The sequence below is a fragment of the Cygnus olor genome, chromosome 7 (genome assembly GCF_009769625.2).
Source record: "Cygnus olor isolate bCygOlo1 chromosome 7, bCygOlo1.pri.v2, whole genome shotgun sequence".
NCBI classification, from domain to species: Eukaryota; Metazoa; Chordata; class Aves; order Anseriformes; family Anatidae; genus Cygnus; species Cygnus olor.
The window spans coordinates 19609949-19743756 of NC_049175.1; the positions used below are offsets into that span (position 1 = coordinate 19609949).

Consider the following 133808-nt stretch of genomic DNA (forward strand, 5'->3'; position numbering starts at 1 on the left):
CCCGCTCTCTGTGAAATTAAACCATTTCCTTTAGTAGCCACTGGTGTCAAGCTTGAATGAATAACTCTCAAAGTTGTTGTTGGCCTGGCTTTATCCTGAACAAAGATTACAAGACCTTGACTGAAGATGTTCCTTTCCCATCCATCTATTCCCTTATTCCATCCTGTTCCCAATCTCTGGAATTCTCAAGGAAACACAGAACTGGTTGTTTAAGGTCTATAAGGCCAAGACCTGAAAGGTCAGCAGGAAAAAAAAAAGAAAAGAAAAAAAAAAAGTGCTTAATTTAAATACTCCTTTGTTTCTTTTGCTCTGAAATATGCTACTACTGCAAAAATCGTTTACTTAGCATTTAAAGACTTGAATGAGGAGGCTTATTTTTAACCTTTGTTGCCGTGTTCTAAATACAAGGAATGATGTTTTGTAATTGCTGAAACAACTGAAAATGTGGAGTGCAAAGTCTTCCAGCAGAGTGAGAAAGGCAGCAACCGGGGTGCATTTAAGGACAGAGCAACATCAAACTGTTGTCAAAACTAAACTGCATTATGGAGGGGTAGGCTCAGTTCTCCAGAAACTGATTAATGAGGGGGGAAAGACAAGTTGTTGTGGAATAATAAAATAAGAGCGTTGTATTATTTGCCAGGAGAGGAGTTTTCAAATGAAGAGCTGCTTCTTTCTCAAGCTTGAGAGGAAAATGAGTAAAGATTTTGTTATATATTAACGGATTGCTGATGTTGTTAGTATTAAGTCCAGAAGCGGGAGGCTATAATCCAACATTAAATACTATGGCTTTGAGGCAGGTACTTGCAGAACAAAACAGTTATGCTGTTGTCCTGACTAGGACTCCAAACATCCCTGGTAGAGCTTGCTCATCAAGAACACTATTATGCTCTGTAAGTGGGGGGATATATGGTCTTTGTGAGAGTACTCTGAAACCATGGTATAAAAATGTAGCAGGCCTTTCAGGCAGAGACTGATCACTGTCATCTGTCTGTGAAATGCCATATACGCTGGCAATGACATATAAATAATAAGCATATTAATAAACCTGTTGTACAACTAGTCTTTTGCAAACTGAGTCATGCTCCCAGGTGGTGTGTATGTAGTCTGTTTGACTGAAGTCTGCCGAAACCAAGTCTCCCAGCAGCTGAAAATCAATGTGGTTCCATTAAAGTCATAGAAAGGATAGATTCCTATAGACCTTTGAAGTTCATTCTGCGGTGGTTCATCCTTGGTGCATTTACAACACTATGCCTTTCTTTCTCTTACCTTAACACATAGTTCTGCCTAAGCAGGTGAGATCTATAGTTTTAATGTGTTCCCAACCTCAACTATTTCCTGGAGCTGTCCTCTAAAAAGGTTTTTAAAAAAATACAAAATCTGTATTATATAACAGAATGGCTTTGAAGTTATATTTCCTATGTAGTCATTTTCACAAAGAAAATTATCCTCCCATGAACCACAAGTTCAGTTCTGCTGTCAGCTACATACATGTGTGGTTTCTAATCCTTTCACATAGTTGCTGTTGGAGTCCCATGCATCCATGTTTCTCAGTATTTTACTATAGCATTCCATTGTATCTACCTTCATTTTTTTTTTTTTTTTACATGTAGACGACTGCTAGCTGCAGTGCAGCTACTCTGCTAAATCACTGGCAGTGTGTTTTTTTGGGCTGGACAAGTTCTGCTTGTTTGGTTAGTTTTTAAAATATTGTTAATGTAGTCCAAATCTTCACCCCTCTAGCATGAAAGCATTAATGATGACACTTAATCGTTGCTGGAGCTGGTTCTGGCAGCTTTTGATATACAGTAATTATGCTTTTTTACTTGAACTGGTATGGCTGGCAAATTAGACTGTGTGGACTTCCTCCCTTTCTGTTGGCTTTGCAGGATTACTGGCTGGAAAGGATCCTGGCAGAGTTTGTAAAGCAAGAGCTCAGTGCTCAGCTGTTACTTCTGGTGGTCTGTGAGGACCAGCAATTAGGCTTCCAAGAAAGCTCAAATAGAATAACAACTTGGAAAGGAAGCAATTTTTTTCTGTGATTCTGAACTGGGTTATGAAAAAACAGGTTCTGTAGTCTATTGTCAATGATGAGATGGAAAGGGGCAGTGGTTTAATTTTTATTCTATCATTTTTATTCAGTTTCCTATTGTAAAATGTTATCCTGAGAGTCATGGAATGGGAATACTATAAGAAACATAGAATCATAGAATAATAAAATAGTTTTGGTTGAAAGGGACCTTAAAGACCTTCTAGTTCCAATCCCCCTGCACTGGGCACGGACACCTCCTGCCAGACCAGGTTGCCCAAAGGCCCATCCAACCTGGCCTTGAGCACCTTCAGGGATGGGGCATCCACAGCTTCTCTGGGCAACCTGGTCCAGTGCCTCACTACTCTCTGAGTAAGGATTTTCTTCCTTATATCTAATCTAAACCTAGCCTTTTTTAGTTTAAAACCATTATCCCTTGTCCTATCACTACACTTCCCGAGTCCCTCCCCAGCTTTCCTGTAGGTCCCTTTTAAGTACTAGAAGGCCTCTATGAGGTTTCACCAGAGCCTTCTCTTCTCTAGGCTAAATAATCCCAATTTTCTCAGCCTTTCTTCATAGGAGAGGTGGTCCAGCTCTTCAATCATCTTTATGACCCTCCTCTGGAGCCACTCTAACAGGTCCACGTTCTTCTTGTGCTGGGGGCCCCAGAGCTGAACGCAGGGCTCCAGGTGGGGTCTCATGAGAGCAGAGCAGAGGCGGAGAATCCCCTCCCTCGCCCTGCTGGCCATGCTGGCCATGCAGTCCAGGATATGGCGGGCTTTCTGGGCTGCAAGTGTTTGTTGCTGGTTCATGATGAGCTTCTGATTCACTATTACCCCCAAGCCCTTCTCCACAGGGCTGCTTTCCACCCACTCGCCACCCAGACTATATACATGTTCCAGCAATGTACCCAACATACCCAATAATAATGTGCTGTGTATAAACCCCTGGTTTCTAGCAGGAGATGGTTCTCTCAGGTCCCTAAGTGGCCTGGTTATGCTGTTAAGGGTGTGCCCTGCTGACACTTGGCCAAATCATCATTCTTGATTTTTTAATTAGGCCTTTCCTTCACAGATTTCAGTATGTATTTTGCTAAACTGAAGACTAAGGAAGGACTTTGGGACAGGACATGATATTTATTTTGTTCTGAGGAAATCCTGTACATGAACTACAATTAATAGCAAAGGAGCCACCACACAGAAAGGCTTGACTGACTAGCCAATAAAAAGTTAATCTGAACCTCCATATTTTCAGAATTACGTGACCCCAGCATTTGAACATCTTCTCTGAGCTGTCATCACACAACTGTATACATGCATTAAGGTGATCTGAGATGGCTGAGCCTCAGGCATGCGACTGCTACTCCTATTTATGGAGCAGTCCCAGTGGTGGCAGTGCTTTGCTAAATATTTAAAGACCTTCCTTGTCCCAGAGTGCTTAGGCCTAAGATTTTCATTTATTCATAGATTCATAGAGCCTAAGGCCAGACGGGACCATTAGATCATTTTTTCTGACCTCTTCTATGACACACAGTAAAAATTCTCACTCAGTAATTCCTACATCAAGCCTGTGTCTTGGAGTGGAGGTAGCACACATGGCTTAGCAAGACATGACATTTTGATTTCAATACACTACACAGCAGAAAATCCGCTAAAAGTCTTAGTAAGTTAATCTAGGGACTAATTCCCCTTGCTATGAAAAACACACTTCAAGTAGCCTGAAACACAGCAGATTTAAAAAAGAAAAAAAAAAAAAGAAAAAGTGTGCTTAAATGAGAGGTTGGCCTTTTAAATAATAGTAGAGGGAAAAACTCAAATGGAATTTTAAAAGAAATCTCAAATGCAACTTTGTAAAATATTGACGCTGAATTTCAGGGGGACAAACTTTCCCTTACTTGCTTAGAGGTCTTCAGTGGCATGGACACCCATGGTTCCAGCTGGAACTTCTCTGAGCAGTTATCTGTGCTGTGCGTGTTCCTAGAAATGCTGCCACTGCAGTTGAGATGATCACCTGGGAACACTTGTCCTTCCTGAGACAACTTTTAAAAGCTGAAAATCCCAACACTATGCTAAAGGGTTCTGTTAGGCAGGTATGGAGTATCCTAGTGCACAAAGGCAGCACTGTTCTTATAAAAAACAGATGTCAGTGGCAGATTTTAGTGCATATTGATTTAGCTTCTCTAGTTTTCAGTCCTTTCTCGATGAACTATCAGCTGTGGGTCTGAGCCAACACCTTAGGAGGTTTCTGTTCTAGCGGTGAAAATGCTGTACACTGAGGCCCACTGACACTTTTAAAACAAAATGCTAACACTGTGGAGTTGTGATGGAAATAGATAATAAATGATTTAGGGGCTGCATTACTTCTCAGGAGGACACAGAATTGCTGGCAGCATTGGCAGAAATGGGAATTCCATCCACAGTAATAAAGCATCTGGATCTCTTTGTACCAGCAAGTTGAGTGGCAAGTATCTCTCAGAGCCATGCCAGTGTAATAAAGCTAATATATCAACTTAAGAGAGCTGCTAAGCCCTTTGAAAATAATTGTGTAGTTGGCAAGCAACAGTAGTTTTTGCTTTTTATATTGCAGAGAAATACAACTTTTTAATCTTTTTATTGTTTTTTCTTTTTTTCTCCCTCCTCTTCCTACCGTGGTGTATTTAAGAAATAAATAGCAGAAATCTGCTCCTGATGCATTAGTAATTTGGAAAATTCATGACTGCAAGTGAGAACAAATTCCAGAAGTCAAGGTTTCTTCTACTACTTTACCCTAGTTAAATTGCTCATCTGGATTTCCTCCTGGGTATGTTACCACCAGGCATTGCTGGAATATATGTCTATTGCTGGACATAAAAATAAAGTTCTTGAGAATAACAGATTCTTAGGAAAACTCCATCTTTTTGCTTATCTGGGCTGCATGTTTCTGCAGGGGAAGAGAACAAGTGACTTCCTAGCCAAATCAGCTTGTAGAGGAACATTCCTGAGCTTGCATCCAGGTCACTGGTTCATGTTTTGTCTTTGCTCTCAGCACTTGTCTTAGCTCTCAGCACTTTCTAAGGCCCTGTATAAAAAGAAAACATATATTAGTTTTAAGTACATGCTGAGACCATGTTTGAACTCTCAGATGGTGTCAGGAAGAGAAGGGTATAGATATTCAAGTACTCTGAAGTCTGTCACCTCCAAAACCAGGCTGGGAGACAGACCCAATAGAGAGAGGCCATCTGCCTGCTTTGACACTAGAGGGAGTCATCGCCTAAAAGAAATCACAAAGGCTTCTAAAATAGCGAAATTTGCAACGATTTATGTCTCTTGGAAAGGAACAAAACACTGATTTCTTTTTAAAGCCCCTGTTTTTATTGGAATACGTTATGGGAGGCCTCATTTGTTGCCCAGAGTGCTCTTGGCCAGAGTGAAATTCAACCTTCATGATGAGGCAGGCAGATTCAGCTCGCCCTGCTCTGCTTTGTCTTAGCTGGGCTCCCCCGGGAGAGCCGTATGCAGAGGGCCTGGAGGTAGTTCAGCCTCTATAAATAGCTCATTGCTGAATTCTTGTGTGAGCGGATTTTGAAGGCTGTGCCAGAGGATAAAGACTTGTGTTGTTTTAGTTCACTTTACACTGACACACTCAAACCGATCTCCCTGTCTGGCCTCGGTTTGTACTCAAAGCAGAGGCCAAGAAGATGAGATGTCTGTGCCTCGCTCTGTATTTATTTCTCCCTAATTGCAAGACTCTAAGCAAAATTATAGTGATTGACTTAATGGAGGTGGGTAGGTGGGGATTGTTGTGGTCCCTAAGGAGGCTTTCCCTCTCCCCTTTCATCCTATTAGCTCCTCCGGTTACAGCACAGATTCTGTACCATGTAAGAGGTAGATAGTGCATGGCTTCCTCACCCATAGTAGGACTGCTTCCTCGTCTGTACACTACATACTGCTAGGCCGATTGAAAGGACCGTACAATTTAAATACTCATCTGAGGGCTTCACAGCGGTGGGTGTAACGTAGTGGGGTATAAGGCATGTATTTTGCCGAGTGGAGAGTTGCATTTCTAAAGTAAGGGAGTAAAGTAAGGTAAGGTAGCTAAAAATCCTGCAAGTTAATTCCACCAAGGTGGGGAGGGCGTATGATTGCGTCTTCTTTCCCTCACGCATTATTCTCACAGGAGTAAAGATGGTTCATGGAGAAGGGAAATAGCTTTGTCGGAAAATCCCAGGAGCTAAACTATCTGCTAAGCTCTGTTCAATGGAGATGCTTTTTTCTTATTCTCCTACATTTATATCCCCTTCCCTCAGCTGGAGAACACAGCTACTCCTGGCAGGGAAAGGGGGAAAGAAGTGCCGTGAGGTAGTATTTTCCAGGCAGGTAGCAGAGATGAAACACCGTTGAAGAAGCAATAGAGGCAGAGCTGAGGTGCACAAATGGGAACAGAAGCAGCTGTGAGAAGGAAATGTGGCCAGAGAGGAGAGAACAGATGTGAAGACTGAAAGAAGGGCTGCTACGGGATCTGGGGACCAGAATTAATTGCTGAGCAGGGCAGTGCGGAGGTATATGGGTGGCTCTTTTCAGTGGATTTAAGTCTTTGAATTGTAGTGAGGTATAGCATACATGCTGATGGGCCCAGGTGCTCTAAGATCACTACAGTGAAGGTCTTAAGAGACAGGTCTGTTGTCAGAAGGTGCAAGTTACAGACTCTTCAAATGGATGGCAGGAATTTAAAAGAATAATAAAATGTGTAAGTTACAGCTATCAAGATCCTGTTTAGAGTGTCTTATGTTGTTGTCTGAATTTATCCTTTAACAAGTTCCAGGCAGTGCTCTTTGTCCTTTTGGCAACACTTAAAATGTCCTGAGTCTCTGCTGAAGTGGGGCTTCATCCACTGTTCCTGACGCATCCTGCTGCGCCAACTCAGCCATCCACTGCTTCTAAATAAAGGAGCTTGCACAGCACCTGTCTGCAGTTTCATTCTGTGGAACTCCTTGGACACCTCATCATTTGTGATTTGCACCTCAAGGCCTTGAGATATGTTTTGTTAAACAGCTAAAAGAAAATTGCACTGGGAAAGCTGCTGATGTGGTTCCTTTTCCCTTTCAGAACACAATCCTGCAGATCTGTAGTTATTATAGCAGATCTCTGTTTAGAGCAAGGAAGATTTCTCAAGGTGCTGTTTAAAACTTCCTGGTTTGTGCTGCAAATTGTTAATCAGTCCATGACAGCATAAATAAAATTAAAGGGTTTAATTAAAACTAATGAATGAGCGAATGGAGAATACACCGCATGTTCCTCTTGCAGAGCCCTGGTGCTGTGAATAATTAAAATGTCACAAAGTAGGAGATGTCTTAGTAAAAATGTTGGAGCTGCAAAAACAGAGGCCCCTGAACTATGGTAGTTTGAGAGGGTTTTGTTCTTTAAATGGGTTAAAATCAGTTTATGTAAGTTAGGGGAAAGATACAGAAATATATACAATGCTGATTTTCATTAGGAAGAAGTCAAAGTTGGAAGCTTGGTGCCAAACAAACCCTGCTGCATTTTGGATCAGTCTGCATGTCTCTGATGATCAAACTATTTTCATACTATATCAATTCTAAGCCCATATCAGCAAGAGGATTAGTTTCTTCTTTTGTCTCATCTGTGACTGTGTTTTTGAATAGCTCACTAGTTATTGCAAACTACTGCATTGTTATTAGTTGTTAATGTTCTGTCTAATGAAAGCACAAGCATTCTTTGGGCCTAAAACCAGTCCGGAACTGGATCTGACTTTGGCTCAGGTTTAATGTACGTGACATGGTCAAATAACAGGCCAAGAAAATCATTTCTGCTGGACTGTTTTAAATAAATCTGGGGGCATGAAGTTGGAATTAGAAAGATGAGGCCAAGAGGCTGATTAAACTGTTGTAAAGCTCATGATTACAGGCTAGGCCCAGAATATCAGTTGTAGGAATAATTGGGAAACATCTTCCATCTTGCTGCTTTACAATGGCTTGCTAATATTTTTGTCTGTGATAGAATGTGTTTGGTATCACCCCTGTGTGATCTGTTCTAAGGCTGGCTTTCTCCTCAGCTCTGGATTTTTCCCTGGATCTCCTGACACCATGACATCTTCTGAGGCAAAGAGTCTGTTGGAGGCTGAAATAGGATCTGGGTAAATGTCCTGGCTACTGACACCTCTGATGAAATAGTAATGCCCTTGTAGACTGCCTTCTGTGCCATAATGACCCAAGGTGAGCCTCAGTGAGGGATCTCACTCAGTCTAGAGGTTTAACTACATGTATTGGGAGGTTTAAAAGGTACCATACCTCCATCAAGTGCCTCTAGAGGCAATGATCTAATGGCAGGCAGTATCTGATTCAAGTTAGAGTGGGGTGAAAAGGTGAAGATCATCCATGAGGTAAATGGCTATTCTGTTGTATAATTCTAGCTCCCTATCGTCTAATTTCCTAAGATGACTGAGTAAATAAATTTACTGTCAGAATCACCAGCAATTTAGTTTGGTAGGTTAAGAGTAGAAGAATAGTATGACTTCCAAATGGCACTAGGCAGTCTTCAATGTCCAGACTGGGTATAAAAAGCCTCACTACTAATGATATCCACAAAATATTCCCTCTCAATGCTCGACTCTCTGTTTAGTGGAAGATCAGACTAGATTATGATAATGGTCCCCCTAAGCCTTAAACTTTTGTAAAGGAATGAGTAGAGTTTGCCAGGAACTCAAGTGATTTCTTAATGGTACATTAAATAACATTTAAAAGTATGGCATAACCCTAACATATTCGCTGTTGGCTTAATAATTTGGCATTACAAATCTGGTGGAAAAAAGGTATCTCAGAAATGCTTTTCTCTCTGAAGAAGAGACTTTTCAAGGATATGGACATTTTACATCTAAAGTTTTCTCTTTCCATATGTTTTTGGTACTTTTTTTTGTTCAAAAATTCAAACAATTTGGAAAAAAAAATTAGAAGTCTACCTAAGAAAAAGCAGAATTTTCCATGCACCTCATTTTTGGATGTTCTTGAGTTGTAAAGACCTATAATGAGGAATATGCTACAAATTCCAAATATCTATATAATATCAAAGCAGACCAGACTTTCTGGCTCACCCAGGCATTAGGGGCCTTGGTTACCCAGGAAAGAAAAACACACCAACAATTGGAGTTAATTAGCTATGGTCTCCTCCTCACATAAATTATGCTGATTTATTTGAATGCTTAGACTTTAGTGGCTACATTAATAATTAACTACAAATTAAAAATAATCACAAGTGCAATTGAGAAAATATCTTCCCATTTGTTACTGTATGATTCTGTTTCATTTCAAAGGTTCAGTGTTCGTTTTCAATCCACCAGGGCTCATATGCTGCTCCTGGTGACATCACTGTAAATCTGGGTTGAGATTGTTATGAAGTCAACGTCATTACTCCAGATTTACACAGATCTAGCCAAAAGCAAAATAGAGTCCATCAGCTAAAGTATCCCCTTATCTTCAAAGGGAATTGGTCACATCTATAATGAAATATCTCAGGGCAGCCTAGATTAAGCCTAGTTATTTGGCTTCACTGAGGCTCTTTGTGTGAATGAATCTTTTTAGATTTGATCCCAGATAGTTAAACTCTATAAGCAACCTTCTATAGACTTCACTGGAGTAGATCCAGGCTCTATAGAGTCTCTGCTAAGAGGCTTTTTGTTATGGCAAGATACAGTTAAAAGTTCCAAAAATTTGTTGGGCTTTTCATAAGCACACATATAAAAGCTTTTATTTCCTAAATTCCAAAAGCTGCCAAATATTATTAATGATGAAGCAAGAAAGAGGAAGGGGTGAGGTGTTGGGTACCCTGTCCATGTCAGTATATTTTTGCAAGGGAGAGTTCTAGTGTGGCTATATTTTCTTGCTGTATGTATAAATACAATATTTTTTCCGAACATGGATCAATCACTTACTTCTTCAGTTTCTTTTCTTAGTTACTTGTGAAGTGATCAAAAGCCAAAGCTTTAGATCAAGGTTCCTTAGTGAATAGTCCCATGTTTTTAACTTAGATTTACTTAGTTTAATTCCCGATAAACAGTAGGGTATACAGTCTTATACCTCTAGGAGGTAGGAGCTCTGGTTTGTATTTTGCTATTTGGTTAAGTAAAGCAAGGCAGAGTAGCATCTTTGATTAGCTGGATACAAAAGATATTGCTCTGCTTTCTGTCTGGCCACATAGTAGGAACTGTAAGCCGTTAAGTTCTGTATTAAAATATAAGTCTTTATTCAGTCCATTCAGGACTTTGGCACAACTCTTCCCCATTCCTACATCTTGTACCAAGAATAATTGAAAGTAGATCTGGGATTGGCTTACCGAGCCCAAGGTTTTTATCTGATGTTTTATTTGTATCCTTTCTGTGTAATGGAATGGTAGCATGGCACAACTTTTTCCCTACCATCAGGGAATCCGGCAGTGCTGGAAACACAGCGCTCCCAGCACTGCTGGATTAGCGCAGATGGCAGCACTTCACATGCACTGTACAGAAGTATTGGAGAGAAAGTGTCTGTGGGTAGGCTGCTGACACCAGTATGACTTTGCCAGCATTCAGCAGGCTTCCAAGTTTCTTCCAGGAATGGTCTGAATAAATTGTCCTGGAAGAGTCCACAAGATGAGCAAGCTGATCTACCTGGCTGCCATTCCTCACAGCTCTGGCAACAAGAGGAAGCTTGCAAGACTTGTTTCGACATATCCAGAAACAACCATGTAAGGAGGAGAGGATTTTTTTCTGTTATTGAATAGGATCCAACCTGTACCTCTATCTGTTAGGGAACTTTGGTGTTCTCCTAATGTTTTGGATAAAAACACACTGCTTTACAGTCCTTCTCCCTGTAGAATATCTGGGGACAGCATTCATTTATAACCAGAAGTGTTATGACAAAATGAAACCAAAACAAAGTTTAGACTAAATATCAAAGAACTTCATGACAGCTAAATTTATTAGAGTTTAGTTAGCCTAAAGAAACGTCAGAAGCCCTGCAGCATGGGTCATATACAAATGGGATATTCCCAAACCTGGGAGAAGACTGTGTAAGGAGTGATCTTAGATTTTTGTACCTGGATGCTTAAGAAAAATGGAACAAATATTATCTTTAAATACAGTGTATTTGCCAAATCTTTTCTTTTACCCTGTCTTTCTTCTAATCTGAATAAAGCCTGGCACTGCTTTGCTCCAGAGCAGTCTTACTCAGGCAGTGGAGAATCGCCAGCCTCTGTGCAGCATACAAGTGGTTCAAGCCTGACTCCTGTGCTGGGGTTTATGTTGTGTGACTGGCTGCAGGGCTGTGCTGGTGCCTGAAGACCTCATCTGCCTAGAGGCCAGCAGGGGCTCTTGAGGCAGAGGGTGCTTTTGTATTCATTGGTCACTCAGCCCAGCACTGTCCAGCTGTAACGCAGAGGTGTGCAGAGCTTTCTGAGGTGTGTAACCCGTGGTTCATAGGAGTAGGAATTGGTATGTGCATTGGTGTATGACTTGCAGATCTGGGGAGCTGGGTCTTCCCTGTTCTGTATGATGGCACGTGTTTATAAAGATCGCACATCTGATGGGCCTTCCTCAGAGATGACAAAACTACAAAGACTGAGAACGGTTGTGGAACAGAGGTGTTATACACTGCCTAATACACTCCAGTTTGTATTTAACTAAGGGACCCTTCTCATAATACAGAATAGCTGAGGCTGGAAGGGACTTCTGAAGGTTATCTACGCTCAAAGCAGATTATTAGATCAGAGCCATGTCCAGTTGAGCCTTGAATATGCCCAGGGATGGAGATTCCTGGGCCCCTCTAAATCCCTGCCGCAATGTTTGACTATCCTTTCTGTGATTTTTTCCCCACATCTGTAATTGAAATTGCCCTTCTTGCATCTCTTATATTGTTGCTTATAGTATTCATCTGATTTTAGGCTGTTTATGCCAATAGGCCATGGAGTCATGCAGCTGTGAATCCACCTCAATAACCAGGGCAGGATCAATACCTAATTCTATAAAGAAATCCTCTTAAGAAGGAGAGGAGACCAAAGCTAGTATTAATAGAGCCTTCTGGTGTACACCTCCAATTGCACATCAGAGAGTTGTCAGTATCCCTGATACAATTTGCACCATATCAAAAACACAAACCTCAGCAAGTACAGAAAGTGAAAGCAATTTTAGAATGATCTGTGCTAGACCAATTCCCTCCACAATAGGTCTAAGCTAACCCAAACTGATGCATTTTACACAAACGATTATAAATAGAAGCCAAAATTTTGTCAGACCAATAGTGCAAACTTAACATATTGGCCCCTTGGTGTCATTTGAAGAAAATTAATGCAGAGGGCCAAAGAGACAGAGTCTGCAATATGTAATGCTCCGGAGACATTGCTGAGATTTTGTTCCTAGTGTAGCAGAAATAAATGCTCTTGGCAAGTCATAAGGGAGAAATAAGACGTGCATAAGTAAGATTAATCAGTAAAGCCAGTGTCTATCTCATGAGTCATATCTGACATCAAAAAGGCCAAGGTTGTTGCATGTCAAATCTGTGCTACTACAGGAAAGGAAAAATAACAAAGAATTTCCCGTGCAAATTGTGCTGTAGATTTGGAGAACATGCAAGCACTAGTGAGAATGGGGGCAGGGGAAAAAGCGGGGGCTTTCTCTCTTCTCTGTCAATAGAAAAAGTGTGGAATGATGGCCCAAGCAAAATCAGTAACAGTGCTCCCATGGCTCTTAGTGGAGCCAGGTTTGTACATACTGGGTTACAGTGGAAGTTAATTTCTCAGCCTTTACATAGGTAAACTCTCAAAGAACTAAGTGGAAATGTAAAATGGACAAAGAGCCTGAATCTCTGTGCTGAAAATGTTAGATCTGTTAAATCAGAGGCAAGGGGATTTTTCCTCAGTGAGGGTCAAATAGGTTTTTCTAACACACCTGGTGAGCCACCATTGAATAATTGTGGGATGGGGTGGGTAGGGGGGAGAAATGGCCACACAGCTGTACAGACTTGGCCCTGAGGCTGCAGGTTCCCTGCTCACCTTCCCTTCCACACAGTGTTTGCATGAGTGACCTGGTGGTCACTGGAATATGGTCCCAGGCCTTAAAGGCACAATCTGTCTCTGCTAGTTTTGTGGCAGTGGTTGTCTAGGCCAGTTCCCCCAGGACTGAAAGGAGAGGCCTCCTCTGCTGGAAAACTTGTGTCTGTCCAGTCTCAGCTAAAGTGGGCTCTGTAATTAGGGTTTGTAATGGGCTTATATCCTAGGGGAAATGACCACAGGGATCAGGATGGTGTTGAACAAAGTCTGGCCAAACGGTGCCTTATAGGAAACAGTCACCCAGGCATCAAGCGCTGGGAATCCTGGGCCCTGGGGCAAGAAGGTGGGGGTAAGGGTCTCTACTTCATTTCTGTAGCAGGAATCTTACCAGCCCTTGAGATGGAAAGCATTGTGGAAGAGCATTTGTTGCTGCAGTGTCAAAACTGGTGTTTCATCTTTCTCTCTGTGTTAAAAATGCTATCCTGCTCCCCTCTGGCTGAGGGAAAGCTATCAGCCAACCTGCTCTTCAGGATAACTTTTGCCCCTTTTGATCAATTCCATTTTTTAATTGCCAGTCTCCTCAGAACAGGCAAACCAAGTAGTACCCTAACAGAGTTTAAGAGATTAACCACTGCACAGGCTAAATTGGATGGAGCAGAATAAAATCAGAGGGCAAAAATGTGCCCTACTTACACCACATACTCATCCACTGTGAAGTATTTCCAAAGGGTTTTGGCTGTTGACGCCAGTAGGAATGAAACCAGCACGCTGGGATGCTGCTAGGCGGAGTGGGGCTGAGATGCTGGCCGAGCAGTGGGGCTGGCCAAGCAGAGGGGCTGTTTGGGGCTGGCCGAGCAGCAGGCAGTAGCAAGAGCAGTGCAGGGACAAGCAGAGGCCCACCGCAGGCTGCACAGCATTGCCAGCTGGCCTGCCCCAGCCCAGGAGCCTGCTGGTGTTTCGGCCGAGGGCAGAGTGCCAGGCTCCCTGTGTGTGCATTTGCAAGGCACCAGCGCCCAGTTTATTGGGATGGTAGAGGAAGCTTTTTGAAGACTGTGCCCAAACCAATGTGCAGATATAGAGCTGTTTTAAAGCAGAGAGATTTAAAGCTAGCTCTTGTGTGCAGGGGAGCTTTTAGGGTAGGAATGCGCTAGCTGCCCTGCTGTTGACTCATTCATATTAAGTAACTTGAATGGAAAATGCAGACAAGTTAAGGAGAGGGACAGGTTGTCAAATGCATTGCTAGATAAAAGATGTAAAGATGGAGTTAAAGGTGAGGTAGTGCGTCAGTCATTTAGAGGTTAAAATCATGTTGTAATTAGCTGTGCAGTTCCCGGAAATTCTGAATACTGATTATATTGGCAAGACAACCTGTCATGTTAAGAACATGCAATTAAAGCCTTTCTGCCTTCAAGTGATGAGGATGAAAACCAAATAAAGACAATAAATTAAGATTAAAAAATCAGTCTCCCAGCCCAGCACTGCAAGTTGTGAGAAGAAAAAGTCCTACTCATATGGTTAATGCATAGATTTGTGCAGCGAATGGACCTATTAGCTACACCACGGTTTATTTCTTTGTCTGTGTAGAGTCAGTGTGCGCTGCTTAGATGCAAAGAGGGATTGAGTGGATGAGCTTAAGTGCTGGCAAACATAACTGCTTCTGGAGTCCCAGCACAGTTGCAAGTGCCTTGGGACAAAGTACTTGCCCTGTGTTACCAAGTTCAGTGACTTGTGCCTCTCTGCTTTCTGGTCCAGCTTTGTATTGTCTCATAGCAGAGACATCCTCTGCTCCGCAGCTGTCATAACACTTGCAAACCACCCACTCTTCACAGGAGCAATTACAAGTAACCCAACCCCTCGCCGTATGTGCAAGCTGATCTGTCCCACTGCCCTAATTCAGGCTCCAGAATCCCTTTGTTTTTCAGCACTGTCACCTCTCTAGCAATCGCAGCAGACCAGCTTCATTATTTTCCAATTTACGCACTGGGCTCTGAGACCTCAGACCTGCCCACCCTCTCCCAGGAGAATTCCCCTTAAGCAGCTCAGACAGGGTGCTGTCTGCCCAAGGTTCCCTCGCCTACCTCCTGTGGATTAGCTGACAGGCTGATTTATCTTTCTGCTAATTGCAGCGAGCTATTTGTCAGCCATAAATTTTGTTTCTGATTTAATTGTCTCCTACTACAGAAATTTGTAGTAGGACTTAGCTTATTGGTAGGAACTTATTTGAGCACTTGTTAAAGTTTACCACCAGCCTCCATTCCATTTTTGTACTGCCACGTCTCTTACTGTGTCCTGGTTGAAAGGAGATCTTGGGCCAGTTTGCATGGGGATCACAAAGATGAGTTGTGACAGAAGAGGAGCCCCCACCCAGAATCCAGTTAGTTTTGTATTGTTTCATGTAAACATTTTAGATCAGGAAATTTGCTCTGCTGGACAGACATTTCCAGAGGTTCTGGGGCTACAGCTGTTGCCACTGTTAAGTTTACTTTCTCAGCCAGTGTTTGATTTGAGCTGAAATGTTCTGCTTGTGATCCAGATTTTGGTCGCTCTGAAGTTGAATGTTTGTATCCACTCAGAATTTAGCTATGAATCAATCCTCCTCCTTCGCTGCCAAAAAAGAAAAAAAAAAAGAAATAATAAAAAAATGTCATAACAGATTTCTTTCTAGAAAAAATATGTATGAAATATACCGATTTGACCAGAAGAGTGTTTCTCTTTCTCAGGAAACTCATTTTAGTTCAAACAGAAACAAAGCTGGCTTTTTGAATCACTGATGTCACTGATATTTTAGTTCATAGTTATCACTAATAACTTTTATTTATCCCACTTTACGCTGTACAACTTCTGCAAAAAGTCTCTGGAAAACTACTGGAGCTGGAAATGCTCCAAAGAGCATATGGTAGAGAGCGTCCCCCTGTGGCTCACTTCTTGGGAATTTAAGAGCCTTGCTGGAGGCTGTTGGGGATCTGAACTTTTGCTGTCACTTTGGAAAACTGAAATCAGGTTACCTGCAGCAGTGCCTTTGCTGCAGGGCTGTGCTCCCCCGTTATGTTCGTACCGTAGCCAGGTCCTGACCTTGCTGGTAGTGGAAGCTGAAGGAGGCCTTTCATCCTGATTGAGCTCTAAGGAGCTATTTCAGGGGGAGCACAGTGCTGCCGAGTGTGGTGGTGGTCTGTGTTGCTGGACTTAACCTGGGCCAGCATCCCTTGTTACAAGGACAGCATTAATTTTCTTTTGGGGCCTTCATGGCATTTCTAATAAATACAAATTGCAATTAGGCAAAAGTAGTGGAAAACTACTTAATATTTCTTTCCTGTTTCTGTGGCCAAAAGTTTTGGCCAGCTCTCATAAAAGTGTTCCTGAGGGAGTTGTTTTTCGTGGCTAAAACTAGGATTCATGGGCCAACATTTGAAATCTAAAATTAGGCATCTAAATAGAGGTAGTCTAAAGATAAGACCAGTTTGGAGTAGGAATCCTCAGAAACATGATTCTGTTGTCAAAAATAGACATTCAGAAAAATCTAGCCAGCTTATGGGGTCATTCATGGAGTGTCACAAAAATACAGGTGCTGATAAATAACAGCCTGCTCTTCCCATGTCTGTGTTGCGCCAGATAGGAAAATGCTGTTGTGTGCATAGGGTAGAAAAACACAGAAGCTTTTTCTCACAGAAAGGCATAGAATTTGCTCAGTACTGTGCAGAAGGTGGCCGGGTGGCAGCCTGACATCGGTATCACTGGTCTGGGATGTTTGCTCCTCTGTGGGATGGAATTTGGGTGAGGGGCCAGCAGCTGTGTAAAGCCAGAACAGGAGAACACCAGTAGTGTGATTGTGCCATGAAGTCACCAAACCCATATGTCCGCACCAGGGCGGAAAAATGACATAGAAATGAACCATGGCGACTGCCTGGGCTGTCCTTCCCTCAGCTGCTGGCCGTTGGGTCACATTCGTTGAAGCCCAAACCTCTTCCTTAGGTGTAAATGAGCTGCTTCTGCATGGGGTCTATAGCTGTGGCTGGTCCTTCTGCCCTCCTGCCCCCTGCAGGGCTGTGGCACAGCTGGGCATGACCTGGCTCTGCATAGCTAGGGGAACTGCTTGAGGGACACCATGGCTTCGGGCAGTGGAGGGAGGTGTGTTTCAATTTGAGGCATATGAAATGGCAATACAGCAACTTTCTGACCAACAGATGGTGCTCTCCAGCTGATTTTGTGGCTTGAATTGGAAGTTTGGGAACAGTTTGAGGCAAACCCTTTCATATTGTTAATTCTGGTGCTTTTTTTTCTGAACTGAGTTGAACTGCCCAGTTATAAAACTCAGAACAGGCTTCGGAAACTCTCTTCAGAGCAGACCTGGCCTGATTAACTAGGCAGATCTTTTTCCATTTGCAATTAAGATTTTATTTAAACTTAAACAATGGTTAAACAACAAAAAAACACCATCCCCCATGTACAGCATGCTGCTGGCAGCCTGACAACGTGTAACTCTTAAATTACACAATGACGACCCCGTGGCATTACAGTACCAAACAGGAACGGAGCACGTTTCTACACCTACTGCCAAATAAGAACAAAGCATGCTCTTAAACTTACCGGGGCCTTAAATAATCAGATTGTGACAAACTAATACAACCAGGTGGTAGGTAAATCAAAGCAGAAATAGTTCCTTCCTTGCCCTTTAGAGCCTTGCATTTGAGATAGAGGTTCACAGCTGATTTGAGATAATTGAGAGTTGTGCTCTGGGTGAACAAGGTGCCGTCGTGCACGCCTCTGCTGCTGACTGGGTGTCTGCACCCTCCTTGTGGGAGCAGTGCTGGTGCTGCAGCCAGTGGTCAGGGTGGGTCAGCTGGATGCAGAGTTGCTAGATCAGCAAGCTGGCCCAGTCTGTCCCACAGACACCCAATTGCCTGGCCTAGCAGAGGAAAATGGTATTTTGCTACTGTATTGGCCTGTTTTGTTGTTGTTGTTTTTTTTTTTTTTTTTTCTTTTTTTCTTTTTCTTTTTCTTCAGCAGCCTGGGCTTACGCTGGCTGCTATGCAACTGCTCCCCAGTTTTACCAAATTTCATGAAGTCCTCTCTGACGGTATTTCAGCTAACACACTTTTGCTGGGAGGTATTGTGCATCCCCTGCTCTTGTGCCCAGCTGTGTCATCCCATCCACTTTCTTCTACCCATTCTGCTGTTTCATGGGTCCATCCATGACCCGATTCATGTCACCAATCTAGGTGAAAATGATCTGTGGAGAGACCATTTCACTCTTTCAGCAACAGTGAGCCTGGAGATCGGTTTAGTTGCTCAAGGAACTGTACCTGGAGCCTCCAGGTACCTGATCTTGCTCACCCTGAGGCTGCCAGCAAAATTCCACCTGACATGAGTGCCACAGGAGCTACCTCTGGGCTCCAGTCTTGCACGTGGTTATATAGAACAGCACAGGCACAGGTTTCATGCCTCCTCGGAGTTAAACATACCAATATGTGCTTCAAATAGCTACCTGTTGTCTGTGTACATCACCCTTAGAAAAGCAATATTTTAAAGGACTCACAGCTGCTTGACAGGAAAGCAGTATATCACAGGGAAGGGATGTGTTGCATCAAAGACAATACTCTGCAAATGCTACAGCTGAGATTAACTTCCCAGCTGCCTCTTGATTTACTTATGATCAAGGGCATGCGAGCTGCAACTTCCTTCCTTTACTTTTCCTTGTCATGAAAGACCTGTTTAATGCAAAGCTAGGAAGTATGACAGGATGTTTCCTCATGTGTTGTTGGTGGTTTATGTGGACAGCACTAGCTTGAGTCACTCTAGTGGAGATGTGGAACACATCCTCCTGTGTTAGCTCAAGAGAAAGTATCCACTGTGTTCAAGCTGGCAGGAGTTTCTTGCTAACTCCCCTTCCCCCAAAAGTGTTATCACAACGATCTAATGCATTTTTATGGGTATGAAATCTTCCTCTGATTACCGAGCTGAAAGAAACACGAGAGCAATTTGTTCTGGTTAATAACCAGGAGGCTTAACTTGAAATCAGTTGGAATGAAAGCAAGTGTAAACCAGATGCGGAGAGAACAGAGTTGCAACTTATTTAGGAAGTGTTTGAGGTTTCTTGTACAGATTTTTCTTCAAAACAAATGTTGAAACATGTTGAAAGTGCACATCACATCCATGATGCTTTGTTCCTCCATTGTGAAAGCTGCTATGAACAGGGAGAAGCATTGCTTTGAACAGCGTGTGTGGGAGCAAATGGAGATAGCTGGATTGCACCATTGTAACTCTGGAATGGGCTTCTCTAGAGAGCGGTCTGAGGTCGTCTAGGCCAATTGAAAACCTCAGAGGAGGCATGTAGATGAATACCTTAGTTTCCATTTGGCTGCAAAAGTAATAGATCGCAATGAAATCAATTTGGTTTTCCTGCCTTTTTTTTTTTTTTTTTTTTTTTTCAAATTGGTTAAATGCCCCAAAGGTTCACATACACCTGATTCCCTGGTGATGTGCTAGAGGTGATTGGAATGATTCGAGGATCACGAATACAAGGTAATTTAGGCAAAGAGAGGAAATTCTCTGCAGTGTTAAGTCTTGCTTGTGAATTTAAATCATGGAGCCTTGGTAATGGCAAACTCTGCTCTTAGCCTGACAAACACATTAGTGCTTCTCTTAAACTGTAACTGCAGCTTGGTCCTAGGCACAAAGTTGGTCAGCATCTAGATTCGCCAGAGTTTATAGAGGCTCAGGTCGCCTGTTCAGAGGCAGATGTTAGCAACAGTGTGTAGGTCCAGAAGCTAGATGGTGTTGACAGCTGTCTTGGGGTTGCATCTAGCAGCAGCATTTTTCTAAGGCTTGGATTGGTGCCAGAAAGGGAACCCCAGCCCTGGTTGTCTGAACAGCACATACAACCAGTGCTTAGCTCTGTGTATTTTTGCTGTTACCTTGTAAGTTCACTGGTGCTGCTGTTCTTTGTCAGAGAGTTTAATACATCCCAGAGCACCCCATCAGTGTCTGGGTACTGGAGGCTGCGTGTCCACTTTGTAGTGTTTATTTCCCTGAAGCCGAGTGGGTGGTAGCCCTAAGAGGCTTCACTAAAATCAAGATGGTTTTATTTTCCTTTGACATACTTTTTCCTCATGCATTATTCAAGGAAGACTAAAAGCTTCTCTTATTGGAAGCTAGTTGTGGGGCATGGGGGCACATCCTTCTTTCCATAAAGCCCAGTCTCTACAGAACTTCACTTGATAGCCTACATGGTCAGGCTGAGGCGGCTACACAGCTCTACCTTCCAGGCAGCCATACACAAGCAGGAGTGTGAAGCCATCTATTTAAGACTAGTGTTTTATTTTCTGCCACCTCCTCATTCTTGAGGGTAGTGTTGTATCTACGTGAAGTGTCAGCCCAACCACAGTTTGCCCTGGCACGTCCTACCCAGTATAGAGTGTCCCTGGTCTCCATGGGCTCTGCTAGCTCAGATCCTGTAACAACACACAAGGCAGATTTACTGCCACCTACAGATTCACATTTTTTGTTTAATCTTTAATTTTTTTTTACTACTCAGATGGGAATGAACAGAATTACTTGGCTGCTATAGATCATTTATCTGCCAATTATTTGGGTGAATTATAGATTATAGCAAGCCCGCAAAAACAGCTCTGTTAAGCAGAGCTTGCTTTCTTCCAGATAATTAAGCCATTTAACATTGCATTACTCCCCAGATCACACCAGATATATAATAATCTGACCATCTCCATTTGTGGAGAACTATACCTTTACTGAAACACAGAACAACTATTAGAGGTGCAGGTTGTTGTATTTATTTTACAGAACGAACATAAATCTGGGCAGAGAAGCTTTGGGAGTGCTGTGGGAAAGCATTTGTCAAAGTAAGGCCACCCTCTACTGTACACTTGAGTGTACGAGTAAAGCAGTTGCTAAAGAAATTTATATCAAGCAGAAGGAATTCACTGTTCCTCAGATACTTAGAAGTGCCAGCCACTTCAGGAGGGTCTATGAGTAGAAGTGTGACCTCTTCTGTCACTTAACAGCCCTTTCCCTTGCTCCCTGTGCAGCAGTGTGGATGCAGAGGCAGGGAGGTTGGGAAGTGAAGGAGGTACAATATTTACCTGTGGGCAGTCTGCATGGTGGGGAAAACTCCTTCTCCAGAAGGTGTATAATGTTGTGGAAGGGGTTCCTTTTAGAAAGCTTAATGGATCACAGATTCTGCAGTGGTCCTGAAGACTGGTTTCCTAAAATTATATTTTTCCCACTTTGCCCACCCACTCTTTCTGAAGAAAACCAAATCTATTTATTTATCTATTTATTTGTTTATTTATTTATTTTAATTTTGTTGAGAAGCTGCCCACAGACATACGAAATTAAATCCATTTGTGGGACTTGTCCTTTCTAGGGATGGGCTCAGTCAAAGAGGTGCAGTACTTCTACATGGCTCGTTTGATGAAGTTGTTGCACTCTTCTCCATTGGTCTGGCTGGGCTGGGGCACTCTGAGTATCTGAAGAACCAAGCTCAGTCACGTGTGTAGCCTTTGCTGTAGTCACTCTTCACAGTTTGGAAATACTTGTACACATTTAAGGTAGAGTCAAGAACAGAAAAAAAGCACAAGTGAGCTGCAGTTGAGAGGCGGTTGGAAAAAGGGCTGTGTCCAGGGAAAGGTCTCTGATAATGACATTCATGACACAACAGAGCCAGAGATAGAGACCATGCAGGGTCCTGAACTGATGCAGGCTACGCAATCCTTCTTCAGTACAGTGACTCAGACTAGTGCTACACACATAAACCACCAGGAAAGTATATGAAAGAGTTCTGTCATACTCCCAGCTTTACATTAAACTGGTCCTTTTGGCTGAGAAGAATAAGGGAAGCTGCAGTGCACAGTGTCTCTGACTACAAGTGAATTGACAGATAGTTGGGTAGATAACGGTGTCCATTGGAGAAAACGGGATATGAGGAACCAAGTGGGTGCAGGGAATTTTTTGAAGTGAAATGTTTCTCCTCGACTCCCTCCATGCTTCCCTCCTTTCTCCACGGTCAGTCCTACTAACAACTTTTTCAACAGAAAATCTAGAGTTCAAAAAACTTACATTTTCCAACAGTAGAATGCTGAGTATATGCCACAGTGGCCCTGCTCATCCTGCTGCTTGACCTAAAAGCCTCTTTATACTTGTCGAAGTTGGATCAATATGAACTTTTGGATTTAGGCTCGCTTTTTCTCTTTATTTTCTAAAAGGGAAACAGATCATTGTTCAGAGGGCAGTAGCTAAGTCATTATCCCTGGCATTTTAAGTTCAGTCCAACAGTCATGGAAAACATTGACTGATCTAGCCTTATGCTGACAGAAAATAATATGAGGAGAGGCATTTTCAAATACAGAATATGACGTCTCATGTAAAACTGTGATTTTTCTGCTATGGAAAATATTTAAAGGGGACAGGTAAGCCATGTCATTTTAAAGCAAGATTAATCAGAACCATTTGCTCCTACTCACTGAGCCATGCTTTACCTCCAGAAACACCATGTGGCTGCAGTCTGCTCCTTGAGTTCATTCTGCAATTGGATCCCAACAAGCCCCCGTGTACCTGCAGTACAGCACTAGATGTGGCAGCACATGGGTAAACATCCCGTGAGAAAATGGAGCATGGGGCTGAAGGAAATGTCCTGGGTTTCTGTTGCTGAGGGAACCAGAGTGCTGTTTAATCTTCTGTTTCCTAAATGGAGAAGTGTTCAGCTGTGACCCAACACTATTGTCATCTGGAAGATTTGAGACTGTTTACTAAGTCTAGTGTCTCAACCAGAATTGGAAAGGATGGGATCCAATTATCACAGCTGATGCAAACTGGATCCTCTGGTGCTTGAGCATGGCAACGGACCTGGAGTTCCTAGATCAAAGATGTCAGATGGGCATGTAGCTCTTCGCACTCCCTGCATGGTATCTGTGGTTTGACCTCTGGGAAGGGCTAAGGTGTGCTGTGTCCCTTCATGTATGTGGTCTGTGTGAACACAGCAATATTGTGAATGCCAGACAGGCCTGCCCTGTATTGGTAGTGTCACTGCTTTTCTTTCAATCACTGCAACAAGTATTCTGCATGATTTAACTTTACAGTGCAATAAACTGTATGTGATGTTTGAAAAAATTATGGTTTGAGGGAGAGGCCTAGACCTGCTAAAGCAGCAGTTGTTTGTGTTACCACTAGTTATGTCTGCAGCTGCCTAGGCACTCAGCAGCCACTCAAAACCTAACAGGGGCTGCAGAGATCGGAAGCTGCAGGGAAAGCTCTGAGGCTGTCCTGGGCGGTGGTGTCAGACCAGGCATGCACGCGCTCACGCACACATGCTGGCCGGCATGCTAGTGTTTCCCAAAGGGCTGGGCGAAAAATAACTTGAAAAAGGAAATGGTGTTGTTGAAAATACTTTGAGAACGCAAAATAAGCTCTTGTCCAAGAAAAGGTATTGCTCTGGGAGGAAGCCAGAAACCAAGTACACCCATGACCTGCAATGACCACAGCTTCTCTCTTCTGACCTGGCTTGCTTCTAGCCTCCTCAGGGAGTGCAGTACTGAGTGGAGGGAATGCCAGCAGCTTCTGCTCTTATTTATCTCTGCGGTGAAAAGATCACAATGTCAGGGTGCTGTGCCTGAACAGTACCTTTACTTGGTGAATAGAGAACCCAGTAAAGAGATCCCACCCTATACTTACAGGCAGGGGAGGAGGGGGAATGCTGCGGAAAAATGTGCTGGTTGAACAAGAGCAAAACACCTAAGTTTAGTCTCTTCTCCAAGTACAAATTCATTATATTTATTCAAGGCTATGGTTATTCTAGTAAGGAAGAGACATTTTTATGGGGTTATATCAAAGTAATTTTCTTATGTCAAAGTAAGTTTCATAGAAAGGTGGAGCATTACAGGATTCATTCAGGAATTTTTCAAAGGAGTAGACCATTCTGTAAATATTAACTAAGCATCTTCAATCGGCTCATACTTCTAGAATCAAACCAACGATGTGTCCTAGCACAAAGCCAAGTGCCTTAATCTTCATATTCAGTGGAATTCTCTCTCTCAATCTGACAAGTCTTAGAAAAAATCTTTGCTCATTTCAATTAAGGATGAGCAACAAGCAGAACAAAACAACAGAAAAGGCAAAATAAAAAACACCCCAATGAAAACAAGCTATCAGTTTTGGTGCAGAACTCTATGACAAACTTTAATCTAGAGCTGTCCGTAAACTTTTCAGAAAAAATATTATAGCAACCAAGTTATCTTGAAGGTGTACCAAATTTAGGGAAATTTTTGTTGGATGAAAGTTTTAACTTTCTGAGTATCATTTCAAGTGAAAACGTAGTGCTCATGTATGTGTAGAATCTAAACATCTGGATCATTGGGTATTTGTTCTTGGTTTTATTTCAATGGCAGTGGGATCTGAACTTCCCGTGTACCAAATGACTGCTTGCATGAAAATGCTGTGTTCTCTCTCTCAGGTTGTATACTGGATCAAGTTTGCCTTGATCTCCCTTCAAAGTATTTAGCTAAACTGCTGTTCAAACCTCTTCTAACAGGGATTTCACAGTTTCCCTTGCCATCTTTTTGAGAGCTTTTCTACCATTACAGTTACTCCTCTCAGATGTTTCCTCGAAATCTTTCTGTTGCAGTTTTTTTATTTCTTCTCTTCTACATATGGTGGTTATGCAAAACAAGTGGCAGTCTGTTTTTTATATAACAATTTTTTATTGAAACTTATTACCTTTTTTATTGAAACTTACTACCTTTTTTTTTGTTTTTATTGAAACTTATTACCTTTACCTTCTATTACATGGATCCAGAAGGATGCTCTGTATCCTTATTATCATACATCATCTTTCACTACCCATATGATCAGTGATCAGTGGTCTCCAGTGATCACTCCTTTTAGGCCAGTGAATTTCTGCTCAAATGAAACCAGGGGAAAAAAAAAATCTGTTCTCCTCCTACACTGCTTCAGTATCAGAATTGCTTGAGAGAGTAAGTTCCTCTGGGCATTCTGTAAAAGATTTGTCCATCCAGCTCTTGAAGAGCAATGTTTTTCCAAAGTATTAATATAAAGGAGCTTAAAGCCCAATCATCATGAGTCTTACTGCTACAGCTATATTAGCATTCCATGGATAGAGAATCAGAAATCAAATTCTGTGGGCAACACTTGTCTCAGACACTTGAATTGCTTGCAGACCCTCTATCTGAGGTCATAAGCACTGTTTTGTGACAGCAGGGGTCTCCCAAGTATGACACTGCATATTCTGTTTGTCTGAGCCTCTCCTCTACTGCTCTTGCAGGTGGCTTTCATTGGAGGACAGCCAGTTTGCATGAAGATTATTAATGTTTCACTGTTAGTGGTGCCTGCTAGTGGAATTAGCTGAAATGCATGTTCAAATGTGTGATATGAGGGACTCAGCTCCCTGTCCTGTGTCTCTGGCTCTCCATTTGTTTTACAATATCATTGTCAGGATGGTTGAAAAGACAAATGGAAGCTCCACATAGACAGCTGGAGAGCAACTGGAAATAGAACATTGTTGGTCCTATCTACAAAATAATTCCACCATAAAATACCAAAGAGTCCTAACCAGTCCTTTCCGTCCTCCTTTCTCCCCCCCTTCCAAGTCCCTGATTTTCCTGATTAAATGCTGGATAGCAGATTTTCTTAAGACAAGGAGAAGCAATTCTCAGCTGACCCTTGTGGAAGACCCTGCAGCTGCCTGCTTGACCTTGTTAGAGTGGTATTTCTGACCCTGGTGCCCTGTCTTCCAAGGGGTTTTGATTTGACTCAGCAGTGCACCATCTCTGGGAGAGGTGAAGGTGGCTTTTCAGAAAACTTGGGACTGGACTTGCTTATCTCAGCTATGTCTGGTCTTTGAAAATCCACACAGGAAGCAGCAGCAGGACTGGGCTGTACCTAGTGGCCAGAGGAGGACTGATGTAGTTAGAAAGAGTGGTGGAAATAGTTCTCATGAGCAATAAATAGTTGTTTTGATAGACACCTTTAAAAATTAATCACAGCTTGAGCAGTTTTTCCCCCATAACAGCACAGGTGGGTCAGGCAGAGTGTTTTGTTGCCTATGTGCTAGGGAGTGAACCACTTTTTAGAGCCCTGATGAACAGCACACACCCAATTTTATTGGAACTAATTAGCTGTCGATGGAGGAGTGTCTTCAAAATGATGTATTCCTTTTACTGAGCCCAAAGAGCTGGCCTTGTTTCACATCTGTGTCTGATTACGTCTCTTGAACTTTAAGACAGCTGTCTTACAGGTTCATTTTCTGTAGGAACTCAGGAAATTACTCAGGAAAGCCACTGACACTACTACCACTTACTGCCAGATCTCTCTCACTCCTCATGTGAAGAAGCCTATTACAGGGAACTGCTGGCATGCAGCATGTTCAATGGCAGCTCAGCAATTAGTGTGGAATTTATAAAGACTGATTGCAATAGTTCCTAAATGTTACCACTTGATGTGTATTCTAATGGCCTACAAAGCAATCCCCAGAGACTGTGGCCCTTCCCTCCCACCAACAAATAGTAAGAGATTCTACAAATTATATTGAGGTCACAGTGGAATTGATTAGGTGTAAGGAATATAATATATGAAGGAGAATGTAATGTGATACTTATATGCAAGTCATTACTATAGTGAGGGACTTGATTATTGTAACATTGCCTCAAAATGATGGCGTTGTTTCCTGCTGCATGGAGCAGCCTTCAAAGAGCTGCAAAAAATGACTGTTTCACTTTTTATTCCATTTTAATCTAGAAAAAGATAAGTGACTTGGAACAACTGAAACTCATTCCTCTTCTGGTTATTTTCCTGATAAAAATGAATTGAAGGACAAAAGGTGTTTTCTTAAGTGCCTTGCCAACAACTATACACTAATTACTTCCAAAGGGCATGCAGGCCACCAGTGTCGACTTGAATGAGAATTTAGGGCTTTTGATGATGTTGGTTGATTTTTCCCTTGAATTCTCAGCATACTGCTTTGGGCTATTATCTCATCTGATCTCAATGCTAAGCAAGAGTCAATTCCGCCAAAACTTGGATGGGAAGCAGCCAAGAGCAGGTGTTTCAGGAAATGGTGTTGGTTTATTGAGATATTTTACGTATTAAATCAATGTCCCAGCAAACTGCTGCAGTCACTGTGCTACTGAAGTTGCTTTGGTAGACCTATAAACACCTAAGTCCTGTTTTTCTGGTGAAAGAAAACCACACTTTTTAAAGCATAGACTTATTTGCTTGAATATCCATGCCAAATAAGTTTTGATAAAATTTCTCATGAGTTTGCTTGTTGATTTCTGCCCTCTGTAGCTAGTATAATGCTCTGTGATTCAGAAGACTGATGATATAACGAAGGATTAAAAAAACAGGTCAGTGCAATTTGCTCACAAATGGACCAGAAGCTGAAATGTGTTTATAAGAAACATTAGCCAAATGGATCAGACACATAAATTTGTAAGAATCAAGGGATGGTGGGAATCCTAAGAGCCACCATTGAGCCTGTGCTGGCCTGGAGCTGGCCACACACAGGGGCTGGGTCCATTATGTAAAGAGTAGCTGTGTGTGTGTGTGCTGGCATCTAAGCAGCAAGCCTTCTGAGTACTGCCAAGTTATCTAGAAAGTAGAAAGGTATCTTCCATATACAGAATACCAGGAAGATAACATAATTTTTTTTTGTCTTTTTGTTGTCCTTTCATTGTGTGAAAACCCAGAGTTAAGTAAAAGGAAATTACAAGAATAAAAAAAAAAAGAGAGAGAGAGAGAGAGAGAGAGAAAGGTCTCATGATAAAACATTTCTCTAGAATTAAGATCCTCACAAGTAAGTTCCTGAAATCACCAAAGGTACAAGGAAAGGTGGAGAATCTCCTTTGCAGGAAGCGATAAGAAAAAGTATATGAAAAAGTACATTCTAGCATAAAATGAGCGATCATTTAAATACCACCAATTTACTACAGAGTCACACAGATACTATGTATTCCAGTTCAAAAAAAAAAAATCATTCAGGGTTTTCATTTCTTAAATTTCCTTCCGCAGATCCATTGCATTGGAGTTCCCTTCTCTTAAACTATTAGCACAAAAAAAAAAAAAAAAAAAAAACCACAAACAAGTAGCTTTTGACATTGTTCTCAAAACAGATCAAGAATTTTTGATATCTAGTGGAGAATGGTATACTGATAGATATTTCAAAATTTATTGAAGGAGGATCTGGGGGAGTGCAGGTAGGTGAAACTTCTCAATCCAACATTGAGTGACTGGTGTTTGTCCATAAAACATGGCTGGGAGGATGAAAGTCAATATGCAATTTGCTGCATGAAAATTCAAAGCTATTGCTAACCGTGGGCTAGCACCCTTGGTGCCAGTTCCCTGGCAGGCACCAAGCACTCATACACAGTTCAGCCTGCTTGATTTGAGGCTAGCATAAGCCTTCAGTTTGAGAGCATATCTGAAGAGCTTGATTTCATACTGCAGCGTGATATTTATCTGCAGAGATTTGTACGCTTGTCAAGATGAGACCCATTTTCTGGACTCTTATCTTTTAGACTCTAATCTCCTTTCAGAAGGTTTTGGTGCCTATCTCCACACTAAAATTGGTGCAGACTTGGTCTGGAGAAAGGTGACTTCGCTCTGTAACCATGAAGGGCGACAGAAGGAAGCTGGGACTTCCATGGCTGGCTTCTCGAATTCCCCTTGGCATGATCAGGACTGAAGGGGAAATTGAGGGGACAGGTCTGCAGAGGAGTGAGGTGACAAAAGGCAGGCTACAAAAGGCAGACAGAATTGAAAACGATAAATCCTTTGAATGGCCAGAAGATTTGTCTAACCAGAGGATGAATAGAAAAAAAAAAAAAGGCAAATTGTAGCGCACAAAGAAGAGGACCAGAGGAAAACAGTATTATTAACTGACCTGTGTGTAGCAGTTAATACAGAAATTAATGTCTCCACTGTTTGGGATGAAAGTGTGTGTTTAAATCCTTCTCTTACTTCTTTAGTGGTGCTGGAGGCGGGACCAGGAATAGTTCTTCCTCCTTTATATGTGTGGAGCCCTGTATGTTGGCCGTGTGTATGTTCATTTCCCACAGGGACAGGGGACTCCCATCTTCCTAGCTGACTATGACTGGAAGTGGTGAGTCCTGTTGTGCTGTAAGTGAAGGAAAAAACATCTGCAAAAAAAGAGAGGAATTAATGGATCCAGTAACAGTTGTCTGACTATTAAAGCTTTCCAAGATTTCCTGGAAGCTGTAGAGCTGTAATCAACTAAATGTGCATACTGGACAAAAGTATTGTGGTGTTTGGGTTGTTCTTTTTTTTTTTTTTCTTTTTCTTTTAATTTTAAAATTATTTGTTGGAAGTACAGACTGAATTAAATCAAATTGCCAAAAGACCACAGGGGAGCTCTAAGAGGTCTGAGTACATAAACTTTGGCTCCCATTGGTTGGGCAGCTTTGGAGTCTTTAATCTTTGTTGCTGTTTATTTTTCATAGCTGTCATTCTCTGTAAGCCTAATTATTGGTTTTGTTAGTCAAGTCATAAAGTGTCCTGCTGGCTGGCTCAGAGTCCAGTGCTTGGGAACTCTTTGTTGCTGGGTGAGTCGTGACAAGTGCACATCACTCCAGGCTCCCCAACCTCCTCTGCGGGATTTGAAACAGCCTTGACAATTATTTGGCCAGCTGAAAAAGAGACAGCACAAAAATTAATAAAATGTGATCCAGTAAAGCAATTTCCTTTCCCTTTCCCCGTCCTTCTTCCCTTCCCTACTTTATTTCACCTTTTGTCCCCCAGAAGTTAATTTTCAAATTAACAAACGCATGCTACATGATACAGCTTTGGGTTTTTAAGTGAGTCGAGAGCTGAAATCAGAGAGGCGGCAGGAACTGAGTTTGACCTCAGCACTTGCCAGGCATGTAACAAGCACACAGACACTGCACAGTCACCAAGGTGTCTGTGCTGTCCTCCAGGAAGCAATTACGAATGTCTTTCACTTACCCTCCCAGACTTGCTGCTGCCTGTGGGGTGGTGAAAGAAGTGAGGTACAGGGGGATTGGGAGTGAGAACCCGGGATGGTGGAGTTGCAGGGGATCTTCTTGGCCTGAGGTCCTGCATTCCTGAGTAAATTCCAAATACAGCAGAGAACACCAAGATTGGGGATGGTACTAACTTCACATGTGGGAATTCAGCAAAACTCCCATGACTGCCTTGGACAAAGGATATAGATAGGGGTTTCCAGCTCAGCTGGTCACTGGATCATAGTTTAACAGTGACCTTGAAGTTAATCCCAGTTATCAGTGTGGACATGCTGTTGGACTGAGGAGCACAGCCTTTACTTTCAGATGTGGTACATATTGGTACGTTAAAGTGCCTGTGTGCTGACTTTTGCAAATGCTAACTAATCGCACAGTCTTAACACTCTTTGCCCTCCGTGTTGATACTGTGCTGCTAAATTTAGGATGTTCCCATTAGTGTAGGAAATAGTACTAGTGCACTAGTGTAATGGGCACTTAATTACCATATGGGTTGCTATGACTGCAAGCAGGCAGGGCCAGAGATGTAAATCTGTTTGAGTATCTCAGATGCAGCCATTAGCCCTCACCTGAGGAAGGATGCTCTTGCATTTGAGAGCCAGCTGATATGATGTCCTGTCTAGAGGAGCAGCCAATCATCACCTACTGCTGGTACAGGACAGCATAGCAAAGAAAGCCTAACAAATTTTTATCAAGGATGTTAGAGGTCCAGCAGACAAGGTCTGCACCCAGCTTGCATTCCTGAGCATCTAGTGTTCGGTCACGCTAGATCCCACCTTAAATTCTGCTGCCACAGCTGTATGAAATAGACTTTTTAATTATTATTTTTCAACACTGCGAAAACATTGTTAGAATTCTCAAAGAATCAGAATGTAGACCAACAGAATTCTGGATTATCTACAAAGAACTTTTATCTGAGATTAGTTATTTTGCTTATTTATGTATTGAACATGCATAGCCCTAGGCAAGCTGTGATGAAGAGCAGGCAGGCCAAACAATGAATGCTGCTAATATTGACCCAGAGCTCCATTTAGCTTTGCAGCCCCCTTTAAAAGGAAGCAATCAAAAGAAAGTACCATGAGATCCTGAAGGCTGCTTGTTTGTTTTTTCACATGCTGCTCAGCTTGGGAGGTGAAAATACTCGTCAGTTTTATTTCCTTTCTCAGGCATTGGTTAATCGCTGATGGCTTTGTATTTTCAGTGCTAGAAGTGTTGAAATACATCTTCAAAAGATCATGAAAGACATTCTGGTTAAATAAAGTTTCAGATGCTTTTTAAAAAATACTTTAAAAAGTATTATTATTATTATTATTATTATTATTAATTATTATGCCAGATCATATTGCTGAGCTTTGTTTAAAATTTTTTCGTATATTTGGATTATTCCTCTACATGATTGTCACTCTGCACCTCTAGTGACACACAAATTGTCTAGCAGGTAATTTTCCAGTCTGAAATCTACAAAGGGGATTTTCCAAAGTTTTTGCAGTGTCGTGATGCTTTCTATACAATGGTATATAAATGCCATTTCCAAGTGAGACTGCTGTTATTATTACCAGATGTTCCAGCTCTTCAGTTGCCTAAATATAGTTGTTGGTGAGGGATTTTAGGCTTTCAGGGCAGAAGGTCAGCTTGAAAGGGACTTAGAGTTGTAAAGTAAGCAATTTCTGGATTTTGAGCCTTATCAGCTCTCACTTTGAGTGTGATGGGAAAGCCTTTAAGCTGCTTTTGTCGAGGTTGGGAGATAAAACTGGCATTCTGAGGTCCATCTCACAGGAAAGAATGCTGAGGTCTGAATCAGTTTGGATCATAATTTCCCTATGTGTAAATTTGCTCCACTGAATTGACACCAGTAGACCTGATGTCATATGCTCTATATAGGTTCTGGCAGCATGAGTGGAAGTATTTTAACATTAAATGGATAATTTCAAAAATACAACCTTTTCTCCATCTTCTCATGTGAGGAAAGAGCAAATGAAGAGATGTTGCTTTCTTTGGTGCCATAACATTCATGTCCATCATTTGAAGAAACAAATCTAGGCTAACCTGGAGTCAGCAGGAGTACTTTGGATTTCAGTGAGTCTAAGAGAAAGCTGCATGAATGTCATGAATGTTTCTTCCCAAGCTGATGAACTGCAATTTGATCTCATATCACAATATTTATGCATTGAGGGCTATTTGTTTAATGGCAATTACTGTTATTTTCCCATCATGACTGTCATGCACGTCTCTTTTATATAGGCTTTCACCTTCCACATGTCATTAAAAGCTTTATGTATTGTAGTTTGATATGCTGGAGCATAATAACAAGGTATGTACCGTGAACAGCATTGTAGGAAAATTGAGTTGTGATCTCAAATGTGTAAAAAAGGCCTTAGCATTGGCCAAAGACCTTATTCTGACTCTTATAAGAACACTGTCATTCTTAAGAGCCTCATTAAATCTGAACCTGTGCTTTAATTTTAGTTTTTCACGTTTCTTTCCCTTTTCAGGATCTGTCATCCTTTCTCATATGTAGTGGGGCATTCTCTAGTTTATTTTTAATTCTTTTCTTGCAGAGCTGTAATTGGACTCCTCCCTACCTGACCATTCCTCTTCCTCTTGCTTCTCCCTCTGGAACAAGTCTGTTTTTCACCTATAAACCAAAAAATGTTAGCTAAAAGAATCCTGCAGACCAACTTTCTTTTCAGTCAAAATGTTATGACAAACACTTTGTTTTCTGCAGAAAGCACACATTTTTCACATACTCAGAAAATACCTCTTACTCAAAGATCTAACTTTTGTCCAGAAAAAAGAATTTTTACAAATTTTTAACCAGTCCTAATTTTTCTTCATCAGGGTTTCTCAGTCAGTCCTAATTTTTCTTCATCAGGATTTTATTTTCTCCTCCACCATTTCTGTTTCTATAACCTCTTGAGCAAAATAAGATCCCTATAAACATCTGAGTATGAGATGAACTTTCTAACCTATGGTATTTAGGTGGATTAAAATAAGGTGAAATTAGTTTGCTGGTGCCCTATTTTTGACAAGTCTAGCCTAGACGCTTCCTTTATAGGTCAGTAAAAGCCTTGTTATAAGTTTGTAGAGTCAGCAAAAAAGCTGGCTTTCCTCATAGACTGAACCAGTGCAGTCTTGAAGCTCTCTGAAGTCACTGAGATAAAGACCAGGCCTTGAGAGAGAGCACAAAAAATACACTAAATGCACGGCTCTGGCCCTTGGATACATCAAAATCTTTTGAAGCAAATGGCAGAGGGAATAAATAGAATCTCGCGTCTAGATCCAGACCACACCAAATAGCTCGGCGTTGTTCTCATCTATAATTGCTGCCGTGGGTGATAAATTCTGGTATATCCCCATCGCTTCAGAATATGCAACAGCCATGTCCAAAACCCAACCAACAAGGCCATCCGAGAAATCTTCCAGGTTTAGGAATTAGGACAGCCTGTAGGGATTCTTCTCCACTACAGATGGCAGCGCCAGCCAAAAGCCTCCCACACCTCTCCTCTGCTTGTTGGATGTTAAAGGCTGTGTACATATGCAAATATTCTTGGGGTCACTTACTTCCTTCTAACTAGTATCTAATGACCACAGCTGACCGTGGTGTGGGAGAAGCCTGTGATAATTGCAGGGCATTTTGTAGTTTTCAGGATGTCGCTCGCTGTCTTGCCTGACCAGCCTAATCTAGTTTCACCATGTTTCTTACTCCACCTTGGGCTTTTTCTCACTTGCCGGGTGTTGTTGCTGGGGGAAGCTGGGAGGCAACCAAGTAGAATACGACCCAAACCTGGGAAATCATGCAGTCTGTTTGAAACAGGCTCGCTTGCTGGGAGAAGAGCTGTGCCGAGTCAGTAAAAACAGTTTCTGGGGTACGCAAGATGAAAAGAATTTCTCTATAAGAAGATTTCTGGTGATTTAATTACTAATAACTAGCATCCAGCACTGCTAGCGAAAACGGTTACAGTTTTCAGCTAACCTGCTGTGAAGGCTGAATGGGACATGAGGGTAAATTTAATATATTCTGCCTTAGTGATTAGAGTTGGAGTTCAGCTTTGCAGCCTTTAATGAGAGCTCTGTGACTGTGTGTTCTCTGGTAGCACTGGTTTCCATGGCAGCTTCTGTGTCAACTATTTTTCACACATGCTTTATGACTTATTGTACAGCACGTGTTGTTTAGTTTCACAGTCTTTGCTACAGTTTTCAGGAAACTGGTGACTCTTTAACATCTACTGAACACTGCCTGGCAAGGAGCAATAGCCTGCCACAAGGAGTGAGAGAACAATGAGCAACCCATATAGGAAAGGTGGGGAAAGCACACTGGTATGTTAAAAATTTGGGTTTGTCACATCAGAATACAGCTGGCAGGACTGACAGGCTCAGGAATATCTGTGAGGCCTTGGACTTGAAGGAACTGATTGTTACTGAGTGGTGGTTTTCTGTTGCTTCGTGAACTCGCCAGTGTTAGATTTTCATTCTCTGCCACATTCTCCAAGCCCCATGTCAGATGCCGCCTGAGGGCTCTCTCTCATGTGTATGCCTGCTTTTTCCCATGCCCCTTCTGTCCCATCTGAAAAGCTCCTCACTCATGCCAGAAAGACATTTCTAAAAATACCAAGGGAAAATACTGCCGGGCCTGGCACATCCATGCATGCTTGTGCTGGGTCAGTCTTGCTAGCCCAGCTGTGTTCTCACCATGTCTGTGCTGGGGAAACCTCTTCTAGAAGCAGGAAGGTTTCTGGCCTAGTTCCTGTCCCCCACAGCACTTGGGCAGCCTGGACGGAGAAGCATCTGCAGCCTCCTTTGGGGGATTCCCCTGCAAAAAGTCCCCCACTGTGAACCCAAGGCAGACCAGGGTGGGAGCATGTGGCTGCACATCCAACTGATGCCTCCTTGGGGATTGCTGCCTGGCAGCTTGAGTTCGAGCAGGGCATAGGCTGCCTAAGCACACCTGAGAGCATCAGTAAGCTTTGATTTCCCCTCTGAGAAGGGAGAAGGATGTACCGGAGGACAGAAATCAATGAGAATTTGCCTGAGCAGAATCTGAGAGAGATAAAGGTGGTATCTGCAATGACATATTGAGTGGGTGAGTGCCTGAGTCTTGCCTGAATTAGAGCAGTCAAAATTGGCCTGGAGGGCAGTTTAGAAAACAATCTTTTGGCCAAGTCCCTTTGAAAGGAGCTTTCCAAAAAGGCATTGTTTGTGCACAATGAGGGAGTGCTGGCCATTGCTCGATCAGAATAGAATTCCTACCAAATGCCTGCTGCCTCCCCTGAATAATACCCAACAATTAATGTTACGGCAGGAAATATGTGGGAGATTAACAAAGGTTTTGTTGCTGAGTGGATTGTGGGGCCCAGCCAAAAGGAGCTGTAATTCCCACCCAGTCTGATTATTTCTGCTGCAGCCTAGCCCTGTTGCTTGCTTCCCCTTTCAAACAAGGTTAACACCTTTAAAAATTCGGAACTTGCTAGAGACTTGGAGTCTGCTGGAGACAGTGCTTCCCACCTCCCCTGGGCATTTCTGTACAGTGTTAGGAGTTGGCAGGGCTCGAGGGTGGAAGGGATTCCAGTCTTTGGACTGAGAGGGGAACAGCAAGACAATTGATGGAGAGCAGTGTGCTAGTCCAGGATGGGCTAATTTGTCATCTGCCAGGTACTCAGATCTTGCAGTTCCTGGGAGAGAAATTGTTGAGAAGTGAAAAGCTTTCTGGTGTCTGAAGATCAGTGGAGCCTAATGCAGGAAATTGTGTTTACCTGAATAACCTCAGATAGCTTAAGAGTAGAGATTGAAGCATGAGCCACTCAGGAGCCAGGCAGGAACTGTTTCACACCCAAAGCTGCGTCCTCTTCCCTGGCGCCAATACAGCTCCCGTTTTGTGCTCCCCAACTCCCACCCAACCAGACTTAGCCTGAATGTGCTGCTGGCCCAACTCCAGAGGAGAGATGCAAAGCCTGTCACAACTGTTTTGTGGTTAAATGTGGTCTTTGAGAGGCCCTGGGTCTTCCAGCAAGCCTGTGCCCCATCCTGCCCCTGATTCCACCAGGCACCCTTGTCCTCCTGATGTCACAGCACCACAGCCCTGCTGGTGAAATGTTCATCCCGGACTTGGAGAGCCTGTGGGTAAAAGAACCCCAGGGGCACTGGGATTTATTCAACTTGTGCTAAAGCCTCTTAAAATGTGATGTGTGTGTTTCCTGGCAGCTTGTAATTTGGAGGTTGTATCATGGGGTACTGTGGGTAAGGTCCAAAGCCACCTCTTCTTGGGACACCTGGCGAGGTGCTGCCCCGTGTGGGTGCTGGGGTGGGATGAAGGGGAGCACCACTGCTGGAAAAACACAGGATTACCATAAAACCTATCTGCACAAGATGCCAAAACCTGGGAAGAGGAGAGAAGGAAGAAACAGAGGTGTGCAGGGAGTGAGCAAGTGGGCACTGTCCGTGGCTTTGAGGCAAAGTGGCACCATGAGGTGAAGATTGCAGGGAAAGGGGGATGAGTGTGACTTTGTGAGGTTGGGGGCACGAGGACACCTCATGGGCATGTGTGCATGGGAATGAGGGAGGTGTGAGACCGAGGGCTGCGGGGAGCTGTGAGTGCCAGCGTGACGGGGGAGCTCTGGAAACGCTGTGTGAAGGGGAGCATGTGGGCATGTGGGAGCAGAGCAGAGGCTGCTTCTGCAGGAGGTGGGTTTTGGAGTGAGAACAAACAAGGCCAATGTCCTGGGGGAGGATGAAGTGTTCCCCAGCACTGGCCGGAGGTGCCCCATAGCGGGGTGGGAAGGCATGATGCGCTGGGGCTGGGGCAGGAGTGAGCCTGCAGCCTGGGCTGGCTGTGAGGAGCAGCAAGTAGCCTCACAGCCCTTTCCTCGTGCTTCATTTCACTGTGTCTTATCCTCAGGACTGTTGCCTTTGCAGTCACAAACTGTACATGGCAGAACCCCCCAGACAGCTGGGCCAGGGAAGCGCTGTTCACGGTCCCTGCACTCATGTTGGGTTAGCCCAGTGCCTGTAATCCTCTATGGCTGCAGCTCCACCCAGACAGAGCTGTTTATTTTTGAAGCTGCTGGAAGATGCTGTGAGAGAGGTGGGTAAAGTTCAGCTGGGATTATTTTTAATACCCTGTGTCTAGAGGGAAATTCAGAGCTCCGTTTGATTAGAGCTGCTTTTTCCATCTTAAACGTGTCTGCTTACATTGTGTGAAGTCCCTGCCATTTTTTGTACCTCCCTGTCCATTTCCACTCTCCCCTTTTGGCTGCCCCTCAAAATGCTTAGTTTTGGGGCCAAGACAGTGCGGCAGGTGATGCGCTTTGCCTGGTCAGCAGGAGGACCTGGCCCCTTCTCCCCCCTGCATTCTTGTGAGCTATCTTTATGGCTCATTCCCCATCTGCCGCGCAGGATGAAATCTACCTTCTAGCAGGCAATCCGTCACCGTACTTGGTGACAACACAAAGCTCTCCTGTTGAGGTATCCGAGTGCGTCCCCTGGCTGAGATACTGCTTTACACAAAGCTTGGGGAATTAAGCTGTATTGCTCTATTTATACTGGGCTGCAACTTTGCTCTGGACCCTCTGGCAGGCTCTGGGGATATCGGTAAAAGTGAAGCCAGCAAGTGGGCTAGACTGAGGCATATAGGGCCTACACTCACCTCTTCTGGTCTGCTGTGTGGCTTGACTGTGGCTACTCTTGGCCCTTGGTTCCCCCCCTGTAAAACGAGGCTGACAGTACTGCCCTTGCCTCTTAAGGATGCTAAGGAGATAAATGCATTAATGCTGGTGTTATTACTGTACTCGCTGTTAATTAGAACCAAGCGAATCATAGTTAGGGGTTAATGGACAGGTAGATTTCCCCCTCACCCACACCTCCCCCTTTTGAAAGCACTGGGATGCCACCACGGCCTGACACTTGTAGGCATTATATCTGCACAAGGATGTGTGTGTGCATGTGTGTGACACTGTAGTGTCCTTCTTGCTGGATTCTAAACAGATGTTGGGATGACAATTTGATCCCCTTCTACTCTGGCTAAGCCGAGTGGGTGGAATCTGGACTGCAGCTCACAGCTGAGCATCCAGCCAAGAATCTCCAGGCCTTTCTCCGACATTAGCGGGACCCCCTGGAAGTTTGGGAAATGTTGCTGTATCGATGTACAGCTGGAGAAGCCAAAGTACATGAAACAGTGGACTTTTCCTGGAGTGCAAGCTGCGGCCTGAAGTCAGGCTTCCCTGGGCAGACCACTAGATGGAGACGTTCCTGTCACTTTTGTGAAAAATGCATGTATTTATGAAAACGTATTTCCCAGTGGTTTCTCGAGGATCTGCCAGTGAAAGCACAGACATTCTTTCCTCTGATTCCACAGTGAGTCAAAACTGGAGCGTGGTAAGGGAAGGCGTTTCTTGGTTTAGTAACAGGGTATGGGAGCAACATTTAAGGGCAATGCCCATTTTAAGCCCCGCTCCATTTACCAAGCCCCCTCTCCCACCCTGTGAAGAAGTACAACGGAGTGGTTCAGAGCTCCCAAGCAACTTGCTCTGTAGTGCGGAAGAGAGGGTGCTCCTCCAGCTCTCCAGATCCCGGGGAGCCCAGGGGTGACCATGCTCGCAGCAGCAGCTCTAGGTTAGCGCATGCACCGCCGTGGCACAGTTGTGGGGCCTTGAGGCCCAGAGCAGCTCATTTGGAGTTGCCTCCACCCTGCATCTGGCAGCTTGCTTCACTCTGCCCCAGCCCAGAGCGTCATGAATATGGATTAGTCTCTGCCCAGAATCTGAATTCTGCTTAGACAAGAATTCCTCAGTTTGGATGGGGGAAAAAGAAGGCAGATATTGCTCTGCGGCTTCAGCTCTGCCTGGTGGCTATTATATCTCACTAGTTTAATGTATGTTTGATCTTACTTGCCCCTGCTCTCTGGACTTGTTCTCATCTAGTCCAGGGTGCAGGCTCTTGTCTGTAACTGCATACACGTGCCCAGTACCAGATTCAAGACAGCCCACTCACTGGTACGAGGTGACAAATTGTGAGGGGTGTTCACAATGGAAAAATCTGTCAAGGTGCTGCTTGTAGTGAACACAAGCATCCAGGAAAGTGTTTGGGCTATAAGTTCAATTTTGCCCTAAAGGCAGGGGGAAGCTTCTCTAAAAGTGATGTCTGAGAGTTGAGTGTAGGGACCAGGGGCTGCACAACCCATTTCCCTAGCCAGCAGTGAATGGATGTTAGTGGTGACACAAGGAATCTCGCACAAGGTGGGTCACTGCCAGCATGGAGCTTGCTTTCACTGGCACATATCAGCTGGAGATCATTTAAAGTCGTGATATCTGGATGTGAAGGAGACACTGTCATCAGATCTTCCCTACTCCTTATCTTTTTGCTGCATTCTCCCAAAGGGGAAGATTTGCCAAGGGAGATGTGGCCCAAGAAACTGCAGCTCCCCCCTCTCCCACCCTCCCCACTGACTAAACGCAATGACCATACTGGAAGACCAGTCATATCTGGGCACACCTTCTCCATGTCCAACTAGAGCCAAAACACATGCTCAAAAAGACTGTACTTTTCCTTTCTTGGAAATGGCATATTATTCACAACCTTAAAATACTAGCTGGAAAGTTGTTTTCTTTTTTTTTTTTCTTTTTTTTTTTTTTTCTTTCTTCCTTGTTTTCCTTTTTTATCATGCGGACAATGCCCATTGGCAAAAGTCCATCAAATAACAGATGAGGTGATGAATGCAGCTGGAGTTCAGCTCTAGGACTGAAGTTCCCCCTGTGTTTGCCAGTGGGTCCTAGGGGTACGTACGTGCATGTCTACAAGAGAAGTAACATTCTATAGAAGGAGCAATATTTTCCCAGCTTCTGAGGGATCTCAAATTGCTTTGAAGCCTGGAAATAAAAGAAAACAATTATGTTCAGGAATTACTTTTGCCACTGTTGAAATGTAGCCCCACCTGTGGGACATAGCAGGGTAGCCTATTTACCAGCAAGGTTGTGCAGCAAAGGAGGGGTATGAAGGGAACTGAATCACCAGCAGGAATGTGGAAGGGGCTAGACAGCACTTCCCTAATCATTACGTGGCCAGGATATCAATGTTGGTGTCATGCTACTCACATGAGTCAAAAGATCACTGACAGCACACTTAAGGCTTTATTGGCAGAAAAAAGGTATTTGCAGTGGCACAAGTCTCCTAATGGTGGGCTGGATCCTCAAGGGCTGAAGAGGAATGGGTTCTTAGTCTTGATTTGTGTTGGAGTTTGGTCAGTTCACCTTTTCAATAACTCATTTGGAAATTATTTTGAAAAATGCACTCCTTGTTATATCACCCTCCTCAGATCCCTGTACTTCTTGTTGGGCATTTCCAGAAATAGGGTCACTTGGGAGACATGAATAGACGTGAGCAAATCGTGGTTCTGTGTCAGCAAGGCCATAGATCTTTTTTATTGTCCTCTCCTCTTTATTTCTAAATAGGACTTTCCAAAATGCTGTCAAATTCTGAGCTACGGGCAATCTCTTCAAATCTCCTTGTACTGAGCTCAAAATCCAGGGACAATGCATACTAGAACCTCACAGTATGACAGAGTAAATCCCTAAAGCTCAGTCCATTAAGGAGGAGTTAATCACTACAGAAAAAAGCTTTCTGACTGATGCTTTGAAAGTGAGGAAAGAATCATGGTTAGACAAGTAGAAGAGAGGGACTGGAGCCTTGATTTTAAGCTCAGCTTTGCTACTGACCTCTGAGGTGGATTTGAGTAAGTCGTTGTCTTTCTTTGTGCCTCAGGTGTTCCTCCTGATATGACTGACTTCATTGCTAAAATGCTTTGAGCTTGAGGTAAGATCTGAGTGTTGTTACTCTCTGGTGGCACCAGGGTTTCAGAACAATCTCTTAATATAAACACCTACCTCATCAAGTTGAAAAGAAACTCTCTCACTGGTTTCCCTCTGGGTAATAAACCATTACACTTGTTGGGTTTTAAGGTAAAAATTAATGATCTCCTTCCTGTTCTAAAGGAAGGTGTTCTTCCGGAATCTGGCAAATTCTTTTCTTAAACATTCCATGTAAATATAATTCTTTTAAAAAAAATAATATGCATGGCTTAAGTCATCGTAAGCACAATGGTTATTGTATATAAAAGAATTGGGGCGGTATTTTATAACTAGGTAAGCGCTATATTTAAGAAACTGAATAAATCACATTCAAATTTGCTGATGTTAAAAATGTCAGGTGCCCCCAGGGAAGGTGAAGAGGGTGTGCTAAGGGCCATGAGTGGCTGAAGAGCAGTCTCATAGAAATATTGCAATACAATATGGAATTCATTTTATTAAAAAATAATTTAAAAATGAACATTGTTTCATTGTTTCCTGCACTTGCTATCCCGAAGACTTATATTGTCCTGATCTGTACTGTAGTCCCAAAGGACTTTCAAAGATCCTTCATAGGAAGTAAACTTTTACTTATTGTTTGCTGGTCAGTTTGCTCTGCTGGAGGTAGCAACATCACGGAGGACTTTTGGGGTGTGGGAAGGACACTCCTGGTAGTAGGTTTTCTGGAAACTCCGACTGGCCATTCTGTCTGCCTCTGGTGGGGGAAAGCCCTTCTCTTCTGAAACTATGTGTAGCTCCCATACAATGTCAGTATGGCAAACCACCAAGGAATGCCAAAACTGTAGCATAACATGTAATTCGTGCTGAAGGGGAGACCACACTGTGGGGGCCTGGTTCCCTTCAGTGTGAGCCAGTGCTGGGTTTCTCCCTCAGAGAGCAACCAGGCCTAGCCCAAGAGCACATGAATTAAGACCAAAAGTCAAATGTCCGTGTGAGCAGGGGAGTGTTTCATGACTCTCCAGGGGCCTTTCAGCTCTGACCCTTTGTGGATATGTGTGGTGTATGCAGACATTCATTGTGCAGACTAACTGTGTGGCTTAAGTCAGTCTGAAACCTTGTGGTTTGGTTTCTGTACAGTCACTGGTATTGGCCATGATGGCCCAGTTATTTCAGTATTGTCTTTGAACAAAAGGATCCCAAAGGAGCTGGATACTAGCTCCCAGAAGACCCACTGCTTGTGTGACTTTGGTACTTAACTCCTTTATGCTCTCATGAAAATCACACTTTAAAATATTTTTCTGTGTAATGTTGTACTACCTTTAGCTTTTAATACCACTCTGAGTTATCTTGTATCTCTAGTTCCTCCCCACAACACACCATAAAACAGCCAAGTGCTCCTTTCTGCCCTGTTTCAGCCACTGCTGACAACAGTGCCAGCCGGTTAGCCCTGTCAGAAGGTTTCTATGCCTTATGATAGGGATGGGAATTAAGGTCTTCAGGGAGATGGAATCTTGCCCACAGGGCTTGTGTTTATATCACAGCATCCTGTCCACCTCCACAGCATCTCCATATGCAGTGGTGTGGTGCAGGAGAACTACTGGGCTGCTGGGGTGCCTGCCAAAGTCCAGGAAAGGAGCTCAGTGGCTCAGCAAACTCTAGATGAGTGTCCCATTTTCAACTGAAATGCTGTGGAATGTCTTCTGGTGTTATGAATGACTCCTCTGTGCAGGCCCAAAACATGCCACAGGCATCCTGCCTATAGAAGATAGAGCCTTTGCTTCAAACATTGAACCCACAGCCCTGGGACGCTCTGCTGTCTGAAATTTGCACTGAAAGCAAGGTGCCCAATTCTCATTTTAGCTTGAACATCCCAGGTTGATCATTTCCATGGACTTGAACTATGCCAAATAGTATTTGGTGCCAGAGCTGGCTCTGTCCTGTTCTGTTCAGCAGATGTTATCTCTGACTGTTTCTCATGGAGGTGTGTGTGCATGCCATCCAGTGCAGCCCAAAAGACTCATCCTTGAAGAGATACTTTGGTTTTATTTAACTTCTGATCAGTCAGCTGCAAAAATGGTGTGCATTTTAACATTGTAATCATAGGGCATCAGTGGCATCAAGTTGCTAGAAACACTTCACGTATCTTTAAATAGAAAGCAATGTTCATCAGATATGCAGTTGGCTCCACTTCTTAAAAGGATTAACTTTGTCCTTTGAACTTTGCCCCAAAATTATGAATAGGAGTAGGGTGTATGAAGCTCTCAGTTTGGACTGAGTCCAGCTTAGGCTGTAACCAGATCTGAAGTACTATTTTTTACAAGTAACTCTTACTCACCCAAGGAGCTCTGTTCACTTCAGTGGCATTACTAATGTGATTATGGGCTGCAAAATTGAGTGTTGTATATATGACTTGTAATTTGTTGAGGGAGGCCTCTGGAAAAATTTCTTCTTATTTAATTTTAATTAGCTCTGGCAAGACCCTTTTGCCTCTATAAGAAGACCAGGCCACAGAGGGAATTGGTAGAATGATCACGGGCAATCCCTACCACACAGTGTTGCATGCTAACGACACATTACTAAATGCAACGCTAATCTTTGGGTCGTGGGCTGGAGAGGGGCCTGGAAAAAAACGATCATAGATTTCAATTAAGAGGCACTTAGCATTGGGAAAATAACAGGGCTTCAGCTTATGTAATAACATACAGCAATTTTTGTTTGAATTAAGACTTATAGATGTTTTATGCCTTAGGATCTGTAACTCTTTAGTGCTTCCAGAGAATTAGTAATTCTCCTGTGAATTCTAGTGGAGTTGCTCAGAGGATCCTAGCCATTGGTTGCAAGAGAAGGCACCTTCAAAGCTGCTACAGAGATGTACAGATTGAGCAGCAGCCTCTCACTCCTCTGCAGCTTCTTCCCGCAAACCATTAGCATTAGCTTTTTCTGGAAGATGCACAACCAGGAGGGTGTCACTGGCACTTCACTGGGCCACCTTCCTGTCTGCTCTTTCAAGAGCTGTTGTTCAAACTAAAGCACTGCTGTGCTGTCTGCTGGGATGCCCCTGCCTCTGAGCAAAGCTGAACAGCTTTGGGGTGGGCCTCAAAGCATGGGCACCCACGGGTTCAGCTGGAATGGGTGGTCAAATTGCTGTCTTCAGCTGTTTGCCTCATCCCTCTATTGGAGGCTGTTTCCAGTGCATCTGGAAAAGACTTTAAGGCACCAGACAGTAAACTGTAGTGCTTCAGGAAGAGTTTCATGAGCAGTTAAGCCACTCCTACTGCAGTGGCTGCAACCTCTGAGAGAACAAGGGGGTGGGAAAGTGGGGAAGATGGGGAAGGGCAACCCACTCAGCCACCCCAACCCATTTACTGTTGCTCATGAGTGAGGTCTCCCAGCTTTCACCACACATATCAGGGATGGTGGCAGATGTAAAGGGACATCACTAAGGCTAATTTCTGCATTCCTAACTTTGGCTGTTAAAACATCTAGGGGCTCAGGGTGCATAAGAGCATCCTTTAAGGACTGGATGGGATGAAGATGGTTAGGAATTCACTGCACATGTTTTGAATTGTGGATCATTAGGTCAAAGTGCAGGGTTTTTTAAATATAAAGGCAGACTTCTACTGGGTGTTGTGGACATCTACAGTAGTTTTGTATTGGCATAAACTGGAGATGACCAGCCTCTTCCTTCCTCTCAAACCCCTGCCTGATTGCAGCTTTCAGTGACTAAGCCACAGGAATCCCACCAGATAAGTCTTGGAGACCAAATTTTGGAGAAGGGAAAGAACCTGGAGCATAAGTCTTTAAAAACTGATTGAATCTACAAATGTGTTTGTAGACATGTTTAGCATGAAGTTGATTTTTTGCCCTGTTGCCCTGGAATCTATCACCTTGAGTTGCCTCTGTACAAGTGGGTATGGAGATGAGTGAAAGAGGAAAGTTCATGAAAAATTGTGTAATGATATGGACATATGTAACCACACGACAACTCTGTCTTTCTGCCTCCTAAAGGTACAACAGGAAAAACTATGACTCTGAATTGTCTCCTGCCTATTAATACAAAAGTGCCATTCTTTCCTGTTGCAGTTCAGCTTTACAGGTGTCTGACTTGGGGCAATCTTGATTCAAATTGCCAGGATATAGATTTCACATAAGAATGTAGCTATAAAAAAGTATTGACTTAAAGGCACTGGTGAAAGTGAATTAAAATGGCATTCTTACACAAACACAACAGAACAGCCCTGTGGTACATTTCATTCTTGTCCTCTGTTTGCTTAGGATAATAGGAATATTATGGAGAGCAGATTGTCTCCCCATCATCATGTTGTGTCTGCGTTTCTGTTATAAACCCTATTTTGACCTTCTTTTGCTGAGGCTGTAGTATCATGAGTGGATTAAGTTGCCCTGGCTTCATGCCACTCTTTTCTGCCCCTAACATATCCTCCATCTCCCTTCCTTTGTACCAGCACAGCTCTTTGTATGTCCCTGCAGAGGAGTAGATTGGGGAACTGATCAGTATTAAATATTATATAATTTTGCTGGGCTAAAAACCTCCTCTCTGCTTTCACCAAAGCTTTTCCCTATCCAAGTTCAACATCTTGGATAGACACTGTGCAAAAATTGGATATTTTCTCTCAAGAGAAATACTTATATATCAATATTAGTTTTCATTTAAAGCTGGGAGAAAGAGACCAAATAATTAACTTGTTTCCCACAGAAATTACTATTAGGGAAAATGTAGAGTCAAAAACCTTAAAGTGGATGAGGGGTCCAGTCTGCAAAGCATTCAGCATGCTGCACCCCATTTTGCACAACAGCTGGGAAGCACCAGGGCCAAAGGCAAAGGAATATTAAGTTGACTTAATGCAGAATGCTTCTGTTCAGCTGGCCAAGATGAAATGTTTTGATTTCAGCTTAATGAGCCTGAAATGGAATAGTCAGCTCTCAGCTAACTGCCAGTGGATTATCTGTGTTGAAAAATATTTTTTTTTAGCATTGTATCATATGAACAGCTGAATCTGGAAATGAAATTTGTGGCTTTTACTTGGCCATGGAGAAGTCTTGCTGCCATGAAATACATTGGTGTGCTTAATTGCAATATTGTTCTATCTGTTTTCTGATAACCTACAGTTGTAATGCTTTCTGCAGCACTGCTAAGTGCCATTGTATCTGTTTACTCTTTTTTTAAAGTTCCACCTATGGGAATGGGGTGACTGAGAGAATTTTGGGTGCTGTTAAAATACAGAAAGAAACCATGGTAATATACGAATTAAATACAAATGAAACTCCAGAACAGGAACTTAAACATTTGTGTCAGAAGGAAGGTGAATATTTAATTCTTTTAAATGCCCTAGTTTTTGGAGGATAGGATCATCTGGGCTATCAGTAATAATTCATGTTCCAATAAGGACAACGTGATTTACCAACTAGCTGAGTAAAGATTCAGATATACACAGAAGTTAGTGTGTGATAATACAGCAGTGCACACCAGCTCAATTGTAGTGACCGTATGTGTGCCTTTAGTCCTAAAGTGGAAAATGTGATATCATTTCAGTTAGCTTTGCCCTCAGAGAAAGAGGATATTGAGCTAAAATTAACAGATTCATAGCTCATGGCCAGAAGGGACCATTATGATAATCAATCTGACCTCATGCATAACAAAGGTCACAGAAGCTTGCCCAGAAATTCCTTCAACAAGTCTATAAATTGTACCTTTTTTTTTAAAGATATAGACTCTTTAAATAAAGACTTCATGCGATGAAGTATTTATCGTGTTTAGTTTTCCTACTCTGATAAAGTCAGCAAACACTTAACAGAAGAATTAAGTTTATTTATATGCTGCTTTTGATTTAAAAACAAATAAATTTCACAAATTACAAATAGAAATATTTAGCATTGTTTAATTTTTATTTTGGGACATAAAGCATTTGTTTATAGCACTGGAATTATATGTGATTGCATCATGCTTGCATCAAGCAAACATTTTTGTTGTAGCTGGCGGTGGAACCATAGCAGATTTGCAGTGGTCAAGTTTGATGTTAAAATAAAATTGTAATACGAATATGCTTAGGAAGTCCCTAGTGGCTAATATGGCCACAATACATGAATTTCTGAGCCAGTTCATGGGAACTTTGTAATGAAATTGGCTAGAAGAGGAAAGTAAACAGAGGAAGACATCATGCTTTCTGGGAAAGTCAGGTTCACATGACAGAAGTAAACCTGCACTCCCAGTGAGTGCAAGTATGTTTTAATTAATGTTAAGTGACTTTCGTGAATGTACAATAGATACAAATTACAACATGTTAGTGAAACAACTAGAAATACATAGCAATTCTTTCTGTGTGCATTTATCTATCCATTTCATATGTAGCAGGAGGCCAAAAGTGCATCAACCAGGTTTGTGCTACTGTACCAGTTTAGACACTTGAGCGAGTGTGAACCTGTGTGGCTCAGGAAGGAGTAACAGTTGTGCCACGGCAGCTCGGAGCCCAGCGTGCCCTGGGAGTGCAGCAGGAACCTGCATGGAGCTGTGTTTGGCCAGGGTTGCTTTGCTGGTCACTCCTAAGCTGACCAAAATGGTCTTCACTGCAGTCTCAGAGGAGAGGAGACTGCAGAGAACCCATGGGCTCTCGTGCTCAGATAGCAAATTTCATAGAGCAGGGATAAGCTTTACAAGATGTTTGTACAGTGCCTAACTCAATGGAGCTCCAGTCTCAGCTGAGGCTGTAGTCACAAGGCTAATCTGCGTAATAACAGCTTGGACTATCAATTCACTGGTGTCTGCAAATCAGTGATGAGCAGAGATGATTTCACCTTCCTGGTGTCTTGCCTCCTCTCCTGAGGCTGAGGACAGCTCATCCCACTGAAGTCTCATTGCTGACCACAGATTGTCAGCTTTGCTGTCTCCCATTCCCTGTAAAATAACATAGGGGCTGGAAAATAACCCAATGTTAAACAGCACCGCAGCACTGGAAGCCTTTTCCTGCTCCCAATTTTATGACCTTAATTAACACAAGCCAATCCATAAATCAGATCAACACTGGGAGATAACAATGAATCATGCTGAAGGCAGCTTTAATAGGAGCCTAAGCCCTGAAGAAGTGGACAGTACCGGCATTTTAAGTGCACGTGTGAGGTTGAAAGGGAACAGATGTCCAACTGGGGCTGCTGCCTGTGAGGGTAAGTCTGCAGGGCTGTTGGATTTCCAGAGAGAAACCTGTTTTGACATCTTAATGGCAAGAGTGTCTGGCCGAGGCCGATGGAGTGGTGATAAATACTGCCTCCCTCCCTGTGCGACTGCTGGGCAAGGGGGGGAGCCTTGAGGTTCAGTGTGTCTGGCCGAGTGCCGTCACCACCTCGCGGGGTGCTGAGCGGGTCGGGGCAAAAGGGAAGGAAAGCTGTAGGAGTGGCTGTCTGGAGAGCATGAGAAACCAAAGGGGAAATGTAGATGGAAAGGAGGAATTTCAGGCTTTCCCACCACAGCTTCAACTGGTAACTTGCCAGCAGCCAAGTGCAGAGTGCATGCAGAGGAGCAGACAGACGCGGCCTTCTTTAATATAGCCAAGGAGGGGCAGCAGGAATGGCAGGTCCTGTGACTTGCAAGCTCTTAGAGACCAGCTCCCTCTGTGTGGGGTGGCTGGTTTTCCTGCAGAGCCTTCTATGGCTTTTCCAGATGGGAGAGGCTAGGGTATCGAGGCTGCTTTCAGGTTGTGCTTGGAAAAGTGAGGCAGAGAGGATGGCTCCCAGGAAGCCCAAATCACCTGTGTCCCCTTTACTGGGAAGAAAATACGGTCCTTTCCAACCACCTGTCAGGCAAATAGAGCTGAAAGTCAAGCTGGTTGATTGCTTGCACAAAGAGGTTACCAACAAAAGAGCACAGACAACTTATACACACATGTGCCAGTTTCCTGAGGCAGGTTTTCCTCATTCTTCCTGACCGAAACTGAACAGACAATTCTCATGCCAGTGCATAAGCAGGAATAGTCTCCAGGTTGTCTGCTCTTGGGCTGGTTAACTCACCAGCACAATTATTTTTATGTGTTTGGTTCTGCAGGGCTGAGTGAAACACAGTAAAGTGGAAATTCATTCTGGAGTGAGCTGCTGCAGCTCTGGTTTTCACAAGAGGCAGATCAGATTTTGCAGAGAATCATCGCCCCTGTAATGAAGGGTAATTGATGGGGCTGAAAAGGGACCTCGGAGTGCAAACTCTTCCAGTTCTGGGACTGTAAGACCCTTCTGTGTGATCCCTCACACAGATGCCTCTGTCCTTTTGAAGGAGAGGCTATGAGGAGTCATCTCTTGTAATCAGTGTCTTGGTGCTCTGTTCAGCAGATTTGGAGGGTGTCCAGCTCCTGCTTTTCCTGAGCCATAGCCAATTGACAGGCTATCGCTAGAGCAATGGAAAGGAACCTTTATTATGGTGGGGGATTATTTAAGGCAGTGTGCGAAGGCCATTGGGACTATGCTGAATAGGGAGTAAAAAAAGGCCAGTAAAAGAATTTTAAGATGATGCTGTTCAGCTTCCTACCAAACTTTTGTTGCTTTTCTATGGGCTCTTGAATGTGATTTGGGCAGTGATCAACTGAGATGGCTCCTCTTGCAACCCTCCTACAGCCAGGAAAAGGGAGCTGACAGCGATGCTGGGATTGACCTTAGTACAGCCTGATGAAAAATGAAGCTCTTTGGGATCCTTCCAGTATTCTGCATACCTCTGGCACTCAGTGTATTTCCCACCCATAGCTGAGCTCTGGTGAAAAAGAAAGAGGATCGGGTATGGTATATCGTGAGAGTACTGTTCTATGACATCCCTGGGTCTTCACAAAGGTTGGCTGTGACCTCACTCCCTGAAGTACCTGTAACTTCATCAGAACACCAACCTCACTGATAGCTGAAGGATGAATATCACAGGGCTGGAGCAGCAAGTTGGTTTTCTGATGCAGGGACTCAGCTAAGCCATTGTGAGTATAGTGAGCAGATACAGTGAGAAAAAAAAAAGGAAAAATTTTAATTTCAATCAGACTTGAGATCTAACTGCAACAAAGTTGCTCTTGAGTTAGTTTGCTCATGTTAAAACTTTCCACCTCTTTTTTCTTTTTTAAGTCTAGGTCATTTAAAATGAAAATTTCCATTTTGTAAACAGAATTTTAACATGTCAACATGAAATGTTTCAGCATTTTCAGAATAAGATCTTTCATTATGGTGTCATTAAGAGCTTTTTATTTATTTTTATTTTTTATTTTTTTGGAGGGGCAAACTATTTGACATAATCTTGCCAGCAGTTGTGAAGCTCCCTTGAGGATATGATCTGATCTGCAACAGAAAGAGGGCATATGATATAGAACTTAGCAATGGAGTCTCTGTAGTCCAAATAGTATAGAACAGGATATGTTAATGTGTATAGACTTCTTGTGGGTGTATACTTGCCAGCTTGTTGCTTTATGAGGTTTCAGGGAGAAACGAATGCAGTAAGGAAGCTAAAAACCCAGCCTTTATAAAGACCTCGATGAAACTTTCAGCTTCCCTTGTGAAGACCTCACTGTATTCTCTATAGCAAATATTTGACATCGTAAATCATAGAATAGTTTGCTTGCCAAAATAGCTGATAGCCAGATCTTCAGATGACAGCGCCATGCAGGTACCCTGCGTGAATCTCCTCCAGGATGGGAGGTAGCCAGCCCCAGTCACTCTGGAAATATGGAAACCAGGATTTCAAGGCACCAACAGCCTCTTGTTCAAGCTCAACCCTGTAGGTCTGTATTTCAAGCCACAGTAGTGTTTACACTGCCAAAGCTTTCCCCCTGACTAAAGTCTGTTTGGTCAATCTCCTAACCATTGCCCTGGGGCGCTGGGTGTCTCACAGAGATTGCTAAGGGGGTGGGTGGGCAGAGCTCTGTTATTTTTCTTTTTGCTCTTGCTCCTATGGTTTGTCTCCAAGTATGCATTTCCTTGCTGAAGGAGCCTTCAGATACCCACTACTTGGGAAGAGGGTTAAGGACCTATTTTGGTTTATAGCACATAACTTCTGTTCCTCCCCAGAGCCTTCTAAACAAATTTCTCATTGAGTTAGTCCCAAAATAGATCCTGCTCTCTCTACTGTCCAAAAGCAAGCTTTGCATTTTTTTCTTCTCCTCAGATTGTGGGTTTTCTTTCAGTTCAGCCCTGTGGATAGCAGGAAAGCTCAGGGAGTACTTGCCATGCCCTGCCAACCCAAACTGGATTTATTATAGATCAAATTAAGAAATGCTCAAATGACTTGAAACTTCAAGGCCAGGAACTGTATGAACACTTGGCAAAGCACACAGGAGGGTCTCCTCGTCTTCCAGTCAGATCAGGCAGGGAGTAACAGAGTTTTATAAATAACAATTGTAAGAATTAGTGTGGAGTGGAAGGACCTATGTAGGGAACATATCAGGGATTCATCTGGGGGGGATGTATTCATGATTCTTAGCATTTTATGATGGCTAGAGATCTCCCCAGCAGGCCTTACTGAAAGGCTGTGTCAGGGACATGTGCTAGGACTGTAGAGTGAGCAGGGTATGTGTGGTCTAAATTCAGGACACAGTCCACAGGTAGATAATGGTGCCCTGGAGGCTCCATCGCTGGGATGGGAAGGGGTCATGGCAGGCTCCTTCCCCTTAGGCAGCCTGGAAGAGGAGCTGAATGGGCTGCATTATGGCCCATGGGACCTCCAGGACCATATTTCACCTAGCACCCACTGAAGGTTTGTTATTTCATCCCTGAAACATTGCAGTGTAAATCATGGTCCAAGCAGAAATGTGCAATCAACATCCTTATATTAATCTGGCTTTTGGTTGGAGGGACTGCTGATTGAAGCTCTCCATACAAACAATTGGTAGGGTTGGGTAACAGATGTTGTGCTTGCATTGCTTATTTAGATAGCCTTGCTCATGAAGCATTTCGTAAATGCAGCACTGGCCAGGTTGTGCTGCAGGATGGAAAGTATTAGCATGGGGCTGTGGGGATGGAGTGGGGAGCTGCAGCTCACGGGGGCACCGGGGGCTGCAGGCCATGCCAGTGTCTCTGTCCTGTGCCAGCAGCACTGGGCAAAATGGTTGGTGCATGGGGCAAGCATGAGCCCTGCTTTTGGCGGGGGGAGTGATGTCAGGAATTGCACAAACCCATGGTGGCTCACAGGGACAGAGGTAAGGGCACAGTAAGACAGATGCAGCTTGTAAAGTGGCACTTTTACCACTTTTTTTTTTCTCTGTGGAGTTCAGATCATTGGTGCAGTTTGTATGGCAAAGACCTCATTTCCCAACCCGAAGTTGGCAGGCTGAGCACTCACCAGCTCTCCTCTACGGTCCTCGTTGGCCAAATTGTGCCCACCCAGGGCATGGGTGGCCAAGCTTGACCCTGGGGCTAGCAGAGTTGACTGTGACCCGTGTGTTAGTAAAGCTGCCTACGCAGCTGGCTGGGAGGGCACTGGACACCCCCTCTCCTTGTGCTTAGACAGCTTTTGGTGTGGTTCAAAGCCAAGGCAGGCCTTTATCAGGCTGAGAGCAAATTCTTGGTTCTGGTATTTATGCTAGTATGGGACATCAGATCCTCTGGCAATAAGTCATGAACTGGCAACATGTTAATTAGTAAGAGATAGCTGCACAGTCACCATTTCACAACCAAAACATGGTGCATGTTAGAAATGGTGCTTCAGCTTTGTTAGTCTCTGAGGGTCAGAAAGGAGCAGGCTTGCATGGGTGCTCTGCTCTGTGAAGTGCACTTGGGACGGCAGGAATGCTTCTCTGGGTTTCACTGCCCCCTCTGGTGCTGCCGTTGCTGCTCAGCCAAGTCTCCCACTGGCTTCAGAACAGGACCCTCCAACCCTTTATATTAAATCATTTCCCCTTATCAACAAAACTAATTTATTGCTATATTGGGAAGAAAAACATAAACAGCAGATAAATCTGCCATTCTAAAATGTTTCAAAGATAACAGATCAAACATTAATTTAGTCCCTGGGACTTTTTTTTTCTTTTTAATAAAAAAAGAAAAAAAAAAAAGGCATGCTTTATTTACAAAAGAGGTCTTTGATGTATAGCATACATTTATTACAAGTGTATTTTTTCCATTGGTAATGGGATTTTCAACAGCAATAGGATATGTTTTAATAATTAAAGGGATTTAGCTTCTCTACACAGACAGCCAGCTTCTGTTCTCACTTACAGACTACAAATCACCCATAGCTTCAGTGATGTTGCTGCTATTAGCTTGGTATAAAACCAAGGTTTGTAAGACTTGCAGCAGGCCTGTTGTGGTTTTGATTTGTGGCCACTTCTGGTTACTTTCCAGTGTTAACTGTAGCAGAAATCTTGCAGTGCCAGGGGGGAGCCAAGCTTGCTGTGGTTTCTGGGCCACTGTGCGAAGTACAGATGCTGGGATAAGCAACTAAGCTGAACCTCTGGTTTTCCCTAAGGGATCTAATCTGCGAAAGGGGATCAAGCTCAGAATTAGAGTCTGGCATTTCTCTTGGGCCACCCCATAACATGGGAAACTCAGGCACAAGTTTTGGTTCATTTTCATTAGAATGGGTCTTTTCAACACTTGGATCTTGGGGTGTGTGCCCTACAAAACTTGTATTGGCATGTAGGGAGTCGATTCAGGTTCCACTCAGGCATGAATGTGCATGCTTGGTTCAGCTGAAAGTCATCACTGCTTTATCTTCCTTCTGTGGGGACACGCTTGGCTCTTCTATCTTTTCCTGACTCCTCTCAAACCCCAGACAGAGATCTTGCTTGTCTTCACCTCCTGTATTCACTGTCAGCAGCCCCAGGGAGACAACATCCCATCCCACAGCAACTCTAGGAAGAAGCTAGCCATGGTATTGCTCTGTGCACATGCAGTCATGGCTTAAAATTGATCTTTTGTTGATTTGTCATTATCACAGGGTACCAAAATGGTTTTCAGCCAAGAATCAGGTCTTCATTTTGCTTGGCATGGAAGGGCTGCAGTGCATTGTAAGTCCCATGAAAGACTCTTACTGAAGCAAAAGTGGCTGAGGGGACTTACTATTAGTGCTGCTGCCATGAACCTGCCGTTCTCCAAAATCTGTCAAGTCCCTTACTTGAATCCCTGTGCTTCCTTGTAAGCATGCAAAGAGGCAGGTGGAGAGGGCCCTCTCACCCTTTGGGACACAACCTGTTTCTCCTTACTCAAAGGGTTTTATGAAGTCGCAATTCTACAGTGCTTGTTAAATAGGTGGGAAGCTGAAACATGAGGGGTCTTTCTTCAGGAAAGTGCTTACCTATGTGCTAGCAATTTAAACCCTGATTCTTTGGTCATGTACAGAGCTGAATTCCTGCCAACATCATCTGGGTACCAACATGTTCTTTAGTGACTGCTGGTGGCTTTTATTCCGACAGACAGGAAAGAGAAATTGTTCATAAGTCCTGTCAAATTGTTTGTCCCATCTCCTTTTTCTGCTGGTGACCAGTATGAAGTGCTCCAAAAAAAAGCCATAAGAAATCATAGGAAAATTCCTGGTGAATAGTGGATAAAAATTACCAGAGGATTATTCTAATTTTGGTTAGATGGTGCTTTTTTAATGCCCCAATGTAGAGATGGGCTTATACCTTTCTGCATTTTCAAGTGATTTCCAACTAGTCTGACTGTGGTTGTTCCCATTATTTGTATGTATGTGTAGTTAGCTTCTGACTCTCATTCTCAAGGATCCAGTGGAAAAGAATTCCAGAGGATAATGATGTGTTTTGTAACGAGAGTTACTCCACAATGAAGAAATGAAATCAGATCACTGGCATATCCATCCAGGTCCTTCTTACCTCTTAGTTTCCTTCATAAACATGTCTCAGCACAGGCAACCACCACAGATTGGTGAAGCACATTCTAGAATTCAGGAATTTGCATTCCTCAGAGGTTTACCTGGCAGGCCAGCTATGAAAGGAGATGGATTTCAAATGGGACACTTCAGGAGAAAAAAAAAAAAAAAGGAAAAAACAGATATTTAGTCTTGGGTGTTTCCTGCAAGTTTCTCCCAGCTGGGAGGTGACTGTAGTGTGGCTTCTCGTGCCAAAGGGCAACCCAAGAAGGACAAAGACTGGTGTGTGAATCTGCGTTAGGCTGCAGTGTGGTGTCTTCCTTTCCATCCCTGTCATGCAGGAAGGCTGGAGGGCTTTCACATATAAGAGCAGAGAGGGGAGGAATGTAATGAGTAGTGGCATGACCTTATGCCGGAGCCAAATTAAGCAAAGTTTACAATCCCTGTCTTGGTTGAGGAATGGTGTTTTTCAAGAGTCAAAAAAAGATACTGATCTGTCCATCCAACTAGAGGTCTTTTAAAAAGAGCTACATCCGATTTCACGTTCTACTTACCCTCAGCTTTAAGCCTGGTCTCCAACATGGACTAAAATTGAGTTCTTTAAAGTTAAGCCTTTTGTGTGGCCTGTAGGGATATGTGGATCGATTCAGAGATCCCAGGCAGAACCTTTCAGCCTTGCTAATGACTCCTCAGCGTTGAAGGGCATGTCACTTAACACTCAGCCCCAGTTTTACACTGCTAGAGCACCGCCATGAACTTCATTGGGTAGCGTCTGGTCTTAGGTTTGGGACATTCCTCATAAAGCCTGGCACTTAACCTCAGCTCTGACTGTTGTCATGTGAACAGCTCCATTTATATCCTTCTTTACATATTGTGCTTCCAACTTTTTATAACTGCAGAGAAAGCAGCCGATGTCTGTTTCCCACCCAAATCATAACAGAAGAGTGACTTCGTGGTGATTCCCGGCCCTTTCTCTGTTCAGCGGGAGGATCCTGTGTGTTTGATCTGTATCTGATCTCCTGCTGGAAAGACCAAAACATTGTGAACAAAACAGCCCCAACGGGAAGCCTGAGCTTTCCAGCCAGAGCCGCGACTGGGAGCTTGTGGGGCTGGAGCTGCAACGGGTTTAGCAGGCACAATGGCCATTGTTGTGCACTTAACATGCCCTGCCTGCAATGCAATTGCCCTTGGTTCTTTTGTGCCGAGCAGAATATGATTTGAGCCAGCACAAATGGCTCTCAGATGTTTTCATTCGTGTAAATGAGGCAGTCAAGTATGAAACAAGGCAGTTACAAGCTGATCAGCCTGAGACCTGAGGCAGAAAGCTTTGGGCAGCAGAAATAGCTTTGGACAAAGTCATGTTTGCTGTGCTGGTGGGCCCTAGAAAGGCTAGTGCTGATTTGCGAAACACGACTTTAACACATCTTCTATAGGTAGGGCTGGCTAGAAGATCTTTTAATGGAAATAAAAGCTTTTCCTGAAAAGTGAAGATTTTCACCAAAATGAAATAGTGTGTAATTGCAAGTTTTGTTCCTCCTGAACAGATTTTTTTTTGGAATAATTTTATTTCCATGTGGAAGTGTTATTTCTACTCAGAAAGTAATGCTTCCACATAGTTCCATCACTGTTCCAACTGGCAAAGGTTAGAATAAAAAAAAAATAGCTGGTTTTCAACTGACAACGGCTAAAAGACAGTCTGAGGATGGGGAACAAAGTGAGTCTTTGTTTTCTCACCCTTTCCCCTGCCCAATTTTTCTTGTTTTCCTACAGGGAAGCCATTATTTCTTGATAGGGAAATCTGAACTTAAGTTTTCTTAGAAATTACCTTTTCCTAGAGAACAGAATTTTGTTCATAGGATCTCAGAGATTCAGATTCAGGTTACAACCCCATCTCCTCTTGTTTAGTTTAAGTTCCACTCCAGACTTGTCTAAGGTACCTTTTCTCACTGAAATCCTTCTACGCTGAGTTGACTCAGCAGTAATTGCTGTGTTACCTGCTTGGTTAGCCAAAGGATCAGAATGTGTAGAGATGGGTTTTGTATCTTAACAAAATGTGAGGAGAAAAAAGTTAAGTATTTCAGAGCGAAGGAAAAGTATCTGGTTTATACAGGGGTGATTTAAGCAGGCTGTGGGTTCAGTGATACCATCTCTCATGAAGTCTGTCCAAGCCTGCCCTGCAAGCAGGCTGGCTGTGCCCTTTTGGGGCTGTCCCTGAACCAATGATGATCTAAACTGTTGGCAGGATTTGCTGGCTTGTCTGGATGCTGTGTGATTTCAGCTTCTGAATGAGTTGATCCGTCTGCCCAGTCCATGGCCATAAGACCTGCCTGATAACTCACGATACTGCCAAACTGAAGATCTCTTCTCAGTGACCTTTCCCTTAGCTACTACACCCATCTACAGTGCTCTGTCCTTCTCCACATATATTTTATATTATACGTGTTGGTACTTAGTTTAGATGAACCCTCTCCCAGTACTCTAGATATTCAATAGCACAGTGAACTTTAAGCTGCTGATTCATCTAACACACAACCGAGCTGATGAATCATGTAAAACTAGTCAAAATATGTGTCTTTTTCCCACCATAGAAACTTTTGCTTTCTTTTTAGGAATTTACTTCAAACTCTGAAAACTTAAAATACTTTTTTTTTTTTTTCCCTGAAAGGTGAACAATTTTTTTGGCAGAAAATAGCTTCCCGACACCAGAAACTACCAATTCCTACCTGTCTCCTTTAGCCTTTTGCTACCAACTTCTCCATGCAATAAATTTTGGTAAACATTTTTTTATTTGTTAAATACAAGCTTTTGAAGAAAAAAAATAGTAAAAATGAACCATTTTCTGAGCTGTCCTGATGTTCTGTACTCATTTACAGATCTCTAATGTAAGGAAATGTCAAGAAGAAAGTGAGACTAGTTTAATGGACTATTACGCAGAACTTGTGAACTAAATATCTCTGTACATCCAATGTTGTAAAACTCATGTTTGGCATATCATAAATCTGAATTGGAATTTTAGCGTCTGTCTACTTCAGTCCTACCAGGAGTACCCTTAAAGCACTTAGGAAATCTTATGTATAAACTCAGTACAAAATGATGGGTCTGAGGTTTCCCCATACTAAGAAGTTCTTGACCATGGGCTAAAATGGCCCATGAACCACTTTTAAGAACCACTCTTGAGTGTACTGTGCAATTGGCAGCAGCACATGCTCATTGTAACCCTTGCTTCTGTCTCCGTGTTGTTGTTGTTCCTGAAAGGAGCTTCCCCCTCTCAGGAGAAAGATGATACAACAATATCAGGAGATGACACAAAGGCACCTCCATGTTATGTATGTGCACACTGTGGTTCTGAAATTGCACTCAAGCTCTTTTCCCCCTCAGGGCAAAATCATAAAATGTGTAATAAAATATTGCTGTGAATATGTGTCTGCCTGAATTCGTTGCTCTCCCTGTGACATGTGAAATGGCTAATTAGAACTTTGTGACACAAGATCAATATAACTCACATCCTTTGGCTAGCTCTGTATTATAAATACTCATATATAACATGAGTATTTTCTAATTCTCCCTGTTATTCTTCCTCTGCTTCCCCGCTGCTTCTAGGCTCTGTGGACAGTCATTGCCAAAGGATGAATCAGCATCTGGGTCCAGCCAGAGCCCCAGGATTATTCATGCTACATATTACCTTCGGATGATCTTGAATTCCGCAGTGACCCTAATCAATCCTTTTGCTGCCAGTGAAAGGAGCCACCACTCCAACTTAATAAGAGAAAAATAGTTTTAATTCTTTTTTGTTGTTGTTATTTTCATGCAAATGTGTGCTGCGTTTGGATTTAACAACAGCAACAAAATCTCCCCTTCTTCCCTTATTTTAATAATGAAAATGAATTTGAGAAAGCTTTCATTTTTCTTTTGCTCTAGAAGCTGCCGAACATTTTGATTAAACTTTCAAGCAATTTTACTAAAGTGACTGAGCCTGGAAGTTTTCAATCATTAAAATGAATGTTTCAGAAATTGTAGTATCTTCATACTTGGTATTTACACCAGGACACTTATATAGTCTTATCACCAGAATTCACTTTAATGCATTTAGGGGATACAAGCATATTTTTCATCTGCATTTAGAGTTGTGTTCTGGTATGCCATAGTTTACTCTCCATTAATAGGGTTACACTGGATAATATGTCTGGGGCAACACTCTTGACAGCTCACCAAAAGGTCCTGTGAGGCATGGGTTCAAACTCAGCTAGGCTAATTAATTCACTATGAGGTAATATGCTCGTATTAGCTCAGGCTACAGACACTACATTGGGAAATAAATTCTGATTACATTCCATCAGGCAGTGCAGCTTTCTGATTTAGATTCCTTTAAGTTCATTTTCTCTTAGATCTGTTTATCCCTAACCTATGCAGTTGAGGATAAACAAACTTTGGTGCAGATTCATCAGAGTAGATCTGATTTTCAACTTGCTACATCATCTTGCTAGCTGCTTTTGCTCTGTGCTTGGTGTGAACTATTGCCTTGTGAGACCCTATACCCATGTATAGGGGAAGGGATGCAAGAAGACAGCCGGAGGCAGCTGAATGCCATGTGCCCGTATATACACCTGCTTGGCTTAACCATGCTCTGGGTTGATTCTGTAAAGGTGAGCCATGTATTTACATGGTAGGAGCAAGACCAGGTCTAAACGAAGCTAGAGGAACTGTGCTTTAAATGACAGAGGGAGCTGAAAGGAGCCACTGAAAATAGATCTAACAACGTTGTAGGTTCCCTCTTTGATTTTGGCCCTCTGGAGACTGGTGACCTGCCTAGAATTATCAAACCTATCCATGGTGGAAATGAGATCTGTACTCAGGAGCTCTTCTATCTCAGTCATCTCTTTCACCTCATTAGAGAGGCAAGTGTGGTCTTGAGGATTAAGAAAAATTACTTTACAAGCACTAGAGAATGGAATATACCCCTGAATTACCCCTGCTACGTAACTTTAGGAGTCCAAGGAGGTAAAATGTATTGTGGGACTCTGTTAGCATTCTTTAAGAGCAGTTTCATTTCATACTGGGGGAATCTAGTGACATATTGTAGACAGGAGGAAAATGACATTTATTAGCACTAAAAGCTGTTTGTTATATGGCTGAAAATGTTTTGGCTCCACTGGAGTTTAAACTTGTCTGACTGCTTGAAAAATCTTCAGGTTTAATATAGCTGATTCAAACTTGCAGTCAAAGGTCTGTGTAAAACCCTCCTGTGGGATAAGGATCTTGGTTTACAGTGTCTTAAGAATGATTCTAACCACATGCCACATCAGAAGACGATGTAAAGGTGTCTGTTTCTGCAGAGATCAGATTGCCTTGAGTATCAAAATTGCAAATCAATTTCAAATTTGATAAATAGGCATTATCCACCAAGGGGTTCTGCTGGGAATTAGTAGTTAGTCTTGCTTTTGTGCTATCTCTTTCATAAACTGAAGAACATTTCATTTCATTCAAAGAAAAAATACAGCAGTGATTAAGTGAACAAACAGGAAATAGAAAGAAAACAGAAGAATTAGGCAAAGGATCTTTCAGAAAATGTTTATCTTGGTTTATATATTTTCATCCCATAGCTTGTAGGTTCTAAGGCCAGAAGCAATCACTGTGATCACCTAATCGGATTTCTTGCAGAACACAGGTCTGATAGCTCACTTTGTGAGTTCAGCATCAATTCCAGAAATCCTTGTTTGGGTTGAACCTATCCAGAGCAGGAACTTGACTCTATTATTATTTTTTTTAATCTCCTGTGGAATCATTTTACCCCTCTGGTAAGTCCTTTTTAAAAGCTAAAGCCCCTAAGGCCAGACAGTGTTTTGTTTCCATCAACATAAATCAGAACAGCCTCAGTGGAACCAATAGTTATTTCATATTTTCATTTGGGGAAATTCTGATCTCATGCTGTCCTCAGTTAAGAGTAAAATGAATGGAATTAAACTCTGAATTGCCCTGTTATGTGACCACGTCTCCCTCTTATGCCTGATCTCAGTGATTACAATCCCAATGACAGCAAAAAGAATTTTCCTTTTCCTCAAAAATGCCTTGAACTGTGCTGTCGATGGCTGCAGTTGTTGCTGCATCCAGAATGTGGTTGCTTACATGTGCTTGTTCTGTGCCCTGTTGTGCCAATAAATTGCCTTTAGTTTTGATCAGGGATCGATAAAGTTAAGATCAAGCGATGTTGTCTTTTGGAAAGTGAATAGCAATTGTGTAGTGGGAAACTGAACAGAAGGCACCTTGCATAGAAGATCATTCATCCATAAAAATGTTATTTTTGCTTTAGAGAACATATAAAGCTAGGGCAAAGGGGGGATCAAGATTCATTGGCTACCAAAGAAAATGTTTTCTTTTTTAGTCTGAGCGATCTGTTTTTTAACTGACAACCCTCAGAGAAAGGAGTGTGATGCAGGGCGAAGCAAAGAGTCATCCCTCGTCCGCCAGGGGAGGAACAGCTCATTACCACAGGCAAAGCTAGAGTTCAGGCTTGCTTATTTTTGGCTTTAAGTTCCTCAGTTGTGGGAAACAGCTTTTTCATTCTTGTACTTTTAATAAAATCTGCACATTGTTATTTGCCTCGCTCTGGTGAGGGTCTGGATTGATGTTGTGATGTGATCTTTGCCAAATTTGTATCATTCTTTTTTATATATTTGTTCTTCTTTTGACGAAGGCAAAGGATCTTGTTTTGAAACCCCAAAGACTTTCCCAACATGTGGGGGATGAATAAATACTCAAAATGTCTACAACTGCTGTTACTGCTACAGCTGCCAGGTTTAGAAATGAACAAAGTATGTGTGCACATGCGCACATGCCTCTAAGTGTGAGAGGCAGAGAGAAATACATTGTGGGCACTCTTGGGGTCAGGAGAGATCTCTAATAAGAAACACATTTTACAGGCAGCAAGAGAATTATTTTTACCGTACACATTTACAAGTCCTCAGGCAGTGAATTTTGTTGTACGGATATTTTTAAGGCTAATTATTTATAGCATGCAGGGCTTGAACCTGCAGCTTTTAATTTGGCAGAACTCCTGTTCACTTCCAGGGGTGCTTTGCAGAGTGTATGTGGTGGAGGGGAGGGAGGAATGGGATAGGTACGTGCTGGTTACGAGAGGTTGTAGACATCCCTGCTATCTTCAATGAGAACAGAGCTTCTGTCTCCAGTGGCAGATTTTACATGGATGTGGGAGGAAGAATAGTTCATAAAGCTGTGCGGGTGACCAGTGCTGGGATGGGGTGGCTGGGAAGAAAAGAATGGCTCAGAGGAGGATTTCATTGCCATCATTACCATAAAACTTGCCTGATTTTTAACTCAGTTTTTGGCATGGCACTTTAAAGCAGACTTTTATGGGGTATCCCACACAAATTTTACAGTGCTCCCACACAAACCACACTGAGTGGATCTGAGTGTTTTAGTCTTTAGATCTTAGCACTGTAATCCTGAATATTGTCCTTTATACAGAAAGGGAGAGCAGGACGAATCTCTCTGTCAAATTTCCATCCAACACCAGATCTTTTTCATTGAGAAATGGAATTCAATCAGCTCTTTTGATCAAGGAAATTTGAGAGCTGCAGCACAGCAAGAAGAGGACTGGGAGCACCAAAGACATAAGCTTTCTGAGTTAGAAACCAAATTTGTGCTGTACTGAGTGTGCTTAACATGAGTGGGTTCTCTTCAAGCTGGATGCTTCTAGGCAATTGAGAGGATGAGGATGTTGCTTATATTAACAGCTTCACGGGGGTTTTGTTTTGCAAAATACTGTTTGATGACTTGAGAGCAGCTGGGTCCTTTTAGCTTTCAACAAGCCTTTAATAGGACAACTTTCACTGGCACAGGCTTGTGCTTACGGCCTGCAAATGAGTATATTTTTCTCCCTGTATAATCAGCATATATAGAATTTGTACCCACCCGTGGAGGACTGCAAAAAACTCAGTTGACTTCTCTGTCCAATCACAGCTAGTCAAGCCAGGCTGTTTCTCTCCAGTCAATAACACTTAAAATAGATAAGATAATCAAAACTGTGGGCACCGGTTTGAACTCAATCAATTATTTCCTCACTCCTGATCATTTGGCCAGCCACAGTTATAAAGTGCTAAGATATCCATGATTTGCAGGAAGACGGAATACCTTAAGGATGAGTTATGGCAGTATTGCCTATTCTGAATGTAATTTCTGCTAGAGCATAAACAATGGAGAAGGCAAAAATAGGAAGATTACCCAGTGAAAGGGCAATTTTTTATTGATGAGCAGACTTGACTCTCATGTATGTGTGTAACAGATCCGTTTTGCATTCAGCAGATGGAGATGAGGAGAATTGCTTGTGCTGTGAGAAGAGCTACATCTCATCTAGAGCCAAATGAGCCTACTGCTATGGTACTTATAGGGACCTAGGTAGCCAGGGAAGCCCACTGCTTCTTTCTTGTTACCAGAAGATATGTAGAGTATATGGGAAATGCCAATTATTTTATTATTTTATTTTATTTTATTTTATTTATTTTATTTTATTTTATTTTATTTTCCTTTGGAAGGAGTTGACAGTTATTTCATGGCATTCTGACTTGGGTTGTGTAGAGTTAGCCACTTCTCACATCCAACATTTGAGTTTGTCATTTTTTTCTTTTATTTCTATATTTTTCTTTTAAAATTCAAACACATTGAGCCTGCCAGCTCCTTTGCTTTGTCTATCAGAGGTATGAGGTCTAGAGGTGACCCCTTCTCTCTCCCACAAGGCAGAGGCTGAATGGAAGATTGATTCTTGGGACCAAAGAGACTGTTTGCTGAGGATACAGCCAATTAAAAAGGCAGCCTGCCAAGTAAGCGGACTCTCTGTGGGCTGTTGTATACCCAGAGCAGCTTGCTTTCTCTATTCAAGTTGCTGGAGATAACAGGATGCTTCTGTGACTCAGGGTCAGGTTCCCATTGCCTGTATTCATGTTGCTATTGACCTAAAAGAGCTCTCTTGAAAGCTGGAGTTTCCTATGAAGATGTCACTCCAACTGGTGACTTTTTCTCATCTGTGGAAGGTATAGTCTTGGAAGGAGAAGAGCTTTTGGGGATGGTGATGAGAGATATAATCTACCTACTCATAGCATTCCAAAGAGCTGCTGGAGACTTGTTGAGAAAAGGAATTGGAAAGTCTGTGGAAATGGTTCTTGGATCTAGAGGTAGAAAACTCTGCTAAAAACATGTTTTTCTGTAGTGGACTGAGGCTCACCCTATCTTATGCACTAGAACCTAGATGTCCTAAAGAGCTTCAAAGCCATTCTGGGAAGGAAAAACTGAGACGTGAGCCTTGAATCCCCATAGAAGACTGTCAGAATTATACTTGGTCTCCTTCTCCAGTCCTCTTGCTTTGCTCTGAACCAGGGTAAGCAGAGAAGTGGATGTCCCTGGACGCTACCACTTCTCTGCCGGTCTAATTTTGTTATTTTTATGGCTGACTGAAATGTGATCTCAGAAAATGTACCTAATTTTTTGAATTTCTAGCAGATGAAAATGTTGTAATCAATTAGTAACAGAAAGCAGGGTACAAGGCAGAGCCAAACATTCATCCAAATGGGTGAAGACACCTTCTGTAGTTTTTTTTTTTTTTTTTTTTTTAAAGTTCTAAGCACAAGGTATAGCATGTTTGGTTAGTCTTTTTATTAGCAATGTTGCATCTGCACATTCTCTTTTCAGAGATGTAAACTGAGAACTTTGAATGAGTGAACAAATAGGTTATGGCATTTTCCTGTAGCATTCAGTTCCCATTTTGTTATTAATTCTGTGCCTGTAGCACCTACTGATTTTAATCTTGATTAAAATCCTTTTCCACCAGTGCCAGGTTTTGTATACAGAATACAGCATGCTTGTAATCTCTTTAGTATCGAAATAACTAATTGGAAAATCACATTATGCAATTTTACAAATGGGAAATGAAGGCACATACCTTGGATTCCAGATTGATTAATAAACAGCTGTAGCATTCTCCTCCTCTAACGTTGTTGATCCTAAACAATTTGTGTCCTTAATTCAAAGTTGACTGGACATCAGTTTTCTTTCTTTCAGTTCCCAAGGAAAACTATGCAATTTCATGGTGAATGGGCTTCTGTTGTAAATGCTTTCTTTGGTTTTGATCCACATATACAAGGAATAAGGGTTAAGCATACTCAGAATCGACTGTTTTGAGGTCAGAAGAGAATTTGTTATAGTTATGACCTGAAGCTATAAACCGATCCAGTTTTGCTCAGCTTTGGCTGTGGGGAAGAGTATGGAAGGTGTTGCCTGAAAATGCCCACAAGCTTTGAGGAACTTGTTTCAGGTCATGGATTTATAATACAGCTGCAATGACATTTCATGATCAGTCAGATGATCTAGAGAGGTGTCTCAGCTGTGAAGAAGGCTGTAGTACATATAAGCAGAGTAATGCATATTTGTGCATTTTGCCATGACTTGGATGTGCAGCTCCTGAGATCTCTGCTAATATGCTAATACTATGATAATTGCATCAAAAATAGTTTTTTTTTCCTTTTTTTTTTTTTTTTAATGAAACTGGCTTGTTTTATTTTGGGCACTTGATGTCATTCGGACTTAAAACACCATGGACTAAGCAGGTTGTGAATAACAAGAACAACAAAAAAGCTTTAAGAAGCAAAACTCACACTCTCCACACAAACTCCCATGCTCCAAGAAACTTTGGCTGCACACGCTGCCAGAGGAAACTTCTCATAAACCACTCTGTGTTGGTTTATACACTGCAAATCCCACAGAATATATTAAAAAAGCTAGGCTCCATGTCTGAGATGCTACAGTGCAAATGAAGCTCCAGCAAGATGAATATTTAAGCCTTTTACACAAACATCCAATGACACTGTGCTGAAAGATGGTGGTAAGCAACAGCTGAGAAGGCTTGGTATGCCAGTAAAACCCATTGTAGTGACTTTGTGTGTATGCCTCGAGGTCTAGCTAGCAATCCAGTATTTGTCAGGAGTGACTGACTGGAGGGCAACTTAGCAGAGTACAGCTTTGGGGGGAAATTTTCTTCAGACGTTCTTAATAAGTTGCTGCCTATGGGAGATCAGGCTCCCAGGCCTCAAATGCCATTAGGCTAAGGTAGCATGCAGGTACTTGTGCACCAGATGTGGAAAGGCTTGGCTAATCAGTTCTGTTTGCACACGTATCCAGCCTCCAAACAGCAGATCTAACATTATCCAAGGAAATAAAATAGTAAATGCTACCTCAAAGACTTTTTCTCTGTTTGGCACTGAACTGGGAACCCAGCAAGATAACAGCTCTGCAAACATTGTCAAAGCAGGGCAGCAAGTGTGAGTGGTACAGTAATATCTGTTTGCAGTTTCATTAATGTCAGACAAAGTGGGGAGGACCCTCGACCCAGCAGTAACTGTGCACGTGGCTGCCAACCCCTGCAGCAAGGGATAGCGACAGAATATACGTGGGGCAAAACCAGAACTTAAAGCACTAAGGGTTACCAGTACCTTGGAGCTTCAGCATTGTCATGTGTCAGCCTAGTCTTCCTGACTCCTCTCCTGTACCATACTCATCATATTCCAAAATATACATTTTGGAAGGCAGATGACCAGTTGTTTCACCTTTTCCAAGAGATAAATGCACTGATAGTATAGGACAGCAACCCATATTTATGTTAGAAGGAATAGTGTGGATCAAATTCAGCCAAAACAGGGCTGATAGTTAGTCTGGCTAAACTGAACCAAAAACTCCATAATAACGTCACTGCATCAGATCACTGTCTATCAGATGGGCAACTTTGTGTCTTCATCTGTGCTGCCCCCAGACTCAGAAGGAGTTTCCTATAAACCTCCACAGAAAAAAAAACAAACAAAAAAACCAACACATTTCTGTCCTGAAAAACCTTACCATGCCTTTATTTCACTGATCAGGCTGCTGGTGTGCCAAGATCTGTGCCTATCGTTCTGACATTTCCTGGGAATGCCCTGTTGGTGCCTGCTCACTGCCTTTGTTTGCACTGGGATAATTTGCAGTTGGACTGATTTTTCTCAAAGGAATCCTGTTTTTCTACAGGCTGCTCAGTATTATGTCCCACGTCCATTCAGCCCAAATATTGACACTTATCTTTTTTTATCCATGGTGACAGACAAGCATAAATGAGGTAAGGCCAGTAGTTAGTTGGGATGAATTGCATTAATATAACTGAAAAAGAATTGAGTGAAGATTGCTTTTAATAGCAACCATAGCACCACCACCACTGGAGTAATACCTGAAACTACATGATACTAAAGTGCTTTGCAGAATTTCATGTCTTAACCTCTCTCAACCCATACCCATGCTAATCTGTGTATAGTCTGGTGGTCTGCCTGATCCTGCCTCAAGATGTAGAGACCCAAATGCTGATATTCCAGCAGAGCCCTCCCAGACAAAGCACAGTCGCGGGAGCTCATATCAGCAGACCGGATTGCAGGATTTGAGCCCTAGATTCCATGTTGTGCTTGGCCATAAAGCATGCTGTGCACACATATGGTGCCCTAGAAATAATAAATACTGTCCATAAACTAGATTTGAGATGGAGACTACCTTGGATAATGGTGTGGTTTTCATAGAGACTCTATAACCCAGTTAAATTCTGATGCTAGAGGCACTGTCTACCAGGTGAGTGAAGTTTCCCAGAACGTGTGAAATGCTGACATAAATCCCCAAATGGACTGAAATGAGGCTTTGCAGCCCAGCCAAAGCCCTCCAGCCAGATTTCAGTAGTATAAACAAGACTGGGTCACCTCTTCCCTGTTTGAATTAGAGATGGTAATAGTCCTGGCAGCAGCTGATTGCATGCTATCAATCATTCAGTATGTTAATTTTTCTGAGTTGGCACCAGAAAGAAAGCAACCAAGGTCAGAAAGGAGCCCAGGTTGCTGCTCTGCCTGTGTCACACACTGGAGTGAACAGTTCAGCAACAGCTTCATGCCTCAATCAATGCAGCTGTTAAGCCGAAGAAAAGCAGGACTTTACCAAAAACCAGATGTGTTGCACATGAGCTCAGTTACGCCAGTTAATGACCCAGATAGAAAAGAAAACAAAGCACACATGCATACACACACAAACAGGCACAGTCGGTGTTTGAAACAGTATTTAAGAAGTACGTGTATGGATGCTGAGACTCACTGAGAAAGGGGGGGGAAAATAATATACTGCATATGCCTGTAAAACTTTTTGAAGTGCTAGAATAGCCTTTTGGCATGTTTTGGCCCTTTCAGGCACCATATATATATATGTGTGTGCATGAACACACAATTACATAGGTGGTGCAGGGTGACAATGGTAGCATTGGGGCTGATTTGCACGAAATAGTGTTGAAAGTTCCCAGAGTGAGCAAAGTATGTTCTTGCAGAGTTTTTCTATCAGCATTTTAGATGATTAACTAGAAGGGAGGCAGTTTCCCAGTATCTGGATAGGAGAAGAACTATCTTAGTATTTAGCAATAAAAAATAGCAAAATTGACCACATTTTTATTCATCATCCTCACTGGGGACTGAGCTTTTAAGACTGCAAAGAGCCCATATGGTGGTGATTTTGAATGCCTTGGTATTTGGGTTTCTGAATGGGGATACTACAATGAGCCTGATTTCCAGGGCATGACTTCTCAACTTCTTGAAAGTTGTTACATAGGATATGCTTTAAGTTGCATGCCCTCTAAATTGCCAGTCATTTTTATTTTTAAGTGGCCACAGCATCTTCTTTGGGATCACTGACTGCTTTGTCAGGGGCAAAAATAATAAATGTAAATAAACAAAGAGCTTGCAGCTATTTCTGTTTAATACACCAGAGTCTTAGATCTACACAGTGGTATCGAAGAGCTGAGAATTAGAAACTAGTTGGGAATTTTTTTATTGCCCCCATGATTACTTTTTCCACTTTTCTGGCAGAAATTACAATCTTTTTATTATAATTGATATCTATTTAGTAATATCTGATCTCACCTTTCTAAGGCACCAAAAACAAGGATGGAAACGTCTCAAATCACAGCTGAAGATGTCGTCATTATAAGTGACCAAAAATCAGCATTTCTCACTCTTGGAAAAGTTTTTTGGGGGGTTAGTTATTTTCACTATCAAATTTGTTCTTTAACGTTGTGATCTGGCAACTCAGAAAACAAGTCTTTTGAGAAATGAAAATCATTTGCAGCTGCCTAGCAGTACAGAGCTATTTCATTGTCAATCTCTTAAAATGTAGCTTTGTCTCAACTTCAGCAAAACTTGATCAAATGTAAGATGCTTCAGATGAAATGTTCAAGGAAGCAGTGTTTACCGATGAAACTTTGTTTAGTCGGAAATTTGCAAACCAGCTTTAGTTATAGTCTTATATCTCTCGCACACAGATTTTTTTTCCTTACAGATGTATTTGCATTGAGCTTGTGTTAAATAGATGTTATCAAGTATTTACTTGAAAAAACAATAAGTTTTAAACTGTTTGACCAAGGAGTCTTTTCCTCCCTTGTGATGCTGCCAGAAGGACTTATATGGGAGCTAAAATACATGTGGAAAGGGTCAGCCCTGGAATTTTGCTGTAATTGAATTTTTTTGATGCTGAAAAACAGCTGCCCATCAGTTTAAGCCAATCGCTTGTGGGCCATTCCATGCTCATCCATAACATGACTGAATCACTGAAACAGTAACTCATTAGAAAATTACTTCTTCATTTAGATTTTCCTCCTGATCTTTGGCACAGGCCACCCTTGTAATTCTGAGAAGAGCAAATTCACCTCTGAACCTGATGGGTTAAGCTAAGATGGACCAGAACAACTCTGCCTCCTGCTCTGCCTGCATCACCACAATGCCTACCTCTGAAGCAGAAATTTCTGCTTTTTGACATTTCTGCTTCAGCTCCCAATGCAAGGTCAGAAGTGGATATTAGGATGAAAGAAACAACAAGAAAAAATGCCTTTTTTTTTTTACCTACCATTCAGCACTGAAAGCTTCAGATGAGGCTTTAGTAAAATTTCTGGGAGTGCTGTGAATATGTAAGTCTTATTTTTTCCAATGTTTATCATACTGTATTTGTTACAATATTTCTAAGTTACCACCAACAGTTAGTCACATGGAAGCCAACCTCTCCATATAGCCCTCTAGGTCAGCAGGATCTGTAGCCACTGTTTCACTGCTGATCACTAGAGCAATGCCTGTGAAGAGAACTAACTCTGCTGTGCTTACATTGGGCAAGGGTTCAAGTACAGCTACGTTGACAGGCAGTGAAAGAAAGCATGGTTCAGTAGAAAAATGAGATCTGGAAGCCCAGGACTTTAATCAGATGATTAATTAGCAACAGAACCCTTTTTACTATGTGCCTAAAAGAGTACTAAATCTTGGGTGGGTAATGTGAAAGTATGTAGTATTTTATGTTCCTGGTGGTTTGCTTCTATGTGTTCCCAGTGAAAATCACCAAATGACTAATTGAGGAACCTGAGCGTTATGCTGTTCACAGGGTAAAGTAATAGGTATTGAAAGACAATTAGGACTTTGCTTCCGAGTGATCTGAGGGCCCTCAGGCAGAAAACTTAGAGAAGACAAATGATGAATGACCAAGTACTGTATCTTGATAGGAAGAAGAGCCAGGCATCTGTGGGAATGGGACTTCCAAAGAGATAGGTACTGACACAGCTGAGCAGTTTAAACTGCAGAGCAAGCCCAGAAAAACAGAGTGAGTGCTGTATTTCTGAAGGGTCTCCTGGAGGTCTTAGCCTGTGGTATTCACTGCAGAGAAGGGGTCATCAGGTCAATCGTGTTGTCGGTGTATTAAAAATGATCAGACAATTTAATGGCCGATAATAGCATTGTAGTTATGTCACTGAGATAAGGGTAACCAGATACCTGGCTCCAGGGCTTGAACAGGCAGTCTCACTTGAAAGATTGAATGGTCTTTAGAGGATTACAATAAGTCCTGCATGCTGAGTGTTTCCATTTGTGACACTCAAGAGGCTGAGGGATGGGCAGGAGACATGGGGACCCTTTCTTGTGGGTTACCACCATTCAAGAGACAGATAGCATGGGTCAATGGTTGGCTGAAAACTCAGATTGGGATTTTACTCCCAGCTCTACTACTGCCTCACTTTTCTCCCAGAGGAGAGGATTACCGTGTGTCTGGCAGCCCTGTATCCCCGTGGAGATCACCTTGCAGATGTGGGTATGGATGCTACTCTACCAATGCCAGTGGAGCTCGCAGGGTGGCAGGGACATGGAGCAGCCAGTACTCCAGCATGGCCTCAGTAGCATCGTGTCTCTGGGGGGCAGAGAAGGCCCCACATGGCTGGCTTGGCTGCCTGTCCCTGCCTTGTGCAGCAGCACAATGCTGGCTCAGGCCGCAGCAGCTCTGGGAGCTCATTTATGCTGCAGCAGGGTTTGCCCCTGTAGATAAACACTGGGTTATTGTGAGGGGTGCCTGTGCATGTGTGGGACACAGCACGTGCGATCTCCTGAATGAGGAGGGCATGGGGATGGGTGGCTTGTGTACAGGCAGCTCTGAGTCATCGAGCATAAAACTTCAGGTGCCTTGAATTCACAGTGCAGGGAAGAGTCTATATATGCTGTAGACACTAGGCAGGAAAATCCCTGTGAGCAGCTGGGTCTGCTGGAAGAAACCAAGGGTTTGACAGCACTGAGGACTCAAAGGATGCATAGCAACCAAAACCAGATTGTTTTGTATTTTTTTGTATTTTACCTTCCAGTTTTAATGTTCATCCACCACCAGCCAGGATTATGTGATTCAGCTACACTGAATCCTTCTTGTGTTAGGGGTTCATGAATCCTATGCAGTCTCCCAGTGGGTTTGTGCTGTGTGGAAAGTCTGCTGTATTATGTTAACCTAAAGGCCAGCTTCATTTGTGTCTATTCTTGCTCATAACTTTGTCCATGTAGCCCTCAAATACCAGTCTGTGTTTGTGTTCTCTCACACCCAGCAAATAGCCAGCAAGCTGCATCCATGCATTTCTGCACTCTGCAAAAAATACCAGGCACACTTCAGAAAACATGCTTACCAGAGATGTGCTGGTGGTGTTGAAGTACAACCGTCCCCCATGTGCTCATCATCTCCCCCACAGACACACCATACAAACTTACGACATCCTCTTCACATGCTTCCCTTCACAAATTGCTTTACAAGGTAAATTTGCTTAGCACAACACAACTGTTTCTTTCTTGCAAGCCTACGCGTTCCTAGCCCATGAGTTGTACCATAAGTCCCATGAACATTCTGTGAACCTCCAGCTCCCGCATTCAGGGGAACAATAAAAACCTCAACATGTTTTTTATGTTTTATGGTTACAGGAAAAAAATAACACACAAATATGATATAAAAAGCCCCCAGACCAGAAGGCAAATAAAAATAATCCCAGTAACATTACTGTTATAGCTGATAAATCCCGTGATTTTTAAGCTGCCTTCTTTAGGGGATCTAATGTATGGTTTTGGAACTGTAGGATTGGCCACACTTGTGAGGAGCACATACTTCGCTGTGCCCAGTTCTTACAGCACTCTTTCCTTCTGAATCTCACACAGCCCTTCATAACACTTGCAGTCACTTGCTACCCCGAGATCTGCCACAGTATTAAAATGTCTGGGGTAAAAAACCAGTCTTTAGATTCAGCCTGCCTCAGACACAGCTCCAGTCATTACAAAGATCAGGGTGAGAAGTGGAGGCACTAGGGAGCTGCAAAGGCCACTTCCAGTGTCTGCTGCTGCTTTGGCTTAATGAGGCGCACAAGATGCCAGAACAAATAGCCTGTTCCCCTTCGCACTCAGCTGCTGAGACAGCGTGTCCTGCCTTGAAGGAACTGTTCACACGAGATGCTTCCCAGGGTGCCTGCTGGCTGCACTGCACCCTGCCCTTTTGCACGCGTGGCATTCAGCTCTGGGCTTGTAAGCAAAAGTCATGCTTAGTGTGGAGATGTGGTAGGCCGCCCTTTTTGTGACAGTTCAGAGGTATGCTGTCCGATTTGCTGACAGTGGTCTAAGCCTCTTGGCCTTGCTCTGCACTGGACCATGCAGCCTGCACTGTGTGTATGCGCACTTCAGGGGGTGCAGCCCGCACCCACCTCACCTGGCCTGGTGCACCTCAGGCACCTTCAGCATCACCTCTCTCCCCACACCTTTGCTATACTCCCATGTCAGGGTGTTGCCTAAAGTCCTGGCCCTGTTGGTCTCTCAAGTACCTGATAAGTACTCCAAATTTTTGTGACTTTGTGACCCTCTTCTGCTCCCACTCAGGTCTCTGATAGCCAGAGAGGCTGGACGTGGTGTCCTACTGCAGCTGCAGAGGCAAGAGGGATGTGAATGAAACCTCTCTTCTGAAGAAGGATTTCTCTGAATCCAAAAGGGCATCCAGGATTTTTTTCTACGGTCATGGACGTTTTGCAAGAGCTCTGAGTGATGCCAGAGACATACTTTGCAGTCAGGTCTTTGGGGAGTCAGCTGGCAGTTTGGGCTGAGTAAGGATGATGCACTAGAGTTATGGATCTGACCCAGAGCATGTGAGGAGTCTGTGGGTGAGGCTGACCCTAACAGAGATCTGAACTTCATGTCTGGTCCACATGGGAACAAATGTGGAAGACAAAGGGAACTGCTACCAGGACCTGGCGTGGGCTGGAGCAGGGGTGCCCTAGGGAGATTTCTGATTTTGGCTCCAGCAGAGATTATGGAGGGCAAAGAAAAAACTCACACAGGCTGAACTGGTGTTCACAGGAGGATGTAATCTGTCTGAGACATCTCCCTTCTTGTTTCCTCTTCTCTGTCCCCAACACAGTTGCAGTCTCTGCACTCTCCTCGATGCCATAATTCTGGTTTTGTAGCATCCTTGACACTAGAGCAAAACTAAGAATTAAAGAGGGAGCAGGGCATGGACCTGGCAGCAGATCTGGGCTGGAAATGGTTTTCTCAGTTAGTGAGGATTTCCAAGGTAATGTAAAAAGCTTTTTGTCTTGACAGAGGCCGGAAAGTCAAAATCTGAAACATATTGGTGAACTGAAAATCTGGAAAAGAGAAGTAAGGTTGGGGTCAAGTGCAGCATTTTGTTTAGATAATTTTCAAATGTTTTGTTTTCATTCAGGACATTTTTAAAGGGTTTCCAGCCAGTACAATTAGCTAGAATTTGGAAATTAAATGCTACTTTGAAAAGTAGAAGTTTGAGCAATTTGGGGGAGGATGAAACTTCAAGCTGGAAACTTTACAAGAACAAACTCTTTCCTAGGGAGAAAAACAGTTTTAATGAAATGGCTTTGCATTATGAAACCCTGAAATAACCTGATCCTCCCTGCCCGACAGCTGTCTCAGGAAAGGGATGGTGTTCAGCCCTCCACTTCCTCAAGTTCACCTCAAGACAACACAGCTTGTCATGGGGCTCGGTTTTACCACCCCAGTCTGTCCCTAGGATGTTTTTTCCCTACTTGTGGAAGGGTTTTGTGTTGTCCGATAAACACTGAGCAGAACCATATGTGAGCTGGGTTGCATTATGCAATAAGGGAGGATGGGTAAGTATCTACCGTTTAACTTGTGAAAGCTTTTCGTTTTGGCCAGATCTCAAGAAGTGGGATTGAATTACATTGTATTTAATTTCTGATTGGCATTGGATGCTTAAAATTTACTGCCCATGTAGGCACAGGTTTGTGTTTTTTCTTCTGCTGCTGAAGGATTTCTTATATATCCTTAATTTTCTAGATCAACATGAGCCTGCCAGTGCCAATTCTTGCTTTACAAGCAACTACTAGATCCTAAGGCTGACTTTACAGTATTATTTCCTTGTAAATGTCACATGCAATTTTGGGAGAATGCTCAGATGTATCTGATACTGATCGACTCACCAGTTCATTAGGGTGTAGTCAAATCAGATGCAGCTGAGATCCTTACCCCATACCCTTGGGGAAGTCTATTGACAAGGCCTGGAGGCAAGCTTTGGAAATAACAGACATGAAAAAGTATAAATCCTATATTCAAGTTTTATAAGCTTCGTTATATAGTGACATTTCAATTACTCTGTGGGAGATTTGGATGAACCTACAGGAAAAAGGCAGATATGGGATTGGCTGAGACTTCGGGAGAGTTTTGCTCTGGCTATGTTCTGAATTTTTCCTTTTGATTAGAAATAGGAACTCCCTGCTGCTGAAGGGGCAGCACTGGACCAATTTGTTTTGGTCATAAAGAACTCTAGGCCCTTTTCAATGATCACAGATTCCACTGAATTCCAGTAAGTTTTGAGGCTCTTTCCCTCAGTTACCTTTATAGCCACTCCCACAGAACAAACCTGAGCTACTTCCCGTTAACCAGAGAGGTGACTACTTTCACATTACCTGCCAAAACTCCTTATCCAGAGTTTAGAGCCTCCGAATGAGATCCAAAGCCCTGTGCCTTGTCACAGAGGCAACCAAAGACCAATTTGTTACTAGACAAATTATGAGCCTTAAACCCATGAGCTTTCCTTTTGTGCTAGTGTACTCCCTCCAAGGCAAGTATGAGCTCTTTGAAAGAGTAGAGGGAACGTGTTCTTTCTTTTTCTTTGAAAACACATATGGAAATGGGAAAAATACATTAGTGCTGTCATTACAGCAGTCTGCAGGATAAACGTGCCCTGAGTCAAGACCAGATTGGTAGCCAGCAGCCGGAAAGTATTGATGTCTTATGAGGAAGTGTGTTTGATGAAATCCTGCTTATAGTCATAACAAAGGAAATACGAAATATATCTGGTGACTTCTGAGGAGTCCGGAGCAAATGACAACAGTCCTGTACATACCTGAAAATCGGTTTGTATTTTTAAATATAGCTGTTCAGATGAGCAGTAAATGACATTTACTGACTAGTTTCTTGCATAGACATGGCAGGTTACAAGCAGTAGTCAGATCCAATGCTAACATCTCCATGGAGGTACAATTATTTCTGGGGAAACTAAGGCACCAAGGGAGTGATGTGCCAGAGGAAAGCTCTGCTCTGCACTGCGGGTGCTAGTTCCTCTTTTTGTATTCATATTGAACCTTATCTTGTTCTTTACAAGAAAAGTATATCTGAAAATATGGAAGGACTCTACAGGGTCTTTGTTTTTCTTTAACCCTTTCTCGAGGCTGTGGTACCAATCACAAATACAACAGAAATGAAGCACATGAAACCTCATAATAAAATAGCATGACTTATTCCATGCACCCTGCATTCATTCATGAGAGAGCTCAGCAGATCAACAAAACAGATTTGATGGTGTCATTGCCGACAGTACAAGAAGCTGTTTTTCTTTCCCAGTCCATGGTTCAAAGTACTTGACCTTTATTTTCATATCTTCTGTCTTTCAGGAGGGGCTGTACTAAATTCTTATTCCTCTCCAGTTGTTGGAGTCATGCTTACAGCTATTCAGCCTCCAATTGTGTGAAGCTGTCCCCAGAAACACAATTTCAGAACTGCCTTTTACTGAAGGGAACAATAAGGCTTAATATAGTGCCTGCAGTGATATTATAGAGTTAGAGTCAGATCAGAGATTAGTACATTGTTTCTGCCATAGAGGATTTCTTGCTAGGACATTAATAGAAAAGGCTTTACCTAATCATATTGTTTCCAGGCTTGTTTTGTTTTGCCAGAATGATATGCAAGTCCCTGACTGTCAAAAGGGAGCAAAGTTCAGCTTCCCATTTTCCATTGCTGTGAAGTAATGAGTCTTGCAAAGTCTTGAGCTTGGCTTATAATGTGCTGTACAGTAGTGGATACATGAATATATCACCTGATTTCTGAGCCCTTAAGTAATATTGAAGTACATTTCTGAGGATGAAGTCAAGAAGCCTCTATGAAGCAGGGAGACAATACCGGATGAGGTTTGCGCATAAATTCCAGGATTTCATAAGCTGGACTTTTATTTCTTTATTAAAAAAAAAAAAAAAAGAAAGAACAACAAAACACCAGATTTCACAATACTCACATTCTGATTTTGAGGGCTGGTGACCCTTTGGATCTGAAAGGATTTTTTCCAGTGTTGTCTCTATTGACTCTTAGTTCTGATATTTTCCTTCACTTCCATATGTGACCCTCTTTTTCAAGGTCCTGCATATATTGTACATTGGGAAACTAGTTTTTAAAAGCACACTCCTCTCCCTTTCCCCCTTTCTCTGCAGCTTTTTCAAGAGGCAGGGTATTTTCTTTGCAGCCCTTCTTTTCCACCTTTTTCTATACTGTGTGGAAGCCTGTTGAAAGCAGTTCTTTATTCCTCCTGTCTGCTATCAATTGCCTCTTTCCCATGTTCTCTCTCTCTCATTGCATGTTGTGGACCCCTGCTTCAGGGACAAACTTTGGGAGCAACCACTCCACTAAAACCAACTATTGCAGGCTAAATCCTCCTCAAAGACAAACATCACCATTCTTGCTGTGTTGCAGCTTGCTCTTTCTATGCCAAGGTTTGCTTCAGGAAATCCCCCAGATGAATTAAAAATACTTTTTCTCATTTGTTGGGACCTCTGTCCAGCACTGCTCGCAGCGCACAATTTGTATGTGGTACTAGTTGGGTCAAGATATCACAGAAAATCTTATGCCTGGCTATTTGCTCTTCTAAGGGTTTATCAGGCCAGGATATCCATGAAAAGGCACCAGCACACACTCACAAACACACTCACACACACACATACACACACTCTTTCTCGTTTTTAAACAGGAAACTCAACTCAGCATGTGGTGAGTAACCAGATCTCAACAAAGACTTTCTTGCATTTTTTTTTTTTTTTAATTCTGTTAAAAATAAAAAGAGAAAGAGAAAAAAATCCAGTGTTAAAATAAACTCTTGGGTGCAAATGGGTCAGCACAATTGGAAAACCTGGGTATTTAATGGAGATTCAGGCCAGGGTTCATTAGTTACTGATTCAGTCAGAAAAGTGAAGCTTTATGGTACCTGAAAGCTTTTCAGAAGTTTGGGGAAAGTTTTAAAACCAATACAAACAAACAAAGCAACAACAACAACAACTAAACACACAAAAAAAGCTGATATTCTACAAACACAGGATGCAGGCTCATGATATAAGCAGGCGCAACTCCTTTCAAATGTGTTAGAGCTGTGCAAGAGTCTTGGCTTTGGCCCTGGAAATAATGCATGTGTAGGTTAAACAAGGCTCGATTCATTGTCTTTAAGGCCACAGGGATTTTTAGAAATGTCTCAGTAGACTGTCTATATAGCGTACATCTGGGATACACTGTGATTCATCTACAAGGTCAGAGCTGTGGCAGAGTCAAAGTAAATTTTTTTTAAAAGATTTTTTTTTTTCTCCTGAAAGTCTTCAAGAGGCAGAAGACCCACCAAGTCCTTTGGTTAGACTAGCCAAGGGTTAATTATCTTCCTGAACATGCACCATTCTACTCGCTGCTCCTTTTGATTGCTCTCTGTCCTCATGGTGTGGAAGTGGGTTTTGTGTGCCTGTCTCTCCTCTGTCCCACTTGCTGTATCACCGGCTGTACTACCGTAAAGTGAATGCTGCTTTTGTATCAGAGGTGATCAGAGCAGAATGACAGCTTTTAATAGCCAGAGTGCTTCCAGCCCACTCGGTATCCAGCCTGAAGTGAGAGAAGGTAGGCCTGATATCCCCCTACCGGGGGAAGGACCACAAAAACTGGAGCATGGTTATGGGAGCATGGTTATGCAGTCTCCTGAAATGCCCAATTTTGCACAGTGAACGTTTCAGCACTGTAGCTATCTGCATATCATCCTTTCATAGTTGAAAAAAAGCTACTAGAAAGAAGCTTGACATAAAATACGATCTTTTTCGTTTGAAACTTGATGGTCCAGCTATCATATTTTATTCCATCTTGGCTGAGGAAGGTGTTTGCCATGGCTAGCGATAGCTGAACATCTACATCAATGTTTGGCCCACAGATCTTACCAAACAGAAGGTATTTCCTGAATGGGGAACCACGTAGTTCATACAAACTCCCTGCAAGAACATATGATGTTTCTATTTGCAGCAAATCATTACCAGATGGTACAATGGAGGTAGGTGTATGCAAACCCACGGGGTGTAATATCATGGATGAATAACATCTCTCTGCGGCACATTAAAAAGTCAAGGTGATGGCAAGCAGAGGTCTTGCTTCACACTCACTGGTCATGCTCCATTCTGCCTTCACAGTGGACATGGTTTTTGTGGAATGGGGAATGTGTCACGGGAATAGCCATGCCACCCAGGGCCTGAGCCCTACATCATGGGCCTAGCAGAAGAGTGTCGTAGCAAGGAGAATTAAATGTTGGTTGGTCTTCTGCTACTCTCAGCATGAAGGAGGTTCCTCCGAGTTGGTTAAGACAGCTCTGATTCATAATCTTAAATGGAAGGAGGCCAACAAGCACAGCATGCTATTCCTCTGAGTGAGCTGTTCCAGCTAAGCTGAAACAAAAATTGCAACTGCCCCCTCACCCTGAACTACTGTGGGGAGGCACTCTGAAAGCTTCATTAAAATACCATGCCATTTTAATGCCTTTTGTGGTAAAGAGTGAGTCAGCCACATCACCATGGATGTTAGCATGTTACTGTGGTGTTTTAGCAAATCCTGACTTCTCCTGTCTGGGTGGAAAACAGTTTGTGTGTCCTGTGAAAATTTTGTTTGTTTGTTTGTTTTTTAATGTAAAGGAAACACCACCCTTTCAGGATGGTGTGGGACAAAAATCAATATTTTTTTCAAAATCATTTTTCAGGATAACCCTAAAACAGAGTCATGTATTTTCTAGACCAAGCACTCACCTGGGAGCTGGGGGTCATATTCCTTTTCTTAGCCCAGCTGAACAGACTCTTGAACTTGAGGTCGTGATAGGAAAATGACAGTGCATGCATTTGTCAAATGTAGACTCTATTTCTGCCAGTGAACTTTCCAGGACCGAGGCCACCATATTTCTAGATTAGTTAATTTCTCATAATGGATTGATTAATAATTTATTTAAATTCATTTGCGTATGAATTACCCTCTGTGTATGTCTGTGAAGGAATGTGTGTCTCATACCTGGTGAGTTGTGCAAATTAAAAACTTTTTGATGGGTTTACTGCAGGTATGGTACTTCAACAGAGAGAAAACATGAAACTTTCAAGACAACTGTGAGCAGGGCTGCCCATAATAAGCTATGGTAGGAAAGTTCACAAGCTACAGCTATTTGTGAAACTTTACTCATATAAAGCAGGACTTGCAAAAGATCTTAAAAGATCTCTTATGACTGGAAAGCATTGATCTTGCTGGACTGGAAGAGGGCACACAGCCTAATTCACTGAGAAAACTGCTGATTAAATGATTAAGAGATTTTGTCTCCTGGCTCTTTGACTTGCTCTAAAATCAAAGCTGCTTTGCCAGTTACAGATGAATCTCAGTCAGCTCCCAGAAATGCAGAAAATCAGAATTCTCTTCTTCCAAATATCAATTTTGTACAACAATTGAATTCCATTGATCTGAGAGGGATTTGGGGAAAGCTCTTAATGTCCCATATGGTTTTGGGATTCAAAGAATTTCCATGTAATGAAGTATTGTCTTCTGGACTTTTCCCTTTCTGCTTTATACTTAGCAGGCGGTATTATAACACTGGTGGCCTGGGGCAGTTTAAATTTCATATTAGAACTGTAGGATCTGAACTGAAATCCCAAAGGGGATTTTTACCCCTTTTCTTTCCAGCATGTGTCAATGGAAACAATCCTCTGAAGGTCAAGAACAAGTGCTGTCCCTAAATATAGAATTCCTCTGGTTATCACAAAAGCAGTGTTCACCACAGGAAGGGACTGGACTTCTGAGAAGGGTGTAAGTTTTGATTTCATGAAGTTTGTTTTGCAGAAGGGTCGTGGACAGAGTCTTGGAGACTGGTAAGAATCAGTGAGATATTATCGGCCCACTGCAAAGTTTATGTTCCAAGGCTCCTGGCATGTAACTTGGGTCCTTATTTTCCATGCTACTGATTCTGATACTATGTTAAATAAAAACAAGGGTAAAGAAGACTTTTTATAATCATGTTTTCCATTGCAAATGTAAAGCAGATTATGCAGTTTGATGCAAAAGGGGCAAGCATAGCTCATAAAATGTATTTGAGAACGACCCAACTAAAAGCAAGTTTACCTCAGCTCTCTTGTTAGGAATATTACACTAGTGTAGCAGCACCTCCTTTTTATTATAAGGAACACAAAGAGCCAGTTGGCCTGATTGTCTGTGGATTGGCCACCTCGTAAATGTGCTGTACTCCTTGTCACGAGAAATCTTTAAAGGCTCCTGGTGCAAGCTGGTCACATTTTTTTTTTCTTAACCTGAAGGTTGCTGTAATGAAAAAACAATGGGATAGTGGTTTATTTTTTTTTCAGGATTTTATAGTTTATTACCTTTTGATCTTTTAGAGTTCTTCAGTTAACATTCTCTAGAAATAAAATAGTTCAAAATTCTTGTTTTCCTTGTTTGTCCTGCTTTTCTTTCTCATTTTTCTTCTTCTCTCCACCTCCTCCTGCTTTTTCATTTTATCTCTCCCCACCCCCCCCACCCCTTTTCTTTTGTGGAAAAAATAAAAGGGGAAAAATCTTCTAAGAGAAAATCTAGACATAATGAGAATCACAGGTTATAGGAGAGATGCCTGGGTCCAGATCCTTGCTCTGCTACACCTCCAGGAGAACATGATCAACTGATTCTCTGGCTTAGATTTTAAGCATGAATTTGAGCGTGTATTTGAACCCAAACTTGCCTAATCTCCAAATGATCAGTAAGAAGGTTTAAGTGAATTCATGATTAAATCAGGGAAGAAGATCCAGCTCAGCCTTTAGAGGAGTCCATTGTGTTTTTGCCAAGCTTCCCTCTATTTGTCACATACCTTGCAGCCTTCCTATGGCCACTGTATGGAAGATGCACTGATATAAACGATGCTCCTTCCTAGAAGGTCCCAGTGTGGTGCTTGCTCTGGCAGATAAGTGATAGATCTTGTGCTGATGCATCTACCAGGATCCCAGTGCTTGCTCTGCATCAGGCTCAGGCCTTGCTCTCCTGGTCTGAGTAGTGATATAGGACTTCCTTGACTCAAAGCAGTATTTTTGAAGAAAAAATCAATACAAAACTGGAAGGTGGTGAGATACTGTGTTGAGAATGGCCATAAAGCAGCTATGACAGCTCACTGTTGTCGGGGGAAAACACGGTGCTGCCGTTACCTAGAAGCCTGTGGGGAGCTGAGATGGTTCTTGTCAGTTCTCAGGGAGGTCCTGCAGACTGCATCTATCAGATCCTCATGTTCCCTTATGAAACGCAGATGCTGATACTTAGAACATCTGTCTCCACCAGTTACTGTTACATAGGTGCCATACGGCTAGCCCTGATCTGAACAACTTCACTGAAGCAATTGGAAGGTGAGATGAGGCTTTCAGGAGCAGTTTAGCCAGACAGTAGCCAGATGACAATGGGAGGTAGCCCAATTGCACAGCCCCTCCTTCCCTGTGTGCCTGTGATGAAGTGCAAGAGTCTGTTTGGAATTTCTTCCTGAGCCAAGGTCTCCATGTTTGTCATCAGCTTCATTTTGTCGATGGAGCAAAACATTGAGTGGAGCAGCTTGAAAATTACCATCCTGTGGCAGCTGAACTACAGGAGAGCACTGTGCAGCATGGGTGAGGTACTCCAGCAGCCAAGGAAGGATTGTGCTGGTGGGTGCAAGCCAGTGGGGCCTGAAACCCCAACTCTGAGGAGTTCAGTCGATGCTGAGAAGAAAGCTGACTGCAAGTGCAATGTTTTGTGTGCGTTTTCAACAGCATAAATTCCACTAGTGTCAATCTTTGCAATCTGCTTGTGAAGGCCATTTGCATGACACCGTAAAGATGAACATGCCCTTTGCTTTCTCTGTGCTTGGGTGAAGCCCAAGAGGTGCAGCAGCAGAGGAACTTCCACTGGTGCTGAGCACTTTGTGCTGAGTGCAGTGACAAGCATGCCTCTCAGTAGGCTTTCTTTTCAGAACTGCTAAAATTCCCATCAAACCTTACTTTAAATGCTTAAATCAGCTTAAGAAAGTTAATCAATTGTTTGAAAAATCATTGAGACTGTCAACTTGATGTTTTGTGTAGTTATTCAAATTCTAACGCTCTGAGAAACAGGGCTCATAAGAGAATTGGCAGTTGACCCTTAACTTCAAACATCATTGCTTTTATACTGCAATATGAATGATTTTCTGCTTTACAAACTTGTGTCATTCACTAAAGACCCTGTTGTGGGCTGGAGTTTTCAAATATATTAGTGATGAATTGTACTTGTTCTGCAAAAATCCACTGCTCAGTGATTTCTAGGCCTCAACAGCTGTCATCATTTTCCCAAGGTACATTAGAAAATATTTTCTTGAGTTGCTGTGAATCACAGATATTTGTTCTGAAGGATAGGGTTGGTGGTCCTGGGCTGTATTTAAGGGTGCCTTGATGAAATTCTACATGGGGATCAGTTTCAGTGATGGCCAAACTTTGAAGAAAATCTTTTTCTTACAGTTGTCCATCAGCAAAAAATGCTAATTGATTTTTGAAGCCTCAGTCCCAACTGTAGAGAAAGGCAACAGGAGGCGGAAAAAGGTTTTGTTGTCTTTTCTGGTAGTTCTTTTTGCAGTCTCCAATATCCATCTGCTTACAGAAAGTAGGGGACATTCAGAAAGAACATCTGTGAATATCCCATGTCATTACACTTCCAAAGCCAATGGCAAAGGCCTTGGCAAGATCCCGGGTTTTCAAACATGAACATTTTCTGAAAGTGTTTGGACAGATGGTTTGCTACTGTATGGAGCATCTTCAGGGAATTTACTCCTATTCTCAACGTTGCAATTACTGTAGGCTCAGGACTGGCTGTCTCCTGCTGAGTTTCTGAACAGTGTTTGTTTTTGCTTGATGAAATTCTCTCTTAGATTTTTTAGTGATTATGCTATATTGTGTTCTGCCAGGCTTTGAAATGAGATCAAATTGCTTTTCCCTTAGCGTTTACTTACAAAACATATGTCGGCCAAATCTTGAAGTTCCTACTTGCTTACCAGTCACACACCGAAGTCAATGGGACCTTTGCCTGAGTAAGCACTGAGGGAAAATCAAGAAGGGGGAGATTTCTTGGCTGCAGAATAGCAGCTTGCAGTAGCAAATGTTTTATTTTCTCTGAAAGAAGTAAACAGGTATGCTGACTTTCCCTTTGATGTGACAGTTTTAAGACAAGGATTGTCCATTTCCAGTTTGCCAAAGTGTTTATATTCCTGTTGATTTCAGTATGAATCAAATCAAAATCCAAATTCAGAGATGTTTTCAGTGATCTGGAGAATCACTAACATTGTATCTGCTCACCCAAATTGACAGCTTCTGTTATTTTTGCTGACAACATAGCTGTGGAATTGGTAAAGGAATCAATTTCACTGAGTGGTTATAGAAATCTCTGGCCCCAGACGCATCAATAATGCAGGTTTGGGCAAAAGTCTTTAAACTCTAGGTATTTCAGACAAAATATTTTGTGCACAGTAAATCAGTGTTTTAAATTAAATTCTTGTAACAGAAACTTCCACTCATCTCTAATAGACATGATCCAAATCACATCCCAACATTTTGCTATTTAGTGCAAAGTTGAATATGAATGTTGAAATTGTAGCCCTTTGTGAGACTGTTTGCAGCATGGACCACTGGATCCCACAAAGAACATTTCTGAGAGATTTACGTTTAAAGAGTTGCTGTAGAACCATATTTCTATCAGAACCACTTCTCCTTTTCATAACACCACACCAGGCAGACTTGACTGCACACAAAGGAGGAAACTCACTGCTGAGAAAATAAATAGTACAAGACTATTTAGATTCTTGAAAAACAAACTTGGTGGTCTTTGCCCTGGTCTACAGAGGAAGAAGAATACTACATTTTCTTTCCTATTCCAAATATTTAGCAAATCCCTACACACTGCAGTCACTGTCCTACTGTCTGTACTAATTAGAGCAAATAGGACTGATTTAATTTTCATACACCATATATGATTGCTGTGATGTCAGTGGTAAGGGAGTGTGTTAATGGACTTAAGTCTAGATGCTAGTAAATGCACAAGAAATTATTGGAGTCTTTTAAACTGAAATTCCAATCACTCTAACTTGTAATTAATTATTGCAACGATTTAGTAATTGCAGAAGACAAGTTTATTTATGTATAATTTAAAAAAATTTTCAGTTGAGTCTAGGGAAATGAGCCCTGATTTCTTACAGAAAAGATGATTGTGTGTATATATGTATGCCTGTGTGTGTCCCTGACACCTTTTGAATTAATTGGCTGGCTTCCACCAGATTTGTCAGAGGAGTAAGGATGTCTAAGACAAGTAAGCTTCTAAAAGTAGCTGGCCAGGTGGAAGAAAACGATGCTGGGAGGACCTGACAGTGAGGAAAAGAGCAGAGTGAGAGTGTGCATTGTTAGAGATGAGAGGATCCATATGGGGGAAAAACCCTTACAGATGTTTCAGTTGCAATAAAATTTTAGATATCAAAGTCATTCATCCATGAAACACAAGTCTGAAGGAAACTGGCTTCATTGATTCTGGTGCCCTTATTTTCACAGCATGCATATTTTATCTGCATTCAAGTATTTGGATAAGATTAAGAAAACATCCTTCTCTGGAAAACAAAACTAAACAAAACAAAACTTAAGTATATGGGTGATTATGCATTCTTGAAAAGAAAGCAGTATTTTCTGGAGACAGAGAGCTGAAGCAGGCTCTAAATAACTGGGATTCAATAACAAGGTATTGCGAGTGATATTGGGTATCTTACATTCTTTGGGTTCACTACCTGCTTTAAAAATGGGCTTAATGCATCCTAACTCCTTTGGAAAGTGTTTTGACTACAGCAAAGATACGGTCCCTGAGATAGGTGTAATTAAAATCTCCATATAATTTAAAATGATGCTTCTTTCTGCTGAGGCCTCAGACCGCAAGATCTTTGAGTCAACTTTTTTTGTTGTTGTTTAATGTGTACATAAGTGGCCACTTCAGTTCATACCAAAACATGAAGTGTCACAAAGACTGGGCTTCTGTTAATTCACTTCATGCTACTTTTTGAGCAATAAAGTCAAAGATACTAAGCAAGGCAAGGAAAAACATTTTGGTCGAGCTCTTAAGCAAGTAAAGTTTCAGTCTGCTGATGATCAATACGACCATGTCCTGTGGGTGAATGTAGCTGTATTGCTTTATAGACTGGAGGGTGTTTTGAGCTTCACTAGACTTCTGTTAGCTGGATCCACATTGGTAATACGGCGCATGAGATATTTCTGTCAGATACTAAAGAACAGGGAGGCTCAGGACTCTATGTTTTATGTCTCTCCAAGTCAGTCTAATAACTTTTTTCTTTTGTTTGAATAAAACATTTGAGGAAAATTCTTTCCAGAGCTAACATTTCTGGAAGCTTTTAAGGACTGTATAAAGCTTTGATGACGTCATTAAAGACATTAAAGATGAGTTCGAGCAAGGGTTTCTAGAAAGGTTTAAATCGCACAGTGCTCTAATCAGCTGTAGAGAAAGAGTTGCTAGATGGCTGTGTTGATTCTGCATGTCTCTTGAATGTGACAGAGTTTTATACCACGGCCAGAAACAAAATCTAATTTGCTTTGAACATAAAGCTCAACTTTTAGGTGGTAGAGAAGGGTTAAGGCTGAATGTGCTATGAAAGATGTACCAAGACTTTACCCCAGCTCTGGTGAGGAAACCACGATGGCTGAGGGATAAAATTCACAAATGATTTCCTTGGTAGGAAGCCTTACTTTTGTATAGAAAAACAATCAAACAGCATGCTCTGTAAACAAATTAATCAAATACTGGCCAGATTTCTCCCAGATTCATGTGGTTACATTAGGGTCAACTGGGGCCCAATTAACTTGTGTTAGCTTCCCAGGGTCATCAAATCTTGGCAATTTGCATCATTCCAATAAAAATTGGGTTTGAGTTCTGGTGCAGAGAGCAGCTGTGATTCCAGATCTTTAGCTATTTCTAGTTCCAAGGAGTGGTGTGGAAAAAAACTAATCATCTGACATCTCACCAATGAGCACAGGGAAGTGCGAGTTATGTGTATCAGTAACTTGTGCAAGGGATCTAATTAGGAGCAGATGCTTAAACTTTCCTAATGTTTATATGAAGAGAACAAATTGCCCGTTGGCAGAAAAAGCCATCTGTAAAAATGGCCTTCCAGCCTCGTAATTGGAAATGTTTTCATTATATTCCTAATTTGCATGTACAAAATAAATTGCAACTCTATATATTTAACCAGTAATGCAGCCTGAGTTATGCAAGGCTTAAGGTCTGGACCATGTCACCCAGCAGTTCTGTAAGATTGTTATATATTCAGCTGAGGATTAGATGTCCATTAACCATTGTTTAGAAATACATATATGTATATTTTATCAAAAAATAACATTCACGGAGGATCTTACAAAATCAACATGAAAAAGAAATGTTGTTATTCTCTGATTCTCTAGAAAAGTAGTAAGAATTTTCTTGTAAATAATTAATATTTTTACATATAATATTTGTTCCACTAAGCGAGAGAAAATAAACGAGTCATTAAAGCATTGGTGTCATGTAAAGGAGTAATGTACTCGAGGTATGAAAACACATTCTCTCCCCTTGCAAAATCCATCTTTATAAAATAACGAATGCTAATGTGTTTAGGGATCCCTTCGTATAAATTCTATATGTCCCACACAGTGAAAGACCTGCCCATTCCCACAGATGTCAGCTGGGACATAAAAGCTTATTTTGGCAGTGCTTGCTGAGTCCTCCTGCCGTGGGCTAGAAGGCTTCCCTCCACCACCTGTGTGCTGCACTGATTGATGCAAAACCAGACCACAGACTGTAGGCTGGAGAAGCAATTATTTGTTTCTCAAAGTCAATCTACTGTAGCTCAAAACTGGCTTTACAGAAAGTTTAGGAGCGGGACCTTATGATTGCTTTGGGGTGGTTATCCTGGGGAAATCCCGATCCCACCTGCTGGGTAGCCTGGAGCTCAGCTGCCTGCTCTTGCATGTCAAAGACTAAAAAACAAAACAAAACAAAACAAAAAATGTTGCCTTGAGCTCACTGGTAGTACTGCAACACTGCTGAACCTGCAAGGGAGTCATTGAGTCTGATTTCTTGTACATCACAGGCCACTTCATTTTGCAAAATTACTCCTGGACAGAGTTCAATAATCTGTGTTAGGGTTAACTCTTACAGGGTGGGCTTCAGCTGTGATCTGAGTACTTCAAGAGATGAAGGCATGCTCCAATTTTTTAGGTCATTTGCTTCAATGTCTAATGACAGACATTGGTTTAAAAAAAAACAACCCTATGGCTACATTTCTATCTGGAATTTGTATGACTTTGATTTGCCAGTAACAGTTCGTGTTACTGTTTTACATTCTAGTTTAAAAGAATCTGTTAGTGATTGGTATATCCTCCATGTGAGGATACTTAGACACCGAAATCAAATAACCACTAAATGCTCTTTTTGGGAAGCTAAATATGTGGAGCTCTTCAGATCCCTTGCTAGAGGACAAGATTTTCTGAGGAGATGCTGGGAGCTGCAGCCTGTGGACTCTGATTCTGATGACATCTCTTGAGACTCATGCTGGACACTGTTTTCTTCAGCCCTTAAATCATATCAGTGGTTCCTTTCTGCTTCCTTCCCAAACATCCAGCATAATTTTCTGAAAGACATCTAAACTGACAGCAGTGACCCGCTACGTGATTGCTACTATTACAGACATTGGGAAGATCATTTCTCCCCTTCACATCTCTTCTGGTTGCACTTTGGGCCATGGCATTTTCTGTGGCATTTTTTTTTTTTAATTCAATTTAATTTTATTTTATTATTTATTTTTTATTTTTATCATTTATTTATTTTCCATAAAAGTATGATTTGAGCTTCATCTGAGCTTGTCTGCTCAGGCGGTGTAGTCCGGCTGTGTAGTCCTTCAGTAAAGTCCCTGTTTTCCTATTGTCTTTTCTATTGCTCTGCTTTTCTCCCTTCTTTCTGTCTATGGAAAAAGCCAGAGATTTCCAACATCTCAGAAGATGTCTGGCACTCATTTCTGAAATAACAACATTTTCCCCAGACTTCCTCATCCAGCTCAATGTCATGGACCCAGCTGGTCTTGTTACATCCTCCCATACCTTAGACCGGTGGTTCTTTGCTACTAACTACATTCTGAGATAGGGAGTTGCCCAGTTCCCAGCCATTTAGTATATGCTTGTGTGGTACTAATGTAGATGAGGGTCCCATTGTGTCAGACCTTCCCTTAAGAACTAAGCAACAGGCTGGTCCTCAAGGAGCTTGCAATAAGGTACACAACAGTTTGGAAAGCACTTGCTTGCATCACCCAGAGAGATCAAGACATTGGTTTCCTGGGCAGACTCTGACGTCTCTGACATTGGGAACATGGTTCCTGCTATTTGTCTGACCTTTGACTGCAGCTGTCAAAGAGTAAGTGGTTTTGCTGGGCAGACCGCATTGCATGGAGTGTCCCCAAACAGCACCAGAAATGCTGCCAGCCCCAGGCATGGGTCGTGATGGTCTGGGAGGTGGCAGAGATCCAGCCTGACCAGGAGCACTGAGGCGAGCCCAAGGCATCACACATGGGCATTCAAGCACGAAGCTGCTCTCCTGTGGCTCCCTGTGCTTTCAGGGCTGGTTCCCCTGTGGGGTTGATCAGTGCTTTTCCATAGACGCTGGCTGAGGAATACCTCAATGCACACCATCTGTATTTTTAGTTAACCTTTTCCACATTATTTTACTTTCCTCCATTTCCAAATCTGGTGTTGAGTTCCTCAGGATGTGTTGCTTCCAGGGATGAAGATCTGGCCCTTAATTACTTCTCTCACTCTTCACTCTTCTACAGCTCCTGAAAATGCTGAAGCAAAGGTTTCCAAATCCTCTGGAGAGATCTGTTTGCTCATTTCTCAACTAATTAATTTTTTTTGTAGTTTTGACTGCAACACTTTTTTTTTTTTTTTTTTTTTTTTTTTTTGTGGTGGTGGTGAGGAGCACAGCAAGGAGGCTGATCCATTGAGTTTAAACCAGAGGGTCCAAAGCTAAAGCAATCTTCCTACTCTTCTATTCTTCAGAGTTTCCTGTTGGCTTGTTTCTCTCCTTTCTTACTCAGGAGGAACTTCACTGAAATCAATGAAATTTCACTGGGATGTTTAAACAGAGTGGATTTTTAACAAGGAGGATTGTCAACTCTTGTATGAGGTTGCTAAGCAGTGTAGTAATTTGTGAACTCTCTGTCCTTTGAAAGGTTTGAATGAAAAACCATATACCTTGTGTTAGATGTGCCCTGTATCAGCTATGTGTTTGTGGGTCTAATGTGAAAATTCCTGGGGGAAACCCATGGCCAGCTTTGAGGAGTTCTGTGTAGACCATTATAAAATCCCACTTGGCCTTAAAATCTCTGGATAATTGTCACAGCATGGGTAGAATCAGCCACAAGTAGAATTTGGCATGAAAGACAGCTAGCACAGAACGTGCAATTTTTCCACTGCATTAACAGAAACTCTAAAAAGAAAAAAGGTGCTAGTTGTATACCAGCGCCTCTAAATAGGTCCCAGTGTTACCTAATGCCACGTCATAGCCAACCTGGCTAGGCTGTCCACTTTGCAGGCATTAAATTAGATTCTCTCAGCTGTCTAGCCTCATTTTGTGCTTTTCTTTTCCATTTCAGTACATTGTGGTTCAATTTTGTCATGTGTTCCTGTTATTGTTTTAGGCAAAGGAAAGAGTTGGCTGTCTAAGGGTTTTCTGACCTCTCTAAGTGCAGACATAGCTGAAGAGTGCTAGCTGCTGAAAAGGCCAAGAAGATGAAGACAAGTCAGGGTTAAGTTCATAAGTTGGTTGAATTTAAAGATCCCATATGTGGGGTTTATGGAACCATGTTTTTCAGTTTTAAAAGATTTTTATTAAGTTTTCACAAAATACAAATGAAAAGTCATAAACAAAACCCAGGATCCTGCTCAGAGTTACCCTGAAATAAATCTGGAGTAACTGCCTTGGAGTCAGGCAATGACTCCAACTTTATGTTGTTGGGGCTAAAAGGAGAGTCTGACCCCATGAGTATATTCAAGCATGCACTTATAAAGTATGCAATGTTCTCTTAATAATTTAGGTTAAGAAATTTACAGGCTGCCATTCACTAAGGATTGAGTTTAACCAGTGATGTTTTGATTTAAGTGCTCCTTTGGATTCAAGTGTCATAAGAATGGAATGTGTCCAATGACCCCCACAGACTTCCCTGTGCCTGTTATCAGCGTCACAGCTAGTGATCCCCAGGCACCAGGAGTTTGTCCTCATGACACCTCTGTCAAACAGGGAGGCATTATGTTCTCCGGGGAAACTGAGGTACATAGTGGTGAGACACTTCCTCAAGGTCACAGGGGGAAGCTTGTTGTAGGGTGAGGGTAAAACTCTTACAGACTTTGTCATGGCCAAGATTTCACTTGGACTTCCCCAAGGCCCATAAAGGACTCAGTGAAGTGTTGGACTGCAGAGCGGTCATCAGAGCAGCCATGTTCAAGATGTAAGGTCATGATTTTTAGTTGGTTGAATCAAAAGTACTGAAAAAACAATGTCCTTCTTGCCTTTACACCCCTGCAGCTGTGTCCATTCCGTTTTAGAAAGAGGCTCTCATAGGCCTTGGCATCAAAGGTTGCATGGGATACCTTGGGTGTAGACACTCCACTGGCTTTACAGGCCATCAAATCCTGGAACTGACCTTTTCATCCTCACTGCTCTGGATTTGGTTAGCATTATTAGGTTAGCATTTGTTTCCTTTATTTCAAAATTGCATAAAGGCTATCTTCTCTTGAATCCTTGCAGTCTTTTCTGTGATACCGGGGGGATCTACAGTATATTGTGGAGGGCACATCTCCCCGTGGAGTTAAATTACACATAGAAACTGAACTCCTGGCCCTGCTGCAATGAAGGGAAGACTTGGCAGCCAAGCAGGGATTTCACCCAGACACCAGCCCTTTCTTCTGAGCGCTCTGCTCTGCAGGATGTACTCTTTCCATTAGCGTCTCACTCCAGGACTCCACAAGGACACTGTGAGAAAACCACTTTTGTCTCTTATATCAGATTTAGGGGCTGCAGTGCTCAAGCCATGAAAGCTCCACAGAGGCTGGGCAGTCAAATCCACGGAAATCAAATGAGAATTTGAGTAAAGCCCCTGGTTAATAAGTCATTCCCAAGTCCAATAAACATAACTGGAAATAAATTGCATCCATACATTTCACAGTTTGATTTACATTAAAATGAAAACACGGGAAAGACCTGCCATTGACAAGTTCAAACAATGCAAAATTCTGCACAGTTTGTGTTTATTCAACTGTAATTTATAGCTCCAATATTCCATCGAGATACAAATAAATCAATAGTAGTACACTACTTGTGATTTATCTTGGAGCCCTTTAAAAAAACAGATGATTGTTTTTCTATGCTGGTAGTGCAGGTCTATCATAAAAATTGTGCTCTGTAAGGCCCAAGCAGAATGCCTTCTGACAAATGGCCTCTTTTCACAGTTCAGACAGTTTTGCTTCTGTTCAAACCTCAATCTAGCCAAGTTTTTGTATCTGAAGTGAAACTGTCACTCAGCTCTAGATTTAATCTCTGGATGTATTTTTGACAAACAGGGTTCAATTCTTGAACCTTTTAATACCAGCATCGTGCCAAGGAAATCAGCATGGGAGCAGTGGAGGAGCATGTTCACGCACCACCTGGCTGCTGACAGGAGCAGTGGTTCGGGGTAGTAGCACTGTTATTCAATAAATAGTACTGGATGCAGAAGAGAAAGGAATTCTCCTGCTGTCCCTATGGCTTCTATGGTTCTTGGCAGCATTTATGAGGTGAGTGAGTCATCAGCAGCTGCTCGGGAGAGGAGGGAGGGCAGAGCAGCAGAGTGCCATGGCTCCTAGCTGGGTTCCTCCACTCTTCCGGGGGTTCGGGGCTTTTTTCCCCAAGAATCTGAGGTTAGAGGAGAAACCTCAGAGCTTCACATGGTGTGCTGGCTTTGGGCTTGGGTTAGGTGAGAAGGCTCACTTGTTATTTGCCAAAATGGGGATTATTATAGTCATAAAAGAATTTAGGTTGGAACGGACCTCTGGAGATCTTTAGTCCAACCTTTGAAGCAGAGCTAACTTTTAAAGTCAGATCGGGGTGCTCAGGGCCCAGACCAAGTGAGTCTTCAAGATTTCCAGGGATGGAGGCTCCAGCACCAATCTGGGCTCCCTTCCAGACCTTTTCCCGTGGGTTGTTCTTACAACAGGGACAGGAGAGATGGATTTACACATCTACCTCAAGCAGGAAAGTAACTGCAGAGGCAAAGAAAAACTGAAAGCAGTTTGTCCACCCTAATAGGGCAGAATCTGACCTTCTAGGAGGGGGTTTCCTTCTCCTGCTGTTCAGCTTGGGGCAGGTGCTGTCCTATTTTGGGGAGGAGGCAAGAATTCACTGGACAGTCACTTCAGATCCACTGTCAGTAGCAATAGCCAACTTTATCAGCACCAGACTGACTTGGAGCCTGGAATTCCCTTAGGCCAGCGTTCCAGCTAAAACCAAATTTTTGGCATTTACACTTGGCATTTACCACCAGGATCAAGATACTGGCCTTGAGGTCCCCGCTGGGTTTCCCATACCCCTGGCTCTCAGCACTTCAGAGCACCTTGACCCAGTTACCAGGGTACCAAGGAAGCTGCGAACATAGCATGGCACTCAACATTATGCATCAAAACACTGCTTGCTTTTTAGCTGGGTTAGGACCCTTCAAAACCCACTGCACATCTTCTGCTCCCTTAGGACTCTGCCACTGTCAGCCTCTGTGTGGTTTCCAAATGCAGGGCGGCGTTTTCCTGGGCAGTCCTTGGGGTCTGCCCTCGGTGCTCCCCTGCTTGCTGTGCAGCCTCCCCCATCACCTCTCCCTCCCCAGGGGCCTGCCAGCACAGGAAACAGGCAGGATTTCGTGCTGCCTTCCAACCCATTCAGATCTTTGAGGGTGTGAAGAAGCCCATTTCTTCTATGTGCTTGTCTCAGTGCCAGTCAAAGCCCTGGGGACGGGGCTGGCCCCAGCATTCACACCTCTGTGCTGGGTCTGCACACCCTGTTGCCGGTGGCTGGCCGGGACACGGGTGCTGCAGGCGTGTGGTCTGGGCTCTGGAAGCCTGCCTGGGGCTGCTGGATGAAGGGGCTGTGGGGCTGGGGGATGGCCAGGTGAGTCTAGAGCAGCTGTTTGAACTGACATCTTAGAAGGGAGGCTTTTTGGTTTACAAGAGCTTGGGTGTAGGGAAACTGAGGCAGAAATGAAGTCTAAGCCCAGGTCAGGTGTTCCTATACAGGACACAACTCCTTACACTGTGCAGGTGGGAGCAGGATGTGGTCTGTGTTGAGCTTTGCTTTGCAGGAGAGCACTTGCATGAAAATAGAGTGAGCCCCTCTCCTGGATACATGATTTACCCCCAGTCAAGGCACTGCTCTGTGTTCAGACACTCACAGACAATTTGTTTGCTGCCTTTCCCCACTCCTTATGGCTGAATGCTCCTGCAAGGGTCATCAAGAGAGTTGGCACCTGAATCTTTACATTGAAAGCTTAGGTCTCTAATGCACTAACAAGCACATGCCTCCTCCTCTGTCTCACACCTAGGATGGACATGTAGCCTTTTATTCGAGTGTGCCACTAAAGGGGAGAAAAGAATTGAAAATCTGCAAAAACTGCTCCCCAGCCCTGGCAGCTCGGCCTGGTATCTCAGAACTGGGCTTTCTCTGCTTCACACACTGCCATCAGCAAGAGCAACGCCAAAATCCATTTTCAGGTGGGAACTCTGCAAGTGGCACATGAGTCCAGGTGAAATGGCCCTTGCCTGTCATTACCACGTCCTGCTTCTGGGGGGTGATTTGGCTGGTGTTGCAACTATTTCTCCCAGATCATTTGTGATCATACAAAGCCGGCTTTGTCCATGATGCTTTTCCCAGTGACTTAGCTTCATTTTACAAGTATTTCTTGGTTGATGCCACCACATTGACACTGACCTGAAGCTGGCTTGGCATTTGGGCACCCGTTGGAAGTTGTTGTCATCATTCCTGGGTGTCTTTCAGCAGAAAATGTCTGGAAAGCGGTGGTACAGCCAAGGCTCAGCACAGGGCTGTGCCACCCGGCACTCTCTGCCCCTCTCCTGCGGGCAACCTCTCCAGGTCACCCGGTGTTCTCATTTCTCTCCCCCTGATTTCCTCGGATATTGTTGACATACTTCAGATTCCCCTTCAGTGTGGGAAAAGGGAACTTGGGCCTTGCTCAAGTCAGCTTAATCCAGGCCCTGCAGGCAGGGAAGGTGCCTCCAGCTGAGGTCACTGGTGGGACTGGTTAACCCAAACTTTCTTTTCTCTCTCCCTGCCCCAAACTGTCACATAATTTCTTATACTGCGGTGGCATCCTGTGAGTATTTAATTAATAATTAACCAGTATTTTGCAAAAGTCTTTGAAAGTTACAAAGTTCATTAATTAGCTATGAACCTGGCATCTTTTCATCACAACTTGCTGCAAAGTAGAAGGGAGTTACCAGTCTAATATTGATTTTTTTTAACTTTAACTGGGGTTATTTGCCTGATGCCAGATTCATGACAGACAGCAAGAGCTTGCCATTGGCAAAACTGCATTGTGCCTTTGTCTCATCAGAGTGCTTCATTAGGTGCCTGCAGTTAAGTATCAGGAGAGTCCTACAAAATATTAGTGGGATGTAACTGTATGCTATGTACTTCGGGTAAATCCACATGATCCTTGCTGAACTGGAATCCAGAACCAATCCTGCCAAGTAATTAATTCACTCATTTTACAGGTCTGATTTGTCTCTTGTTTCTGTGTCTTTGGTTCCTTTGGAGAACTCTTTTTTTTTTTTTTTTTTTTAATTTCCTCTTGCTCTTCTTGCTGTGCAGTATCCCTTCACTTCCAGCGCTGCCTCGCTGGATGGACTTCATCCCTCTCCTCTCCATTTCACTCCTCTTTCCATCTTCCTTTGTGATTCCAGTGCTGCTCCCTGTACTACATCTTTTGGTCGAGAATTAATGGTATCTGTGTTTTGTGCTACCGAGTGCAGTCAACTCAGACTTACTTGGGAGCTGGCAGTTTCGATGAAATGCTGTTTTTGGAACAAAATGTTTACAATACTTTCCTGGAGATCCCCTTCATCTACAGTCTGTCCAACTGCTTAATTCCAGCTGTGGTTAAATATGTAATGGCTAATTAACTCTGACCATTGCAGATAGTTCCTACTCTTAAGTTTCATCTGATTATTTTATGGGGTTTACCTACATAAGCTTCGTAGCAGCCTTCTGAGGTGGGTGAGAGGTTATTTGCTGTGGTGCAGTAATGCAGACGCTTTTGGTGAGGAACACAGCAGATGCATCAATTTATTTGGCACTCAGTCCTTGGAAATAAAGGATATGGATCTAACCAAACCATAACACAGACTTCAGGGAGGCAGAGTACAAGGATTTTGCATCTTGTGTTACAACTTGGGTAGAACCTCGCATTCCTGCAGCACTCCTAAGACAATGCCATGAGATCCTCAGCGCAAATAAGACATCTGCTTTATCCCCGTCAGACAGGTGACTCTTCTGTAATACAGCACCCTTGTGCAATACGGTGGAGCTTTTGATCAGTGCTAAGGAAAAAGAGCTCTTGTTTTGTAGCTACGTTTACTTTACTTGTCCATTAAAAATACAGATCCAGCTCTGTTAATGGAATCCGACATGATCACAGCCGAAAGTAATATACCTGCAGGCAAGCCAAAAAAACATTTATAGCCCATCATTAAAATGATTTGGGAAACTAATATGTGTCCTGTGTATATATATCGTACTTACTTTTCTCCACAACAGATGCTTATCATGGATTTTCTGTATGTCTGTTGCAACGAAAAAGAGGCAGAGAAAAAATCCCAAACTGACATTATTTATTATATTGCCATTGAAAAAAGATCATGAAAGTAAGTTATAAAAGCTATTGGGCAACATTAAACTTGTGCTGCTGAGTTCACAGGCTATCTCGGGGGAATCTGTGAACTCCTGCGCGCCCTGTGAGCTGGAATCTCTTGCACAGTTCTTGGGCACTGGCTTTGTTTTTGCAGTTTACAAATTAGTGGGCTTGAGGGTAAGATAAATTATGAATGGGGGGAGATTTCAGACCAGCAAAGATTGTGGGCCTTTGTGGTGAACTTCAGGACCATTGTTTCTTCTGTCATGGCTAAGATCTTTACAATAACAAAATCCTGAGATGGGGACTGGCATTCGAATGGCCATCAGAGTGGATGTGTAAATAGAGCCATGTGAACTTCTCAACCAGTTGGGGTTTTTCACTGGTAACTGTAGGCTTGGAGTGACTGAAACTTGTAAATCGGTGTCAGATTTACAAAATCGCTTTGCACAAATCCCTCCCCTCATGAAAAAAAATGAAAATATCCCCTCTGGCATTTTCTGAGGAAAACATTTTAGTTCCTCCATTATAAATGTTCTGTGTAAATGCTTAATTTAGCTTAGTTTAGAACAAATGCCTTAAAAATATATCAAGATTGAAACAAAAGGTTGTTTGTGGTCAACCCAGCATGGGTTTTGTTTTGTTTTGTTTTGTTTTGTTTTTCTTTTCATCTCATCAAAAAATAAAATGAAAATATATTTTTTTCAGGTGGATCCACATCACATTAAAAAATGTCCTTAATTATCTACTGGAACTGCAGGTGAACTAAAAGTCTGTTATTCACTGACTTTGTGTGCAAAGTGGTCTCACAATTAGTTCAGATGACACAGCAAAGAGGTGCAAGTCCAATTGTCCATTGTGATTTTCTTATTTTGCAGAACAGAACAACTCTGTCCTTGAGGCAAGAGGCAGAGGGGAATTTGGGGCCAGGTTTCAAAGCATTTATCATTGATGGTTACAGTGGGGCAGCTAAGTGGGAGCTGAAAATCAGGCCAACAGAGTCATACGACAGGAAAAATGCTTATTGCATTAACAAAGGTATAAATCAGCGTGGGCCAAAGTGTGTGAAATCACTGAATTCCCAGGGAGTTAAAAACTTTTCGTTTTGTTTCAATAAAGGCAACAGAAGCAAGGAAAGAGGATGGCTCTTCCGAGGTCACAGCCTCTGGGGTTGCTAGAAAACATGCAGGAGAAATGGTCCCACGCAGTTCCCCAGGGCTGCAGAGGGGCACCGAAGGACAGCTCACTTAATTTAATTTTTTTAAAACTCTGCAAAAACAAATTTCCATTTGGAAGCGATAGAGGAAGCAGAGCTGCATGTTGAAGTGCTCTGAGGAGGTGCGCTCTGGCTGGAAATTATCTGCTGTGGAATAAATGGTCCCACCAGGGACCACAGGTTTGTGGTGAGGTATCCAGGCTGTGTGATGCGGTCCTCTCTCCTTGCCTGGATCCTCTACAGACTTAATTCAGTTGCTGTCTCTGGCTGTAGTTTGTTATCACATGCTTTCTGCCGGGAGCAAGAGTAATAGCCTATGATTTACGGACACGGCTGGTGGCGCACACTCTAAGGGGACAAAGACCATTTTACCCTCGCTGTGCACCACGGGGACCATGAGAGTCATGGAGAGCTTGGTCGGGGCTCCACACAGGGAGAGAGTTTTACTTTGCACCTGAACTGGTGACTTGAGCCCCCTAGAGAAATACGAGTAATACAGCACATCCTCGGCAAATGCAGCGTTGTTCCTACAGGCGAAGGACGTTCTTTCTCAGAATTTATAAGTAAATCTGCTGAATAGTTTATAAAATGAAAGTAATTAAAATCTGGGTCCATTAACTGTGCTGTACCTATATTAAATTTTGTTTTCCCAATATCTACTAAAGATACCCGACTCTCAAAACTCCTCATAGGATTCAGACTCTTTGAGACAAGGCCCTGCAGCCTCCCAGCCCTGCCTGAGTGCTTTCCTCGAACTGCAGCACCTTCCAGAGCTGGTGAATATGAACTGCACAAGCTGCAGCCCTCCAAGCATGGTGTTTTATCGTGCAGCGGGTTTGGCTGGTGAAAATATGTACCAGCAGGAGCTGTGATGATCTTTGCCACACCGCTTCCCTTCATGTGCTGGTGTGCACCAGCACTGATTGCCCTGGCTGTGGAGGTGCATTCAGCACCAAATAAATTCTCAATTGCTGGATTTTGCCTCCTCTGTAAAAGCAGTGTACAGCATTCACTCTGTGGATATTACCAGGAAACTAGAAGTACCCAACAGATTTCTTAGGCCAGTGTGATGCTGTAAATGACACCACTTGAACCAACACTGGGACTGGGACCACGATCTACAGTGCTGAAGGCATGAGTCTGTCTCATCTGAGAGGAGAGATGAAGCTTAATGCTTAGAAATTGCCTCAGCTTCTTCTGGATTTAACCACTAGAGGGAATGACGGCCAAGTTTCTGTGTTTAGTGCGATGTCAGACTGCTGTGTGTACCTGGCATGACAGCCAGCTGCCAGCCCCGCATTGCAGCCAGGTGCCCTCAGCCTGCACTGGGCTGAACCCACCCAGACACACAGAGCTTGCGGAAGCACTCAGGCTCTCAGGTTCCCTTTGCGTGTGAGAAGGTGCTAGCAAATAAAATCCCACCCATGGCGCCAGGGCCTTTTCATTAGTGAAGGCCAGGAGTCTTCCAAGAAGATTTTCTCTCCTGGCTGTCGCTGGATTTCTCCCTCACTGTTTAAGAAAGCCTCAGTCCAGCCAGAGCAGTGAAACTCTGCCACGGTGCAGAGCGGGATGGAGGAGAGATGTGGAGCCGGGAGATGAGGGGAGATGGTGGGGGAACAGCTGGGTGGAAGCACATCTGTTTCACCAGGATCGTGCCCTAGTTTCAGTGATCCTGGATCTCGCAGTATTTACAGGAAGGCATATTCAGTGGAGAGATGTGTTGCATTTCCAGCAGAGGGAATGAACATCCACAATAACAGAAAGCAGCCCTAAATGTCATAACCACAGGAATAACTAAGTCTCAACACTGAGTGCATATCTAGATCCATGCTAACGGAGTAATGAAAGACAGCTTTTTACCGTATGCTTTCTATATATGATAAAGAGATCCATATGTTTTTGTGTCCCATAATTCCTTCCAAAGCAAACATCTTAAACACTGTAATATAGGTGCTATTTGAAACTCAAACTAGCCTAATAAGACAATTACAAGAATGCATAAGCCACATGCTAGGAAATAACAATTATGTATCAACATAAAACATGTACAAATACATACTTATTTATGTTACTCAAACATGCTGCCACAAATGGCTTTTCAATTTCCTGGGTCACAAACCAAACATTTTCTGCATAATATTGTGACCAAATCTATCAATAAACATAATAAAATTTAATTCCCCCCCCTCCCCCCTTCCAGCCTAAATCATTAGGCACAATTATGTTGTCCTTTTCCACCTGTTTCTATCAACTCCGTAAGTCACAGAACTCTTGGAAAATGCTCAGTAAATGGTTGTCTCTCTGGCAAAGTGGAATGTATTTTTTTGATATTTTAAAATGTAATATCTCACTGGCATTTTGCTTTCCTGGCAGGTAATGTCTCTGGAATGACATTTGCAGTGAATAAAAGGCTTTTAAGCTGATGTTAGAAGCGTGAAATGTCAGCTGTAAGTAGGAGTCCTTATTTGTTCCTGTTCTTTTGGGGGAAGGGGTTTGAAAAGAAACTTGATTGCTGCTTGATGGTAAAAGTTACCCTCGTGTTCCAGGGCTGCCGCTGGGCAGGGACACCAGGCAACTTCACAAGCTGCTTTCTGTCATCTCTGCCAGAGAGGACATTTCAGCAGGTTTGGAAGTGAACAAACAAGACTTCCATGACACCATAGCAAGGGATTTGTGACGTTGCTGAGAAGTGCAGTCATTGCCACTAGGCCCGACTGGCTGGGGTGGCCGCTGCAGGAGCATCAGGGCAGAGACAGCAGCAGGGGTATGCGGCTCCTCTCATGAAAGCCAGTCTGAAGATGCGCGTGCCCTGCCAGCCCTTCCCGATGAAGTGCAAAAGGGGAGAAAAGAGCATTTAAATGCAAGTCTGCCCTCTGGACATCCATGGCAAGGGAGCAAAACCACTGAAACAGAGGAGTTCTGGGTGAGATGCAGTGAGTTTGCTGCTTTTTTTGCTGCTTTGATACTTTGGGGTCAGTATTCTGTATTTCCTCCAGTGAAAGCCAGCTACTTTGCCGCATGACAGCAGCTTTACACATCCATTTGGTGAGAGGAGAATGCTGCCTTGGGAGGCCATAAAGGAGCATGTAGCCTTCCCAGGATTTGTTGCATGGGTTCGAGGTTGTGGGGCTGCTAATTTTATAGCTGAAGCTAGCTCCTGCTGCCAGCATCACCTTGCAAAACAATTGTGAGTGTGTTATTAGGGAGCGTTAGGAGCGGGAGCACATATGGATGTCAGTGGGGTTGGGGCCCACTTGCAGGGGGATGCACAGGGCTGCAGGTCTGGGGGCGGGATGAAGGAGTGAGCCACATGGGGGCATGGTGGGGGGAGGTAGCTGGAACAGGGGGTTTGGGGGGGAATTAAATGAACTGGGAGCTAGTTTCAGAGTGGTTGGATTGGTTTCCAGAATTGTGTTGAATATGATAAGCAGTTGGGAAGAAAAACAACAGGGTGGGATTTTAAAACACCAGACCCTTTCCCCTGGATAGCTGCAAACCAAAGGGTTTTGGCTTTTCATTTTGAAAGGACATTTTTCATTTAGAAACAGGCATGATAAAAAGCCGTGTTTACAAGAGTTAAAGATCATGAAAACTGAAGAACCCCCTGAATTTTAGTTGTAGCGAAAATTATATTTTTATGATAAGTTTTTCTTTTGGTTTCAGTCTACCCCTGCTGCTCCCCCCGTCCTTTTTCCCTGCCCCTGGCTTCCCAGTTGTCCACCAGCTGAGCCCCGCTCGGCTCCCTGCAGCCTCCAGCTGTGTTCGGCGCAGTTTGGCTCCAGGAGGAGCAGCCGTCACAAGCCAGCATGCCCTGCGTGCTCCACGCCTAACTTCAGCTATCTAAGAGTAAACATCTAGTGTGCTCTCGACTCCTTCAGCAGCCACTGAGGAGGGAGCAGCTTCTCCAGACTGTAGTGGGAGGCCTGCTGGGTATGCCCACGCGTGCCCGTGGGCTGTGCTCAGTGTTCAGGCCTCGCACAGGGGTAAAGCAGAGGGGAATTCAACATAAGCAGAGTCACTGGGCACACTGTAGTTACAAAAAAACAAATCTTTTTTCCTGAAGCAGACCACAGTGACTCTGAAGAGATTTACTTTCGTCCCATGCAAGAGGAAGCCGATGTAGAGACACATGAGCTCTCCAGCCTGTTAATAATAACAAACTAACAAACCCCCTCTCCTAAGTTTGCTGTTCCACATAGTTATGACCAAGTGCTGCCTTGTGCAGGAAACTGAGCAACACACAGGCTCCAGAAATGTTTCCATGAAGATTTTAATCTGCGTAATCTAAGGAGCTTTATTACAATAAGCCATTGAACCCAGCTCATCTGGTCCCGTCCTTGTGTTTAGAGCAACTCTTCCTTCGCATGTGCATGGGGTGCTGTGTCTGGCTGGCCAGACACCCTGTTTGCTGTGTCATGTCACAGCCTGTCTGCGGCAGGACCAGCGCTCCTGGGGTTCAGATGGGGACAACAAATGGGTCTCACTTTCCCCGCACAGGTGGGATTCACTGCCCCCCAGCCCAGGCACCGAGCTGGAGGTATGGCTCTTGCTGGAGTCGTGTGGGACAAAGCTCTACAGAGCATCCCAGCGTGGTGGGACAGGCAGGGTGGACAGGAATCCCTCCAGCATCTCCTGGTGACTTCTGGTCTGAATGAGGATCCTGGCTGGCAGCCCCACATCTGCATACCCTTGTGAGCAGGGCCAAAAATCTGGGTTCAGCCACGGGGAAGGCACAGGGGGAGGGATGGGGATGGGAGAAGTGCTGCTCTCCTCTGCTGCTTCAGCTCTGGGAGTACGTCATCACTTCCAAAAGTGCAAGCCAGAAAGTAAAAATGAAAGACGAAAGTTTTGAATGAAATAAAGCATTCCATTCAGATTTGGTCAAATTTGAAAGACTTTTTATATTTAAAAAAAGAAAAGCAAAGCACATTTTGTAACAGCCATTTCTCATTCAAACCAACAGCGTTTGACTTTTGCAAGAACAGATTTAATTTCCCTTGACAGCAGCAATTTGGAGATGAGTTTATGAAACATATTGACATTGTTGAATCTTCTATTTGTTTTGCTTTAAAAGAAAAGGTTTTAAACTTAGGATTTTTTTTTTTAGGTTTAAAAATTTTTAAAAATGGGTGAAAAAGCCCTTCTCTTTTCATGTCAAACAAGCAGGCTGTGTTTGCAGACCGCATGCCAGCCCAGACACTTGACAGTGTATAAGCCCCCTCAGTCAAGTGAGAAGACCTGACTGTGAGACCAATAAATTCACAAATCAAAACTATCCTTCCTGAGACTGAAAGAAGTTTATTGCTGGAGAACAAAGTCATACACTGGTTTTCTCTCATGCCACCATGATAAAGTCCTCGAGACAATGAGGTATTTATTCCAGGTTTCCTTGGTTTAAGAAAACTTTCAATGCACAGAGTGAAGCACTGTTTATATTAAGCTGAGGCAATAATGGGCTTAGATAAGGTATTTTCCCCACATAGGCATGATCCGTAGCTCTCAGGGCTGCAGAGAGTGGACAGGGCCTGAATCACCCAGCCCTGATATGAACAGCAACCTCCTGGCTGTGCAACCATGGGGCCAGTCCCCACGCGGCGTGCCACAGGCTGGGGTGACGCTCTGTGTCCCCATTGTCCCCGCGGGCTGGGGCTACACCTCGCTGGCTGGCGGCCTTTGTTCGGCACAGGAAGATGACCGCACGGCTGTCCTTGCTCTGCGGCTCCAGGGTTTAAAAAAAGCCTTCCCTCATGAGTCACAGCGCGTGCTCACCAGCCAACTGCACTCGGCTTCCAAGCTGTTTACTACATAGCCCCCAGCAATACCTCCACCCTGCTTTTTGTTCTTTTTAAGGAAAGCTGGGCAAAAATGGGACAATTCCAAAATCTGATTGTATAAAATAAATAGTTTTTTTTTTTCTTTTCTTTTCTTTTGCCCAGCATGTCCTGTTTCAAGGGTTGCATGTTATCCCCAAACTCCAATGCCACTCAGATGTGGCTAGAACGGTGCCAGGAGCAGCAAGAGCCTACTCTCCAGGCAAACCGCGGGGTGTAACAGAGCTGGTAGCATTTTGCGTGGAAGACAGGGCAGGACAAATGAGAGAGCAATGAAGTACAACATTTCAAACAAGCAGTATGTGTTTGGAGCTATGCAGGTTGAGCTCTTTGGAAAAGTCAGAAACTAGAGAAGTAAAAGACAAAACATTTGAGGGTGAAACAGAACATTTCTGCTGGGACTTTTTGCAACACATCATACTTCTTCAATTATAAAAATACAGTGACATGAGATTCCTACAGGGATTTCAAAAATGAAAAGTCATTTTGAACTGCATGTCCCAAGCGGCTTGTTCAGAAAGGAATTAATTGGAGTGTTTCTTTTTTCTCAATCCCTTTTGTAGCGTTCTTTCTTCTCTCTAAATGACCGTGACATCTGAATTAACACAAATTTGCAAAGCAGTTTGTGGTCTCCAAACCTACATTTTTCTTTAAAAAGAGAGTCAAACCTGCTTTTTTGTAAATCTGCACGCAAGCTCTGCCTTGCACGAGGCATGGCCAAAACCTCAGCTCAGCCCATCCTTGAAGTGTTCCTGGACTGACAGACAGGCTTGCGTGGCCAGCTTTGGCTGTGACTTGGCTGATGCTGAGGAAGGGGAGCGCTGAGGCTGCTCTCATTCTGAAGTGAATGCTAATATTGCCGAAATCAGGGCAAAACATCCTCTTGTCATGTGATGGGGTCCAGATCTCAGTCTCCTGTGGTGTTGGGAGCACGTCTGTTTCCAGGCTGGCTGATGGTTTTATTACAAGCTAGGATATCACCTGACCACTGTTAAATGTGCCTGGAGGCACAGAAGTCGGGGACTGAGTTTCTGGGTGGTGGAGTCCTCACTCAGCTCTGGCTCTCCAGCTCCTCAGGTGGATGCTCCAGACAAAGCAGGGAGAGGAGATGTCATTATATTATATAATTACTACAATTATTCTCCAGTGACAGTCATCTTTGGCCTTCCATGAGGCAAATGAGAGGGAAGAGAGATTCATTATGATTTTCCATACATACTTCATCAGAAAAAGCTACCATGCTGCACCCCAGCTGGTTCCTTTTTCTGAAGTCACCCACAGCCACGCTGGTGGCCCAGGGACCTTGCTGGTGGCCTTCTCCTCCCTTTGTTCCCAGCGGGGCAGTGCCTGACGTGCAACCCCACGGCTGCCTCCCTGACGAAGGGGCATGGAGATGTTTGGCCCCAGCTCCCGGGAGGCTCCTCAGTGCCCGACCACAGGCAGAGAGATGACCTTCTCAACTGGAAAAGAGAGGGGAAACTTTCCATCCCATTTTGGTTATTTATTCACTTTTGACTGAAAGCCAGAATTTTCCAATGAAAGTAAACAGTGTTCATGAAAAGTTTCTAATAATTGCAAGCTGTGTTTTCAGTAAAACCCCAGTATTGACAGTTTTCTGTCTGTCCTACTCTAGGCTTTTCAAAGGAGGAGAACTAGAAAGCCCATATGCTGCCTTCTGGTAGGAATTTTTCTCCATTTAAGTCAAATCTGTGAAAAATGGAGCAACTGTTGAGTTTCTTTGATTATCTCTATTTCCCACCCCTCTGTGAAATAGCACTGGACCCAAGGTGAATCCAACGCTGCATGGTTGTGGGCCAAGCAGACCGGCTTGCTATCTCTGTCCCAAAAGACTCAGCCTGCCGTTAATCTGCTGATGAACCATGATAAACTGTGGGCTTCGTCCTGGCCGGGAAGGGGGAGTAAGTCTTGGCTGAGCTCTGGCACCCCGTGTTGGCCCCACAATGTGTGGGGAGCACAGCATTACTGGAAATCTCACCCTTTCCGCTCCAGAAGTCAACTGTTTTTAGCAGCGGCTGTGCAGATGAGAAGAATATTTGCCCAATTCAAGGACAGCCTATTTTTGCTTGCTTGCCCCATGACAACCATCTAAATCAGCGTGGGACACGCCAGACGTGCCGATGTCAGCGTCGCCAGTTCCCGAGGCTTGTCTCAGGCTCCCTGCCCAAATCCTGGGGCTTGGGCTCGCCCTCTGCAAGGCTGGACAATGCTCGGCCTTGATGGCCCTCACGGTGCCAGACCTGGAGCCTCTGCTCACTTCCCGCTGGGAGCTCTCCCAGCAAAACCCCAGCTCGCTCGGGAGTGGAGCGCCGTGTGCCGAGTTACCTTTGTCTGCAGCCGAGACCGGGGTTCCTGCGTTTGTGCTGACCTTGTTCCTGTCTCCTGCCTGTCCCTCAGCTGCCTGTCTCTGCCGGTTTCCTTCTCTTCCGGAGGGCTGGGCACCAGAGCGCACACACCACAGCCCCTGCTGCCCTCCCAGGCTGGAGACATGCCATGGGCCCGTGTGGTGCCACCGCCACCTGCTCCTGTCCCCAGGGCTCCTGCTGGCATTGACACAGAGGACACGGGTGGATGGGGCTAACCCAGATGGGCAAAGGCCCCACTCTACACCTGCGCTCCCACAATGTGCTCTCCCAGTGGATCAAGCCACCTCACACCCCGCTTCAGGCCATGAGGCAGCAGAGGTGGCCTCCCTCCAGGCAGAGTGACACATTTGCTGCCCCTTTCCCTTGCTCAGTGGGGTTTAGAGCAAGAACGGTTGTTTTGCTCAACTCCCAGCCCTCATGGGCACAGGACAAGATGGGTGAGGGCCGGCAGCCACAGAGATTTGTGTGCTGGGGGGCTGCCGTGTGCCTCAGCAGGTGGCTTTCCTGCCACACATGCTGGCCTCGCAGCACTGGCTTTGCCTGTCATGGACTTCAGATGAGCTGCTTCCAGCAGTGTCTGTGACCACTGCAGGTCGTGCTTCCATCTGGGCTTATTCCCTTCTCTGCTTCCTCTTTACCACACCCAACATCCCCCCCCTCCCCCCACCCATATCTCTCCCTTTTAAATCTATGGAGAGAGGGGCTCGAAACCTCTGGAAAGCAGCTGCTCAGGGCTCCCTGCTTCTGGCGGGTCTGAGCCTTGCGATGAAGCCTGGTTATTGGTCACATCCTGCCCAGCAGCCTCCCTTTTGGTCCTGGCTCTGAGACATGGGCCAGGTGCCAGCCAGGCTGACAGCGATGCTTGGCCAGTGCTCGTGCCGCCTGGCTGCAGGTTTTTGTGGCTGTCGAGCATGCTGCACTCCAGTGGTGGCTTTATGGATTTGGCACGTGAATTAACGTCAGTATAGTCCTCACCCCACAACGGGTTTTGTTCTGCTTTTTTCTTCCAGTGGCTGCTGTGGTACATGCAAATTGCAGATGCATAGAGGGATATGCATTGGGTAGCTGGGGAGAAAAGGGGATTTTATAGTCAAGGATTCTCACCAAGCAATGAATAGCACTTGAAGATTGCATAGTAGTTGTGGAAAGTCAATTTTCAGTTCAAAGTTGTTTTTTTGTTTTGCTTTGTTTTATAAGGAAAATATAGATATCTCTATATTGAGAGATATCTCAGTGATTTATTTGTGCAGTCAAAAATGCTTTGATTTTGGAAAGCAAATGCCAAATACAAGGTGGAATTCACGGCAATCCCACAATTACCAGCCATCCCCCAGATGAAGTATGCCTGTGTGAAACATTCATTAACTTTTCTGTAATCATGATCTGATTGGAAGCGGGTCAGGCAAACAAGAAGGACTAATTTTGGGCAAAGAAATAATTTTCTGTGAGTAATTAGGATATGTACTCATGGGTAAAGCATTTTGCTGCTGTACAAACATATTCATAACTGCTATTAATGGAATAAGGAAATATTTTGACAGGCAGCTGTCAAGATGAGCTTTTTCAAGCCACAGAATTTTCTGTAGAGGAATATGAATATGTCAGGACCATCCATACATCCATTCACAAAAGATAGCTGGAGTTTTAGCCAGCTGAGATGATGTCCATGGGGCTGTAGTCTCTCCCACATACCTTTGTGATATCAGCAGGACCCCAATGCTCAAAGGCTGCTCCGCCTGTCCCCCAGGAGCTCAGGGGAGGGACAATGGGAGTGGGAAGCTGGGGGGCTTTGGTAATGCTCCTTTCTCTTCCTGGTTTCTTGAGCTACTGAGCTACTTTTTAATTTTTATTTTTTATTTTGTTTTGTTTTATTATTTTATTTTATTTTATTTTATTTTATTATATTTTATTTTATTTTTTAGTGTAAACTCATTTTTTCCTCCACAGGGAGAATATTTCTTCTGAACGCCCTGACTCTAGCACAGAGAGATGACTCCTGGAGAAGTGCTGCTGAAAAAGAAAAAGGGAGAAAATGAGATGTCTGCACAACTGTATCTTACCAAAAGCAAAGCCCTCGCATGCTGTACTCCTGCTAGCATGGGTGCTGTAATACTCATTTTACCAGGCTAGGGCTGTGTTTGCCTTCTCACGCAGCCACTCTCCTCACTGCGGTGCCCGGTCCCACTGTGGTCCCACTAGAGTGGTGGCACTGGCACTGGTGATGGGCTCGCTGCTCCTCCTGGCCACACTGAGTGGAGACTGGGTTCTCGTATCCCTATGAGACAACAAGGAGCTCACAAGGGAAAGCGTTTTGTGCAGAACACGTCTCTGAAAGCTTTTTTTTTTTTTTTTTGGAGTGGGGGGGGACGGGGACGGGACACTTGAATTGCACAGAATGAAAAGATGTCCAGCTACATAATGCCTTGTTTGCATTTTCAAAAACTGGTGTATGACTTTGAAACTGCCTTTTGTAAGCAGAGTTCCGAAAAAAACACGGTTTCAAATGAAGGTTTCTTTACAATTTGTATGGAAAAATATTTCAAGTCTTGAAGTTGGGGGAAGCAGGGGAATTTCCCTCTCCTCTCCTCTCCTCTCCTCTCCTCTCCTCTCCTCTCCTCTCCTCTCCTCTCCTCTCCTCTCCTCTCCTCTCCTCCTCCTTTCTCCTTCTCCTTCTTTCTCCTTCTTCTTCTCCTTTCTTTTAATTCTTTTTCATTTTTCTTTTTCTTTTTCTTTCAGAGAAACATTTTGCCTAAATCACTGAGAATTGCTAAAATGCTTCTCTGGCCTAAAATTTCTCTATGCTGGAACAAGGAGACCATTGCTGGAGGTGGGCTGCATGCTGCAAGGCAGTGCAAGAAGGGTGGGCACAGGAGTAAGTGACAGCAAATTTATGAGGTCCCACCTTATAAATTTATGTGAAAAGCAATAAAAGTGGTTTTCAGGGTGTATCTGTATGTATATACTTCAATATGTGATAGAGCCACAAAAGCCCCATTTCATTTGTCAGCACAAGAGCTTGCTGAACCACGGAGATGCTGGAAAGGTGCAGAGGTCAAAACCACTTTAGAGGGGTTTTTAATAGCCTTTAAATCCCAAGCTGGGATTGTGAAACTCCTACTGGGGTGCCTAGAGAAGGAGCCTCCTTATCTCCCCACTATGGTGACCTGCTGATAAAGTCCAGCTGCTATGAATGGGAAGCCACAAAATATTTGTATATCAAAAAATTCCACAGACCTTGATAAAACGGTGGCCAGGAGGAGCCTGGCGCAGATGGGATGTTCTTCATCGTTCTGCTTCAAATGCTGAAAAAGTCTTTTTGAGTAACAGTAGCAATGTTTTTTGGGTGGGACAGTGCTCATGCAGATAGAGCCACCTATCTTTCTAGGTTTCCTCTCCCAGAGAGAAGCTGTAGCTGGAGCAGCCGAGGCTGCCGCTGCAAGGGCAGGCTGACAGCTGTCGGAGAACCCCTTCTCCTGCCCCGTCCCCTCTGCCGTGGGTTAGCTGCTTGCTGTGAGGAGCCAGATTTGTTCTATTAAAAGTGTGTTCCCGGGCGGAGGGAAGTTCTCATGCACTCTGCCCCGGGCAGCCTGACCCGCGCTGGCTGCGGTGCGAGCAGCCTTGTGTTCAGCCCGGCCGGGTGATCAGAAGCAGACCGCAGCGGGTGCCTGCCCTGCTCCCCCCGCTGAATGCTGCGGGGAGAGGAGGGCTCGGGGCTGCCAGCACAGAGCCACCATCCTGGCTCCTCACTTCACCCTTCTTCTGCCCCTCAGCAGGCCCATCCTTCTGTACCGATAGTGGCAGCAGCACCGGGAGGTCTCACACGTCTTCGGAGAGGTGACACCTGAGCTGTTTCCCAGCCCTGGTGCAGGCAGGTGGCCCCTGGGGCAACATGGGGCTGGAGTGCTCCCCATTTCTGCAGTGTGCACTGCCAGGTGCTGGCTGAAAGGGGCTTGTCATTCCAAACCCTCTGGGACAGTGTGGGACCAGGCTCCCGAAGAAAGCACTTAGCTGTGATATTGTAAACAGAAAGAAAAACTTTCAATCACTGGGTTGCCCTCTAACAAGAAATTAATAAAGCTCCCACTTAAAAGGCAGCAAAACTTCATGTCCAACCACGTCCAGGCCAGAAGAGTGGCAGGCAGGGAAGCAGAGTGATCTCCATGTGCTGTGGGATGCTGTGGCAGTGAGAAGCTCCTCCACTTCCCTGCATCTTCTCACAGTGAAGCGGGAGGATCTGCCAGTTTTTGAAGCCAAAATATTTTGATAGTAAAACGTCTCAAGTTCTCACACAGTTTCAACAACATCTGGTTTCTGGGAGTGACTTTTCAGGGTGTATTACAAAAGGCAGACTCGGTTTCTTCCCAGGGAAAGTCCTTATCAGGGAAACGCCTCTCTGATGAATTTCCTGCGCAGGGACATATCCTGAGGAGAAGGAGGTTTGATTTTCCCCTTGTTTGCAACATCAGATTTAGAAAGAGAAAGAGAATTTTCTGTCTGCCAGCATTTCAATGTCCCTTCACTTGAAGAAATCCCATGAGACCATTTCCAAGAGCACCCTCTGATTCAGACACCTGGAGAGAAAAGCTCTCTCCAGTTAGAAGGTGTTTGAACAGCTCACAAGGTGCCTTGTGGTGAAGGTCACCTAGAAGGGGAGCCAGGCAGAGTTCTCGGTCCCAGTTTCCACACAGTCCATCAGTTTTTAGTCTCAGTCCAAATGGGCACACTGACAGATTAAGGACCTCGACCAAGGTTGGATGGTGAGTCTGTGGCAGAGCAGAGGCTGGCATTCAGCATTCAGACCACTGGCCAAATTTCTGGCCTACCTCTCCTCCTTCATACCCTCACACATGGCTGCATTTTTCTCTTTTAAGAACAACTGGATTCATTCATCAGATAAATACCCTCTAAAGGGAGAGCTACCTTTGAGTGAGAAGCCCAGGACGTGACACTTTTACCATAAAGTTAACGAGCAAAATTCCTGGGCACTTCTCATCATTCCTACAAGAGTCCTCAAAGCCCATTTTCCTCCCAAGGACAGCAGCATCTGCACCTGGGTGAGGTGAAAGCACCCAGTCAGGGCCTGGTGGAAGGAGCTGCTGTGGCTGCAGGGACTTGGGTGACTCCCAAGACCTGGGTCTGGGCCTGTCAGAAAGGGCAAGATGGTGCCTCCTCGAGAGGGGACCTCTTCACTGGCTCATTTGGTGGACGTCACCCTTAACAGCCCACCCATTACCCCCCTACCAGCACCTTGCACTCCGTTCCAAACTACACCTTGGTTTGAGGGTAAAGACGTGAATCCCAGAGCATTTAAATAATGACATTTATGAATTCCTTGAATGAAAACCAGTGCACCCTGTACCCAATAGTTTTATTTGTCGAATCAAGTGAGTATGTGACAGCCCAAGCAAATTCCTGCCTGTTAGCTAGGAACAGAGTTACTCCTGAAGTTCTTTATAAACTTCTTTTGGCAGAGGTACAAAACATAGAGAAGTTACCGAGGCACATTCCCCACAGCTGCTGTAATCTTTACAAACCGATTTCTTATTGCACCAAGGGAATAAAAATAATGATATTCACAATAATAACAACGATGATGACGATGACATAGTTATTACGTTTTCATCAGAGGATCCCTAAGCACCTTATAAACTATATATATAGCTAAGTTTCAGAATAAATAATCCTGCAAGACATATAAGTATTATACTTTATTTTGCACGGTCCCATTAGGCTAAAGAAACAATAGAATAAATCCTAACTTACAGACTACCTTAACTTTAAACTTTCTTCTAATCATAATGTTAAAAATTGAAATAGCCTTCCCCCTGATGCTTTTCCCTATAAAAATTTCCATCTTGAAATATTTTGAAGAAATCTGGAGATGAATCAGAAAGCACAAGAATACATGGAAATCCCCTCAGCCCTTCTTATGTTGTTTTCAGCAATTCTACTTGAGGTGTGAAAAACTGGAAATTTCTTATTTTGGAAACACTGCTACTGTACTAAATAAAAGTAGCAAAGTACTCAAATACAGTTCTGGGCAGCTTCTTTATTTTATCCAGAAAACATTTTTATTTAGGAAAAATACCTATTGGAAAGTTTTTATTTTTTTACAAAATTATGGAGATGATTCCCGCTTACCCTCTTCACTTTGGGCAAAATCATTTCCTAATTACAAAACAAAAAACTTTCATAATTAATTCACCTCACCTTCAAATCCCTCATTTTTCCTACTATCTCTTTGTAAATGATTAGGTAGGACAACATTTCCTATCTTGTCATGTATTTGTTTGTCCCTTATTGGTCCTTTAAGCTGATGCTACAATGGTGTACATACACAATTATGCAGTTTACTAACCAAAGACATGCTATTCAAATTAAATACTCATTAATATAGTTTGAGGCATGTGCTAAAGTACTCGTAGAGTCTGGGTTATTAGTTTTCTCTGTTGGATTGTTTGCGTATTACATATTTTATGGGAGAGAATAAAAAAAAAAAAATCCAAACCCCTTAAAAGCAAGAAAAAATGTTTGCAAAGACGAGACACCATCCCTCCAAAACCTTCTTATGAAAAGTAGCAAGTGCTATAAAGCCACAGACAATAAGTTAGTCTGGCGAATTGAAACTAATAATTACATATTTCCCTTTAAATGACTTGCCCAAGGTCACGCTGCAAATCAATGGCAGATTCGATAATTTAACCCAAGAGTTCTGAAACCCAATATCCTGCTCTCACCACTAGAAACCACTGCTCAACTGGCTTTCAATCTGTGAACGATACATTACGTAGGGAGAAAAACTAAAGGTGTTTTTTTTTCTTTGTGTGCTCCTGACATATATAGAATTTCTGTTTTCTTCAGTCTAGGATAGTAAATACCTAGGCACATTCTCTGTAAAAATGTATTGAAAAGTTGTCAGAAGCTGCTGGGTCTTTTGGCTGAAAATGACACCTGGGGCTGCTCTAAGCATTACTAATGTTGTGTGTGCTTCTTTTCCTTGCTTGAATAGTAACTCTTATGGCCAAGATGATAAAGATCGAAGTAGCAGTAACAACCAGAAAATAATTCATTTTTCCAATGAGAAAATTTCTCAAATATTTTTTCCAATCTGCTGGCAATATCTTGATATTCAGCTAGATACAGATTTATTTCTATTTTTTCAAAAACTCAACTATTCTTGCATTTCAAAATTCTTTTTTCCCCTGTTACTTTCTTACCAAGAGTTGCAATAGAATGAATAAGGGGCTCTAATTTCATTTTTCCCCTTTCTCCACTCCATATGTTGCAAAGTAGAAATATGTCCAATGAGGACAAAGTTGTAAAAACAAACAAAAGTATGTAAAATTGTGTTTCTTTTTAATGTTTTTAAACAAAACATGAATGCGAAATCACTAACCTCTGGATTTCCCCTTAGAATTTTAAAAGAAAAAGAAACAATTCTGCATGAAGAATTCACACAGTGTGCAGAAAGTCGCTGTGTCTGTCCTCTTGGGACCCCTTCAAGCAGCAATGGGGAGGAGGAGCCCAGAGCCTGCAGGGGAAAGCCAGGACTGGCCCTGCAGCATTTTGGGTGCAGGGAGCTGAACAGCAGTGCATCCTGCTTACGGTTCCTCCCACTGAGCTGGGAGACAGCGATCTCCTTCCACACCACCAAGACTAGTTGGAGACATGGTGCTGAATTTGCTTCGTGCTCTGTCAGCTTCAAACCCAGAGCGTGGGCTTATTCTTCGCTGCCTCCTCTGGATGCGTGCTGCAAGGTCACCATCAATTTTCCTGCCATCCCTGCTCTTGTGACAGCCCCCCACAGCAGGTGTTCCTTGAGCCGCCCACTCTGAGTGCACCAGCTCATTTGTCAGTCCTGACCTCAAGCAGCGAAAGCTTTTCCCTGCCCTTCAGAGAGCACATGTGCAGGGAGCTGTAATTAGAATAGATTTTATTGCCAGGCAGGAAAGGGCCCCACTCGATTCTCCAAACACATGGTCCCCACAGCCCCGGCCAGTAACAAGGTTATGAGGACACTCTGAGGAGACTGCTTAAGAGTAGGCTGGTGTCATGCTTGGATGGTGCACATGTGTACCCTTTCCAATCTTGTCCCCCAGGATGGCATAAACCTTATGCCTGTGAGGTAGCAGCAAACTAGGTCTGTGTTAGCCCTGATTCACAACCAAACAAAATACCCCCCACCCCTCAGGATGTCCTCTCTTCATGACCTTAAAAGAGTCTCAGGGGAAGGAGAGGGGCCTCCTGAGACCCTCCTGTGCAGTGAATCACCAGGGCCAGGTGGAGAAACCCCAAAGGGAGCAGGTGGTGGGGTGCCAGAGACACTAAGAAATCAGCATCATGTGTGCTCCTGAAGGGTCGGAGCTACTCACAAGTGCACTGAAGGAGCCCAGGTTCTGCCAAAGTTCAGTTTCCTGGTGGTGAAAGCAGTGTCTAACTACACACACAAACCAGATAATATGGGTAATGGCAATCTGGGAAGGTCAGGCCAGGCCATGCCTCGTGGGGAAGGAGAGTGCCTTCCTAGCCTCTCCAGGCAGCGTGATGCTCCTTGTTTGAATGGATGCAACAAGGAGCCATGACTGATGGTGCTTCTTCAAAAGGCTTGCTTATTGTGCATACTTGACTTGAGACATCTTGTGCTGGCCTGATTTTAAGGCAGCAAACACATGGACCTAAGATAGATAGGTGTAAGATGTCTTGTAACCAAGAACCTCAGATCACCATCACCTTCTCAAACTTTTGTCTATGCTGACAACTACTACATTAGAGCTATAAATGGGTAGCACCGCCCCGGAGAAGCGTCTGAAGCAGGTACAAGACAGCAAGAAAGCCCCAGGTAGCTCACACAGTCTGTATGAGTCAACAACATCACTGATTTCTTCACATCAAGCTCACCCACACCTTCTTGCCTGGGTGAGGGTCGGCTGGGTCACAGCAAGCCATCAGAGGAAGACATCTCCGGGCCATTTAGTGTTACAGGTGATCTTCAGTGCACACCAGTGCCAGATATATTGGAGAACTGAAGCAATCCATGGTTGAGCTGGTGAATATGGCATTTTTTTGTGCCTTCTCTCTGCGAATAGATGCAAGCCCTGAAGAAGAGAGCTGATTGCTCCTTTTACCTTACAACACTAGCTACACGAGCAATAGCATCAGCCATTATCAACTCTTTATAGTGCCTCATTTTTAGAATAGCCATTCCAGTGCACTGCATGCTATTTTCTGCAAGGCATGAGGAGGTGATGGCAGGGCCATTTGAGCCTTCAGATGATAGCAAGTAATGCAGAGCAGCCAGGCTCTGGGCACAGCTCTTTGCCAATGCATATATTTTGTTGGTTTTCAGAACAGCAGGAGTCTGGAAAGCAGAGCAGAATTTTGGTCCCTCATCTAAGACCTGGCTGTATGCAGATTTGCTCTCTTCAGTAGAATGATGAGGTCTGTTCTTTCTCAGTCTGGCTCTAGGATTTAAAATGGAAGCTTATTGTTATCATAGTCCCATAAAACTCAAACCCAAACCTAGCCCTTGGCAAACTTGGGTAAATTTCCTACGGATAGCAGAATGGCCCAAGAATTCTTAAAGGAAGCTGTGAGAAAGAGTTGAGATAAAGATGTACCAATAAAAACATACCCAAAACCTGGCATTCCAAACTAGGGCCTTACTCCCCTTTAAATCTGTCCTTCCACAAGAAGGAATTGCAGTCAGACAGCAAAGTTGCACCAGTGTAGAAATCCTGGCTGGGAGTGGAAGATCAGATTCCTGGGTGACACTTTGTGGCTTCAGAGCTTGGGGGTGCTTTGATCTGGGCTGTCAGAGACCAAACTAAGATGCTGTGATCTAGTGTTTAATCTTTACCACAAGGGCATCTGGAGCTAGAATTCTCTTCTTCAGGCTGATTTCTTGTTTGAAATAAAATCAGGTATGTTTACTCCATAAAGTACAATGGAAAACTCTGAAACTTAAACAGGCCTATGGCCTCTGTATGCGTTCTCTAATGTGCTACCCATTACAAGCAGAAACACCACAGGCAGCTCTCCTCCCATCACAACCTGTCCAGCTTGTGTCAGGTGGGCAGAACAGCTCACCCCAGGAATGCACTATTTAAACATTGCCAGATAAATAACACCAAGGACAAATTAGCTGAAGTTTCATTAGCTGGGCCCTTCAGTAATATCACTGGGAGACATCACCTGATAAGAGGCCACTTTGCAACCTGATCCTGTGTTTCTCTATCAAGTGCCTAGGCGATGCTTGGAGAACACAAATCTGTTAGCAGGCAATTTACTTATGCCTTGCCAGGTCCATTTGCAAGCTTCTTTTTCTCAGTGAATTATTGTAACAAACATGCCACCTGCTCCTCCTTGGGAAAAAGCCATGGTAGAGTAAGCAGCCAGCAGAGCTGTTGGATCCATCAATCTTGCTTGTGGCAATGGTGTCCTAAAAGGATGTAAAAACTGGGAGATGAATGCCTACAAGTAGGATGTGAGCCTCTCAGCCCCACTTATGGAATATCTTTCCTTGTTCTCTTATAATTACACCTCATTGCCTATCACAAGAGGCAAAAAGCCTGTCCACACCCCAGGCACTTCACTCCAGCAAGCCATGACCAGAAAGTGAATTCTGGAAAATGGCTCCAAAGGTAGGAAAGAAATGCAATCAAGCACACTGAGGATAGACACAGACTGCCAATAACACAAGACATTTAATGCTTGTGGTTCATATTTGCTTATTTTACCTCGGCATCATCACTTAGGTGCCTCTTTTGTAAAACAGCAGAAAGAACAAAGAACCTTGACTCACACTACACCATTTCTCATAGCCAGAAGTAGGCACAAGCCATTTTTACAACCAAACAGTAATTTTACTGAAAAGAAAAAAAAGAACTGATGAAAAAAGTGAGAAGTTTTGAAGTTAGAATCTCTGAAATGAAATATTCTGTGCTGCCATTTCAATGAAGACCAACTTCTAGCAACTGCTCAGGCTCGATGCCTACAGCATGGTGTGATATTAGACTGTCTTGCACACATTCTTTTCACTTTGATGAAAATTCATGTTTATGAAAGAAGCAAACAAAATATTTCTTTGGTCAGACTTGTGTTCCAACAGGGTGGCATGCTGGAAACCATAGCAAAAAGTGATTGTTGCTGTTTATTAAGCAAGAGAAACAAAACTCCAGCCACGGATTTAGATAAATCACAGTTCCTTGGTTTAAGATTTATTGTTTCCAGGAAGAAAAATGGAGTTTTTCTCAGGCTTGTTTTTGCTACTGATACTGCATTTTTTCACACTATCTTTGGAGAGATTTCTCCCTTTTACTCTTTGGGATGCATGGGAGTTATACCAAGCACCATCTTCTGCAGAATAGATAGATCCCTCTTACCATGGGGTCCTGTTCCTTTCCTGAAGGAAAATCTGCTCTCCTACAGCTCCACACCAAGTCTCAGAGATCTGAAAACAGATCTCTGCTCACCTGGCTGTAGCAAACATCCAACACATGCTGAAAGGAAGCAGCTCTCTAGTAGAAATAGAAGAGCAGAGGCAACAAACATCACATAGCCTCATCTAGCTAGCTGGAGTAGAAATCTCCCTGGGTGGCAACCTTTCTGGCATGAGCACCTTGCTATACTGCAAACAGAATTTTAACTGCAGCATTTTTTAATTTTCCATCCCGCACAAACAGCAGTCTCACATCAAGTTACCTATGCAAACAAGGCTTGCTATGAAATCCCAAGGGCCATCAAGCAGGGTATCTCTTACCCAGGTAAGGGTGGAGAGCTGGTTTCCAAGCTGAAGAGTTCTTGCAGAGAACAGACACACAGACTCCTTCTCTAGCCTAGAGTATTTGTTGCTGTTGAAAAACGCTAGTAAACCCTTCTAAAAGGGGAATAGTTATACAGACTGCCTGTAAGAAAAGCAGGGATAATCATCAAGAAACCTCAAGGACTTAATCACTCCCTGAGTCCCTCCTATTTCACCCTCCTATCACAAAACCAATGACAATGTCCTCTCTTTTATAAGTGAGCACAATTAGCTCCGTAAATAGTTCAGCTGGCACAGCTCAGCTCTGCTGTAGTGGAGAGCTGCTGATTTACCCCAGCTGAAAAGCTGGTGCCCAGAGTTACTAGTCCTGCAGCTGATTAAGTTGTGTTTCAGGGAGTAGATGTGGGGTAGGATTTTTTTTTTAATTTTTCCTTTTTTTTTTTTTTTTTCCCTGGCAGGGTTGGGAAGTTCATTTTTAGAACAAACCAATGCTTCTGATTTCATTAGAAGTCATTTGCTCTGCAGAAATCTTTATAACTCTCTTTATCTTTTGCTAGGTGGAGAGCAGATGCACTTCTATCTATTATTATTCCTTACAAATAACCTTGTGTAAAGGAATTTCTATCTATAAGGAAACAATTAAAGGATCAGGAATGCTCAGTTCTTTACATTTTCAGCATGAACTTGCATCTCACCCTCTGTTGGTTTTTGTTTTTTTTTTTTTTTTTGGTCTCCTCTGGAATGTTGTGAAGCTGTGTAAGAAAAGTCTGGATGAAGTGAATGTTGTAAGGAAGAGAAGAATTCTTTTACAGCTGGATCCTGCTTCCTCTGTGCTAATTGATGCAGAATAGAAACAAATGTGGATGCTAAAATACAAGAAAAAATAGCTGACTGACCTCACGCCCAGACAATACCATGCTAATTATTTCACATAAATCAGAGCATAAGAAAGTTTGGCATGCTCTGTTCAGTCTATAGGAATAATTTGTTACAGTATAGGAGAGGAAAAATTAGCCAAATTGGAACACTAGTTCACACAGAAGTGAACTCGTTGACTAAACGCAGTTGTGTCTACGCATGAACTGAATTGGACCACATTGTTCACAACTCTGTGGTCATCACTGCTAAAACAAAGTGCATCCTTCAACACACAGTCTGTGGGATGCTTTGCTAAGCAGTTGTGCCTCTTGCAAAATTAAAACCTTCACTCAAGCGTAGGCTCGAGACTTGGTGGCAGCAGGGTCTCCTCAAACGTGTCCAGCATTTTGTGGCTCTGCTCACCAAGGGAATACTGAGTAAATTGTCTTCTTGGGCACTCTGACTCGTCAGCACTGAGACACCCACAAAGTACTTAGCAAAGCGTGTCATGTAAAATGGCCACCCAAGGTGTAGGATCCCACAGGATGGTACAAGCATAGAGGAGATCAGTTGTGGCCCAAGGATCTGCAATATGTTCCTGTTTCCTCTCCTTTACCTTAAAAGGAGAAGCACATAAATCTTGTGTTAGTGAAGTTTGGTCACTGAACCACAAAGATGTCACTTCTCTTTGTTTTGTTCCTTGCAGGTAACTTGGTGCTTTTGCAGAATGGGGGGAAATGGAAGCAAGAGGCTACAGCAGGGTTTCACAGTCCAAAATCCGGTGTTTGCTTTTTGTGAAAGGAACAAATATTTGCAACCATCAGCATTTTAACCTCAAATGATTTCATTTCAGAATCCAAAATTGCAGAGGAAACATTTCACTCTGGCTTTGCTGATGCACTCCAGTTTGTGTAACTCTTCCCCCGGCTGCGGATTGCTGTTGCTGGTAGTTTTCATCTTCCCCAGCTGATCTTTTTCCCAGTGTCATGTTGATTTATTTGTCTTCATTGGGATTCTGATAACATTTCACCAATAAATTAGTTTTAAATTAAACTCTCTGTTGTGACTTTTATGTTGCGTCCAGTGCATGTGCTGGAAAGGAAGTTTCATTTCAGAGATACTTTATTCTTCTTTTTATTGCCCTCTTCAGCTACAGACTCACCATCTGTTACATCTATTTTACTTTGGGTGAAAATTGTAAAAGCACTCTGTAAATTATGGATAAAAATTGCCACTAGCGAAAATGAGGAACTGAAAAATAAAAACCAACAAAAAAGCCACAAAACAACAATTTCGACTTGTCTCAAAACATAAGCAGTTTTACATAAAACTGAGGATTCAGTTTAGTATGGGAATATGAACCTGTGCCTTGTTTATGGGGTGTCTACCAAGGGAATAAAGCCCTAGAGTGTCTGTCCTTCCAGGTCTCCCTATCTCCCTGATGGTAGACCTGTACAAATGCTAGAAAGCAGCACCAGAGCAGCCTGGGGCAGGCCTTGAACCACGCTCAGTCTGTCTTTATCCATTTATTGAGGTACGTCACCGTCACCCTGCAGCTCCAGGGTGATGCCAGCTGGGCTGTGCCCCTTGCCCACTAGCTGTGGTCCCAACAGCCTGCCCAGCAGGCACACCCTGCCTGCAGCCCTATCTCTGCTTCTCCTCCACTCCCACAGCAGCCTCAATGGTTAAGCTGAGAGTGTTTTTCCACCTGCTGGGGAATCCTGCGGGCAGACGCGCAGCAGCCCAAGAAAAACTTTTCCTTCACAGAAAAAAGGCCTGAGACCCGCTTCTGCTCTGTCTGTGCCAGGCGAGGCTGTGTTCACTTCCCAGCAGCACTGTGTCGGCCACCTCTCTGCTTTTACGCAAGGCAGGAAATTGTTTTTCGTGCGGGTGGCAGCAGGACGCACACAGCCCCGCATGCTGCGGGCATGGCCGCCTGGCCCAGGGCAGGCTCCCCAAGCTGGCCTGGGGTCTCTCGGTTTTGGCAGCACCCTCAGGTGCTGAGAGGAGGTGAAAAATGCGTGTTTGGCTTAACCGAATTCCAAAATGCTGGATTTTATCATATGGAATATAAAAGCAGCAAGCACTGCTTCTGCTGTAGTTTATTTTTGTAGTAGATGCCGTTCATTCTCCTCTCGCCTCATCTTTTCAGCGTGTTGTGGGTAGTGGTGATGTATAGTCTTCTTGATGAAGCACTTATCTGGGGCTTGTTACTGTAATGACAGAGCCCTCCATACTCTTTCAAGGTTTTCTTATCAGAACCACTGCTTTGCTGCAAACTGATATTCATAAATCATCATTTTCTCATAAAATCAAAGGGGAAAAAAAAAAGATCTGAAAACCTGCCACCTACTTTACTGTGTGATTCCTCGCGTGGTCCAGCTGCCTGACCCAAAGGCAGAGTCATGTCAGCTGTGCCTGATTTGTATTCCATTATATTTATATATATAATGGAATATAAATTATACTCCAGGAGATGTAAAAGAATCTCCTGGGTTTGAAAGGTGAGTCCAGATTTCAGGCTGAAGGCTGAAACCTGGCAGTGCTGCAGCTGGTGAGGGGGTTTTGTGCAAAGCCAGTGTCAAAAAAAAGGATGGAAATTCAGTCAGAAAGAAATCATGAAGTCTTGTGCCAAGAATAAAGTCTCAGGCTCTCTGGTGATATCTTCAAAGAAGATCTTGCTTGCTGACCTGTACAATGTCTTGCTCCATAATACTCTGAATTTTGTGCTGCCAGAGCCATGTGCGCAGGAGCTGCCTGCCCAAATCGCACCTTCAGCCCTCAGCTGCAGCTTCCAACTCCCAAGGGACCACCTGAGGAACACCTGCCTTGGCCACCCTGTCCTGCAGAGCAGGAAGGTCAGCCAGGAGGTGTCTGGCCATGCCCCTTCCCGTCAAGGTGCTGGAGGAAGCCCTGGGAGGAGACGCACCTTGGTGCCTCTTGTGTCAGTCCCTGGCCTCAGAGGAGAGAGCTTTCATGTATTTTCCTCTATAGCCTCTTGCTATTTTTGGAGAGGAAATCCAGAGGAACTCTTAATAGCAGCATGGATGAAAAACAAACCTCTTTGCCTTAGTCCCCAGGATAAACATTTCCAACACCAGATGAAAATGAGGGCCCCTGAGGTTCCCGTCCTGTGTCCGTGTCCCAGCACCCACAAACAGGACATCCTCTCCAGCTCTGCCGGTGGTGGCATTTCCCAGAGCAGATTCGCCCCTTGTGTCCAAACTGCTTCTCACCACCTTGCCTGCACAAACCCCCTCTCTGCCATCTGGGGCTTCTCAAGCCCGCTCCTTCCCGCTCACTGCCCCAGCCCTTGGGACCCCCACTGCATTGAAGGGTCACACCCCCCTGGAGCGGGCAGGGCCTGGTGTCACCTCCCTGCTGCTAACACCACACCACGGAGCAGTCCCCGCCATGCCGCTGCGCCCACCTCCCCCTGCTGTGGGGCAGCAGCTCCCTCCCACCCCTTCCGCCGGGCAGCGTTTTCCCAACAGATCATGCAAAGAAATCAGCCCGCATCCCCCGCTGGCTTTGGCTGGCCAGGAGAGTGGCTCTGGGATTTCTCTCTCTGTCACGGGAGTTGTGCAACTCTGCATTTCCCTCGTGTTTTATGTCTCCTGGTCTCCTCTCCCAGCTGGCAATCTTAGTGAAGTCTCAATGCTATGCAGCTCTTCTTCACTGGTGGGGCTCTATTGCGGTGTCTCTGCTGCAGGATCTGTAGGGATCCCACTTGTTTCAGGGACGCTCTCCTTCCCAGACTAACATTAGGTCAGCTGTATTAGATCTTTGTAAAATCTTTGGATGTAGTTCACTTCCAAGTGACAGTGTTTGGTCTGATATTTTTGGATGTTAGTTATTTTAAGATTTAGGGAGGTTTTTTTTCTTTTTTGGCAAATGAACTTATCCCACTGTACAAACAAGGAGGAATCAGAGCTATTTATGAATTTGGGATAAACACAGAAAACTGTTTTCCTGAAAAAAGAAATGAGTCTGTTTAAATGTTAAACAACATTTCTTTTCAACTTTTTTCTAAACAGAAACATTCTTTTGCATCTGAACTACATTTTCATTTATGAATTGACATCAGTTGTAGAAAGATTTTTCAAAAGCTTGCATAAAACAACCCAAATGAGCCATTTCTAGTTCCAGTCAGAGTCTTTGTGATTTTCACTTTTGGTTCCCTACCAGAACCCAAGAGAGTCCTTGGTGCCTGGATTTGAAAACCAAGAGCTGTTCCCACTCTTTGCCACAACAGCTTTCCTGGCATTGGCACCCACTGTTTTGTTGACTCTTCCTTGGCAGATGGCAGAGGGACAACATCCATGGCTGCATTGACCAAGAGGGTCCTTCCCAGGACACCTCTGTCCTCCACTGAGGCTGTTGCCAGCTACAGTGGTCCTGGAAAACGAATTCACTGATTTTTTATCTCCTGGGCCAGTGCTGCTATTTTTTGTTTGTTAGTTAGTTTGTTTGTTTTTCCCTGACATGCCTCTTGAATCTCTATTTTTTTCTATCTCCTTTTTTATTCCTGTAATTTTTGTCTGTCTCTGTGCCAGGATTTCATAGGCAGAGTTACACCAAACAGGTGAAGACCACTCCCAAATCAAACCTGCTACTGGTTTATTTCATTTTGCTTTTCAATATGTGGACCACCACAAAATTTCTAAATGAACTATATCCCTGCATAGCTGATTTGGGCCTCTTCCAACAGGTTAGTTCCTACTTATGTTTCTTGGAGCCCTTGCAAATTGTACTTCTTAAACCTCTCAGGGATTCCTAGTCCCCAAATAGAAACCAATGGTTAGTTTAGTGCATTGATGATGAATGAACTGAGGGTGATATTTGACTGAAGAAGTACAAGGAAGGAAAAAGGGGAGGAGAAAGAATGAACTGCCCTGCTACTCCAGCACCACTAAGAGCTCTGCTGCCTCAGGTTCTTCAGCAATGCCTCTTAAATATATGCTGGATCAGATCAAAACACAAAAATTTAAAGGAACTGGCCAAATAATTTCTTCTTGATCCATTCAGCCCTCTTCAAGTCAATGGGATTAATGACTGCAAATCCTTACAGCCAATGGGATTAACATGTGTGCATTCACTCTAGGGGAAATCTGGTGATTGGATGAGCTTTCCTTGATGTCACACTATTACCCGTTTGCAATTAGATAGGAAGATTTTTAATTGCAAACCAATTTATTCAGCTATTGTCTGTGCACAAAGTTTCAATGACTTTTGACTAAATGGAACATTTTAATGGTCTGCATTATTTCATTGTTGAGATGTTTCAAACAAAGAAACTATTGGAACAGACTTCTTAAAGGACCTAGTTTCTAATTAATTGCAAATCACAAACTAACAAATTACCAGACCATTCATCTCATACCCAGAGGGATAAGTGCTGCCAATTTGAGGAGGAGACTATATTTTTCAAACATAACAAAGAGGTTGAATTCCTGTTTTCAGTGCAAAACGGAACTGTGCCTTAACTGTGAGATCCAAACTCGTGCCTGCATTAGAACAGTCCTAATTTAACTATAAAATTGAATTATCCACTGATGATACTTTGCAATCTGATTCCCTTGCAGAGATTTCCATCATTTCCCTAATACTATCTTTGGCCATCACCTGGCTGCATATGTTCTGGTGATTGCTGCCATTTCTCCTCTTCATTAGTTTCCTGACGCCCTTAGTTTTTGGCACTGACTTACAGCATTCAAGACAGGAAAGCAGTCTGAGTACCTTAACTCAGTGTCACTTGCAGACCAGTGCAGTGATAGGACAAAACACATCATAGCCTCACAGGAAATAGCAGGGCCCCCACAAAACTTTGCTTGTTCGCCAGATGTGCTAGACCCAAGCGGTTAAGAAAACAAAAGGTGGCACTGAAATAAATTAGCAGAAAAATTCCATCTCTGAAATTTAACAAGCAAAAAAAAGAAAAAAGAAAAAAAAGAAAAAAGAAAAGCAAACATGTTAAGTTATAAATTTTAGAGAGATACATGGGGGTATATCAAAAAGAAAAAAAAAAGGGGGAGGGGGGGAAGACAGCCTCAATTTATTGATTAAATTTAGCCTGTGTTTTTTGAACATTCTTCTTATGACATGAGAAATAATAAGTGCTAAATAAACTATAATAAATTATGCATGACGTGTGGAGTGGAGTAATTGTGGCTTCTTGAAGGTGGATGATTTGGGCAGGGTTTTCATTGTCTTTATTTTTACCATGCCTGTAAGGTGGTATTTATTTCTGGACCCTCCTGCATGCAGTTGGGTGTGAAAGGCACCATCCTGTGAAGTACAGAGGATGGCTGGGAAGTGCCAGGGAAGTCAAAGCAGTGAAAGCTGAGCAATTCAGGCCACTGGGAGGGTTAGGATCTCAGGGAATCCCAGCTCCTCTCACAGGATCAAAGGAGTGATGGCAACATGAGATGCTGCAGCAGGGTGAGGGTCTGCCCTGGACCCATATGTGACCATGGACACACTGTGCCCTGCCACGTGCTGTTTCCCTCCCTGTTCTTGTCCAGACAAGCTCCTCAGAATAAGAATTTGCTTCACCTGTGCTGACCTCCTGGTGCTTCAGCTGAGTCCCTCAGTGGTCCCAGCAGGGCAGGCTGGCAGCCTGGCAGAGCACGGCAGCAGTCCTGGGCAGGCCACAGCCCCATCCCTCTTGTTGCAACTAGGACAAAATAGAGACTGAAACATACCCAGGCTTTCCCCTAGTATGGATTTGGCACGCTGAGTGGACCTGGGTCCATGAAAGTGGACATATACTCTGTGTTTACACAGTAACAAACACTGTGTTTTTATTGCTTCTAAAACCTCCCTGTGCTAATGTAAGAAAATCAGCAGTTATTCATTTTTCTCATTATAGCTGTCTTACCTCCCCAGCAGCAGAAATCTGATAGCTAGGAAGATTCGACAGGGGGAGCAGGGCTGTTTAGGCTGATCATTGTTATGTATAAAATCATCACTATTAAAGCACTAACCAAGTTACTGCTTTATAGTATCACAGATCACACACCCACACCCTCAGCTACTAAGCTTCAAGACTGCAGGAACCTCAGGCAGGGAAGGATCTCCACAGAATTAGGTCTCTTTGAGCCCAAACTAGTGTATTTTTCCCCTTCCTAGAATGTGATTGCCTAGCCTGTACCCGAGCTTCTTCAGTGAAGGACAATTTTCTGCTCTGCTGCACTGATGGATGGAAAACTTTCCCTAGGCTCCAGCCAAAACAAGTTTTTGATGCAGATTAAGCTGATCTCTCCTTGTCCTTACTTTCATCCAGAACAATTGCTTGCTGTCATCTTTATTAGAGTTTTGTGTGCATTTAGGAACCATTCTTGTCTCCCCTTCATCTTCTCTAGACTAAACATATGCAATTCTTTCTACCTCGCTGGCTATAGTTTCCATATTTCAGATCATCCTTGTGATCTCCTCCAAATTGTTTCCAGTTTATCTACATCTTTATTAATGTATAGTGCCCAAAACCTTCCAGCTGAGACCTGCACACCAAAGTGCAGAGCAAAATAATTGCCTTCTTAAACAAGATGACTCCACAGATACAACTCAGAGAGGTATATATATTTTTTACCAGGGCGTTGCACTGTCAACACAAATCCAGCCTGCCATTTGCTGTGCCCCTCAGACCTTCTTCTGCCATCCCACCGCTCACACGTTTCTTCCAGCTTTATAGTTGGGAATTTGATTTCTCCCTACTGAAAGTAGCAGTTATCCTAGCACTTGCTTAACCAAGTTGGCTGTAGACCATCTTTCTAGTTTATCCAGATCGTTTCTGCACTTTGATCCTCTGACTGAGATTCTGTTGTAGCCTCTCCAAGTTTAACAGTAACTGCAGATTTCATCATCTGCATCATTAGTGAAAAGAATGGAAACAGGCCCAGAAATGATCCCAGAGGAATCCCACTTGAACAACTTCCTATTTGATAGGAACAATTGATAAGTATGTTTTTGGAGTGAAGTTCATCCAGTTGTGCACCCGTCCTGTTGTGATTACATTTCAGCTCATACCTAATGCGACCATGTCAGGAGGTTAGGATAAATCACATCCACTTGCTCTTCTTTATTCACTACACCAGTTACTCTGTTAAAAAGGAAAATTAGGCTGGTTTGACATGATCTGTTCTTGACAAACTCAAGTGGACTGCTTTTTATCACCATCCCATCTTCTAGGTATTTAAATACTGATTGTTTAATAACTCATTCCAGATTTTTTGGAAATCAGGGTGAGTGGTTTATAGCTTCCTGGGGTCTCATTACTTCCTTTTAAAGATCAGTACTATATTCACCTTTCTCCTGTGCTCTAGGGCTAATCCCATTCCATGTGACTCCTTTACAATAACTGATTTACAATAATTGTTAGCAATTCACGGATTACTTCATTTTATTCCTTGAATAAGTTCAGGTGAACTTTATGAGCCCCTGCTGACTTGTACGCAGTTGGCTCATCCAACTATCCTTTAACTTGGTCTTTTCCTGTTTTGGTCTGCAGTCCTACCTCATTTTAAAAATAAGTTAGGTAATTAGTTGGTCACAAACAGTTCTTTTTTTTTTTTTTTTTTTAATGAAGGCTGGATCAAGAGATGTGCCAGGCTTCTCTACATCACTTATTTGCTCTCTTTTCCTGTTTAGTACTGGATCAAGACTTTCCTTTTTCTTCCTCTAATTAAAATGTATTTATAGAACTTTTCCCTGTTCCCGTTTATGTCCTTTCCTCGTTGAAACTCCTTTTGTGCTGTAGCTGCTCTGATTCTATCCCCAATTGTTTCTTATTCCATTGTACTTACCTATGTGCTTGTAGTCTCCTTTTTGTAGTATCCACTTTATTAATGTCCCAGAAAACTACTGATGCAGCTGCAATTGTTTTTCTGTTTACCTGGTAGTCTTCTGCATAGGGGTAGCTTGCTCTTATGTGTTTGACATGGCCATCTTTTAGGATCTGCTAGTTCTTTTCTTACCACTGAAAACCTTGATTATCTACTTGAGAGACCCTAGTTAGCAGGCCCTTGAGAATGTGGAACCTAACAGCCTTATTTGCAGGGTTTTACTTTACTGGAATGGCAGATAGTGGTTAACTGGCATTTCACAGGCACTGTCCTCCAAATTGCTATATCATTAGAATACCAATACCCTATTTTATTTTTATTTTTTCCCAATCAGACCAAAACAAGAATAGTTCATCTGTCACCCTCTGCTTTTTCAATCAGAAAGTTATGCCAATACACTTCAAGAGCTCTCTGGTTGGTGTCCTTCCCTATTGCTTTTCCTGCCCGGTTTTGGGTAACTAAAATCTTATGTTGCCACCATAGCTCATTGTTTGGATATCTTGTACAAATGCTCATAAAAAGCTGCTTCTTCTTCCTATTAGTGATTAGATGGCCCATAGCAGATTTCTGTCATGAGCCTCCCCGAGGTCAGTTGTGTCATGGCAGATGAACAAAGGCTTCCAGTTCTTGCTGTTCCCCCAGCTCCCTGTGTTTGCCTACGGTGGTCAGCACACTGCTCCTGTATTTACATTTTTGTCTGCTTTATAACTGATGTTTCTGATTCTCAGGCTGCAGCTAAAGACAACACATTTTTCAGTTAGCTGAAGGCTTCTGCAACCTGACCTCTCTGAGTCTGCCTAAAAGGCCATGGTCAGATTGTTTAATGGTTTAGGATAATTCTACCCCAATTTGGTATAATCTGACAGGCATTCCTCCATAACTTGGTAGGGCTGGTTTGGACCAATGTGCAATTCAGCCTGAATGAATTGATCACAGTTTGACCCAATGATTTCTTGAAACTGTAACAAGATGTGCAAACTCCTGGAGTGGGATGTAATAAGGCTGTTGGCAAAACCGAAGAGCAATCCACCAACCCACCCCAATGTGTAGCAGTTCCATCTTAAAGAAAAATGCCCTGGGACATCATGATAGGTGAAGACTAGATACCCATCATTATATGCTGTCTCCCAGTGCTCTGTTGAGACATTAGCTCTTTTTAATCTCAGAGAACTCCATGACTCCCTCACCTCATTCTCAGTCTTTCTGGAAAGCCACCCCCAGGTCATCACCAAGCTCATGGGGACACCGAATTCTCTGTTGGCAGGACTTCAGCGTGACTTCAAAGGTGTGTTTATGCTCCTCGTGTTTCAGACATGGCTGTGCAAAATGGTTCTGCTGTAAATTCTTCTAGGGCTTGAATTTGCTCTTATTGCACTTGGGGACAGAATGACATAATCAGTGAAGGATCAGGCTGGGGGAAGTAGAGTTAAGCACATGCAGAAGCCCTTGAAGACCTGGAGCTGAGACTGTAGTTCTTGTTTGGCCTGGTGCATTGTTTGTGACCCATCCCATTGTTCTGAGCTTAATGCTTATTCATTTCCTCTTCGCTTCTGTTTTCAAATACTATTTTTTGTTTTAATTGTGCCTTTTTATTTTAAAGAAACAATAAAAATAAACTCCCTTGGGCCAAAGAATATGGATCAACACAATCAAGTCACTGGACTCATTTCAATCTCAGCACTGCCACAAACACAAATTTCAAGGTGAAGGCTTTGCCTAAAAGCTTTGCAATTAATAGCTTTAGTCCTGTTGTAACTTCTGGGAATGCAAATGCTCCTAGCAGGAATTCAGCAAAACCATTTTTTAGAGGGAAGAAGGATACTTTTGAGAGGAGACCTAAGATATTCATGGGTCTTCCTCTTTGTGAGGTTAACATTGCACATCCCAAAATACCTGTAAACAATTAATTTTACTTCACACTATGAAACTACATTGAATCTCTCAGTAATTGAAACTCACTAGGAAATTGGCGCTCTTCTGTTCTGCGGTATGTCACATCTCAGTAGTGGAAATGAAGTTTATGCTGGGAAGGAACTGGAAGTGGTGGAGGAAGAAGGACAGACTTTTGCTTTCATAATTAAGAGAGAAGCTCAGTGATATAACGAAAATTTTGTCCAACTCCTCTTTCCCTCTGAAAGAGGGAACTTAAAGGAAGTGTTATAATGGAACAGACAAGGTGGCTCTGCCAAATGAAACTGTGGTCTAGGCATGTGCTCTTCTCCCTTAAGAGGCTGAAATACAGTCTCTTTGTAAAGCAGCTGCAGTTACTTAACAGTAAAGCTGAAAATTAGCAGAATTAATAGGTATTTAAACAATGCCAGGGCACTTTGGTTAAACATTAAAGACTGGAAGGGCCATGCAAATTATGCTTCAGTTATTGCAATTCCACTGAGAGTGTAAAACAATGTGATGTGATCTCCCGCTGGGTAGAGGCAAAACATATCTGAAAGCTTCTGTTTTGAATTATGATGGCACGCTTATGGAAAACAGACAATGTTGATACCACAAAAATGCGATGGGTACCATTAGCAGTGAGCATCGCACAGCAAACCATAAACTCTTAGTGCCTTCAAAATGTAGAAAAATCAAGTCAGTGGATTTGTTTATGGAAGGAATTAAAAGCATGTAAAAAAATAATTGTGTTCTTTTACCCCTTATGCAGTGTGCCAAGAGCTCTTTAAATAGAAGCTGAAAAAGCTATTTATGCTTTTCACAATGAATAAAACATATGCCCTTCTGTACCGAATATAATGATAGTAAAATTATACTACAAATAGAGACAGGAGATGCTGTCATAATACTTTCCTTTAAGTTATTTCCATAGACATATTAAACAAAGTGGTGCTTGTTCTAATTTTTTAATAAAGTGATATGGAGTCACCTTGATCCTTCAGCCACAGGGTCCTAGTCCAGGCAGGTAAGTAATGGCTGACTCCATTACTGATGTGGGCAAGCAAAACTTCCATGTGCAGAGGCCTAAAAAAGCTGGATCAGTTTACATTCAAGACATTAATAAGTGGGGACATGATAAACGTATGAAGAGAGTGGGTGGGATAGATAAGGGAAAGAAGAATTAATATTCACATTGTCTTTAAAACAAGAGCGCAAAGAGATTTGGAGAAACTTAGCAGCTGCAAATGTAATAGTGATAAGGGGAAGCACTTTTTCACACAATATGGCAACTAGACAAGGGAGTCCCTAGTTACAGGATGTTTTCGAGGTTAGGAGTTTATCGGGATTTATGTAGAGTGCTTGAACACGCCAAGTCATCACTGTGAATGCTAAAGAGAGCCAGGAACCAGAGCAGCTTCCTGCAGTAGATCAGGAGCATTGTGTCTCCCAGAGGCGGTCCATCGCCCACCTCCTCCTGTCTGCTGCAGGACCCCTGCCAAAGGCCCTGTGATGGAACAGGCTTTGGCAGCTCCTCTCTTCAACTTTGTCGAGTCTGGTGGTGTCAGTCTGGGCCTTGCTGGGTTCCAGCTGCAAAGTGGCTGGTGCTGGAGTGAGCCCCTGGCAGGGTCAGGGACTGTGTGGGCCTTGGGGAGCACAGTCTCCTTCATTTCCCCAGGAAATTATAACTTTCTGAAATGAGAAACAAATGGGGTTTCACTCCTTTCCCAAGTGTCACTGATGCAGGTGCTGATGAAGATCTCTCCAGGCTGTACCCTTGACTGTCCATACTGACCACAGCCACAGAAGCAGGGCTGCCAGGGGAGCTGTGCAGAGCAAGAGAGATTCCCTTGCTCCAGGGAAGACCCACAAGGATTTTGCATTCCGGGAATCCATGACCCATTTCCATGACATTGTCCTGGAGTTTGGGGCTGGGAAGCAATCCTTCACTCTGAAATCCCTTATCTTGAGGGAGAATGTAATATTTATGAGATTTTCCCTGTTTACTGGACATGCTGATAAGCAGCTCTGGGACCACGGAGCTGTCAGAGTGTCTCCTTTTTTCTTTCTAAGGGATAACTAATTAAAAAATAAATAAATCGTTAGTTGAACTCTCAGTAACTGTTTTAAAAAATTCATGCAGTGTTGGAAAGGTCAATGTCCAAAGTAGTTTCAGATTCAGATCCCAGTGGGTCTGATGGCCGCCCTGTTTCTCCAGGGAAAAGCTAAGTGGGACACCTAAGGGGAGGAGGCACTGGCCATTAATCCAGGAGACAGCAGCTGGCCAAGTCTGATGATCTTCAGTAGAAACAAAACACGTGGCATAGCATGTGGTTCTTAAAACCCAGGTTTTCTGCTTGGCCTGCCAGCCTGAAGAATTGCTTGCTTTTGCAGGGGGAAGTTTTAATAATAAAATGGATGTTAAGGTCAGGGAATAGGTTGATGCTTTAGCCATCCAGCTGGGAGACCTAAGGATGCCTCACAGGAATTAGCGGGAAAGGAGGATTTTGATGGATTTTGTGTGAAACTGATGAAAAAGAATTGCTTTTGGAGAAAGGTCACATGAAAAACAAATGCAGGCCGTCATCTTCATTACTGATGTGTCTTTTCTGTGTAGAAACATAGGTGGGGAAGGAAAGAGCTCTGATTTTGAGTAATGGTCAGTTAGAAGGACTCCGTGATGGGGCAACGTGTTCCTGAACCTAGTACAACTGCTATATGTGAATGCTTACTTTCATTTGATGAAAGAAATATTGTCACAGTATAAATCGGCAACCTCATTCTCCTCTCCTTAATCTCCATTCATTTCATTTGAATTGCTACTGTTTGTATTGGGAAAAGCAAGCTAAGTACATCAGAAGAAGAAAAATGTATCATCTACTGGAATTAGATAATTTTATTTATATATATAGTAACATATATATATATAACAATTTAATTTAATCTATACTTTAAATATATATGTATATACATATACAAAGATTAAAAGCTGCAAAGGTATTGTGACTAATGGTCCAGCAAGTGTGTTCTTTTTGCTAAGTTGCTGCCCTAGTGAAGCTCATCAGAGTTTTCCATCATCCCAGTGAAGTTAGAGCAACCCGTTGGCTGCGGTTTAACAGAACATTGGCTGTAGCAGCGGTCTGTGGATGTTTTCTGCCTAGCAAGAATGGAGGGTAATTTGAGTGATCTTAGTCATCTTTCTTTGGAGCAAAGGTGATTTCAGTTGCTTTGTATTTGCTGTGGGGTTTGAGGTCCACAACAGTGCTGTCCAGGGCACCCCATCTGTACAGGACAAGCTACAAGCTGTTCTCCACCAGCCGCTGGGGACACCCTGCAGCTCAGCATTTTCTGTCTCCAAGTGCCAGGCGTTCAGCACAACCCACCTGCTCTGCAGCAAACAAGTAGGCACTTATTAAAACAAGTTATTTCCTGACCATGCGAACTGATGCAGCCTGTTGTTCTATGGGATTTCTGTGTTTCATCTGTACAAAGACAACCTACATAACAGTTTCCCATGATCTCATGTTTCCATGCATTGCCTGAAATGCCTCACAGACCCTCATCTCTTCTCCAGCAGTCCCTGAACTGCTGGGGAGCCAAAAGCAGCACATGCCATGGCCCATTTTGAGCCATGTGGTGCTGACTGGCTCTCTGGGAGATGTCTGCTGCTTGGCCAGCTGGCAGATCAAACAGGACAGTTAATTACTGCTCTCACCCTGCAGCCCTTCCCTCAGTCAGGACAATAACTGGGGTTTCCTTCCTCTACCCAGGCTCTGATTTTCACTACTTTATAGGGATGCTTTATTTTTGATGTCTCTCCCACTTTGTCAAATGTGACTGAAAGCGACCAGTGGATTCAGAAAATGTAGGGGAGGAGAAATTTCAGAGAGAACTGACAACATATGCAGCATGATTGGCTGCAAAAATTCATGTCCTCAGAAAACTACTACCCAAACACATTGGGTTTGTGCACACAACTTTCCCCAGGGAGAGGATGCAAGGGAAGAAACCCCACATCGGGTAAATGAGCCACATAGATTCATGGGCAACTGGAAGATTTCACGTTTCCTCATGATGAAGACAAGGAGAATGTGTGCTGAACTTTGGGCTTGTCACTATGATACTTCTCATCAGCCCTAAATTAACTTGAATGCAAGCACACACATTCAAGAAATGAACAAGATATAACAGTTGTACGGGGCATTTAAGTGAAACATTTTATTCCCTTTTGGAGCTGTTAATGGGCAGATGACTTAGACCTGAAATACTGTTAATTGGTGATTGACAGACACAAAAGGGTAAATGACTGCTATTACCATCTGTAAGACAACATGAACAGGAGATGGATAAGGCTTGGATACTGATCAAACCTGTGAGAAAAGACCTAGGGCTCTACAGGAGAACTGTACTTAAAAAAAAAAAAAGAAATCTGCTTGCTCTCTTGCTTCTG

The 133808-nt window shown here is 43.2% G+C and overlaps 2 long non-coding RNA genes across 4 annotated transcripts; one reads left to right on the forward strand and one right to left on the reverse strand.

Moving 5' to 3' along the window:
* Window positions 1–29384: 29384 nt before the first annotated feature.
* Window positions 29385–34137, reverse strand: LOC121073194. Its single transcript, XR_005821542.1, has 3 exons — window positions 33618–34137; window positions 32639–32691; window positions 29385–29705 (listed from the first exon to the last, which is right to left on the reverse strand). It is a non-coding gene; the product is annotated as an uncharacterized LOC121073194 (long non-coding RNA).
* Window positions 34138–49710: 15573 nt separating this feature from the next.
* On the forward strand, window positions 49711–108335 carry LOC121073390. Of its 3 annotated transcripts, none has more exons than XR_005821678.1 (5): window positions 49711–49803; window positions 97284–97412; window positions 100165–100238; window positions 100321–100724; window positions 107954–108335. It is a non-coding gene; the product is annotated as an uncharacterized LOC121073390 (long non-coding RNA). The 3 variants fall into 3 exon arrangements; XR_005821675.1 differs by having other exon boundaries at window positions 100338–100724; XR_005821677.1 differs by having other exon boundaries at window positions 100338–100714.
* The last annotated feature ends 25473 nt before the right edge of the window (window positions 108336–133808 follow it).